The 129,194-nt window shown below is 40.8% G+C and overlaps 6 protein-coding genes and 1 non-coding gene across 7 annotated transcripts; 4 read left to right on the plus strand and 3 right to left on the minus strand.

Moving 5' to 3' along the window:
• Window positions 1–867: 867 nt before the first annotated feature.
• On the plus strand, window positions 868–4,017 carry LOC119721071. Its single transcript, XM_038190994.1, has 6 exons — window positions 868–1,251; window positions 1,660–1,726; window positions 1,866–1,957; window positions 3,000–3,092; window positions 3,342–3,404; window positions 3,656–4,017. The coding sequence occupies exons 1-6, from the start codon at window positions 1,126–1,128 to the stop codon at window positions 3,782–3,784; spliced, it is 570 nt and encodes a 189-aa protein (XP_038046922.1). The 5' UTR covers window positions 868–1,125; the 3' UTR covers window positions 3,785–4,017.
• Window positions 4,018–7,514: 3,497 nt separating this feature from the next.
• On the plus strand, window positions 7,515–12,623 carry LOC119721157. The gene is made up of 3 exons (XM_038191022.1): window positions 7,515–7,736; window positions 8,832–9,038; window positions 10,932–12,623. Coding segments are annotated over exons 1-3 (417 nt in total). The 5' UTR covers window positions 7,515–7,735; the 3' UTR covers window positions 11,141–12,623.
• A 3,015-nt stretch (window positions 12,624–15,638) lies between these two features.
• Window positions 15,639–63,092, plus strand: LOC119721165 (mucin-5AC-like). Its single transcript, XM_038191035.1, has 17 exons — window positions 15,639–15,738; window positions 18,795–18,986; window positions 27,958–35,411; window positions 36,153–36,305; window positions 37,974–38,202; window positions 39,714–39,874; window positions 40,899–41,042; window positions 42,315–42,482; window positions 43,318–43,487; window positions 44,804–44,900; window positions 46,449–46,637; window positions 48,148–48,318; window positions 49,137–49,192; window positions 49,779–49,848; window positions 56,376–56,477; window positions 61,158–61,307; window positions 61,990–63,092. The coding sequence occupies exons 2-17, from the start codon at window positions 18,890–18,892 to the stop codon at window positions 62,797–62,799; spliced, it is 10,221 nt and encodes a 3,406-aa protein (XP_038046963.1). The 5' UTR covers window positions 15,639–15,738; window positions 18,795–18,889; the 3' UTR covers window positions 62,800–63,092.
• A 17,530-nt stretch (window positions 63,093–80,622) lies between these two features.
• LOC119721170 (histamine H4 receptor-like) lies at window positions 80,623–84,841 on the minus strand. The gene is made up of 2 exons (XM_038191049.1): window positions 84,751–84,841; window positions 80,623–83,415 (listed from the first exon to the last, which is right to left on the minus strand). The coding sequence occupies exon 2, from the start codon at window positions 83,370–83,372 to the stop codon at window positions 82,110–82,112; it is 1,263 nt and encodes a 420-aa protein (XP_038046977.1). The 5' UTR covers window positions 83,373–83,415; window positions 84,751–84,841; the 3' UTR covers window positions 80,623–82,109.
• Window positions 84,842–89,428: 4,587 nt separating this feature from the next.
• On the plus strand, window positions 89,429–101,996 carry LOC119732029 (monocarboxylate transporter 13-like). Its single transcript, XM_038205431.1, has 6 exons — window positions 89,429–89,900; window positions 95,562–95,858; window positions 97,816–98,531; window positions 99,252–99,477; window positions 99,946–100,089; window positions 100,818–101,996. Exons 1-6 carry the CDS (start codon window positions 89,738–89,740, stop codon window positions 101,063–101,065), a joined length of 1,794 nt encoding a protein of 597 aa, XP_038061359.1. The 5' UTR covers window positions 89,429–89,737; the 3' UTR covers window positions 101,066–101,996.
• On the minus strand, window positions 96,474–96,546 carry Trnav-cac. Its single transcript has one exon. It is a non-coding gene; the product is annotated as a tRNA-Val (tRNA).
• Window positions 101,997–103,243: 1,247 nt separating the features above from the next.
• On the minus strand, window positions 103,244–113,804 carry LOC119721171 (probable G-protein coupled receptor 19). Its single transcript, XM_038191065.1, has 2 exons — window positions 113,313–113,804; window positions 103,244–105,269 (listed from the first exon to the last, which is right to left on the minus strand). The coding sequence occupies exon 2, from the start codon at window positions 104,565–104,567 to the stop codon at window positions 103,410–103,412; it is 1,158 nt and encodes a 385-aa protein (XP_038046993.1). The 5' UTR covers window positions 104,568–105,269; window positions 113,313–113,804; the 3' UTR covers window positions 103,244–103,409.
• Window positions 113,805–129,194: the final 15,390 nt, after the last annotated feature.

Consider the following 129,194-nt stretch of genomic DNA (forward strand, 5'->3'; position numbering starts at 1 on the left):
GGCTTTTTTTTTTTTTTACCTGTTTTTTTTTTCTTTAAATGTCGGCTGATGACTGCAAATGGTGCCCGACTAAACTTAGTGCAAATATATGGGAGTCCAGAGAGGCCACATAAAGCTTATTCTCGACCATAACCCAATCTAAAAACACGTTAAAATTGTGCAGCAGCAGGATTCCAGTCAAACCAGTGAGTTTGGCGGTTTTGAGACATCATCTTTTATTGAAAAAAAAAACTTTTTCATTTTGCCGACGCGCATGGCTACGGCGACGCGCGCGCATACCAGAAACCGGAGACTTTTTTTGGGGGGCCTAAACGACGTATTTTTTTTTATAAGCACTGTGTATTCAGTGTTGTCCCGAGTGATTACAAAATACGTCAGTGAAGAGCAAAACCCAATAATACAATCCTGTTTAGGTCTGAGCTCGATATACATTTACAAGTATATATACTTCAAGTTGTCACGCGCATTGTGGGAATCTGGATACTCATTATGGATATCGAACTCCTATCTTAGAAGCATTTCAATAGGCTATTGATGTTTACGGGGTAAGCTAGGGAAAGTACCTTGTCAAAGCCTTGCTATAATGGTCGAAGCAAGTTTTTGTTCACGCCACTCCGCCATTATTCTAACCATAAAGAGATATATGACACTGTGGTGTCTCATAGCAACCGTCCAGGGGTAGAGAAAATAACCACATCAAACCCACATCAACCCCTTATAAACAAAATTGCAACGACCAACTTTCAGAATATGATCCTCTCTTTTGTTATCGAAGTGCAAGGTGGTTCAAGTTTGCTCAGTTTTGTTCTAACAAAAGTGAACAACTCTCCTATTGTAAATTTCACTCTTTCCGGGTAAAAAAAATCCAGTTTCGACCGATGTAATTCTCTAAAACAATATTTTTTATCCACAAATTACTTTGATCGTCACTCCAAATCGTCTTGTCCCTGTAGCTTTAGAAAATCTGAAGGTTTGTGAAAACTGTAGGCCACACAGCTATCAGTCAAAAATACTTTGTGTATTGTCGGTGTTAATGGCTTTTGTAACTGGCGCCAAATAGAAAAAAAGTTAATTTTTTTTTCCGCTTAAAAACGGTTCTGACTAAAAGGGAAACTTTGGATCACCATGTCCGATTTGGAAGAACTTGGAGACCTCATTTGTAGCTGTTTGAAGAGACGACCACTCGTGGAGAGTTGGTTGTGTTTGCAGAACACAATGAGTGAAGCTACAGCTGCTGCCGTGTACACCATGGTGAGTCAAAGAATGTGTTTATGAGACTTTAACTATTCCGAAAATAGTTGTAGGCCTAACCGTTTTCACAAGATTTTTTATGTCGATTTCTGCAACATCAACTAGAGAAACTTGAAGTTCTTGTCAAGCCCAATTTGTTTTTGTAAAAAAAACAGGGGTCAATTTAATTCATTTGCTGATTACAAATGTGCTAAGCACCACAAAATGCATTCCCAAAATGCATACCATGTTTACGTATATGGTTCACAGCTATATACGTAAGCACTTCAACTTGTGCGTCGCATTTCTGTGACGTTTGACCCGGTTTGTAGCGTTGTTGGTGTTGTTGTTGTTGTTGTTGTTTACAAAATGCAGGACTTCAAATGAGTCTGGTGTGTTGAAGTTTTGCTTCATTTTATTTACAAACAGATTTACACTATTGTATCCGAGTCGTTGACACTTTGGTGCTGTGCTTCATTCCCTTCAACGTATGGCAGTAAGTACAACAAGATTAATAAAATGGAATAAAATAACAATATCGAGAGGGGCACTCTTCACAATTGAGTATTTTGTCCTTTATGCAGGATAAGGCATGCTCTTTTCTGTTTATTTAGATTTTGCTATTCTTTCAACAGGTGGTCCTGTCGTTACTTTGTTCGCCTTGCAGAATGTTGACTTTTGCGTCATGCTCTTGGCCTCAATTCTTGTTCTTGTCGGCGTATGGAAGGTAACGTTATTCGATTTTTTTTTTTTTTTTTTTTTTTTACTGTAGACTATGAGAGAGCTTAACTGGGAGATACGACTGAATGCACTTGTATTAAAATTACTATACTGTTCAACGTTTACAGAAAACAGACCTGTACGGTGGGCCAATATAATATTTGCTTGAAGAAATCATCAAATTTCTATAACAAAAATAGGAATTCGCCTAATAGATTTTCAATTTTTATAGCAACGTTAAGCATAAAACAGCCTTGTCTAGTACTCTAATTCACATAGAAATCCAGTGACTGCTGATGCAAACCGGAGATACCAGTACGGTTCTTAAAATATGCTCTCCAATTTTACCCCTTTCCAATGGGAATTCCCACTGTAAAAGATTTTAGCATTTAACTTAATAATTGCATGATTGGTACTGTGTTTTTATTAGAACACAGGCATTAAGTTGAATCTGGTAAAATGCAATTTGCAAGCTTTAATAACAAACTGTAATATAGGACCTAACAATTATATTAAAATTCGATTTTTTTTTTCTGTTAAAGGTAAGGGTGATGCTTTGTCGTGATATATTTGCTTTTGTGACATTTTGGCAGGATGGCCCCTGAAAACAACGTGAACAATGAAATTCTGAAGCCCCACAATGGGCCCAAAATGGCCGTCATTTTAGGCCACTTTTGTAAAAAGTTTATTCTGGTAACTTACTTCGCAAGTCTCTTCATCCCACAAAGTATTTTTTTAAATCAGATATTGGGGGAAAGTGGCCACTTATATGAAATAGTAAACGCACAAAAGGTGAACTTTGAGCATGCCACATGAGCAAGCGATACAAAACTCTTTCCCCCTATCTCCATTGCCAGCCAGAATGTCATGGGATATCCAACACCGGGACGGCAACATCCCTGCCAATGTTAGGAAAATCGCCCGACGCGGTATTGGAGGGGGGGAATACAGTGCTCCCTCTCTCCTGAGAAGACCAAAGTTACTCTGGTCCTAACAGGATTAAGCAATAATATAATGTTGTTAACTGACTTTTGGGTAAATGTATACAGGAGTCGAAGATTATGCTGATACCCTTCATTGGGGGTGGAATCTGGATGTTTGTCATCGAAGTGATCGCTCACATCGTCTGGATGGCTAATGTTGTACGTATGCAAATGATTTGAAATCGAACTTTTCCATGTCAATCAAGGGATGGAATGTCAAGATATTTTGACAAAGCAATTTGAAATGTTTAAATATTGAATTTGGCCCTCAACTACCCGGATCACCCGGATACACGGTCTAACTGTATGGGTGTACGCGTACGAACATTTTAAAATGCACTTCAAGAAATGACATTTGGACGGTTCTCACCTTTTCAATTGATTGTGTCATCTTTTTCTTTTCATTAGGGTCCCGGTGCCTCAAATCTGACATCAGTTTTCGTCTTCTTTGCGTCGTGTTTGCTGTTCAACGTAAGTATTCAACAGTGGTGTGGATGGAGTGAGTCAGTCAACGAAAAGCAAAATGTCCAAAATCCCGAATCATTGAATCAGGATTTGGAAGATATTTAGGACAGTCTTGAGCAAGCTTAGGAAGTTTCCATTATGTAAAGAATGAACATTGGTGAGTCGGCAGAGGGTACGTGAATAGCCATCTCCACCGCCATTTCCAGAATCAATCATGAGAGGGGAAACAAGTAATTTCTTTGCTTTTGTTTTTGCAGATTCTGAGCGTGGTCTTCGTCATCTCGCATTACCAGACACTGACTGATGCCTCAATGCCTCGCACCAATCAAGTTGGTGTGATAGTCCAAGAGCAAAGGATCGCAATTTGGCATGTTCCATCTCAATAGGCTAATTCCTGATAACATACGATTTTGGATTGAAATGTAAATAATACTTTTTTCAAGTGTTATATCTTTTTCAAGCATTTGAATCGCAACGTAACTTTTCAAGCTAGAAGAAGTAGGGGTGCAAAGGGTGTATCTTTGTTGTTGTTTTTTTCTTTGGAGCCGGGGGGGGGGGGCTTTGTAAACCCACTATGATTGTGCCTTCTATAGCCATTTTACAGGAAAATTTTTACAGGAGTCAACCGGAATCGATTCCCAAAATGTCTGAGCATGCATAATTATTTTTCACTTTATATGCAGAACAGCTTTGAACGTGGCGTACGTGCCTTGACAACCAGTTCAAACAAGTTTTCAATGGTTGCCAACTAGAAAGGCCTACTATACCAAAACACGTTTACACAATGAAAAATCATTGTGTGGAATATGAACAGCTTCCTTTCGTTCTCTGAACAAGAAAAACAACTGACAAAAAAAACTGTTTTGCAAAAGGGAATTTCCCTGAATCGTCCCTGTCTGCAGTCGAACGCAGTCAGCTGTTTCATCCATCCAAGTAATAGCCTTTCGCCGGCATTAGACAAAGCGGCGTTCTTACATTATCTTATTTTAATTTTACTTATAAAAGTATTTCAAGAAATTATTTGAGTGTATGAACTTATTTTTCATCTGAACTTACAGTTATTTGCTCTTACGTTTTCCTTACTCACCCTTCTTTCACAAATGGAAGCAACTAGGCAAAATCCGCGTTGTGATTGGTTAACCTTTCAACACTCTTCTTATTTGCATAACAACAATGAATAATTCAACAAAATCAAGTTCGAAAAGGTCTCGTGGCTTTGCCACTCGTGCATGCTGACTTAATTTTTGCTCCAGTCGCTTTTGGGCTTTCGCAGCTCGGCCGATCTAAGCCACGATGGCCTTGGCGAAAGGCTATCCAAGTAACAGTCATGCATGGCAGGATTATTCCTTTACATTAAGGCCCATTCCAAGCACACAATTTTATCGTCAACTTGGTGGTGGCTTTGGGATTTGTCGGAGGCAAATTGAAAGACATAGGATCATTTACTTTTCATGCATTTTGTTCGTTTCAAAACGCCGCTCAAAATAAAGAAGAGTACTAACGTTAAAAAGGTCTACATGTCTCACATGAATTCGAGTAAATCTGATCCACATGTATATCATTTCCTTGGAAAAGAGTAACAAGATTTTATTATTAAAAACCAGATGACTTGAACGTTTGTTTTAGTGTATGATCCTCCAAAACTTTTCGCATTGATGAGCCTCCAATCTCAATTGAGGCACAGATTTTCACTCTTAATCTACATTCTGATCGAGTCTGAAGAACTTTTTCAACATTTATAAAAACAAACAAAGATGATACCGTAGGAAATTCTTCATTTTGTGACAGCGACTTTGTTCGAAAAAGTTGTTTTACTTTAATTTGATCCTTTCATCAGATTTTTAGAAAATGTGTTCCACATAAGAATGAAGTCAAGATACAGAAACTTTCATTCCTACTTTCTAAGAAATGCTGTAGTGAAAATAACTTGCTTGGCGACCATGGCTAATTCACATACTGGACGGCGAGTCGGCGACCGTTATAGTGAGCTGCTGCTGCTAGTGTTCAAAACCTAACCCGCATCAAGATTCAGCTCAGAGAACATATATTACACTGTTTTCTCGAAAAGTGACTTTTCGAGAAAACATTGATGAAACGTCTTCACTTGTTTGAGGCATGTTTAGATATTTGACGGTATGATGTAGGCTAAGCCCATCGGACTCTTGAAAAATATACTTAACGCCCTACAGCTTTGACCGTGGCGTACGTGCCTTGACAACCAGTTCAAACAAGTTTTCAATGGTTGCCAACCAGTAAGGCCTACTATACCAAAACATGTATACACAATGACAAATCATGTGTGGAATATGAACAGCTTCCTTTCGTTCTCTGAACAAGAAAAACAACTGACAAAAAAAACTGTTTTGCAAAAGGGAATTTCCCTGAATCGTCCCTGTTTGCGGTCGAACGCAGTCAGCTGTTTCATCCATCCAAGTTCGCCGGCATTAGACAAAGCGGCGTTCTTACATTATCTTATTTTAATTTTACTTATCAAAGTATTTCAAGAAATTATTTGAGTGTATGAACTTATTTTTCATCTGAACTTACAGTTATTTGCTCTTACGTTTTCCTTACTCACCCTTCTTTCACAAATGGAAGCGACTAGGCAAAATCCGCGTTGTGATTGGTTAACCTTTCAGCACTCTTCTTATTTGCATAACAACAATGAATAATTCAACAAAATCAAGTTCGAAAAGGTCTCGTGGCTTTGCCACTCGTGCATGCTGACTTAATCTTTGCTCCAGTCGCTTTTGGGCTTTCGCAGCTCGGCCGCTCTAAAACACGATGGCCTTGGCGAAAGGCTATCCAAGTAACAGTCATGCATGGCAGGATTATTCCTTTACATTAAGGCCCATTCCAAGCACACAATTTTATCGTCAACTTGGTGGTGGCTTTGGGATTTGTCGGAGGCAAATTGAAAGACATAGGATCATTTACTTTTCATGCATTTTGTTCGTTTCAAAACGCCGCTCAAAATAAAGAAGAGTACTAACGTTAAAAAGGTCTACATGTCTCACATGAATTCGAGTAAATCTGATCCACATGTATATCATTTCCTTGGAAAAGAGTAACAAGATTTTATTATTAAAAACCAGATGACTTGAACGTTTGTTTCAGTGTATGATCCTCCAAAACTTTTCGCATTGATGAGCCTCCAATCTCAATTGAGGCACAGATTTTCACTCTTAATCTACATTCTGATCGAGTCTGAAGAACATTTTCAACATTTATAAAAAAACAAACAAAGATGATACCGTAGGAAATTCTTCATTTTGTGACAGCGACTTTGTTCGAAAAAGTTGTTTTACTTTAATTTGATCCTTTCATCAGATTTTTAGAAAATGTGTTCAACATAAGAATGAGGTCAAGATACAGAAACTTTCATTCCTACTTTCTAAGAAATGCTGTAGTGAAAATAACTTGCTTGGCGACCATGGCTAATTCACATACTGGACGGCGAGTCGGCGACCGTTATAGTGAGCTGCTGCTGCTAGTGTTCAAAACCTAACCCGCATCCAGATTCAGCTCAGTGAACATATATTACACTGTTTTCTCGAAAAGTGACTTTTCGAGAAAACATTGATGAAACGTCTTCACTTGTTTGAGGCATGTTTAGATTTTTGACGGTATGATGTAGGCTAAGCCCATCGGACTCCTGAAAAATATACTTAACGCCCTATGTTGCTATTTCCCCTAATTGCATGCCTTCTTATTTTGGAACGAACTTGACGCGTCTTCCTTTACACAGTCGGTCTAGCCCTAAATCCAAAACATATTTGAATAAAGTAGGATCAAGTGGCGGCTAAAAGTATTTACATTTTGGACCGAATTCCCCCTGCATGCATCGAAGGCTGACTGTGATAACCCAGATCGCTGGATGAGGCAAGTTATGCGAGAGATCCGGGGGCGATTTGCCAGGGACTAAGGACGGAGGCAATCATCGCGATCTCCCAGACCATTGGTACAAACACTAAGCATGCGTCCTGGCAATCAATGTTGTATCAAAGGCGTTCCATATGTTGCAAGATAATTTTGTATTATTTTGTGTGACAAGGCGTTCCATACCCGAGGTCATTTGAAAGGTCAAATAAAGCATGGTTATTTCGCGCGCGTGTAAGCTGTAGATCTGTACAGTCAGTCTGCGCGGTTTTAACAGTTGTCCAAGTATAACGATGGAGGAAGGAAAGATGTATACATAAGAAATCCTACTGGCGGCGAGGACGTAGTGTTTTTGATGCTCAGGAATCCAGCATTAATTTTGTCGTCGGTAATCGTCTGTCTGTCGTCAATTTGCAGACATTTGTTGGCTCTAATTTTACGGTCTCAAGTCAAAACTGAGTAAGTTTCGATTGGTACATGTATTCATTCACAGTGGCAATATGCCCTAAAATTAAAAAGACAAATTAGCAGGGAGAATATTAAATTACTGAGAAAACGCTTAGAAATTTTCAGACCAGTCTCATACTGGGTTTGTGCACATATCAGGGTGACAATTAGTGTGGCCTTTATTTAAGACCCATACTGGCCATAGTTCTATGGGTAATTTATGGGGCTATTTGTCATTTTGTGACCGGTTCAACAACAAAACGATCTACGTTGTACATACATTTACATTCACAGTGGCAGTTACATGGACCGTAAACTGGTCCCCGATCGTTTCGTTGTTGAACCGGTCACAAAATGACAAATAGCCCCATAAATTACCCATAGAACTATGGCCAGTATGGGTCTTAAATAAAGGCCACACTAATTGTCACCCTGATATGTGCACAAACCCAGTATGAGACTGGTCTGACAATTTCTAAGCGTTTTCTCGGTAATTTAATATTCTCCCTGCTAATTTGTCTTTTTAATTTTAGGGCATATTATCACTTTCTGATGGCTCATAGGTCACTAAAGCTAAAGGAAACAATAACAGTGATGGCCAGATATGGAAATCTTTCCCACGCAATGTACCCGAACATGTAGAACTTAAAATTTGCCAAGTTGTTATTTTCACAAACTATATAAATTTGTATTCGAAGCGCAAAATTAAAGCGATAGCAAATCAGTCCCCCTTTTTCAGACGTCTATTGTTCGTGTACTTTTTTCGTATTGGAATTTAGATGTATATATATATGCTAATGTGTGCAAACAAACCTGGAAATTACACAAAATTGGATACAGACATCTGAAAAGTGGGGATTAAGTTTCTATTGCTTTAAAGAGGGTGAGTGCATGTGTTTCTAAAGCGTAAACTGATGAACTACAAAGTCTAAATGTCATGTACATTTTTTACTCTGCCTAGATGCATTATGTTGTCCGTCTTCCGCCACAGTCAGTGTCATGTGTCGAGTTGGGAAGCACCTGCTATATTTCGGTCAAGTATTCATTTTAATTGTTTGAAGTACATGTAATTGTAATGCAATTTCTTCCCCTGTTTGTTACCAAAAGTGAAGTTTTGGACCCCAGAGCGCCCAGGTCTTCAAGACAAGACCGTCCCGGATAGACGCACGAGGGCATCCAGCAGCCAGGACCTGCACCCTACCAGGAGGGGGAGGCTGAACCATGGCGGAACATGGCAATCTCTCTGCAGGTACGGTACGCCCTACCAAAGGAAACACCACAATAAAAGCTCCACACTCATCTGCTGGTGGAGAGGTCAGTATAAAATTAAACTTATGTACTATTGTGGAGGATTGAGACTAAGAATGGAAGTATGATACAGTGGAATGTTGCTACACCGAACACTGCTATACCGAACATTCGGCTATACCGAACATCGTCCTTTGCTCCCGATTTTTGTGTACAAAACCAACCGAACATTGGTGTTGAAAACCGTCAACAGAAGAGCGAAAGTGGCTATTATTTCCCCAAGGCATAGAAGGGGAAAGCCACCCATCGATGTAGGTAGTAAGCTCAAAACTGTATAATTAAATAATTCAATAGTCGGCACGTGTTCGAAGTCGTCTTTTCAGTAACTACCAGGGCGTGCAGAGTGGAGTTATGAAGGGCGCTATTTATTGAAAAGTGAGTACCGGAGCACCGGCAGCTTAAAATCGCTATACCGAACGATCGCAATTACAAACATTTTCTGTGGATCCCGCGATGTTTGTTATAGCGTTCCACTGTACATACATCTCCAAAATGAGGCAGTGCAAGAGGGAAAAAAAAGAAACAACCGAATGAAATACCACAATTGAAGCTCCACACCTGCTTGCTGATGGAGAGGTTACCGTAAAATTCAATGCAATATTGTGCAGGATTGAGAATAGAATGGAAGTATGATCTCCAAAATGAGGCAGTGCGAGAGGGAAAAAAAAATAGAACAGAATTTTGCAGAAGTAGCATTTGGAACTATGACAGGAAGTGTGAATGTTTTGTGAACTTGCCCATGTCTGCACAAGGTTTTCTCTTCTCCGGAAAACAAGTTTAGAGGCATTTCTTGGTTAGGGTTATCAGTAGCAAAATGAAGAAGAACACTCAAGGAAATCATGATCACAGATTTTGGTTGAAAGAGTGTTCACAGTGCAAGTAAAATAAATGTTCTCAGATTTGTTTTACCTACACGAAAACAAAAGAATGTCCACAAAAGGTATGGAACATATGCATGTTTGCGTATGTAAACACCGGCAATCATGGATGTAGGACAAAAGAATTTGGGTGCAAACAATACGTCCACGATTGACCGAACGTCCACGATCTCAAATCGTGTACAAAACCAATGAGAGCTGTCGCTAAAAAGATTAGGGACAATGGGGCGTCCACGATTGCTGGTATTTACACACGTGGGTGTGATCTGATACACCGTGCCCTCTAGAGACGTGCACACAATAGGGAACAAAAGATTGTATACGTCTCCACAGGGCAATTTCTATAGATGAATACGTCTCCACAAGGTTTTCACGAATATTTAGATTTTACTCAAAAACTAGGAAGTTCCAAGGTGGGTTGATCCGTTGCAAATGGAAGAGTTTTAGAAAAGGGATATTAAGTCCGAATTTTAGCCAAGGAAATTAATTCTGGTTAAAATAAGGGCATTTTGAAACTTCACTTTCAAACTCAAAAACTTTACTACACGAGAACAAAGAAATGTCTCCACAAGGATACAAATTTGAGAATGCGTGTGTGTACATGTATGTGTGTAGGGGGTTGGGTAGGGGAGTACTTAAGTTTTCGAAGTTTGAAAGTTTACTTTCAAAATGCTCCTATTGTAACCAGAATTAATTTCCCTGTGCTAAAATTCGGACCTAATATCACTTACATAAAATACTTCAATTTGCGACTGATCAACCCACCTTGGAAATTCCTAGTTTTTGAGTAAAATCCATACATGTATGTGTCGTGATAACCTTGTGGAGACGTATTCATCTATAGAAATTACCCTGTGGGGACGTATACAATCTTTTGTTCCCTATTATACCTATGTCTTCAGAGGGTACCGTGTATTGATCACGAGAACCAAGAAATGTCTCCACAAGGAGGATACAAATTCCAGTATGTATGGATGGATATTCAATTTTTCTTCATCTCTCTTCACTCTGTGTTTCACAGCAATGACAGTTCTTGGATCCAGGTGGACCTCGTTGAGCATACAGTGGTGTCTGGCGTATTCAGCCAAGACATACTACAGTTGGTATGTGACCAAGTGCAAAGTTGCATATCAGAGGCAGCCTTCAGCAGCTGACTATGAATACGTGACAGAGCAAAACGGAGACGCTAAGGTAGATGTCACAGTGTCCGCTATTTTTGTGAAGTACTGAACATTCATTTTGGTTTTCTTTTTAGCATTTCAATAAATCGGACTTACATTGTACAACAAATTTCCTGATTTTGTTGAATTGTCAATGAAATAGATTAAAAAGTGACATCATAGCAACAGAGCCCTCATTTGTCTGGAAAACTATGAAAATTGTTTAACGTTTAAAAAAAGTGTACATTTCAATAAAATTTACCAAAAAAAGATGTCAAATAGTTTTCATACATTGAAGAGGAGTAATTCCCAAGAGAAAGCCATGTCACAGGCCCTTTAAGAAATCTGTGCTTTCCCTGACAAATGATGGTGATGTTGCTGTTTGTTTGTTGGGTGTTTGTTTGTTTGTTTTATTCCATTCATACATGTACATACATAAGCAACAGTTTACATAGTGTAATATGAATAAATGTAGTTAAATAATAAGCAGAATTAGAGTATGAATGGGGTGCCATCCAGAGAAGGACTAGCCTTCTATAATCAGAGCACCCAAAACTGTCGTCAACAATCATCATATGGTCACATAGCATTTCAACATACAAAAGTAATTATAGTATAGGAAAGGTGTATCAAGAGCACAGTCTAAATGTGATGTCATTTCAGGAAGACACTGTTCACTTTGGGAGTTTTCTGGTTAAATTGTGAATCCAAATTTTGCTCATTGAAAACATTTGTTAGAAAACGTTGCTCACTGGCCTATTGCCATGTACTGAATCAAATCACCAAAGAAAAGAAATTGTACAAATGTATGACATCAAAATATCCAATATTCTGGCAAATTGTGGTGCTGTAATAGCTGTAAAATTGTGGTTTCTGCCTGAAATGACATTACACTTTTGCATATGAGTATGCAAACCATCATAAGCATCAAAAAACAAAAAGGCACCAAAATGCCCTGAAAAAAAATGGCAAAAACGAAACTTAAAAAATAAGGTTAAATTGTACACAAATGTGCATTTACTAGGACGGCATTAAAAAAAACATACAGAGTCATATGCATTTGGAGGGGAAAGGGGGCACTTGCCCCTGTACCCCTGGAAAATAAATAATGATTCAATTTCAATCTTTGTAATAGTTTTTAGTGGTTATCTGCTAACCGTGTGGTGTATTGCTTGTGTATTAAAATAACTGACGGATTCATATTTTCCATCACCTACAAAATAACACCTACACCTACAGTGTTTACATTGTACATTGTTTTATACATACATTCTTGTCTTTATTAAGTTTAATACTGGAACATCTTAGGTTGGGGTATGGTAGTTGGGCGTAAAGGGAACACTTGGGATTTTCTCTCGGGGGAGGGGGGGGTTTAAAGGGAGTGTTTCATAAGTCCTTGGACTTCTTACAACTTCCTTATGACTTCTCTGCTTTTCATTTATCTTTGTTACTTATCTTTGTCATTTACTTTTATGTTTTGTTTATCTATTAAGTTACGTACTTTATATGTTTTCATTATGAAGTTATGAATTAAAACTAGATTGATTGATTGATTTGAAATAGTCACAGATCAACTTTGTTGCGTGCCTGATCTAAGTGAATCTCAAACAGCTCAGATTAAACCTTTTTTCCTCGTAGTTTGTGGAAATGCACTTGTAACTTTGGATGTTGTAAGTACAGTCGAACCCTGATAAGAAGAGCACTGTTAATAACATCCTGCTTATAAGAAGGAAAATGTTAGGCCCAAAGTCTTTGTTCCCTTTGTTTTCCTGTTTTCCATTACTGATAATACAAAGTACCTGTTATAACAAGGCAATTTGTAAAGTCCCAAGGACCTTGTTATAGGTGTTCGACTGTATACATGTACAGTGCTAGCAATTCAACAATAGTCTTGGAAGAGTTTATTTTAATGCTATATAGGCCTATCCATTTGAAATTCGTGAAAGAAGTCGCACATTTACGAAAACTTACATAACAAATGAAAATATGAAATCTCATACTTTAGTCATAGAGCACAGTAAACACCGGTTTCTAAGCTACATATCATGTGTTGTTTTATTCATACTTGTTTAAATATTACAGCCGTCGTAACTTACTTTTGGCGACCAGGAGAGGGCGGGATTCCAAAAGGTGACAAAACAACTCTTATCACGCTATTACATGTTATTTATTATTTTGTAGATGCATCCCAAAATGACAACATATAGCAGGGCCACAACGACATTAACTAAACTGATTTGATCGGTTGAAGTTATGGCACTTAAGTTGAGGGGTGTGCCAAAGTGGAATATTAATGAATAATGTTGACAGACAAAAGGAAAAATGAATCAGTACTAGCTGAGATTTCGCCCAAAGAACTCATAGTTTCTGTCCGCCGGAGGAAGCTCTACTGCGTCGGGCATCTGGCCAGAAAAGTGCTGGGGAGTTAGGAGCAATGATCCTAGAAGGCAAAGTAGAGGGGAAAAGATCAAGAGGTCGACCCAAAGCAACCCGGAGAGACACCAAAGGACTGGACCGGACTCGGCATCCACACAGCCATGCAAATGCGATGTGCCAAATATCGCCAATCTTGGAGATGTATATATGACTTGAAGCTTTGCATGGCGGATAAGATAAAATAGAGGAAGTTTTTGGGTAACACCATGTGGAAAGGAATCTCTTCTTGGAAGAAGTGTGGTTCAGAAAAGAACGGGTTGGTTGAGTGCAGAACTCGACGTTTCGGACAGTGTTCTCTGTCCGTCCTCAGGAGGGTGAGTGATGGGATGTGGATGACGCTGGAGGTTTTATGGCTGTGCGTGTGCAGTGGGGTGTGACTTTGAGATGTATGCAAAGTTGGCTTCCACCCATCCTTGTCAGAGGATGGCACCGGATAGGATATAGGATAGGATTACAGATTAATCCCCTAATACAGGGCGAGTCAAAAAAGCGAAACCCAAATGTTGGGCCTATTGTTTTAGGGAAGTTTTGCAAGTGGCACTTTCCAAAATCTATGATATGAAAGCCCAATTCAAAAGCTTTCTTTTAGTCTAAGAATTATTCAAATCACTCATGTATTTTTCAAGTTAGGGAATTTTAAACACAACCACCGTTTTAAAGTTCTGTCCACGGACCACAGAAAAAGTTGTGCGTTCTTTCAGCAAAACGAAAACAATTCACAGACTTCCCTATGTGATTTGTTTTCGTTTTGCTTAAAGAACACGTAACCTTCTTGTGATCCGCGGAGTCGCGAACAGAACTTTAAAACCGTGCGGTGGTTGTGTTTAAAATTCCTTAACTTTAAAAGTACACGAGTGAATTGAATGATTCTTGTACTATAAAAGAAAGCTTATGAATTGGGCTTTCATATCTTAGATTTTGAAAGTGCTACATGCAGAACTTCACTAAAACAATAGTCCCGACATTTGGGTTTCGGTGTTTTGACTCACCCTGCACAAAGGCCATCGTTGTAGAGGTCCCATACTGGAACAGTTTTAAGTTTTTTTTATAAAGTTATAGAGTGTATACTTAATTAGATCCTTTATAATTCTAAAATAAAGATAACAGTTCAAATTCTAAAATAATTCTAAAATAAAGCTGGGGGGGGGGGGGAACGCCCCCCATAAAAAGTTAGTGCCCCCCATTCACCCCCCCCCCCCCCCCCCCCCCCCACACACACACACACACACACTGGAAATTTGGCATCCGGAGAAAAGCACAGCCGTATTAGTAGCCATGATGAGCCGGAAAAACATTAATAAGTCGCTTATTCCGCGATTTGTGTGTATTTTTCACCTAAAGCCGCGGTGGCTGTTTATTTTATCGTCCGTGGAAAGCGAATAGCGGTAGTTATTGTCTAACATTAACCATGATATATGTTTTGAACAGCGCCCCATGGGAAGATGGTGTCTAACCCCCCTTTCCTTTATTTGATTTTACTGAGGCCGGGTGTCCGGTGAAAAAACACTGTCTACCTTTCAGCACAGATGAATTTTTTTTTGCTCCCCCACGCCCCTCTAGGATGAGAACCCTGGCTACGCCGCTGCCCCCGGCCCCGGGTATAACGTCCGTGGTACGCCTCGCGTCCCACACATTTTGCACACAAAAGTACATGCCAGCCTCCAAAGGGAGGGGCGCTCTCAATATATATATATAGTTTTCCGTTCGATGACCACATTAAACCTGTTGTTCTGTCTTCGTTTCCTCGGACCATAACATGTATAACCCGCACTTAATCAGACCCTTTTGTACCATGCAGGTATCATGCCCGTAACATGGATACAGACAGTATCTTCGACAACAGTGTTCCCTATTATAAGCCTATACGACAGTGTTCCCTATTATAAGCCTATAGAGTTGCAGTTATACCATGCAGTATAGAAGTTACCCTTGGGGTCAAAAGTCGCTTCGGTATGTTATCTGGCATTAGAACGATCGTGTTGCCCTTAGCAACGAGTTCCCCCACAGAAGGCCTTTAGCTGGCTCCCCGTGTCATGTATAGTAACACGGGAAAAACGGTTACCAGCAGGGGTGGACCTTGTACCCCTTTAGTACACAATAAAGTCAGGTAGCGTTGTTATTAACCGTAGCAACAGACGCGTGTACATTATTTTTTTTTAAAAACTTTTGGAAATTGTATTTGTTTCGTCAAACCTGAAGAAAAAGTCGTCGAAATATGTGGGATCTTGACAGGTAAGTTGCCCTCAAATGTTGGTTGTGATCCTCAGGGAAGTTCAATGATTATAATTGGCCTAAATTAAGGCCTAGTTGACTGTTGAATGGGCTAGCTATATAGGAAGTAGGAACCCGCAGTAGGCCGATGTATACATCATGCAAGGGACCAGAGTAAAGTACAAGTATGTCTGTGTCCATGGTAGCCTATATAGGTCTATGGGAATTATTTTACTGGCCTCGAATAAAAAAAGTTTACGAATTGTGTGGAAGTTTCTTTTGCCGAAATAGGAAGCTTTTCTCTTTTCCTAATTGTATATTATTATCAGGCCTATTGTTGGTTTCAGCGTGGGGCTTACAAGGTAAATGTCAATTTTCTGGAAAATAGCTTACTTGGTCTCCACGTACGTCCTTCAATGTATAAAGCTAACTATTCACAATCTGGATTGTGCTCTTGCAGCAGCGAAGACTATAGAGATTAGTTTTCACAGGAAAATGGTCTTTGCAGTTTTGTTTAAAAGGCTTCATATTACAGAAGCCGATTGGGTACTTTTGAAAGGAACCAAATTATATTTGTGCAAACGATATGCGGTCAGTGTTTTGTTTCCGTGAAGTGTTTAAAAGGTTTATAGGCCTATGTGATTATCAATTTGTTGTATTATTGAAGTGTGATTTTAGGGGGGAGGGCAGAGTGCATGACCCTTGAAAAAAAATCGTAAGTTAGGCCCCCAAAAAGTCCCCAAAAGTGGCGTGGCGACGCGGCCTTTTTTTACCCGTTTTTTTTTCTTCAAATGTCGGCTAATGTCTTATTGATGCCCGACTCAATTTAGTGCAAATATATGGGAGTCCAGAGAGGCCACATAAAGCTTATACTCGATCATAACCCCATCTAAAACACGTTAAAATTGTGCAGCAGCAGGATTCCAGTCAAACCAGTGAGTTTGGCGGTTTTGAGACATCATCTTACATTGAAAAATAAAACGTCTTCATTTTGCCCGGAGCTGGCGATGGTGCCGAGCCAAAGACGTTATAAACTGGTTCGGGCTATTTTATCTTGGCGCTCAGTTTTAGCATGGAGCTATAGCTCCATGGTTTTAGGGAGCATCATAGCCCGGGGACAATAACCGCAAGTTCCCAAGCAACTCATGCTGTCGGAGCTGGTACATGGTAATAGATCGGGGGCCGGGGGGGGGGGGGGGGGGGTGGGGTGTCAGCCTAGCTGGAAAGGTAACCAATTTTCATGTATGCAGCAATGATCCACATGCATACCAATGTAAGGAAATGGACGTCTGCCGGGCACACTGTGGTTGGTATGGTCAGGAGGGCCATGAGAAAGGGGCCACAAAATTGAGCTAGATCAGCTGGTGAGTTAACCTTATGAAACCTACTATCAAGAAAGCGCTGGACTTGAAAGACTGAAGAGTCTGGACTCTGCAAATCTTTGGTTTCAACCCATCTACATGGTCCCAGCAAACCTCCGAGCGTGCGAAACAGCGCAAGCTCTCGCCCTTCGGGCAGAGAGAGAGACGTCAACAGAGACATTTTGAGTGTCACCCATCGTCAGCCTGGGGATCATTATGTGGGCTATAGTTATAGTCTTACTTTTACAGAGTCGATCACCAATACTCTAGCAATAGCTTTAACTTAACGGACATATAGTCAAAACTCACTGAGTTAATGGGCCTACTTGTCCCGAATTTTCCCTATAATGATATAGGCCTACTACCATCAGGGGGTTCCCAGGCCATGCAAAAGTGCGGCCCATCTCGCGGTCATATGCCCCCTCGAGATGAAAACAAAACTGCCCCTCAAACGCACACAGGAAAGCGCTATGGTCTCCTCTCTTGTAATGCAACAGTGCCCTTCGAAAGCAATACCCCTCTTGCAATAATAAAACTTGTGCCCCTCTCGAGATGAAATTGGCCTTTAAAACACTAGTGCTCCTCTCGCGGTAACTCATCGAGATGGAAAACTGCCCCTCGAAAGCACAATTAGTGCCCCGCTCGCAACATAAAAACTGTGCCCCTCTCAAGATGGAAGAGCGGCCGTCTCACGATAAAACGATATGGTCCCGGCATAGGCCTAACTAGTCAAATTCAAGTGCGGACCCAGAGGGGTTACTGCCTAGGTGTCCTGGAGGCCGAAGGGCTCTCTCAAGTGAAAAATTACTAGAACAATGTTGAGACTATTTCAGGAATAATATGCCTACAATGTAATTTTTTGAGTAAGGGGATTAACACTTTTGAACGCAAAAATTATTAAAAAACAGAAGTGTGGGCTAGGCCAATATCAATGTTGTTAGTAAATGTTGTTACGGGTAACATGTATTCCTTGCAATGTTAACGGAAATAGTTTCAAAATTGTCTCCTCTTTCACATGGACGGAAGGTGCCTTTTTTTTCTGGTGACACCCCGACACCCCCCCCCCCCCATCCCCCGTTTGAAAAGCAAGTTCCGCCGCCGCTGCTACTACTAGGATTGATCGTCTCGAGCAATTTCAAGTGAATCATGCTTCCTTTAATTTTTATTGGTATAAAAGGTTTTCTTGATGTTTCTTTTTAAATTTTATTTTCAGGGGAACTTTCTGGAAAAATCGCGCGCGTTTTTGTTATTTTTATGCTTTTCCCGTCAGTATATGTATGGAAACCATCACTTGGTGGCGTCCTACAAGACCGAAGGCAAAATGGCCCCGCCGGTCTCAAATGCCGGTGGTCGGCCTTGGAAACGGCATCAATTTTACTCGAATTAATTTGATTCATCTGAGGTCCAGTACCGCATACAGGTAACTTCAGATGTAGATACAAATGAGGGACGTTCCGGGTAAAATGTTTGCTAGTAAATCTTGTTATTTTGGCGTTCCTATTTCGGGCTGTGTTCGGTTCGGTTCGTGGTGTAAAGGCCTTGTGCCTACGTCTGCACACGTGCCATGTGATTGTTGTTGCTCACGCATGCGTCAACCCAAATAAATCTCCCACTTTCGCGCGTGCGATTATGATTTCGGTGGTTTTTAAAGCTTAAAGCCATTGTGACTTTGTGAAGTGAGTATGTCAACAGCTTTCCTTTTCACTCTTTTCACAGGTGACTGACAATCGTTGGTGGACGGCCAACTTTGTTGTGATCCATTCCCTGGTGGCCTGAGGTGTGTGGCTGACAAGTGAAGCAGAGATCCAACAATGGGCGGGGTTGACTCGGGACATGGCAGGGGGTGTTGGAGGTTGCTGCTCCTTTTGGTCGTTGTGACCAATTTCTGGAGGATCTCATATTCCCAAGGTAATAATGGTAATCCTTACTTTTAGGACACCTATTTTTTACGAGTTCTGTTCAAAACTGACTTTTGCAGATGACTGTCCAGTAGGCCTACCAAAGTGACTTTTGCAGGCTAAAGCAGTCTTTTTTCTTCATATAAACTCAAGTTACATGTAGTTGTAATTTTGAAAGCACTTTCAAAGAAAATGTGACTTTCCTACCTTTTTTCGCAGCCAGACGTGCATGTTGTAGTTCTCACAACACGAGTGAAAGCCCTACATATATGAAAGCCCGATGCTGATTGGCTGCTAAAAAAAATAAATAAGTTGTTCATTTTTTATCAGCTAATCAGCATCGAGCTTTCATCGCATTGAGCTTTCACGTTTGCCATCTTGGTTTTTGAGTCTGTTTTCTGGTTGTCATCGTCGTCTGTTACCCCTTAATTTCCCTCATAAATCAAAGCCCTGCCCTCTTTCCACAAAATTAAACCTGCTGATATTCAAGAAGGTGTCATTGCCAATTGTTCAGATGTGCCAAGAAATATCAGAATGTCAATTTTTGAGTGTCATTTAGTCAATTGTTTTGGTGAGTCTTTCCCTTCCTATATATAGGAACGGGGTCCTAAAAGTAAGGATTACCGTAATAATTGCTTTCTTCAAAATTTAATCTTTGCAATGTTACTTTACACGGTTGATGTAGGCCTAGGCCTACTCTGTTTTTTTTTCTTCAAAAAACAAAGTCAATATTCTAATGACAATCCTAAATAAGATGGCATTGGCAGTGTGTAGGCCTATTTGACAGTGAACCATCTCCGATTGTTTTCAGTGTTGTGAATTTATATGTGAAGTGGCTTTTTGGGGGGAGTTGGGGGGGGGGGGGTTCCGCGCTAAGGCAAAAAAAAATTCTTCCGGTTTCCCTACCTAGCCTTTTCTGACAGCCCTAACCCAAATTTTTTTTACGGGAAAAATGAGGAAAAAACACCCAAAACCATCAATTACTACCTTTTACCCTTGACTACACGCAGACGCCTCCTCATGATCGTACACACACAAAATCAAAAAAAAAAAATTTCCCTACCTTTCTACCCTATTTTTGAATGCTATGTAATCGGAAGCAGAATTTTTTTTTTGGCCTAACATTGTCTTTAAGACTCGTGTTAAGGAAATGTGAATCAGACCTAAAATATCACAGTTTTGGACTTTATTTCCCTTTAAATAAATCCCCAAGAGCCACTAATCAAAAAGAGACCATGAAATGTTTTGCAATTACATGTAAGTGTACGATTCAATTTAAAACAGAAGATGACTCTTAATTTTATGAGAGATTAAAAAAAGTGGCATGGGCTGGGACTCGAACTCAATCTGCATCATCGTAATGACTAGCCTATTGTGCCATATCCAGCACATGTTCGCTCAAATTGGCATGGTAATTAAATATCTTTTATGGTGTAGGCCTACTTGTATACATGCATCGGTAGGCGTGCATGAGGGTGTTGTGCGCTTTCTTGAAAATCACGCATTCTTAAGAATGCGCATGCACATTCTTAGGATTGCGCAACTGGATCCTTGCGCAATCTTCGCCAAAAAATAACTCTTCCAGATTGAGCGCACATTCTTAAGAATGCGCAACAAGATAACGGTCTTGTCGATGCCGAGCACCGGCTGCGCTTGGCAAGTCTAGCTGCATTCTCGTTCACTGATTCTTAATAATTATACTGTTGCATCGCAAGGTCACTTACTTAACGCTGAAAAGTTGAGTGGATGTCAAAGTATACGCGTATTGGGGGGGGGGGACCGGGAAAAAAATAAGAGACATAATAATAGTGTATTTGAAAGAATTCTGATTTTTGGGATAATAAAAGAGGGGGAGGGGGGGGGACGTAAGAATGAAGAATGTGGAGAATGAGAATGAATACTGCGACATCCCATAGCGCTAATGCTATTTTCCGTTAAAATTGCCACCAATTAATTGTTCACATTCCCACCATTACGCCGCAGAGCTGGATTCTATCTAGTCAAAAGAGCAATTTTGGCAGCTTCTGGACATCTTTTTTTTTTTTTTTCGTGGCATGCATATGATACATGTATACAGGGACTTGTAACTTGTCTAGCCTAAACAAAGCACTTCCCAGACTAGTTCCCAGTCCTCCGTTATTACAAAACTTCCCATAGTGGGCAGAAAAAAGCAATAATAACAGGTTTAATTTGATTCAAATTATCGTAGTTGTACGAGTACAGAAGCATGGAACATTTTCTTTCCTCTTTATATGAATTATTTCCCTTTTAACCGCTATACATTTCATTTAACATAATTATGTCGTGCCATGTTTGTTAAGATTGCGTAAAATTCATAAATTGCGCACGTGATATTCCCACGCAATCTTAAGAATGAGCGCTCATTCTTAAGAATGCGTGCTCTTTCTTAAGAATGCGTGTGCATTCTTATTATTGCGTGATTTTCAAGAAAGTGCACAACAAGGGCGTTGTACGATGTGCTGGATTAAGAATGGACAAAATGCGGGACTGGTTCACGGTAAAATAAACATTTCATTTTAAGACGAAATGCCCCAAAAAACAAACCAAATGGCGACCTCCTTTTTTGTGTGTGAGGGCTGCATATCTGTAAGGCTAAAGGATGGAGGGGTTTTAATGTTAGACAGGGGAAAATGCCTTTTTCCAAAATTTTTTGATGATTTAAATTTTTTTTTCTGAAAATTTTTCATGAAATATTTCCCCCAGAACTTTTTCAATATTTTTTTTCTGGATGGAAGTATTGATTCTAATATGACACAATTCAGGGATGCCGAGTTCAGAAGGGGGGGGGGGGGGGGGGGGGGGGGCTGGACAGCAGTCTTGGTGAAGTCCAAAAGAGAAAGGGATGTAAAACAAATTCACTATTTTCAAAAACTGGGGTTTAGGCCACAGCCCCCATTATGTTTTTTTCATGTCTAACACATAACCCTGAACACTGTCTGTGTTCTACTCGCTCTTTGTGCGCATCATATTACTTTATATTTGGATAGTGTACACTTTCATTTTCCGGATATAAATGATCAAGTCACATAACGAGTCCTCGCACATGATAAACCATGCAGACAGTCCCGGCCTGGCACACATAGGGCCTGATTACAATAAAGGTAGTGTAGATCATTTGCAGCTATCCATAGAGTAACTCACAAAAATATTGTTGAAGGCTTTCTTGGTTTAAAAATTGTACAGGCAATAGGCCTAAACTCCCTGTGAAATTATTCTTTCCATGCTGTCATTTTGAAGGAGACAAAATAATCAGTAATTTCATGGAGTTAGCTAGTTGTTGAGCACCTGTCTTTTGATTTTGAGCACTTTTGTTGCTTCGAACGAAAAAAAAAAAAAGGCACAAATGACAAATGACCCTACCTTTAAAGGCCTTGTAATATTTGTGCTAATAGAGAAATCATCATTTCTACATTCCCTGAGCCGTTATTTTTGAATTGAAGAGTCGGCCCTATTTTTTTTAAAAATATGTTGCACGCACTCTCTTGGGGTAAGCGTTAATTTTTTGGGTTGGTGTACAAACTACCATAGACTACCGGGTACGTGTAGTTCTGTGTTAATATTACCAAAGAGAAAGCCAAGAAGTTGGGCTTTTGCCTTAAAAATTTTGACAAAATTCATCTACATTTGTATGCGCTTATAATTATTCCTCCATCATGTCCATGGTATGCGTATGTGTACGAGTGACTTGATTTGAAAAATAAAAAAATTATAAAGTGTCTGTTATCATATTGGAGTACCAGTAAGTACTGGCAATATGTGCCTTCTGTGTACATTTTACTCTTGATGGAAAACAAATGGAACCATTTGTCAAGACCCATTGTCCTCCACGACATGAAAAAAAGATAGTTGCATCGGTGCCCTTTGTCATCCAGAATTGACTGTTTATACGGTATCCAAGGCCCGGGGGTCAAAATTCAAAAATGAAATTGAATGCGGTTGTTTACTTAACAGATGTTCTGTACACAGGCGGATCCCTGAAACAAAATTGAATTAACCGTACTTTGATCTTGAAGCCAAAGGGGAGACAATTAAAAGCTCCTTAGAAAACGTTTTGTCATCGACCATTAGGATCTTTGCTGGTAGACTGCACTTTATCATTGCCGATAACAGGTGCAACGTTAACGTAGAGGGATGAGGGTTTTTTGAAACTTAAAACTTTGTATCCAGTTTTACACACTCCAAGGACACATTTTTGAATTATTAAAAGCTTAATGCACTTAGCGGAGAGCCCTCTTCTAAATATTAATTTGTTTAGTTCTGACTTTAAGAAATTCACCCTCTCCCTTTTAATATTTAAACAAATTCTATTTAAAAAAATCCAGAATTAGTCCTTCAGTGAAAATATAATGCTACATACAGTACATAATTCCCGTGTCCGAGCTAAAAATGTTTATAATGAAAACCATTTAAACACAATGTGTTTTTGCCGATTCAAGGAATATATTAATTCAATAAATTTGAAGCAGTTTCTTAAAAAACTAAATTTACAAATTTCAACTCAGTACTATGTAGATATAGGTACTGTATCATACCTTTTGAGAAAACTGTGTATGCACTTCATTTTTCTCGGTGCAAAGCACAGATTTCTGTTGAAAGTGCAACGATTTGGTCCTAACCATGGCGAGGAAATGATGGCAATTCCTTTTTTTTTCTCGAAAGTGACATCAACGAATGCGTACTAGACAAAATGATTTCACAGGATGCACAAGATGAATTAAAGGGAAGATTCAACATTTGCAAACATCAAAAAACGAAATGATCAAATTATCACAAAATACCTTACTGAATTGTTAGGGATTGACAGTCTAAAGCATCCTGTAAAATCGTGGCTCCTGGTGTGCTGACTTTTCAAGAAAAACTGTATTTTTCCAACGCTGGTCGGCCGACCAGCGTTGGAAAAAAACTGGCTTTTTTCAAAAACTGCTCCTATTTTTTCATATTATTCCGCATTTTCTTTGCAATAGATTACAGAACTGTGAAGGGGTACAAACCTGCTAGAGTGATTCTTTGACCTTACAATACCCCAAAGTCTTTACGTTTCTCCGTTTCATCTTAAGTGGAGTCGGGGAACCAGACTACAAGAAAATGATAAGTTCATGGTTTTCCCAGCAAAAACAAGCCCAAAACGTGAAACAAGTCAGTTTAACAATATTTGCTATAACATATTAATCCTCCAAATCCATTTATTTCTGAAAATTGCAGCAAAAGCAAATGTTGTACATTCCCTTTAAGTAGGATATTTTATGATATTTTGATAGTTTCATTTTTGAATGTTTTTAAATGGTGTCAATTACTTTTAATGAACCTTATAAAAAAAAAGAGATTTGATTTGAATGACCTTGGGAAAAAAGGCGGTTATCTGTGAAATAAATCAACTGAAAGTGTGTTTTGCTTTCACTTTTAAGGTTTTGCTTTCACTTTAACCTCAGTGTTACAGCAAATTTTGGGTTCACATTTTGAACTAAGACCCCTAAACTCAACAGTGTCTTCCTGAAATGACATCACAGCAACAGCGCACTTGGTTACACCCTGAAAAGCTTGGCACATTTTTAATGTTGAAAGAAGTGCAATATTCAATAGAATTAACCCCCCCCCCCAAAAAAAAAGGTGATATCAGATAGTTTTCATTTGGTTAATAAGAGGAGTAGAAAATTGCACAGAATGTGTTTCTCAAAAAAAATTCATCGAATGGACCCTTTAAAGCTACTGTGATTCGTTTACAACACTCTGTCCATAAACACGTAAAAAAAAGAAAGATAATTTTTGGGGGTTATTTTACCAGTAGATATTTTAGTTAGCATCTGCTTTATAAATATAGGCCTAATACATGTAGGTCGAGAGAAAAAAAGATATGAAACAAATTTGTTAATGCCTAAAAATTGTGCAGGTAGGTGGGTAGGAATATACAATGTAACTTTTGTAACTTTTTTTTGTAAATTTGTTTGTCGGTCCCTTGTGCGTTTACTCTAGGGTACCTTTGACATTGTTCTGTTTGATTAACCTGTTTGTTTATTAAATTATCTAAAAGCACACAAAAAGACTTTCAGAGAAGATTTTTTTATTATGACATTTTTGGCCAAATACATTGTACAGCAATAAAAAGGAGGAGGTCGGTAATTTTGGCCTTAAAAAATTCAAGGTACATTGTAGGTCGGGTCTGTACCATCTACACACATTTTTTATTTTTTTTGCCTTGAAAACATGGCATGACCCCACATAGTGAAATAAAGCTATACTCAAAATGTTAAAGGGCATTCATGTATCAGTTAGATGAGAATCCTTCAAATGCATCATCTGTGTACAATTGTCCCATTTCTTTGTGCTACATTGTATCATGACATTGTATGTTGTCCCGTTGAACCTACATGTATTCATTCAATAACAAATTTTGTTCTCTGTGCATTGCATACCAGTCATACAGGGACGTACTACATGTACATGTACATGTACATCTGTACGTGACACATTGTACTGTTATAAATGTACAAGTTCATTGTATTATACACGTATACAATGTACATGTACCGTATATGGGTCTACATGTGTATACATCCATGTATCCATGTGTTACATTTCTTTCTATATGTCACTGGCCTTTTTATAAGATCCTGCTGTGGTTGAAATATGATCTGCCACCAACAATTTCTTTTCCTTGTACCGGTATTGTTTCCATGCATCCTCCCTTCCCAGTATCGGTGTTGTTTTACATAGAATTACTTTTTTGTTGTAACACATAATTTCCCGAATCGTTAAAATGGCATTCAACCACAAAAGCTACAAATTTCAAAATCTCATTCGTAGCACTTGTCAAATTATGCTGCTTTTCTTCCATACCAATGGTTTTTTAATTAAAGTAACTCATGCTGCTTTAACTGTTTAATACAGAGAGTGCAGACTGTAACAAAATTGTGATTGAAATTTGCTGAAGATTTTATAATTAGATATATACACCTTATAATATTAGTGAACAATTTGCGTTACAAACAGAAACAGAAAACAAGAGATTACTTTCGGTATTTATTACATCAGCCTAGATTTTAATTAGACAAGTTGGATGTAATTATTGTTATTATTATTATTATTATTATTATTCTGGTTTATTAATCATTGTGTTTGTAGCCAGAGGCTAAATTGCCACAATGCGTACAAATTAAAAACACAAAATCAGAAATACAAACTTACTAAAATGTTTACCATCATACATACAAATATCAGAATACAGTACATTAAAAAAACAAATGAGTTAAGATTTGCACATCGGAATATAAGAAAGGCGCACTCTACCAGAATAGTACATGATATAAAAGGTTTTTTTTTTTTTTTTTTTGGACTTAATACTGATAGAATTTGTTGTCTGTTTTAAATGCAATGTACTTAAATGTAGTATTGGCAAGACTGGCAGTGGTAATGCCAATTCATATTAAAAAGATATACAAAGATTCGCAAGCAGCTGTTACAAATGTTTTGATGACTCATGCAATCAACAAACCAGATCACACAAATAATAATCCTGGACAACAGACATGACAGATGTGGGTCCAATCATACGCAACATCTGTGCATTTGCCCGATATCTGTTACTAATTAAGCCCCATTCATTGTGGCTTTTCCAGCTGTTTTGGGGAATTTTGTGTTTTCTTTTCCATCGATCTGGTTTTGTGAGTGGCATCAGAAGGAATGAACCTGCACATGATGTATGCTGTTTCAGTCTACTTACATACAACATGTAATGCATACATTTGCATTTTGAAATTCTGGAAAATGGTAAATTTAGGATTAAAAATGTAAAGATGATGTTGGTCTACATAATCAGTCTGATACATGTATTTAAAACTAGTTAAGTACTACTAAAATTTACAAATTTAAGTTGTAAAATGTTTCCACTTTCTTGTGTGTATTTTCCATTCTTCATATATATTCATAAAAACATTAATGTAAGGTTGATATTTTGTGCTTGGCATAAAAATAAATATGTATTAGGTTGATTAGGCCCCCCCAAAAAGTTTCAGGTTTCTGGTCCGCGCGCGTCGCCGTAGCCATGCGCGTCAGCAAAATTAAACAGTTTTTTTTTCAATGCAAGATGATGTCTCAAAACCGCACAAACTCACTGGTTTGACTGGAATCCTGCTGCTGCAAAATTTTAACATGTTTTGAGATGGGGTTATGATCGAGTATAAGCTTTATGTGGCCTGTCTGGGCTCCCATATATTTTGCACTAAATTTAGTCGGGCACCATTTGAAGACAGTGTTGTAATTTTGTAATTGTGCATCTGGAAGCCAGACTGAGGGAGTGATGGTCGTGTATCTGGAACCTGTAAACGCTTTTTAATTAGCGTAATGTGTAAGGGAGCAGACTAATGACCAGCCTGGCAGCTCATGCACGATGTCAATGTCGCTGTATGGTCTGACGTTACTGTTTTCTCTGATTTTTGCCTTGACTATCCAAATTTCCTGAAGAATGTTTGTGTCGGTCAAATCGTAAGTGGTTGTAGAATTCTCAAGCCTTATGGCCTTACTGAGGTCACCTCAAGCTCCATTCTGAAGGATATTTTTGAGAGTTTTAAGGGGATCAAAGCGTCATCTGCAGCATCATTTGAAGAAAAAAAAGTAGGGGAAAAAAATAACCCGCGTCGCCACACCACTTTTGGGGCAAACTCCATACCAGAAACTGGAGACTTTTTTTGGGGGGGGGGCCTAACTTGGTAATGAAATTCCTTCACTGTACACAATACACAGTGTACATTTACGCCTGAAGTGAAAAGACAATGCTCAACAGCAAATGAATCATTAAAAAGCGAGGCTTTGAAAAAATTCAATCAAATATGTAATCTACAACACTACATGATAGAAGCACTTAAGTATCCATGTATATACATGTATCGTGCTTTAGGCTTGCAAGCACAGATCTGGGATATTGTTTTCTTCTAATATAGTGTTGTCTTTTATCCCTGCTGTTGCAGTTACAACGACTGGAACAAATGCTTTCACTGACAGTGGAGTTACAACACAAAATGAAGCAACAACTGTAACAAGGACAACTGTTTTACTGACACCTGATACATCCAGTGATGTTGTTACTACTGACACCGGACTTACAACAAAAAATGATGCAACAACTGAAGCAAGGACAACTGCAGTGCCAACACCTGATACAACATCAGGTGCTGGCACAACTAGAAACATTGAAATCACAACACAAAATGCAGCAACTAATGCAGTAAGAACAACTGCGGTGCCAACACCTGATGCAACTGGTTCTGTCATGACAACTGACAAAGGAGTTACAACACAAAATGAAGCAACAACTGCAGCAAAAACAACTGCAGTGCCAACACCTGATGCATCAACAAGTGCTGCCATTACAACTGACAAAGGAGTTACAACACAAAGTGATGCAACAACTGCAGCAAGAACAACTGCAGTGCCAACACCTGATACAACATCAATTGCCGGCACAACTAGAAACATTGATATCACAACACAAACTGTAGCTACTACTGCAGCAAGAACAACTGCAGTGCCAACACCTGATACAACATCAAGTGCTGGTGCTACAAGAAACATTGGAACTACAACACAACTTGATGCAACAACTGAAGCAAGGACAACGGTAGTGCCAACACCTGATTTAACTTCAAGTGCAGGCACAACTAGAAACATTGAAATCACAACACAAAATGATGCAACAACTGCAGTGTCACCATATGGAACAACAAGTGCTGTTGTTACAACCGACAAAGGAGTAACAACACAAAATGATGCAACAACTGCAGCAAGAACAACTGCAGTGCCCACACCTGATGCAACAAGTGCTGTCATTACAACTGACAAAGGAGTCACTACACAAAATGAAGCAACAACTGCAGCAAAAACAACTGCAGTGCCAACACCTGATGCATCAACAAGTGCTGCCATTACAACTGACAAAGGAGTTACAACACAAAATGATGCAACAAGTGCAGCAAGAATAACTGCAGTGCCAACACCTGATACAACATCAATTGCCAGCACAACTAGAAACATTGAAATCACAACACAAAATGTAGCAACTACTGCAGCAAGAACAACTGCAGTGCCAACACCAGAAACAACATCAAGTGCTGGTGCTACAAGGAACATTGGAACTACAACACAAACTGATGCAACAACTGAAGCTAGGACAACTGTAGTGCCACCACCTGATTCAACTTCAAGTGCAGGCACAACTAGAAACATTGAAATCACAACACAAAATGATGCAACAACTGCAGTGTCAACACCATATAGAACAAGTGCTGTGGTTACAACCGACAAAGGAGTAACAACACAAAATGATGCAACAACTGCAGTAAGAACAACGGCAGTGCCAACACCTGATGCAACAAGTGTTGTCATTACAACTGACAAAAGAGTTACTACACAAAATGATGCAACAACTGCAGTGCTAATGCCTGCTACAACAACAAGTGCTGTCATTACAACCGACAAAGGAGTAACAACACAAAATGGTGCTACAACTGCCATGCCAACACCTGATACAACATCAAGTGATGGTGCTGCTACAAGTAAAATTGGAGCTACAACACAACTTGAAGCATCAACTGCAGCAAGGACAACTGCAGTGCCAACACCTGATACAACATCAAGTGCTGGCACAACTACAAACATTGAAATCACAACACAGAATGATGGAGCAACTGCAGTACCAACACCTGATGCAATAAGCATTGTCAGTACTGCAGCAACTGCAGCGAGAACAACTGCAGTGCAAACACCCGATGCAACAAGTGCTGCCATTACAACTGTCAAAGGAGTTACAACACAAAATGATGCAACAACTGCAGCAAGAACAACTGCAGTGCCAACACCTGATACAACAAGTGCTGGTGCTACAAGGAACTTTGGAGCTACAACACAAATTGATCAAACAACTGCAGCAAGGACAACTGCAGTGCCAACACCTGATACAACATCAAGTGCTGGCACAACTAGATATATTGAAATCACAACACAAAATGATGAAACAACTGCAGTACCGACACCTGATGCAACAAGCATTGTCAGTACAACGGTCAAAGGAGTCACAACACAAAATGATGCCACAGCTGCAGCAAGAACAACTGCAGTGCCAACACCTGATGCAACTTCAAGTGATAGTGCTACAAGTAACATTGAAGTTACAACACAAAATGAAGCAACAACTACAGCAAGGACAACTGCAGTGCCGACACCTGATGTAACATCAAATGTTGGCATTACAACAAATATTAGACTTACAACTCAAACTGAAGCAGCAACTGCAGCAAAGACAACTGCATTGCTAACGCCTGATGATACAACGTCAAGCGGTGTCTTTACTTCTGACATAGGAATTACTACGCCAAATGATGCAGCTACTACCGCAAGGACAACTGCAGTGCAAACACCTGATTCAACATCCAGTGCTGCCACTACTTCTTACATTGGAGTTACAACACAGAATGATGTAAGTACTGCAGCAAAGACAACTGCAGGGCAAATACCTGATACAACATCAAGTGCTATCATGATAACTGATATTGGAGCTGCAACAACAGGATTGACTACTGTAATAGGAATATCAACAGGTAAACTGACAACTGCAGCAGATGGAACAGTAACTTTAGGTGGTGGAACTACAGCAGCACTGATAACTACTGGAGGAATGCAGACAGGAGATATAACTGTGGAAAGTGGAACAATAACTGCGGTTGATGGAACTACAGCACAAGACTTAACAGCAACCGCAGTTGATGGATCTACAGCAGGACTGAAAACAACTGAAGAACCAACAGGTGACATAACAACTACTGAAGATGGAACAACAACTGCACTTGATGGAACTACAGCAGGACAGATAACTAATTTACAAACATTAACAGGTGACATGACAACTGCAGAAGAGGTAACAGCAACTGCAGCTGATGAGACTACAGTAGGACTGATAACTACTGTAGGAGCATCAACAGGTGACATAACAACGGCAGAAGATGGAACAGCAACTCCAGTTGATGGCACTACAGTAAGACAGATAACTACTGTGGGAACACAAACAGGTGATATAACAACGGCAGAAGATGGAACAGCAACAGGTGATATAACAACGGCAGAAGATGGAACAGCAACTGTGATTGATGGATCTACAGCAGGACAGACAACTACTGTGGTAATACAAACAGGTGACATAACAACTGCAGAAGATGGAACAGCAACTCCAGTTGATGGGACTACAGTAGGACTGATAAGTACTGTAGGAACACAAACCGGTGACATAACGACAGCAGAAGATGGGACAGCAACTGCAGTTTATGAAACTACAGCACAAGACTTAACAGCAAACACAGTTGCTGGATCTACAGCAGGACTGAAAACAACTGAAGAACCAACAGGTGACATAACAACTGCCGAAGATAGCACAGCAACTGCAGTTTATGAAACTACAGCAGGACTGTTAACTACTGTAACAACACCAACAAGTGACACAACTGCTGAATATGGAACACAAACTGCAGTTGATGGAACTACATTAGGACGGATAACTACTGTAGAACAACAAACAGGTGAAATAACGACTGCAGAAGATGGAACAGCAACTGTCGTTGATGGATCTACAGCAGAACAGATAACTTCTTTAGGAACACAAACAGGTGACATTACTACTGCAGAAGAGGGAACAGCAACTGCAGTTGATGGATCTACAGTAGGACAGATAACTACTGTAGGAACACAAACAGGTGACATAACTGCAGAAGCTGGAACAGCAACTGTCGTTGATGGATCTACAGCAGAACAGATAACTACTGTGGTAACACCAACAGGTGACATGACTACTGCAGAAGATGGAACAGCAACTTCAGTTGATGGGACTACAGTAGGACTGATAAGTACTATAGGAACACAAACAGGTGACATAATGACGACAGAAGATGGAACAGCAACTGCAGTTTATGAAACTACAGAAGGACCGTTAACTACTGCAGCAACAACAAGTGACATAACTGCTGAATATGGAACAGCAACTGCAGTTGATGGAACTACATTAGGACAGATAACTACTGTAGAACAACAAACAGGTGAAATAACGACTGCAGAAGATGGAACAGCAACTGTCGTTGATGGATCTACAGCGGGACAGATAACTTCTGTAGGAACACAAACAGGTGACATTACTACTGCAGAAGATGGAACAGCAACTCTCGTTGATGGATCTACAGCAGAACAGATAACTACTGTGGTAACACCAACAGGTGACATGACTACTGCAGAAGATGGAACAGCAACTTCAGTTGATGGGACTACAGTAGGACTGATAAGTACTATAGGAACACAAACAGGTGACATAATGACGACAGAAGATGGAACAGCAACTGTAGTTTATGAAACTACAGAAGGACTGTTAACTACTGCAGCAAGAACAAGTGACATAACTGCTGAATATGGAACAGCAACTGCAGTTGATGGAACTACATTAGGACAGATAACTACTGTAGGAACACAAACAGGTGACATAACTGCAGAAGATGGAACATCAACTGTCGTTGATGGATCTACAGCAGAACAGATAACTACTGTGGTAACACCAACAGGTGACATGACTACTGCAGAAGATGGAACAGCAACTCCAGTTGATGGGACTACAGTAGGACTGATAAGTACTATAGGAACACAAACAGATGACATGATTACAACACAAGATGAAACAGCAACTGCAGTTTATGAAACTACTGCAGGACTGTTAATTACTGCAACAACATCAACAAGTGACATAACTTCTGAATATGGAACAGCAACTGCAGTTGATGGAACTACATTAGAACAGATAACTACTGTAGGAACACAAACAGGTGACATGACGACTGATGAAGATGGAACAGCAACTGTCATTGGTGGATCTACAGCAGGACAGATTACTACTGTGGTAACACAAACAGATGACATAACTACTGCAGAAGAGGGAACAGCAACTCCAGTTGATGGGACTACAGTAGTACTGATAACTACTGCAGGAACACAAACAGGTGACCTAACTACTGCAAAAGATGGAACAACAACTTCAGTTGATGAGACTACCGTAGAACTGATAACTACTGCAGGAACACAAACAGGTGACATTACTACTGCAGAAGAGGGAACAGCAACTCCAGTTTATGGAACTACAGCAGGAGAGGTAACTACTGCAGGAACACAAACAGGTGACATAACAACTGTAGAAGATGGAACAGCAACTCCAGTTGATGGGACTACCGTAGAAATGATAACTACTGCAGGAACACAAACAGGTGACATTACTACTGCAGAAGAGGGAACAGCAACTCCAGTTTATGGAACTACAGCAGGAGAGGTAACTACTGCAGGAACACAAACAGGTGACATAACAACTACTGAAGATGGAATAACAACTGCACTTGATGGAACTACAGCAGGACAGATAACTACTGCAGGAACACAAACAGGTGACATAACGACCGCAGGAGATGGAACAGCAACTCCAGTTGATGAGACTACAGTAGGACTGTTTACTACTGTAGGAACACAAACAGGTGACATTACTACTGCAGAAGAGGGAACAGCAAGTCCAGTTTATGGAACTACAGCAGAAGAGGTAACTACTGCAGGAACACAAACAGGTGACATAACAACTGTAGAAGATGGAACAGCAACTCCAGTTGATGGGACTACCGTAGAACTGATAACTACTGCAGGAACACAAACAGGTGACATTACTACTGCAGAAGAGGGAACAGCAAGTCCAGTTTATGGAACTACAGCAGGAGAGGTAACTACTACAGGAACACAAACAGGTGACATAACAACTGTAGAAGATGGAACAGCAACTTCAGTTGATGGGACTACCGAAGGACTGAAAACTACTTTAGGAACACAAACAGGTGACATAACAACTACTGAAGATGGAATAACAACTGCACTTGATGGAACTACAGCAGGACAGATAACTACTGTAGGAACACAAACAGGTGACATAACGACCGCAGGAGATGGAACAGCAACTCCAGTTGATGAGACTACAGTAGGACTGTTTACTACTGTAGGAACACAAACAGGTGACATAACAACTGAAGAAGAAGGAACAGCAACTATCATTGATGGGTCTACAGCAGGGCAGATAACTACTGTGGTAACACAAACAGATGACATAACGACTGCAGGAGATGGAACAGCAACTCCAGTTTATGGAACTACAGCAGGACAGATAACTACTGCAGGAACGCAAACAGGCGACGTAACAACTGCAGAAGATGGAACATTGACTACAGTAGGACTGATGATGACTACTCTAGGAACACCAACAGGTCAAATAACGACCGCAGAAGTTGGAACAGCAACTGGTCTTGATGAAACTACAACAGGACTCATAACTACTGTGGCAACACAAACAGTGACAACACAAATTGATGGAACAACAGCAGGGTTGACAAGTGTTACAGGACCAAAAACAGATGATATCACAACCAGGGAAATTGGTACAACACAAGAAGATACAACAAGAGCAGGATTGACAACTTCTGTTGGAACACTAACAGTTGACTTGACAACCTCAGAAGCTGCAACAACACAGGTTGATGGAACTACAGCAAGATTGACAACCGTCGTCGGACCTACAACAGATGATGTCACAACCAGAGAAGCAGATGCTACTACAGCAGGATTGACAACTGCTATAAGAACACCAACGGTTGATGTCACAACCATTAAGGCTGCAACAACACAAGTTGATGGAACTACAGCAAGATTGACAACCATCGTCGGACCTACAACAGATGATGTCACAACCAGAGAAGTTGTCACAACACAAGCAGATGCTACTACAGCGGGATTGACAACTTCTCTAACAGTTGATGTGACAACCTCAGAAGCTGCAACAACACAGGTTGATGGAACTACAGCAAGATTGACAACTGACGTAGGACCTTTAACAGATGGTGTCACAACTACAGAAGTTGTCACAACACAAGCAGATGCTACTACAGCAGGATTGACAACTGCTATAAGAACACCAACGGTTGATGTCACAACCATTAAAGCTGCAACAACACAAGTTGATGGAACTACAGCAGGATTGACAACTGATGCAACAACCACTGAAACTGCAACAACACAAGTTGATGGAACTACAGCAGGTTTGACTGATGCTGTTACAGCTTCACGACCACCTGTCTCTGCCGACAAGACCCTCCGCATGGAGATCTTAGTACCTGATGAAAACCAAGATGTGAATGACAAGGATTTTATCTCCAAAATGGAAAACGGCCTGGAGAAACTTTATCTGGATGGCAAACAAAACGTCAACCGAAAGCGAAGGTCCTTAAGTTTGGCAGACGAAATCGGAGAACTGGAGAACGCAGAGTACATACGTTCTGGGAGACATCGAAGAGCAACGGAATCTGTTGACGTTGTTGTAAGTATTTCCCATACTCTAATTTGTCTAAAAAGCTTTCCAATCAGATGGCATAAGCTTGTACGATCATTGCCTTACTGGCATAAGCTGCATCTGCAATATACAACACTACCAACTCTTCCAGAAAAAATTCTAGCCATCTTTAAGTTCATATGAGGCAAGGACAGCACATACTCATCTGTGCCAATTAAAATCACCACATAAGAAATCTATGCCTCAATAATTAGGACCATTAGCCAAGTAATGCCATTCTTCTGTGTCTGCAGGGTTCTGCTCATAAGTGCGACGCCTCATAGGTCCGACGCCTCATAAGTCCAGAATTTTGGACTTGTGAGGCGTCAGACTTATGAGGCATCGGACTTGTGAGCCATCAAATTTATTTATTCCGCCTCGTAGGTCCGACGCCGCATAAGTCCGGCGCCTCATAGCTCCGACGCCTCATAAGTCCGAAACAGCGTTTGTCCATTGTCGGACTTATGAGGCGTCAGACTTATGAGGCGTCGGACCTATGAAGCGGAATGTATGCCTCATTAAGTCCGACGCTTCATAAGTCTGAAATTTCTGACTTATGAGGCGTCGGACCTATGATGAGGCGTCGCAATTATGATACCGCCCCGTGTCTGCCATATCTCAGAAAAGCTTAACATTTGTATCACCTTTGCTGTATTAGAGTCCTTTTTTTTGGTTGAGTTGAATGCCCACTGTTTTGAATACCTGACCTGTTTTTTCTTGTTGCATCAGATAAGATACATTCAGAGGTCTGCATCAAATCCTGCAAATGTCGACGTTGAGTTCTATGTGTCTGAGAACGGAACCGTTGAGGAGCCAACTGCGGCGAGCGAAGTCTTCTCGACACTCACTCCGGCAGCGATGAGTGCTGAGCTGGGTGTTGAGGTGAGTTATATGAGTGATGTGCGGTAGCTGGCTCTTGGAGCCAGGAATAAAGAGGTTTGCAGGCTAATGGATACGGTTACGTAGTTATACATGTACACGGCACTAATATACCGGTACATTGTACGGTATATTACGCACTATACATCAGTGTGAAATTCAAAGTAATTATTCTCAATGTTTGCCCTCTTTTAACCAGTTTGCGTGGGAGGACTTGATAACACGCACTGGCTGTTCTTTGCACATTCACGTCTGATCGGTTAAAACGTCAAGGTATCCTCGACTTGCCTCCGGGTGATGTCTAAACCTGCTAATCCTCGTGTCTTTTGTACACACACACACACACACAAAGTCTGTGAAGTCTGTGAGGGCGGACCATGTATTGATCTTGAATTGGTGGCTGTGCAGGGCCTATTCTACAGTACACACCTCAAGAGTTTCGGCAAGAAATATCTTACAAATACTGTTGAAATGACTCTTGCGAATCCGTATTTGTTGCATTTGCCTGTATATCAGAAGTTGGCTTGAAAATGTTGCCTTTTGCGAAAATCGCAATGCTTGGCAAAAATAATCCTGGCGCGAAGTGGTTAATCATCTATCGTTTGATTGAAAGAGGGTGAATTGCTAAACAAGGATTAACTGCAGAAACGAGCCTTACCACCAGAGGCTGCCATTTTGGTTAACTGGTTTAAAATGATATTATCTAAGCATAATATGCGTAGATGATGCAAAACATTCAAACAACAGAATGGTCGAGAGTGTTTATGCATAGCGTATGCCTACGAATCCTCACTATTACTAAAAAAATTCCTGCCAGTTTTGTAATTTTGATTATAACTCGTGTATGACGGTAAAACCTGCCCCGGTTTCATCACATGTTCCTAGTCCATAAACGGCACAACAAGACTCTGGGAATCGTTTCCGTCATGGCCTAGTTATTGATCATGAATTCCATTCATAAATACCTAAGACCGATTACCCATTTCTATTGGTTGAGAGCCCGTCACGTGGCCGGTCTTAAAAGGATGATAAAGACATGGCTAGCTGGTCTTAAACACTTTTCCAGTGTCGCATGAAATTTGGACTCTCATAAAATCCGGTGCCTTTTACGTTTCAATGGTTGAACGTTCAAATTCGCCACGTATGCATGCGCAATACTACCAGTGAATCATTATTTCATAGTCCGATATTCACACTACACCAGCCCAGCTGCGTTTTGCGCCCATCTGCGTTTTGGTAGCTTCCCTCTGTGTCTTGAATCCCGAACTTGTTCAGAGGTTAATGTTATGAATCGTTCAGGAAACTAAAGAAATGCAGTAAACATTTTTACAGTCATGCAAACAGTTGCTCCCTAGTATTTACGCAATTACGCCCAAATTAAACATGTACTGAACAATTTAGTACTACATGTAGTACTGTAGAACGCCATTATAACGAACACGATGGGGTCCATAAAAAAATGTTCCTTATAATGGTTGATTGTTATAGTGATTGTGCATTATAATAGAATTTACTATTTCGGGAGCCATCGGGGATGTTCGTTATATCAAAATGTTTGTTATAGCGGTGTTCGTTATAGTGGCGTTTCACTTTATACTTGCATGTGAGTGTTAGAATTGTGTACCAGAGGATGGAAGATATTTGTCCATTCCCTGCATATCTGTATACCAGGTCACCACATTGCCGGAACCCGTGGTTCCCCCGGTCCCCGCCACACCGACGCCGGACCACCCTTACGTCGTCCCCAATGCCCAAGCTGAGGACATGCTCGAAGTGGTCTTGGTCGTATCATATGCTGAGTACAGCAAGCCCACATTCAAGACAGACATCAGGAATCGACTGGAGGCGTTGTACTTGGAGGGAAGCAGCCGGCGTAGGAGGAGAAGTGCTGCCGAAAAAGGTGAAGGCAAAGTGGAAAACCTTTGGAACCGTCTCTAAAATTATCTGGAAAAAATTGTAGAAAAATATTGAGTACCGAAGTGTGACGTCATTTAGAACCAGAAAGTGTAGTGCAAACGAATGGAGTACGCGCGGTTGTTTGTTCACTGGCTGAATTTGCGCGCAAATGTCTTTTACACACATTTTGTGCGTGTGATGTATTCGCTTCGGTACTCTTGTAGAGTTTTTAAATTTGCATGAGATGGTTACTGTTATTGCACCGGATAAGTCAACAGTTGTGGTCTGGCATCATACGTTGCTTGCTATTTGCTGTTCTTGCACACGAAGACACATCTTAACCCTCTAGTCACTGTAGCGCCTGAAACCGCCCTGCCTATTACTGTAGCACCTGATACTGCCCGAGCATTCTATGGTTTTATTGATTCTTCAGTGAATAAACACAATGTAATACAATGTAGTACAGGTGCAAATAAAGTCCACCACAAGTCCATCACAAGTCATCCGCAAGTCCATCGAACTCACAAGCTTTTCAAATGAACTGTGACAAAGGCTTTCTGTAGTCATTATTCATTAACTGTAACTAGTAACTGGACTTATTTAGCTTTGATTTACTTGTAACCAGACTTCTGATGTACATGTACAGTTCGATCTGTCACAATTCCTCAACGACGACACTGGTTGTTATACCAGCGAAAAGTAAAATTTTTGCAAAATTTCATAAATAATAATAATAATAAGTTAAAATTTATATAGCGCCATTCCATAAAGAAAATCATGCTCCAAGGTGCTTTCTATAAAAAGTTAAGATGCAGGATAAAAATACAATGAAGTGTATACTTAAAAAGATTTAAGCCCGGTTCATAACCCACGCGGAAGCTAGTGGGAAGCGAACTCCATGTCGCCAACAATGCGCTGTGAACGCATCGCTGACGTCACGAACCCCGCCCGTCCCAGCACCAACGCGAAACATAAATCGGGCTTTAAACAATGTAACACCATTCCACGCAAACAGTTTACTATTGCAGTATGTACCACGAACAATATACGATAGCAATAAGCTAAATAATAATAATAACAGGTTCTTATATAGCGCTTTTGACTAAGATCAAAGCGCTTTACATTATTATTACCCCTAATCATTGGGCCAATTAAACATTCCATATACCATCTCAGCTCCCTGGGGAGTATACAGCTCGATGCTGCCTGTTGGGCGCAAGGAAGTTAATTCAATCACAATAACCATCACTGCCCTCATAGGTACCCATTTACTCCTGGGTGGGGAGAAGCAATGAGTGACGAAGTGCCTTGCCCAAGGGCACACGCACCATGACCCCGCCAGGACTCGAACCCACAACCTGCAGCTTTACCCACAGACCACAAATCAGTGCCCTTAACCACGAGGCCACAGCACTCCACACCAGCTTTAGAAATCAGTTTATGCAAGAACAAGAAATGTGGACAATTAAGTTTTCATCTATTCTATCCTATGGTCTTCCTTGGTGTGAAATGCAGGTTCTGCCCGTGTTGATGTACATGCAATCAAAAGAGACAGCAACCCAAGTCTTGAGAGAAGGAGATTTGCTCGGCGCCTCGGGGCATGGAAAACAACTGCGGTAGACCACAGCCGTCATAGACGCCAGTCCACAGACCCAGGAAACGTCATAGATGTCGTGGTAATGCACCTATTATAAATAATAATTTATAAAAGTTGAAGTTGAAAAGTTGAAATTGACTGGAGCGGCATTTGAACCTGCGACCTCAGGGTAGTACTGTTCCAGTGCTCCACCAATGCAACTGAGCCCTATTTTGGGGGTTCCCCCCTAGTCAGTGTCTTTGTTCAAGGGGCGATAGTCAGAAGCCATATATTTCATATTTAAAAAAAAGTAGCTCCATAAATAATGTTAAATAATAATAATACTGAAACTGCTCAATCCGTTCAAAGAATATCACCATTTAGACACAATGACCCTAAAACCTGTTTCGTCCAAAAAAAAAGCAATTGATTGTGTCCTGACTGCTTTGAACAACAAAGAAAATGACACAGAATACTTGTTTCAACAACTGTCACCAACTGTAGTACGCAATGTCTTTATTTACAAACCTGCTTAGGCAAATGACATGATTTATAAAATCTACTTTTTTTCCCCAAAAGACGGGCCTTCACTGAAAGAACTTTGTTGAATATTTTTAACTTTTAAACTGAGGTTTTATCGTTGGTAATGTTTGAAGACAATTGTGACGATGATTCTTGAAATCACATTTTTGGATGAAAGAGGTTTTAGGGTCATTGTGTTTGAATGTTGATATAATTTGAACGGATTGAGCAACAGGAGACTTTTGAGACGTTGGTGGCAGCAAACACACCGGTCTTTTTCCATTGTTAGCGTCATGTTGAGCATGTGCGCTTTAGCTTAAACATGACTTAAACAATTGAAAGGACCGATGTGTTTGCTGCCACCAACGTCTTAAAGTCTCCCATTTATGTAATTTTTCATCTAAAAGTAGTTTATGAATTTGGCTTTCCAGACAATATTATTACTGGTGCTACATATTTTTTTAAATATGAAATACATTTTTTGAGGTTTGGGTTCCGCTTTTTGTGACTCACCCTGTGCTAAAAAAACATTACTCTTGGTCCAGATGACAGGTATATTCGATTGTCAGTTGTAACATTGTATTTCTTCGGCTTTTTTGCAGGAATATCAAGTTTTGAGGTCAGGGCAGGACGTGACTTTCACGTTCTATGTCATCAACAAGGACAAAGTCATACCGGGGCCCCAGGCTCTGGCAGTCTTCGAAAAGTTCACCTTACAACGACTCTCGCTGACTCTGGGATTTGAGGTAATGACTCAAGGCCAAGCAGAGCGTGCAAATTGACCTCAAAAAGATTTCACGGGAATCCGGTTCATAAGTGACTGCGTCCATTGATCTCCAGTAAGACTGGATAGGACACGCGTATACTTGCGCGCAGTAAAGATTCGGAAAACGCGGACACAATGGAGATCACAATGGAGATCAATGACTGTGTCATACACGTGTAGGCACCACTGATTAGTAGCAGTCATAAGCTAAACAGGCCACTTTGTACTACTTCCGGCAGGCATGAGAATCTTCCGTGTTATACAGGAATTCCTGACTTTTGGTTGCCCAAATTTCCGCATTTTTATATATCTTGAGCCTGTTTTGGGGCTTTTTTGCCTGATTTCACATTTTTGTTTTTTTCATGTTTTTGCACAATTTTCCTGTTTTTTCCATTGAAATTCATTTTCATGCCTGACTTCCGGTTCCATTGGTTCCAATGCTACTCCGTATGCAGTGGGTGTGGTGTAGTGGACATGATGTCACACTTACGAACCGGATACCGGACATCCAGGCACCATGTATAGGATATACAGAGTGTGTGACATCCCATTTTTTTCATTGATTATCAAGTCAAGGGCAATAGATAGACACACTAAAAGGAAAAAAAAATCATTACAATTTACAACATATTGAAAATATTTCGCATTGATGACCTCATCAACTTCCGTTTAATTTGTTATAGGCACCAGGAACTGACATGCGCAAGTGGGTGTCAGTTTGTGAAAACTATGTTATCAACAATTTTGGTTTCACGAACTGACACCCGGTAGTGCGCGCTCAGATCAGATACTGACGCAAAATAGGAAGATTTTCGTTTCCACGAACTGACACCCAAACATGATGCGGCAATACAGAACGGAGAAAAACGGTTTGAAAGGTTTTACCGGAAATTAATCCGTATACTTGTGTGCTTACACAAAAATTTAATTAAAACCGTTTTATTCGGTGAAATTAAGGTCACTTCTGATTATGGGTACTTTCGGTTATAGTTAATGTCAGGCCACTAAAGCCCATTACTACTGTCCAGTTTGGCAATAATACGTTTGTCATGCATTTTACAAAAACAACTTTTACTTTCCTGATGCGTTAGAAGATGGATCAATGGAAGCAGCGCATTTTGCTCATTTATTTATTTATTTTATATTTCGTGTTATTTTACCAGGGTAGCCCCATCAATTTTCACTGAACTGTTCTCCCTGGGGGCCCTGGAATAAATATGCATGAGGTGTAAATGTTTGTTTTTTTTAATAGGTACAAGAGCCAGGTGTGGTCCTGTTCTCAACTGGTCAAGACTATACTCTCTGGATTATCATAGTCTCCGTTCTGAGTGGCATTCTGGCTATTATTGCAATCATCTTCATCATCTACTGGATCTGCCTGTGCCAGCGCAAGGCTGCCAGGTCCAAAGTCATTGAAATGGTGAGTTGTATGCATGGCTGTACGAGTTGGGATTTTTAATTAAGTTTCAGAAACCTATGCGTTGTCGCCAGCTGGTGCGTTGTATGCATGGCTGTACGGGTTGGGATTTTTTAATTGTGTTTCAGAAACCTATGCGTTGTCACAAGCTTCTGCTTCAGTCTCTATAGTTTGAAGATTTTTTTTTGGGGGGGGGGGCCGGGTGCTTGGCATGGGAGAAAAAAACTTGGCATACAGGGTGCCCTAAAAAAATTTGTCCAAGCAGATATGCTGTAATTTCTCAAAAACTACTTAACATGCAGTTTTCAATTTGATGGAGCATATTGATTAAACTCATTGTGTATAATCAGTGAAAATGCCATGAAAATCCGTTCATGCAAACCATAGAACTAACAGATTATAAAAGGCTATGGGTTTTTCAGCCATTCCAATGGGATGGGATTTACACAGTCAACTGAATGTCAGAGTGAAAAGGACCATGAAAATCTGATGCACTGATATCAAGAGTGTAAATCCCAAAGGCCACCATGTAGAAGTGGCCTTGTCTGCCGACAAAATAGTCCAATCTTCGTTAGGCCGCTGTGGGCACATACGAATCAAGCAAAGACGTATACACGGAATTTGGTCGGTATATCTCCCAACGTGACAGTAGGGGGAATAGAAATATTCTCAGTTGTTTCATGCTGCTGAAACCGGAGATAAATGCCGGCCTAATTATAATGGGCCACATTGGCTTGTGACAGACTTTACGTTTGTACTTTTCTCAAACGAAGCCCCACCATCTGTAAATGGGCCTCCTCGAGTGATTTCATGATTCTGTGACCCTTGACCTTTGCAGAATACGATGGAAAGAGCCACAGGCACTTCCTCAGAGTTTGGCCGGCTGCGAGAGGACCTAGCGAAGGGGGAGGTCATCGTCGAGGAAACCTCGCTGGACAAGCGTCTGCCCGTCAAGAACACGGCCAATGGGACCGTCCCGGACAGACGAAGAGAAAACGGAGCCGTACAGTAAGTTTAGTGTTGTCCAAATTTGGCATATCATGGCTACAGGTTCAGTTTCTTCTATTGACCAAGTACTGTGAATAGCCATAGCCATAGCCATGGCCAACAATGCCATTTTTTTTGTCATCTGCTCTGTGCATAAACTATAGAGGGTGCTCTTCAGCCTACTTTCTTGATACTGATGTGCGTGCACACCAATAACAGACAAGATGAACATGACAAATTTCCAATGGAATGTGCTCAGAAACTTTGCATATCGGGTCCGCGCACAAGTACCCCCTCAATGGTTACGAAGGGAGAGGTTGGGGGGTGGTGGGGAGACCACTGGGAGAAACATTCGCAAGTATTGGCAACAATATAAGTTATCCCGCGAGCGCGAGTGGAACACGGAATAATGTAGTGCGTCTGTGTCCGGCCGAGTGGTATGTGGGACACAGACGCACTATATTTTCTGTGTCCCACGAACACGAGCCTGATAACGAATTCATCTTCAAGCAAACTTGATGCACAGTAAAGATGGAACACACACGCTGTACACAAACTTTTCAGCGTCTATCATATTACACGAGCGTGTTGTACGGAATGGCGCTCACATCTTAGAAAAGCACAATACAAGGAGTGCGGTATGGACCGAGGCCGTGCTACATGGTTATATGTAGCACGGCTTGTTGCCATGGATCGACCAATCAGGATCGAGGATTCAAGTTTACTTGAAGATAATGCCTGACGCTCATGCAGATGCTATAGCACATTCAGAGTTTAATTGTTCATGTGTACTTCATGCCATACCCGCGCAAACTTACAGCTTACACGCACATCTTTGTAAACACCGGCAATCGTGGACCCCCTATTGTCCTTAATCCTCATTCCTTTGTTTGTACTCTAACTTTTTAGCATTAGCTCTCATTGGTTTTTTACACGAATTTCAATCGTGGACTATCGGTCAATCGTGGACCCTTTGTTTGTGCCCCAACCCTTTTGTCCCTAGTCCACGATTGCCGGTGTTTACATACTCACATATACATGTGGGGAAGACCTTTGTTTCCCTTCGTTTGTTTTCCTTTGTTCTTATTGAAATCTGAAACTCCATGACGTTCTCTTATGGGGTAGATGGGTCTATTGTTCTTTTGTGTTTTGTACCCCTCATGCATGTACATGAGCCAGTACCTGCACGCTGTGGTTGGAAACTGCTATCTATATTCACATTGCCAAAAGCAAGTAATATTTATTCAGAGATATGTACCATTTCGAAAAGTACTTCTTCAACTTTGCAGAGGACAGTAATGCAACTGTAATTAATTTTCAACCTGTTTCATCCGCAGGGTACAGAGAAGAGCGCCCACGTCCAAGAGAAAAGATGCAAAGAGAGAAGACCAAGATAGTGATAGTAATGCATCGGAAGGATCCATGTCGGAGCAGGTCAGAATATTGAGGCTAGAGGCATGGGCGTCGCAAGGGAGGGGGGGGGGGGCTTGCCCCCTCCCCCTCTGACAGGAAAAGCAACAACAAAAAAGAATGAGGGGCGAAGTCATATTGCTGTTAATTTAATACACATTTAACAACATGGGCATCCGCGGGGGTGTTACTGGGGGTGCAGTGGGCTTATGTCCCCCCGCCCACCAGCGAAAAATTGATAACTGGAGAACATGCTAGAGAAAGTACAAGGATTTCGGGAAATAATGTTCTTTGCCACCCTCTAGAAAAAAATCCTGGCTACGGCCATGGCTAGACGTTCCCCAGATTTCTCACTGCTTCTCACTCACAACAGTGTTTTCAGTCAAGTCTGTCACAGGGCCACATTAGGCTTGTTCGGTATTGGATTTTGAGAGTCGGGCATTATGGCTATGGGATACAGCAACACATCAGTGGTGAAAAAATGCAAAACCATATCCCAAAAGCTTTCATTCATTCGTGAAATTGGGCTAAGAGAATAAATATGTGCTTGGCTGGGATATTAAACAAGTACCGTAATTTTCGGGAATATAAGCCGCGGCTTATACGTTGGTTTTGCCCATGAAAATGTTTACTGCGGCTTATGCACAGTGCGGCTCATACGATTTTGTCGATCAATTTTACTTCATGTTTTGTGAAACTCCCCTCTAGTTATGTTTATGGTATGTGCCTCTTGTGAGTATACTAACAATATTCTTATATATGGAGATTGGCGCACACGTGAAACGTACATGTACTGCGCAATGTGGCGCAGAACGCAGCGGTGCCGGAAAAAGTGTTTAAAACCAGTCGGTGTTTTATCAACCGTTTAAAACAACCTACATGACGGGCTCTCGACCAATAGGAATGGGTAAACTATCTCAGGTATTTTGAATCTTAATTAAACACCTCTCAACTTAACCAGTTCGCGTCGGAGGACGTGAAAACACGCATTGACTGTTTTTATACACAGGCACGGCTGAAGGGTTTAAACATCAAGATTGCCTCAACTCGCCTCTGGGTGATGTCCAAACACGCTATGTGTAATTGCTCGTGCCTTTTGTACACACACACCAAGTCCGTGAAGTCTGTGGATGCGGACCGTGTGTTAATCTTGAATTGGCCTATTGTTTTGTACAATTTACGCTCCAGTGCACACCCCGGAGTATTGAAACATACGAGGTTTCGGCAAGAAATATCGTACAAATAATGTTGAAATGACTCTTGCGAATCACTATTTATGGCGTTTGGCTGTGTATCAGAAGTTGGCTGGAAAATATTGCCTGTTGCAAAAGTCAAAATTTTTGGCAAAAATAATCCCGGCGCGAAGTGGTTAATAAACCCACGGAAGATGTTTGGTTTTGCCTTCACTATTTGTAATCGTAAAGGCACTGTACAATCAGTGCTGTCCAGGAGCTAAAGTCGCAATCTTGCTTGGTAAGGGTTCAAACCCATGACCGCCAGCTTACTAGTGCAGATATCTAATGATGTGAATAAAAATGACCTTATTTTTATTTTAACTTTTTTTTATTCCAGGAAGAGCCACTGTTTAGTCACGTGCCAACCATGCCAAAAGGCGGGAGGCAGTTACCCAAACCGCCTCCAGTCCGGTTCCGGAATTCCGTCTACCCCGACACGCACGCCGGACTGCCTCCGCTGAAGTCGAGGCCGCTGGTAGCCGAGTATGATAGTGACAGTGAACCAGTGGGCCCGATTATCCCACAGGTACATTTTATTAAACTCAATCTATGTTGATTTTGAAGTTTGCATGTTGCACGTAATTTCTTACACAGTGTTCCCAAGTGAGGTATCAAATTGAACCGGAAAGTTTCCATGACAAAATGTATATTTCAGATTTTTTGTTCACCGAGAAATTCCAAACAAGTATGATTATTACTGATCAATGAATAGGAGGTTTGTGATGACACCCAAGTGAATGATATATCTCTCTTTGTGAGTTGTGTGGTTCTGAGAAGAACCAGTTGGTTTGTAACTCGACGTTTCCAACAGTATGCTCTGCTCGTCATCAATCTCCTAATGACGAACAGAGCATTGCTGTTCGAAACGTCGAGTCAAACCAACTGGTTCTTCTCAGAACCACACAACTCACAAAGAGATATCATTCACATGGTGTTACCACCAACCTCGTACTCATCAAACAAGGATGATTATGAAAACTGCTTGGTTTTTTTTTGTGCCAGGTGTACGTTTAATAGTGAAGGGGAAAACCTAGTAGTGACGGTTCACTTGCACTGGTCACTGCCTGCTTTCTGCATGTAGCAGTGTACATGAGGCGCACAGTGGTCCATCAATATCCACAATCTTAATCCTTTGGTGCACAGGGAGGTTGCTAGCGACCGCGCTGAGCACCAAAGGGTTAATCACATTGTCAGCGTTGAGGGGCAGTGGGGCCCAATTGTCCATTTCTGCACAAGGCCCAGTATTAAAGCTCAACCTAAAGGGAAGATACATTAATTTGCAAACATCAAAAAACGAAATGATCAAATTATCACGCAATACCTCACTGAATTGTTAGGGATTGACTGTCTAAAGCATCCTGTAAAATCGTGGCTTCTGGTGTGCTGACATTTTTAAGAAAAACTGTAATTCTCCAACGCTGGTCGGCCGGCCAGCGTTGGAAAAAAACTGGCTTTTTTCAAAAACTGCTCCTATTTCTTCATATTTAGTTATTCCACATTTTCTTTGCAATAGATTACACACCTGTGAAGGGGTACAAACCTGCTAGAGTGATTCTTTGACCTGACAATTCCCCAAAGTCTTTACATTTCTCCATTTCATCTTAAGTGGGGTCGGGGAACCAGACTACAAGAAAATGTAGTTTTCTTGGTTTTTCCAGCATAAACAAGCCCAAAACGTGAAACAAGTCAGTTTAACAGTATTTGCTTTAACATACTAATCCTCCAAATCCATTTATTTCTGAAAATTGCAGCAAAAGCACATGTTGTACATTCCCTTTAAACGTCTCAGTTTGGGACATGACATACTCAGTGACTCATTCACTCAGTCAGTCAAAGAACATTGGGTTGGACCTTTGTGGCAAAGGGTGCATTCCAGCACTTCGGGTACCTGTTTATGGAGAACAATCAGGTGACAAGAATGAAATTTTGCCGTTTTTTTTCATGCTCTATATATAATCATCTGAGTATATAATCATCTAATGCTTGTTTGCTTGTTTGTTTTTATTGAAGTTTATCTGTTTTTGTTTGTTTGTCAGGCGTGGTACGGAGACCTCGAGAGAGGTGGGCCGTATCAGCTCAGCTCAGACTATGAGAAGATGAAACAGAAGTCTCTAGAGAGAGACAAGAGAAGGTCACTGCGAAAAGAGAAGAAGCTACAGGACCAACTCAGCAAAGAGCTACATGAAAAGGAAGACAGAGACAAAAGGGTACGACCACAAAACCTCTTAATGTGACACCCGTTTCAGAATTGGCCCTTCATAGTCGCTATGGGATCCGTGCACAAGTACCCCTTCAACGGCCAAAAAAGGAGAGTTGGGGGGACCTAGACTGGTTCCCGGTTAATCCACTGCGTATTTCGAATGATCCAAAGTTATTGGGGGCGGGGATTAGTCTGGGAGACCATTGCAAGATAAATTCGAATGTATTCGCGCGCCGACGACACCTGATGCTCACGCGAAGACGCTGTGGCTACTAGCTTTAGGCACATTCAGGAAGTCATGCGTACTTTGCACGCGAACCAGTGCAGTACATAACACACCCGCTGTTAGTCCCGTCCACAGGGCTCTCAAAAGTGGTAAACAGGCGCCCTCTTGTTCGCGCACGGAGACCATTACATTAACCAAGTAGTATAATGGTTTGATTCCTATAGCTGGCCATATGTTGTGTCCCTGGGCAAGCCACTTTACCACTCCGCTTGCCTCTGTCCACCCAGGAGTATAAATGGATACCGGCATTAGCTGGGGAGTAACCTGCGATGGACTGGCGTCCCATCCAAGGGGAACAGCAGCATTCTCAGCTGTTTTATGCCAAGGAAACTGGAGATAAACGCAAGCCTTATGAGCCATATACATGTACCCAAGACTAAGCCAATGATGATGTCAAGAAAATTGGGTCAACAGTGGATGTGAAATGCCTTCCTCTTGCAAAAATCCTTTATCCTTAATGAGGATAAGAGAAGGTACATCTTCAAGAGGTGATCTTGAAATCAAAAAAATTTCATGTTGAGTTTGGCTTTTTCTTTCAGAAAAAGAAACGCCTGGAACAAGATGCTGTCAAAGAAGATGCCAATCCTACTTCAAGGTAATCTGAACATGTGCTTCTGAAAAGAAAACTTTCTGAAAAAGTTGAAATAGTCTCACCAAAAAATACCATGACGTCAGCTGTTAACATACACAGTGGAACGCCGCTATAACGATCATCGCGGGATCCACAGAAAATGTTTGTAATAGCGATCGTTTGGTATAGCGATTTTAAGCTGCTGGTGCTCCAGTACTCACTTTTCAATAAATGGCCCCTTCATAACTCCACTCTGCATGCCCTGGTAGTTACTGAAAGACGACTTTGAACACGTGCTGACTGTTGAATTATGTAATTACACAGTTTTGAGCTTACTACCTACATCGATGGGTGGCTTCTATGCCTTGGGGATATGATAGCCACTTGTCGCTCTTCTGTTGACAGTTTTCAACAATAATGTTTGGTTGGTTTTGTACACAAAAGTCGGGAGCCAAGGACGATGTTCGGTATAGCCCAATGTTCGGTATAACAAAGCAAAGGCTCAAGATATTAATTTGTATTGAGCATACTCTGTTCCTGGGTTTAAAACTTCAATTCCTGATTTTAAAAAGGCTTGTCAAAAATTGAATTTTGCTGTTTGGTTTTGAAGGAACATCAAGAGGTCTCGGAGCGGTCGTTGGAAAACGGACGGACTGCCGTCGACGGAAATACCAAATAAGGTAAGCATTACAAAACTACCGAATCAACATCCTGGAGTTGTTAAGCACAGAAAAAATTTGCTGAGCAATAAGCTCAACCCCCCCCCCCCCCCCGAAAAAAACGACAAACAGACAAAACAAAAACTACACACAAAAACAAAAAATAAAAACAACCAATAAAACCCCCCAAAAATCACTTCGAAAGTGCCAAGTATTTTGTTTCTCTTTTGGTCAAAAAATGCTAATTAAAAATATATAGTATTTAATCTAATATACATTAGATTGGATTCTTGGTTTCTTGCTTTTATTCTCCTGAGTTTATCCCCCCGTTTGATTTTGACGAAATATCACATTTTGGAGGAAGCGGGACCAGCAATTGTGTCCCTAAAGTCAACATAATTTACCGATAACGTAATAAATCCATGGCTGATTGACGTATTTGAACAAGTTGACATTTTACCTGCTCTTCCATTAGCGACCCCATAGGTCATATAGAAAACCCATAGTACACTCATTTTCTTCTCCAAACACTAAAAACAAACATCAGAGGATTGAACCGTAATATTTGTTCAAGGCCCGAAACTTGTGGAGACATGTTCTTGCTGTCAACCATCATTCCCTTGTGCACATCAACAAAGAATTTTCAGTTAAAATGAAAAAAAATTACACTACTGGGGTAATTTAAGACAGCTCACATGTTGCAAAACCTGTTTTCATGTCCAAACTTGTCTCAATTTTGTTGTGTTTTTATTTATTGATATATATTTTTTAAATTGGCATTTATGTACATTGAGCATAACAGTACATCGGTGTTAAATTACCTCTTAAATTGTTTTATTTTTTTTGGGGGGGGGTGCTGTTTTTCTGGGGAGGGGCATTTTGAGTTCTTGGTCTTGGGATGATGGGTGCGAATCTGAGTATTTTGACCTGCTGATCAAAGACAGAGAAATAGAAAAAAAAATACACTTGGGTTCAAGTTTGAGTCGTGTTGCAAATATTTGTAAATTTCTCATGAGGCTGGTTGCCTACCGATAGCTTATCCCAGAGTTGGATTTTGAGTCGGTCAAGAGACACCACAAGTCCTCGCGAGGCAATCATAAGTCATCCAGTCTCAAGCAGGGGAAGCGGAACCGGGGGGGGGGGGGGGGGGGGGGGGCTGGGGGGGCGTTTGCCCCCCAGATTTTCCCAAGTGCCCCTTTTGCGGCCATAAATGTGCCCCCTCGAGCATTAAAGTGTTCCCTCGATATAAATCAAAAATTCCCTTAAAGTATATTACTATTTCTTAGAAGTAACCATTTCCCAATAATGGTAGAGATATTTTTGATATAAACGAGGAATATGAAAACCAAGTCCCAAAACCCATACAAGACGCCCTGAAAATGGTCACATAATGTATGTTTACCATATAATCATTGGTTAGGAAGAGCGCCCCCTATGTTGGGAGATGGTACCAGCCCCCCCCCCCCCAAGGGAGACACCGGTCATTAGGGAGACACATAACTGTCTCCCTAATGGCACAGCCCCCTTTAGAGGCAAAATTGTACTTTCGCAATTAGGTTATATTTGTTGCCTGTGGTCTAATTAGAAAAAAGGACAAGGGAATATTGGGTTTGGGCACCTTTAAGTTGCTCAAGTCTATGGGGATGTCTCCCTAATGACCCGTTCCCGGTAATTATTATACATGTACCGATATCATATGATACATGCATTATCACTTAATTATAATAATAATAATTATCGTAGTGCTTATTATAGCACTTTCCATCGTACGGTATTAACAATCTCTAAGTTCTTTACAATTATTACCCCATTCATCAAGCAATGAGACCACGCGGCCTCCGATATCAGCGCTCAATCGGTCTTCGACCCTCACGGGTACCCATTTATACTCCTGGGTAGAGAGAGGCAATTGTAGTTAAGTGTCTTGCCCAAGGGCACAAACACCATGTTTTTACATTGAATGAGCTGTGACAAATACACGTTTGCGTCATTGTTCATCCCTTTTTGTGTATGACCTAACTTGTAATTTGACTCATGGTTGACTCGATAACAGCTCTACTCATTCAATGTACTCTGTCAAACAGCCTTCATTTAATAGGCTTGATTCCAAGTACACCACCTAACATTTCAGTATAGTACAGTTCTAACTCTAAAAAAAGAGCTTGATAAAGACCATGTCTTAAAGGTCAGCATTGTCAGACCATTGTTTACCCACTGAAAAAAGTCACCTCTATTTATAGAATGAAATGAACATCTTCTGACATTTACAAGGTTTTAATTGGATACAAAAATAGGTGCACAAGGCTCCCGCAAAATGTCTTATTTTTCCCCCCCACTGGATGTTTTTGTCCCAGCAGTCTTTTACTTTGCAGTAATGAAGAAGTTGCCATGTTTTCTCATCCTATATTAAAAGATCCTACGCTGTCCGTCTGTCTGTGTGTCTGTCTGATGTCTGTGTTTTATTTTGGTAAAGGCTTAAAAGCTGTGATTATGCGGTCATCCAGTATATGGAGGTCCTTTATGCACCGAATATCACTGTCTTCTGAAGTCACGGTTAGCACAGGAAAAAACGATTTATTTGTTTTGTTTTTGTTTTTTGGCAAATTTGTTTCTTTGAGACTTTGAATAGTTAAATATTACAAGATTATCTCTATAAAAACACTCCAACATGTTTCCTTGAGTCTTTGAATAGTCAAATATTACATTATCTCTGTGAAAACACTCCAAAACGTACATGTCAAAACCTGACTTGATAATGAACCCCTTCTCAAAAATATGCCAATTGGGGGCGCACTGACCAGCACGGCATCCCGCTTGTAGACCCAATAAGCTGAAATATCCCAAGGTAATGCTCAATTATAAAATGTCAGCTCCCAAGGGGTGAGAAAGCCTTTTAAGTTGGTGTTTACCGCAAGTCAGACAAATCCCCCCGTCACTTCCTCGACTGACGAGCACAGACAAACAGGCCTTTATTTTGAGCGAAAGTTCTTTCTCTTCAGAATTTACGCAAAGGTGACTTCAGAATTTACGCAATGGTGACTTTAGACATTCAAATCTAAATTTATCACCCCAGGAGATCACACTGTCTGAAGATCGCACTAGCTTTCTTTCCCCCTGAAATCACTGTCAACTGTGATTGCCTTCCGGCTTGTTTTTCACCCCACACTTTCTTTTTTAAACTGCTTGAATTAACTGCCAATTAAATGCAAGTTGCCATCAAAAGAAAGCACATTTGGAAGCACTTGTCCGTGTCTGTCTAGGGGCAGTAATTACCAGTCTTGCGACAAGAGTTAATTACTGCGTTGACTTCCCCCCGGGTATTGCTCCACAGTGTTTAATTGAAACTTTCAAATGCATTTACGCATGTATATCACAGGAGAAATGGCGCTGTGGTACAATCCTGTACCCTCTGTCTGCATGATCAGTAAAGATACATGTATGCCTGAGGGAGTGTATACATGTACATGTGAGGTGTGTTTTTTGTGTGTGTTTTTTAGTTTTAAAGTTGCAGGGGAAGATGTTAAGATAGCCGGCTGTACTTGTGTAAGTTGGTATCAGACGTGTCAGGCCACACCTGTTTCAAAGGTGCGGCTTGTTTGCTGGGTAGCCTTGGGAGGGTCACCCCTGTAAAGGTGAGTTGGCTGAGACAGGTCACACAACCTGTAAGGGATGTGGTTAGGTGGTCAAGACAGATCATTGTCAGGGTGTAGCTACATGGCTGAGACAGGTCACATGACCTGTAAGGGATGTGGTTAGGTGGCTGAGACAGGTCACTGTCAGGGTGTGGCTAGATGGCTGAGACAGGTCACATGACCTGTAAGGGATGTGGTTAGGTGGCTGAGACAGATCATTGTTAGGGTGTGGCTAGATGGCTGAGACAGGTCACATGACCTGTAAGGGATGTGGTTAGGTGGTTGAGACAGGTCACTGTTAGGGTGTGACTAGATGGCTGAGACAGGTCACATGACCTGCAATGGATGTGGTTAGGTGGCTGAGACAGATCACTGTCAGGGTGTGGCTAGATGGCTGAGATAGGTCACATTGCCTGTCAAGGTGTGACTAAATGTGACCCACCCCAGGAAAAGGTGATACAAGTCGTAAAAAATAAAATTCAAGTTAGGCCAAAAAAAAAAAATATTCGGTCTCTGGTCAGACCAAAGTTCCGGAATTGACGCGGCCACGCGGCTTTTTTTTTTTTTTTTCAAGCTTGGATTGTACAGACAAGGTGGGGTACTATTTTGTTTTTTTGGTGTCCTCATGTACATTGGTGTCCTCCATAATTTGCCTTGGTGCTTTCGATCATTTGCCTTGGTGCAATTTCCCATTCCTTGGTGCTCTTTGGTAAAAAAAATTGAGGAGGTGCGGAATAGAGGGCGCTGTTGGAGCTACTGCTGGAGCTATACTGTTGGAGCTATATACACGACTGGAAAGCCCACAATGTAAGCTTTCATTTGGTGTATGACACAGCTCTATAGCCGTTCCCGTTTTGGCGATATGACAGATTTGCATATTAATTAGTTCCATGGAGTTCAAATTACACAACTGAGAAAACAGGCTTTAGTGAATTAGCTGGCTCTGTTGTTGTAGATTTGGGCATGAAAAGCTCACTTTTAATATCTTAGCAACCAACATGTTCCTGTTTTACTATCACTTTTAAACTTTGGATATTGATTCTACAATGATTATTTTCAATGATTTTTGGGAAAAAGAGACTTTTTGAAACCAGATTTTGGCTAATTTGCATATTGATTAAAAATGTATTTTTTTGATGTAAAATAAAGAGAACAATGCACACAAAAAAAGGTTATTTTTTTCACTTTGTTCATTGAAGTCAACATTTCTGTGAATGAATCCTTAAACTTTAGGTATCAAAGATGTCATTTGAGACAAAAAAAGTAATTCGGATTTTGACGGAAAATTTCACCCTCTCAACGTTCAGCGGGCCATTACACATAAAGGCACAGCGCGACTTATATCACCTTTTCCTGGAGGGGTCACAAATGGTTGAGACATGTCACATCGCCTGTCAGGGTGTGGCTAATATGGATGAGACAGGTCACATCACCAGTCAGGGTGTGGCTGTATGGCTGAGACAGGTCACATCATCCATTGGGGTGTAGTTAGTTGGCTGAGACGAGTCACTTCACCTGTCAGGATGCAGCTGGATGGCTGAGACAGGTCACGTCAGCTGGCAGGTGTTTTTATTCTGCTAAGTCAGCAGCACCTTTCAGGAATTTGGCTAGTTTATACATGTAACTTGGTTAGGCCATACATGTATGTATCAGGGGTGTGACTAGTTGGCTGGTTTGGACATCACCTCTCAAAAGATTTGGCTTATTGACTGGGTTAGGCCACACCCGATAAGAATGTGGGCAGTGTCAGGGGTTTGGTGCCAGCTAAGGGAGTGTGGCCAATAGAAGTATGGCTAGACAAGCTGTACATATCAGGGTGTTTCTAGTTGAATTGGATTGTTGGGCCACATCTAATTACATGTATTAGGTGTGGCTAACAGAGGTGCGGCCATTTGGCTTAGGGAGGCCACACCCATGTTGTTAGGCCACCCTTACAGTAGTTTGGCTGTATCAAGGGTGTGGTCACTTGTCCAGGTCAATCTTCAAAAGTGTTGATTTGCTTTTTAGCTTTATGTGCTCCGTGCCCAAGTACCCCCTCACCTGCAAGACGGGGAGAGTTGGGATACCGGAGAGCCCACTGGGAGATGTGTTCGAACGCATTGCCTACGACGCCTGACGAACACGCTTTTGCTTCCTGCACATTTTACAATAAAAGTAGTCGTGCGTACTGCGCGCTTTACACGCGTGATCGGTATGCACACGCAGTGTGTTCGGTCCACAGGGCTCTCAAAAGTGGTTAAAAAAAGCCATTTTTAGTTGGTGCACGGAGCCCATAGGTAGTTTTGAAGGGTTGTTTAAAGGGAATATACATCATTTGCTTTTGCTGTAATTTTCAGAAATGGATGGAATTGGGGGGTTGGAAATATCATGGAGGAATAAGAACACATACAAAGCAAATATAGTTACACTGACTTTTTGGAGGTTTTGGGTTCGAAAATGCTATAAAAACCAAGAAAAACGATCATTTTCCTGTAGTCTGGTTCCCTGACTCTAGCTGGCTCGTACCCGTTCATAGGTTTGTAATCGATTGCAAACAAGTGCAATGGTCAATTGGGGCCAGTATTTGAAAAAAAAAGCCAGTTGTTTCCAACGCTGATCGGCCGATCAGCGTTGGAAATTGATACAAAAATACCACTTTTCTTGAAAATGACAGTATACCAGGTGCCATAATTTTACAGGATGCTTTAGACTGTCATTTACCAACATCCTATTAAGGTATTTCGCAAAAACTTGGTAGTTTTATTTTTCGATGTTTGCAAATGTTGTATATTCCCTTTAAATTACAAATGCAAGTGATCATGCAATGTAAATTTTTTTTTACAACGTCGTATATTGGGGTCAGAGCTGTCTTGCAGATTCCCTTATACATTGTAAATGCCACACTTTGAATTATTCAATGTTTTTGTCATGTTTCAGAAGAAGAAATCCAAGAAACAGAAAGTCTCCAAGCACAAAGTCGGAGTTGCACCCGTTGAAGAAGTCATTGCCTCCTCCCGAACAGCACCTCTACAGTCATCGGTAAGTGCTCTCTCATTCTCTCAATATCTCTCTGGGTCTCTGTGGGCATTATCGGATATGTAACTTGATCCCCCATACATGTACATCTCATCAGAGTACTTTTCAAGAAAGGTTCGGCAGAAATATTTTCCAGAAGGCCGGGGTCATGGATTTAGGTAGAAGAGTCATTCAGAATTTGAAATGATTAATGTTTCCCCATTTTTCCCCTTGGATTTGGTGTGATGAATAAATTTGTAAATTTACATCAACTAGAGAATTTTTTTTTACTGGTTTCTTTGAAGAGAAGGGTCTGTTGTAGTTTAACAATTAAAAAAATTTTATAAGTAAATATAAGTGCAGTTGTTTCTCAAAAAAAAAAAAATCTTTGACTACTTTTAGAAATTTCTCTTGTTCCATCATTGCCACACTTTGGTGTTTTGAGGCCTTTTTAAGGTGTAATTTTTTTTGAGTGGGTTAAAGGTATAGTGCAGTGGATTTGTCCCTAAAAATATCAATTCGAAAAATGTCTGAAAGCCTTTTGGATAGATCGATCAAGCTTGGCAATGCAACACTTCTCATGGGGAAACTTAACAAATAAACGTGGTGGAAATTGTAGCCGTCCGTATAGCTGAAATTGAATTATTGTGACTGTTCCCTAGGTTGCTGACCCAAGGAAGGGGATGGAACACATTGAAAAATGTTGTTTGGATAGGCCCATGACGTTAGTGTTGAAGTTGTATAATGTGTGCTCTATTTGAAAGCGGACATGCACTTTTTTAACTGAATTAAAATGAATTATTGAAACTGGTTCAATAGAAAGGGAGAGAATCTGGTTTGAATAGAGTAGAAAAATATTTTCTTTGGGTTAGCACCGTTAGCGTCACACTGTTGTACATCTTTGAAGATTTTACACAATTTGGCAAGTTACAGGACTTTCAGAAGAAAAATGTGTTCTTAAAGTGGTTTGTATCTGTGTTTTTACTTCAAGGTTGTAGGAGCAAGTCACACTTTTGAACTTAAATTTTTTTTTTCACTTGGTACTCAGATAATAACGTGAAAATGTAATATATACAGAGAAATTTGTTTTAAATTTCATATGTTGACATGTCAAATTTGAAATTTTGTCTTGTTTGTGTTTTTTTGGTCATTTTTTTTCTTTTAAAAACATTTAATAGGCATTTCAGAATAGCCGCCTTTCCAAGAATATATGTTAACCTTCTTGCAAAAATGAGCTCACATCATATGTTATCGCTTAAGTTTACTTCAAACAGAGACTCGGAAATGTGTGTAACCTACCGGTACAACCATAATCACCCACATTCCCATAAATAATCAGAGTTTTTTTGAGGATTCATTTGTGGAAATACTTAACAGTAATGCAAATAATTATCTCTCTGCACAGAGCAATGGAATCCGCTCACTACAATTTATGGGAGCATTTTGAGCGGAGTTTCGATTTCTGATTGCCTGCATGTAAAATATGAATCTATTTGTGGATCCTCGTGTATTGCATGTCGGTGATGCATATTTTGTGTGCCAAATTATTGTTATGACCACTTCAACATCAAAAGCCGTGTGAGGTGAACGGCCGTAAGATGATACGTTAGAAAATGGTAAGAAAAGAAGACCCAGATAATTGGTTCAATGGAGGAGCGTATGTTTTATTGTGAACATAAGACCATGTCGACTTGCAGCTCAGTGGGCCTATGTGACGGGGAAAGCAAAAACCACCAGTAGGCATGAGGGCGCTATAGTGATCCCTATTTTGTGTTGTATATAAACAGATGTGTAGTTTGGGTTATAGTGAAATCCGGTGACCAGAATTAGAAGCTTTTACTGCAGTGGTGTCATGCTCACATGCATGCTGCGTGTGTTCTTAAAGATGAGGCGCACACGCATTTTGGTATTCCTATTGGTCGAAGGAGCCCAGAGTGCATGCGTACTACCTGAGTGTGACTCGCGCGAGCCTGGTGCTATCGCAGAAAATGACTGCCGCCGGATTTGTCTATTGACATAAATTTACACACTGTCACTGCTCAAAATTACATCTTACCAATCTTTGATTTTTAGTTTTAAATAAAAAGATATATTTTTAGTTTGAAATAAAAAGATACAAAATTGCATCAACAAACAAGATTTTTTAGCATTGAAACCCAGAAAATTTAAAAAAAATCTTAGTAATAACGTACTCATTCTTGCAAGAATAAGGATATTGGTGCAATGGGGGAGCAGGTGTTTTGATTGTCAGCATTAAGTTATGTTGACTGGCAGCAGTAGTAAGAGGAGCAAGGCAAAACTACACCTTGCTGTTGTGATCAATATGCTCGTCCAGATCAATGCACACTGGCCTTGGGCGTGACTATGAAGATCTGATCCCTTAAATTTTCATTCAAAGTCAATTTCTCCGTGAAAAGAATCGTTTGGAGATGTTTCACGGACATTTACATGGGGCTTATATACGACTAATCCTGTAAGGGTATTTTCACGGTTTTTTAATGACCCTGGCCACTGAGGATTATCATTGGTTATACATAACGGTACACTGGGTCTATCTCCATGGGTAAACAAAGGACTTCCTTAAGGGAGTTTTCACGGACTCCAAATCTGGCTTAATATGTTGAAAGATCCATGAAAATTTAGTTAACTGTAATTTCAAGGAAAAATGGCTTTTAAATTTTTTTAAGGGATGAAGATGTTCATCAATCTGTTATTATTTATAAGGGTCACATCCTTTAGATGTTAAAGATATACGGTACATACTGTCTCATTCTTGACATTTGATTGTATAGGCCTAACAAAAATCCCAATTTTGTTCCTATTTTGAGTGTTTGCATCCCGCTAAATGTCAAACATCAGCTAGTCAACTATTGATCGATACCTATCGGTGTATTTTGCTGGCTAGCAGATATTTGACAGATGTTAAAGATGCAAGATAGGGTTAATTTTCCTCACTGAAGCTCTTAAATCATGCGTATAAAGTGGCTGTCAAAAGTAAATGTTGCATTTTACTAGGACTGAAACCTCTCAACATAAAATGACGTCACCGACGTTTTTCGTAATTTTTCCGAGAAGGCAAACTTTTTTTCTTCAAATATTGTGGTAAAACCCTATTCGGTTATTCAGTAGATGATTGAATATTCTCTCTGGCTGTCTCCATAATGTACAAATCATTCTTTTGTATCCAGAGGAACGGCAGTTTTGCCTTTGGTTACATATCAATGTTACCCATACATTTTGTCATATAACAACAACAAAAATTTCACTTTTGAATAACGTAGTATCTCACATGACATTGTAATGGGCTAAGAATATTCAATTTTGGAAACACAGGCCTGGCAAGTACCGGTACATTAAGGACTGCAACATGTTGAACAACATGGATACATGTATTAAAAAAAGTCCCTTTCATAGCTCATGTGGTTGAACATAACTTTCCCAATTAATAATTACAATCAATAATAATTACTCTTTTTGCTACAATAGGGCGACTTTCTCATAGATTGTGTACGAACCTAAGCTGTCACCTAACCCAAGTTTGCCTTATCCTTTTTTCCATGAAATTCGGTACATTTACTAATTGTACCACGCGAGGAATCGATCTACATGTAGATGGTTTGCGACGATAAAATTCCTTGTCCTAAGGGTGGTAACCACAAAAGGGCGACAGTTATATGTCGCCTTTTATGTGTCGCCCTATTGTGGACAGAGTTAGCAAAAGCTGTCGCCCTATTATACCATACAGCGAAATAAAGCATTTTTTTTTAAGTGAGATGTAAAATATTTCAGACCCTGCTGTAATATATAAATCTCATATCTAAAATTCTGCAGTCTGTGTTGCAGTATAAGTCTTCAATGTTTTGTTTTTATTCTGCTGGCATAATGAAACATGACTAGTCACCAGTGTATTCATTTTTTTCCTGAGATTCAAAATTTAATGAATTATAATTCCCGCCCAGTGTTACCGGAAATCTTCGTAAAATCTTCAAAAGAACTCCCCTATTCAGGAAATTGTTGGGACATGCTTTGTACTAAAGGGCATCAACCCCCCTGTGCTAAGTACTAGCGGCTTGGCTGCACTTTTTCCAAATCCCGCAACCCCCTCGGGGGATTTTGAAGAATCTGATGGGGGAGGGGGGGGGGGGGTTCAGGTCTAACTGATTTGATCACTGATCTCTTCACTGACGGATAGCGCATTGCAGAACACTAATTTGGTTGCCATGTTGAGAAGACTGCGCTGTTCAAAAAAAGAACAGATTTTTCTCATGGTTCTGTTTTCAAACGATGTGGTTCACCTTTTTTCTTTTGCTGTTCAAGTTTTCATTCATCCTGGTTCATGTTTTATAACATTTGAAAATATTACACGTTTATTGTAAACCACAACGGCTGTATCACCTATGGAAAGCCGTGCTACATCCAAAAATGCAACTTTTTCTCGAATCAGCTGATTTCCTCTTTTTTTATTTCCCATGTGTGCCATTGAAAATAGAAAAACACTGTACAACGTCTGGGAAAAATGTGAATTTCCTCTTTTTTTGTGATTTCCCAGTTGCATGCCTGTACATCAAACTATTTTCCTTTCCGTAAGTGCGTCCAAAAGACCAGAAGTGATCTGGCCAAAAGGCAAAGCACTTTTACATACGGGGCGTACGTTTTCTAGTCAGTACATCGAGTTGGTCTAACATTGACTTGAATGCTCTGTAGGCCGGTTTGACCTTTGACACCACGAGTGGTAAACTGGGTCGAACTGCAGAGGACATGAGGGCTGAGATGGCTATGTTGCTAGGCAACCAACCTCCAGTCAATAATGCCAAGTATGGATACCGGCCAACGGAGCCAGCTCAATACCATAAGGTCAGATGTTTGTTCTCTTGTTGGCACCGTGTTTATTTATTAATTAGGTAATTAATTACATCATTTTCTTTCCAATTTTGTGTAGCCTTTCCAAATCTGTTTACCTTCAACTTATCCCATATATAACACATGAGATGATTCCTTCTTGTTCCTTTTTTGTTCAATATCTGTTCACTGTTAATTTACATTTCAATTCCATGAGGGAGAAGACATGCAAAGAAAATGTTCAGTTTTCATATGTTGGAGGTGAACCGACAATCGTTAATCACAGAAAATCATCGAAATTAGGCAGGGACTGAAAACCAAATCCAAAGTCAGACTGAGTGGGATTCTAAACCGTGGTCACAGAGATGGAACGCAAGGCAAGTACCACTCTGACAACCGAACGTTCCCAATCCCATTCCCATTCAGCAGGGTTGTGGCAGAGGTACTTGCAATTTACATTTACCACAAGTCTTTACAAGTCCATCACAAGTCATCCAGTCCCAAGTCAAGTCACAAGCTGTTCAGATGAACTGTGACAAAGGCAATCCTTAGTTACTGCTACTTGTGACTGGACTTTTGAAATGACTTGGAGATTTACTTCTGACCAGACTTGTGAGTACCTTGAACTACAGCATTGCCATTCAGTCACTGTTTAATTTCACCATCCTAGAATTATTTTCACATTTCACGTATTCAGCTGACACCAGAGGAACTTCTCTTAGAACAGCAGCAGCAGCAACAGCGTGACTTAGAGATCAAGCGGCGCTGGGCCGTGGAACGCAATCACCTCTCCCGCATGCTCGACGACGCCTTCAGTCTCAAGATGTCCTCCCTCAACTTACCTGCCACCCCTGGCCCGCCTTACCCGGCCTACCAACCTGGACAAGACAGACCGATCCAGGATGTGTACATGCAACCTGAAGATCTAGAACCCAGACCCACAACTTCCTATTCTGCACAAGGGTACCCTCCAAGCTCCAGCCTCTCTGCGAATCCATTCAGCACCCTGCCTGGATACACGGACAGACTTTCATTCCGGAACCCCCCACCCATACCTCCCCCACAGGGGTACCAGTCATTACCCACCACTGGGTACACCCCGGCTAATCAAACATCCCCCTACAATAGTCTGAGAGAATCCTCTGAACTACCAAGATACACCGGTCAGCCAGCATACCACACAAACCCAGCCTTGTACACACATCAATCACCCAGAAGCGTCGACTCGAGAGGTCCTTACGGGCTCTACGGGGAGAGTCTTCAAAACTACAGTGATCTGTCTGACAAGCATAGACACAGCTCTAAGAGACATGGTAGTAAGCGCAGGGATGAGCACGGTACCTCTAGGAGGGGTGAGGGGTTGGAAGGCGTCACCCCAAGTAGGGAAGAAGAATTGAGGGTACTAAGACAAGACAATGATACTATGCAGAAGCAGCTGATGGAACAAAAACGAGACCTGGAACAAGCGTTGGCTGCCGTGGGCCAACCTCGGACAGATATAGTCTAGCTGGGGAGGGGGCCAAAACCTCAGTGTTGTAGTGGAGGTACTCGTGATTGTTCACATGAGTCATCACAAGCCCATCACAATCCAATCACAAGTCATAATACCGGTAAGTCATTACTAGTAATTAGTAAATCACAAACTATTCAGTCCCAGGTGAACTCACATGCTATTGGAATTATAATTAAACATTTCTGGTGATGAAACCAAGGAATCCTCAAAAGCGCCCCAGGCACTGTAGCTCGCAAGCCTGAAGGAAACTGTAAAGAGAAGACAATGAGAAGAAATTAAAGTTTTAGAGGGGTGGGAGGAAAACCCCAGAATGATATTCTAGGGAAAACCCATGGAATCAGGCAGGGACTGAAAACCCAGTCCACATATTGGCACAGGCGGGAATTAAACACGGGTCACAGCGGTGGAAGGCAAGAAGAGTATCGCTACGCCAACCTGATTCCCGAATGAACTATGACAAATGCATTCTGTTGCTATTGTTCATTCCGTGTTTAACTGGCATTGTGATTAAGTTGTGACCAGATCTGTGATTTACTTGTGAACGGACTAATCTTTTACTTGTGATCCAACACAAGCACCTCAGGCTACAGTCTCATGATTTTGTGCCTCTGAAGCTTAAAGGACATCCATGTATGCCTATGCACCTTGTCTATGCTTCTTTGAAATAATTGGTTTCACACAAATGTTTCTAAGTTGCCACCATTTCGTTTGTAGAAATCAGAACGTTTTGTTGCCTACCGTGGGAGAAAGAATTCACAGCAGTGCACCTTGTAACTAGGCTTCCACAGTACTTACAGAGTGCACCAAAAACATTTTTCATTGGATGAGAATTGAAACAGTACTCTGATCAGAAATAAACAAATGCTTTTATTTAAACAGGTGTAATTTTTTAGAAGTTACAGTGGGAAACATCGATAATCCTTGGCTGTTCTTGACGTTCAATGTTGACCTTAAAAAGCTGAGAATTTTAAATCAACTTTCTTTTATGTTCCCTTACACCCTCTAAACTTTTGATTTCGTTTTTATTTTATACACTGTGAACCTGATTTTCCAAATTTTTGCACAGTGTACGTCATTATTATTAAATTAAATTAAGGCTGAATACTTGTAATGTTCTAGATTTTTCGTCAACTCTCCATTTAATTGTTACAATATAAAACAAATATATTTTACAAACAGATTAGTACTACTTAATTTTCCTGTAGACTTGCCATTTTTTGGGGCATTGTATGTAAAATGAATTCCTTCCATGTACAGTAGAATTTAGCATTTTGCCGTTTGACAACTCATCACATTGTTCATTTTGATAAAAAGATATCAATCTACAAAATTATATTACTAAATTGTATCAACATTTAATTAATCGAAAGAAAACTGAAGTCTTGCCAGTTCGTAAATTCTGAACAAAATTATACGTTTTGTGCTGTGTTTTTTTTTTTTAAGTTTTGTACATTCAAGTATTTATTTGCTGTTTGCAGTTACTTTGGTAATATCATGCGTTCAACATGTGCTGTTTTATAGTGCGAATGAAGAAAGTAGTGATCGACGTAGAGAAGACATAAGTTTATCGAAATTCCGAAATTCACATTTTCCATTTTTACTGAGAAATCATGCATGGTAAAATTCATGCTATAGTAGTTCTACCCTATAAACATTTGACCTGGAATTCAGGTTCTACATGTACATTGTACTTGGACTTATACTTTTCAGGGTCATAGCACGAAAACTTTGTGCCAATGTTTCAACGTCAATATGACCAGAAAAACTGATCCATATAATTGTACTTTTGACCTGGACAGGTGGTATTTTAAAACTAAAAGTATAATGAGAAATTAAACCCGGATTCTGGGCCTATCTGACCAGGGACATAAAGCTTTTCATATGATTTTGCCACACAGTTGTCAAAATCTTATAAAATTCCTCTTTTCAATTTCAAAAGAATGTCCAGTAGTGCGGCAGATATATAGGTGCAGGAATTGTGCCTTTGATGATGCAAGTATTGCATTTGGCACATTGTGAGATTATGTCCTAAGAAAGATATTTGGCAAAAGGGCCATCACAAGTTTGTCCTGTAAAAGAAATATAGGTATGGCGGCCATTGCTTGTTATTCTACCTATATTTTGTTCATATCTTCCTTAGGACACACTCTGACAGTTTACCAAATTCCAGGCTTGTATTGATATCAAAGGTACAATTCCCCAAATATTTCCCATATTCGCCCCACTAAAATGATATTTTTTTTATTGTAGGTACAAAACATTATAAGCTGGTGTTGTTTCTACAAGGAGAATTTTCACAGCGCATGTACACGTATAGCAAATTCTCCCACGAGCAAAAACTGAAACCCGATCGTTTAAATACAAACAACAATATTTCCAGAAAGAAATTTCCCGAACAAAACAAATAACAATCCACTCAAATGATTATTCCCTTGGGATAACGAAGAAATTGGATTTGTTTCTCTGACGTGCCGTGTATTTTTCCTTATGTATTAGAATTTCCTGTGTTTTCGGATGTTTATTTTCACTTTTCTGTTTTTGAAGTGTTTGTGTTTTGTGATAAAACAAATGTTCACGATGAGAATTTTATTTTTGGTTTACACTGCTGAAAACGTTTTCCTATTAAGTCCATTGAGCAACATGCATTTTGGAAAATTCCGATCAAGTGTATATTTTGTCATTTCCTAACCCTGGGAAAGTTTTTCTCTTAAATCTGTACTCATGGTTGGAGGTCGTCAAGGTCGTGATGATCTGGGTTAATTCACCTGTACAGGGTGAGTAAAAAAAACCGAAACCCAAATGTTGGGACCATTGTTTTAGGGAAGTTCTGCATGTAGCATTTTTAAAATCTAGGATATGAAAGCCCAATCCATAAGCTTTCTTTTAGTACAAGAATCATTCAAATCACTCATGTACTTTTCAAGTATAAAAAATATAGGTCGAATAACAAGCAACGGCAGCCATTTGAAAATGTTGACAATTGCTTGTTATACCTATATTTTTTTTCAAAGGACAAATCTGCAATGGCCCTACAGCCAAATATCTGTCTCATGACATACTCTGACTGTGTGCCAAATTCCATGCTTATATCATCAAAGGCACCATCACATATCTGTCGTACTCTAATATTCCACACAACGGGGCTACTGCGGATAAACATGCCGCAATAAGCGCAACTTATCTTTTATATTTAGTGAGGTGACTCCTTTTACTTGGCGTATGTTGTCATATGTTAGGCGTTTTTTACTTCTACAGATGTTCATGATTTTCACGGACATTGGTATGATCAATAATGCTGATTTGATAGCGCTGTTTTGCGTACCATTTGACATTGTAAATTACATCATTTAATTACTCTTTCTTACGTTTGTGTGCTTGTTTCTTTGTATTTTTTTCTAAGATTTACATTTTGCTAGACAACTTGCAGCTCACTAAAAAGCATTTCGAAATTACTTGTCAGTTTAATTATGTAAAACTTGTTTATTCAAAATGAAAGACATGTATTTAGTCAAATTAAGCCAAAGCATTTGTGACTGAGTAAATTACTATCGTATTTGATTTGGAAAAAAAACCCTTGATTTATCCTGTTCGTACATTCCATTGATTGCTTATTGATGTTGCCAAAGTCATCGAACACAGAACAAATGTACATAATAAGGGTCTTACCCATGAAAACTGATGGTATGGTCTGATAATCAGGGGTAATAATTGTGAAATAGTTTGAGAAATTTAGACAAATGTCAAATATGAAGTGCTATAAAATAGCAAGCACATTATTATTTTACTGCTCAAAATTAGCCGGTCTGATACAGATGAGCAGAAACTTGGGTAACTAGTTCTTTAGGAAGGTGTGCTGATCAACAAGCGGTGCAGGAACACATACAATCATTATTAAAGGTAGAGTACATAACTTGCAGCTATCTAAAAAGCAACTGACGAAATTATTGTTGAAAAGCATACTTAGTTTAAAGATAGTAATGGCACTAAACTCCCGGTGAAATTATTCTTTCTGGCATGCATGCTGTCATTTTGAAGAAAATAAAAAAAGGTCATTTCCAAAGATGCATCTAAAGACGCATTTTGGAAATTTCCGTTAGTATAGTTCATTTTTATTTCGACGAAGCTGTGAATTGATGCGCGCAAGCGTTGACACGACGCACGCGCGCGCGCGGTTGCTAGAATTCAGTGCGAATTCAGTGTGGTTAAATTCAGTGCGTGACATCGCGTTGCTGCAATCGGCTGAATGAGAACGTGTCCCGGACGCTGATTTCAAAACTCGACTCGCAACTTTTGATTTGAAATCGAGATCCTAGAATATTGTTTTCTCGGAATATACAGCATTCACAGAGCTAAAACTTCATCAAGTTGGTTGTTAAGCACCAATTTTGTTGCTTCAAACGGGGGAAAAATGTCAAATGATGTACTCTATCTTTAATATTACGTCTATAATTAGTATAGGTCGATGTTTGTTAATATTGTTGAATTCTTACTGAATATTGATTCTTTAATAAATACCGTCCATTTAGAGCACAGTGTACAAACATCAGTAAGTGATGTTCTACTTATATATTTGATAAATTGTTTTCAATCTATTTTATCCCAATTGTTTGTATTAAATCAATAGCTATTGAATTTTAAGAATTACGTATAGCGGTGCTTGATCCGGAAAAAACAACAACAGAGCTTGATATATATATATATATTTATTACCAAGTCATTCCAAAACCGTCTTCACAATGTAAATACAATATTCCTATCTATAGCACTAATGCCAAAGCTTTTAATCTAAAGTTTTAATGTTGCCGCATTCAAATTAACTTTAATTTTTTCCACAGCGATTTGCCATTAAATGAGTCAAGAACAATAATATCATTGTGTTGTTATGCTGTACACTGGGCTTATTGATTCATTTTGCGACCACGCTTTGGTGGCACTTGTGCACGAGCGCACATCCTACGCGCGTACTCAATGCGCTGTCGACCAAAATACCAATCCATAAAGCCCCGCCCATTGGTGTTTTGACCAATCACCGCCGTGACTAATGTCCGACATGCGTGCACAAGCGTGTGTTGCATTGGAGAAGCGCGCGTTCGGTTGCCCACGTGCGCAGTGGGCGTGGCTTAATGGATCAGTTTATTGCATCTTTAGGGCTTACAACGCAAAACTGCACGCGCACCTTAACGCGCGCAAGTGTGATACCCTCTCAGTTATGTCTTAAAATTACTGTCGCTGAATCAGTCTATGTTGTGTTTATTTCCGAACTATTCTCAAAATAGCAGATAATCACGCACGTCCATGCCTGTCACGTTCCCATGCACAACAGCCTCCGCATAACCAGAAACTTGATCAAGATTTATTTCGAGAATTATGAGGATAATGTACAGCAGAAGACTGTGTTGCTCTCACAGGCAGTGTAGGCGTTTGCATTACAGTATGCTGTATTTTGTGTATAGTACTGTTTTCCCCAATTTTACGTTACAGTGGCCACTACAGTAGAATGCCCTTTTGCTTTGTGAAATGCCAAATCGAAGCCCCTATGTTTTCATTATGTTGAAAATACACCGAGGTCTCGTAAGCCCTAACAGTCCCCTTCAGCCATAAATAAGACGCCTTTAAAGGTCAGACGCTTTCCAAAAAGCCCACGTTATGCAAAAGAAAACACCCAAAAAAAATAAAGTCCAGGCTCGATGGTTCGATCACGCGGATGTGAATGTCAAGCGAATTAATGTCGTCGGCGACGGACATTCTCGCTGCCAATATACCACGAATGCGTAAACTTCGCTTTTCGGTTAAATGACACGGGCGAGGTATGTGTATAAAATATGTATACTCAGTGTTGTCCCGGTGATTGGTAGGAAAAATGCACAATCTACTCGGGTGGCACTCGAACCCACAACCTCCTTTTTACTAGTGCACACGTCTTTACCCAGCCGTGTGGTTGCGAAGGGCGATTTCTAAAGGTTACGTTGCACTTTGTTTTGAATGAAACAACGTGCACACAGACATGTTCACATTGGCGGTTGAAAATTAATTTCTCCCGTTTGGAAGACCCTATCTTCTTGCAACTTTCAGGGTTTATTTCCCATGTAATGATCCAAGTATGTGCTAAATATCGTTGTGATATGTTCATTACTTTTCGTTGAAATTGGAAAAATAGGCCTGGCTACGTGCATTTTTAAAGGTTGTAACACGTGTTTGCAATATCTGTCAATCTTTTCAAGCCTCACGAATATTAAACAGAATGTACAACATTTGCTTTTGCTGCAATTTTCAGAAATGAATGGATTTGGAGGATTAGTATGTTATAGCAAATATTGTTAAAAGACTTGTTTCACGTTTCGGGCTTGTACATGTTGGAAAAACCAAGAAAACCATTCATGTTCTTGAAACGGAGAATTTATAGACTTTGAAGAATTGTAAGATCAGCGAGTCAGTCTAGTAGGCTTGTACCCCTTCAAAGTTGTGTAATCAATACGGGCGATTCCCAATAGTGCGCCTCCAAGAGTTTGCAACGCGTTGGCCAATCACAATGCGCAAAATCTGTCGACCCAACGCCCGTTTGGAAAAGGTCGACTGATTTCGCGCATTGTGATTGGCCAACGCGCTGCAAACTCTTGGAGGCGCACTATTGGGAATCGCCCGTATTGCAAAGAAAACACGGAATAACTAATTATGAAAAATTAGGAGCAGTTTTGAAAAAAGCCTTTCTCCTATATATGCTGGTCTTTTATGTATAGTTGTCCTCGACATATTGTGCTGGCGGGTATTCGAAATAGCTTTTTCGGCTGTTTGTAAGCAAGCAACAATCTTTGACTATTTACCAAGAAGTCGCCTGGGAAAATTGCAAGTTGGAAATGTTGCTAATCTCACATTTAAGCATTTGCCAATTGCACTCATAATTTTCCGTTATGACTTTGCTAAAGGCTAACTATCTCTTCTGAGAAAACCCACGCAGCACTTTTCCCTTTCTTTTGTTTCTTTTTAATAACCGAAGGGGATTCTGTAACACGTTTGTAATACGATCAGATATCCTGGGAATGGCTACATTACCCTACTTTAAAATGTCACTCCTTTTTTTACATCTCATCAGTTAAGGTTACGTGGTAGAAAGCCCCGAGGTTCTACGTGGTCTTTTGCAATTGGATCACCAAATTCTGTTAACCATTATTTCGTGGAAAATACTCGTGATGATGTAATTTGCGCTGGTGGCACTACGCCAAATAATCTATGTAATAGACCACGGCGAAAGCCGTGGTCTATGATATGAGAGCAGATTCGCGGATTAATTAGGCAAGGCCCCAACCTCGTCCCCGGGGTGTCGAGCAGTACGCGCCCACCACTACCTGCTCTCTCACCCTGGTATTGGATCATTTGCATGTGCAAGATTTTTGAACACGTATGCAAATGAGGAACAGTCTGGTGCCTGGATATGCGTTACACATTAGCGTTTGTTTTTGTATGCGGTGTCTGGGGTAAAAACAGAGTCAATTCGTAGCAGCGCGAGCACGGCGTGAGTTACGAAAACACGATTTTTGAAATCAAACTGTAACGATCTTATCGAGACAACATGCAGTATCATATTTCATATTAATATGAGCAAATTGGAAAGGAAATTAGTATTTACGAGAAGGCGTGGACGAATGATCGCAAAAACACGTACTGCACGTTGTGAATAATAGCACCAAGTACACGATAAAAAATCCATTACTAGCCAATTGCGGTATCCAATCAGGATACAGGAAGGAAGTTTCCTATCCAGGGTTTACTATTGGAAACGCGGTTGGAAATAAAGTAAGCACTGGGGACGAGGTTGGCAAGGCCCCGCCTCTTGACTTCCTAGATTTTTACCAATCAGCAGGCGCTTTCTATAGGTCTATCAGGTCTTTGGTCATTCACCCGTTGCGCGTCATAGACATGGATTTAAAAAAAATGTCACGGCGCGCGGCGCTCGGTATCATGTTTCGCGAATGCGCTCCCGGCTGTTGTTGTATTACAAAACGCTGCATTCGAATTGACCAATCACGGCGCGCGGCGCTCGGTATCATGTTTCGCGAATACGCTCCCGGTTGTTTTTGTATTACAAAACGCTGCATTCGAATTGACCAATCACGGCGCGCGGCGCTCGGTATCATGTTTCGCGAATGCGCTCCCGGCTGTTGTTGTATAACTAAACGCTGCTTTCGAATTGACCAATCGCAGCGTTAGTCCTGATTTTGGGATGAAATGACGTCAAGATTTAGTAAAGTCGACTCCGATTGGCTGGCGTGCAGCTTGCATAAATCTGCATGCTTTGACATATCAGACATTAGACAGGAGATGGCTCCGTGGATAACGGGTGATACTCAGACTATACGCCGAATGGGAATCACGTGACCCACCGCTTTCTCGGCATCACGTGATCCGCCGCGGATTCCTGGGCGTACCTTTCTATCACGCACAGAATTGCATGCGATTATACCGGATTGCATTCCGAATATCCGCTAAACAGTAATTATAGTCAACGATTTTGAAACCATCACGCTCGTCAGGAACTGTAGGAAAAGAATGAGAAAATCACATTCACATTGTAAGTATCTGGGAATGCATATATAAGTGGCTGTTTCGGCCTGACGTCACATTAAAGATGCATATTTTGGAGGCTTATATCTGAAGAACTTGTGGTCCGATTGGGTTGAAACTTACCTAGACCGGGATGATTTATAAATGGAAATTGAAGTGACGTCATGATGACGCTACCGCATGATATGTGACGTCATATTAAAGGTTCATATTTTGAAGGCCTATATCTACAGAATTCCATATCCGATTGGGTTGAAACTTGGTATGTATCTAGTCCGGGATGTGTTAAAGATGAAAATGGAGATGACGTCACAATGGCGTCTTTACATGACATGTGACGTCACATTAAAGATGCATCTTTTCTAATGGCTATATCTACAGAAGTATAGGTCTGATTTGGTTGTTACTTGGTATAAACCGGGATGTGTTATAGATGAAAACTGAAGTGACATCATGATGAAGTCATCATTATGTCATGTCATTTCACATAAAATTTGCTTTTTCAAATGTCTATATTTACAGGAATATATGTCTGATTTGGTTGTTACTTGGTATGTACCTAAACTGGGATGTGTTACAGACGAAAATCAAAGTGACGTCACAATGAAGTAAAAATCATGTGTCATGTGATGTCACACTAAATGTGCTTTTTCAAATGCCTATATTTACAGAACTGTATATCGAATTTTGTTGTAATTTGGTATGTACCTGGACTGGGATGTGTTAAAGAGGAAAATTGTAGTGACGTCATGATGACGTCATCACATACCATGTGACGTCACAACGTTAATTTTCAAAGACCTATGTGTGCAGAACTATATGTGCAATTTGTTTCTAAAGGTTCAATTTTCAAAGTCCCGCTTATTTTAATTCCTTGTGTCTCTGACTCAACATTGATGTTGCATTTTAACAGTGTGCTATCTTCAGAACAACGCATCTGATCACAGAGTTGCTGACTCGAGTCATGTGACTAGGACTCGAGTAGGACTCGAGTCGCTATTTTTGTGACTTGTGACTTGACTTGTAAATACCAGCTTTTGACTTGACTTGGACTTGCAAACAATGACTTGTGACTTGACTTGGAATTGCAAAAAATGACTTGTTGCCAAACCAAGTCAGACGCTACTCGAGCGACACAATACACTTTAATTAAGCTATTTTACTTTTAATTAGCTTTTTCATTCCAGAAAATAGACCTCAGTGACTGAATCCAGTAAAATGAATAGTTCCCACTAGTTTCAAAAGTTTTCAATAAGACTGTCACAACAAACTACAGTTTTCAATGACCAATTGTCTCTTGCTTAATGTATTGGTTGAACAAACTTTGAAAGGAACCTTTCATGAAAAGAAAGCAGGCCTTTGTCAATTGCATGTAAAATACCGGATAGCCTAACCCATTGGTAGGCGTTTAGTATACATGTACATGAAAATTGAACAATAAAGTGTTGGTGTACTACATGTAATCGAGTGAGGAAGTCTTTTTTGCACGGTCATCTCAACATTTATTTCTACAATGTAAAGTTAATTTTTTTAAAGTATACAAAGGGCTAATATCCGACAGATATGTGATAAACTACAAGTAGAATAGTAATTGCAACACATTGAAAAAGGGGAATTAAGGAGGCATGTTCAAAATAACTCATAAGTTCACGCCAGGTTAATTCTTTTAGCTTATTACAGCTGGACAAAATAATGTGCAACTTGACGTGTTCTTGGACAAAGATACTTGTGACTTGACTTGTTTTTAGACCAAATGACTTGTGACTTGACTTGTGACTGGACCTAATGACTTGTGACTTGACTTGTGACTGGACCTAATGACTTGTGACTTGACTTGGACTTGCAAACAATGACTTGTGACTTGACTTGGACTTGCAAAAAAATGACTTGCTGCCACCTCTGTCTGATCACTCTGCAACTTTCTACTGCACATATATCCTAACGGCCTATTTACATGACAAAAACATGCAAAAACAAAATGCCGAAAAAAGCCATGTGTTTGTCCACAACCATAAATCTAGTGAAAGGCTGTTTCTTTATTTAAGTCTCCTCTGTTCTTTCATATTTTTATTGTCATAATTAATTTGCAAGCTATCGTTCTATATTGCTATCGCGATAGACCGTTTGCAAGGATACCGCCATCTTAGTGGTCAAGTGGTAATTTTGGGCATTTTACAATGGTATGGTGGGACGTGTTTTCAATGAGATGGTCCCTGACATGATCCCCGCTATCTGAGATTACCGTTATCTTTCATCTATCTGCTTGCTCTGTTGTGAAACTTGAACATTTTCTGCTGACGGCAATTTTGTCGCTGGCGAGAGGATTTTGATTACATGTTGTTAAGTCTTTATTTCAGAAATCGACTTAAATGTCTTGTAGATCCAAGGGGGTCATTGACATCGCTGGAGAACAAGACTACACAAAGCTTTTCAAATCAAATCGTGCTATAAATGTCCAGGCTTTCAATTTATTGCAAGTGAGTCGAGGGACTGAAAAGCGGAAAGGTAATCCTATTTGAGACTAGTAAAAATAGAAGTCTTAATTCAGGCTGATGGTAGTCTTTTTTTTCTTGGTGGCATTATTTTTGGCTTTATTTTTCGATGGAGCCGTATCCAATTAAATGTTTTGATTAGTTTACAGCACAAGCGATCTGTTGCAATTCTCAAATCACCACTCTCCATAAAGTACATGGTTTGGAAGATACACAAGAATATGATTGCCGTAGGGAAATTGTGATTGGAATAATTTTAGAAAAAGCCTCTGATTACCACGAAAAAATAATGTCTTCACAAAGAGAGATGCAATAATGTGAGGGTAAAATTGTAAGAGGAATAATATTAATTTCAAATAACATGAGTTCTCTGTTCAGCGATGGGTTCTCTGTTCAGCGATTTTAACGATTGTGGGCGTGTAATTGTCTGACAATTACGCCTACTGTTGAATTATTCATAAACTTTTTTGTTTAAATATAAAAGTACACAATATTAAGACGATTCATGGGAGCTATATAATAGAGACAAATTCAAAGAAGATTCGAGAGATTTCAAAAGCTAACTTTATTGGACATATTTATTTTTAAAAAATGGACAGTGACGATGTCGGAGATTTTAAGATGAAATGCTTAGCTCATAATTATTCGTGTCCTAGCTTAGGCTACATATCGTGAATATTAAAACTGAAAGTAAGAAGCATTAATTGTTTTTTTGTAAATGGACAGTGACGATGTCGGAAATTTAAGATGAAATGATTATCTCCTGTTCGTGTCCTAGCTTAGGCTACTTCTCGAGAATAACTGAAGTTAGAGGCATTAATATAAATAGAGCCTCGGTTGTTGAAATGCCGTAAATCGACCTGTGAAGAATTATCCCCGTCTGCAAGGGGATTGCATTGGATTTTTACCGTGATTCCTTAGGGATTTGAGCTCGGGACTTGCCCTTCGTAATCTGATCAAAGAATATTGCCTGAGGAAACGCCACAAACATCGAGACAGAAATGTATCTCCCGTACTGCCGATGTTTGTTAGAGCATAGAGCACTATGTTAGAGGCCCATGATGTCGTCATTATGTTTGTCATTATGAGTCCCCAATTGTAAATTATCAAAGGTATGATCATCTTTTGAAAGGTACTCTGACTCCTTGACGGTACGGCCCGCAACTTTAAAGGGGCTCTCAAAGGCATATCACATCGTCATAATGTTTGATATGACGAGTCCCCAATATAAAATAAAATGTCGCAAATTATCAAAGGAATGTTCATATTCTTAAAGGGGCTCGCACTCTGGGAGAGGGCTCTTAACATCAAAGGGACTTGGGGCGGATCCAGGAATGTTTGAAGGGGGGTCAGACCCGTCATTTTTTTTTTTTCTGTTCGACACCCCCCCAAAAAAAATCCTTGTAGAGAGCGAGCTTTGAGGTGTTATCAGTCCCTTGGAAAGGGCTACATGCTTAAAGTGGCTCGCATCCTTAAACGTGGGCTCAAATCTTTGTGGAGGCACCTCACTCAATCGTAGGGTACCACACCCTAGGTTTCAGACCAAACCTTTGCAGAGCCTTTACACGTCTTTACAGCCCTTGAGATATATAACACTTGTTACAATATGTGTACCATGCTGTAGCACAGTGAGGACTAAACCGACCTCGGCGGGGGTTTTTTTGGAGCTAATATATAATATCTTTTAAAAACATTCAGAGCTGAGATTTTTTCTCACTATACTATAACAAGTTACATTTCCTAGCAGGCGAGCCGATAGCCACACACGCAGTCAGATTTCAGGATCATTTGCAAGTTTTGTCAACAGACTATCAAAACATGACATATCTCATGACACATACCTCTATAGGTCCGGCAGACGTCGACGAAAGACGATCCGAGGCACTTCAGACGACCGCCCCGGGTCACCCAACTCGCTTGGGGAATTCTCGAGCGCGCGAGAATAATATTTACTTTGTTCTCGGTGACAATATAGCCCTTGGCGCAACAAATACATTTTCTGGACGCTGTGATAGCAACACTTCACGGAGTCTGGGTATCAAGTATTGAAGTGAATTAGTGAAATTATGTTAGCTTTGAATGCAATGCGCTTTAATTCGAGAGCGGATGGTAGTGGCAATGTTTTTCACAGAATAATGCTTTTAAGCATGGCCATGTCGTGATAATAATGCTTGTTCCGAATGATAAGGGAGCCCTCTATAGCACTCATTACAATCCAAAACGTATTCGTAACACTTAATACAGATTAGAAACCGTATTTACGGTGTCGCAGTCTGTAGCTGTGGAGTCTCAATCCGTGATCCGTAATCACCGTATTGCGATCCATAACTACATTGTCTTAATCATTCGCAATCAGTTATCCGTAACTGCGGAGTTTGAATCCGTAATTCGCAATCCGTAAGCATGGTTTCGCAATCCATAATTACGGATTTCCAATTCGTGACTACTGAATATCAATCCGTAATTCCAGATTCGCAATCCGTAATAATGAATTGGTAAGGATCACAATCCCGAATTACGGATTCAGACTCAAGATCCGTCGGTTGATAACGAATCCCCAATTTGTACTGATGATTTAGGTGGGCCTAATGTTCACAATCCTTTCTAGTAGACAGACAGCAAACTCATTATTACGTATTCGTAATTTACGGATTGTGAATCGCTACATTTTGGAGGAGTGCGGCGGCCTAGTGTGGTTAGGGTATGTGACTCATGATCAGGGGGTCAGTGGTTCGAATCGAGCTGCTGGTCACACTGTTGTATCCTTGGGCGAGTCGCTTTACCTCCACTTGCATCTGTCTCCACCAACGAGTAAACGTGTGTACTGGCATTAGCTGAAGAGAAACCTTCGATGGAATCCCAGCCAATAGAAGTATTCTCAATCGTTTCGTGCAGAAAACCACGCCGGAGATAAAACGCCAGCCTGACCGGCCATTTTGGCTCGTGACAGACATAACTTTTTAGTAATCCCTAAATTCGGCATAATGAACAATGGTGCATGAATGATGTACTTACTAACTTTAAGCACGGTCCTTTGACCAAAAAAAATTACATTCAATTACAAGATTCTTGGTAAAAAAAAAATTCTTGCTCAATCAAATCAAAATTATGACGAATCATCAAGAAATAAATTACAGGTAGCCTGTTTTATTCTCAAACACCTTTGCTTAATGTACTTGACAATCGTAAATAAATGATAAGCACATTACCTATTTTAGGTAATAACATTTACAAATTTAAGCAATTTTTTACATAGGCTTGTACCAATAAATAGCGTACATGCAAAACAGAAACCAATCTATATACATGATACATTGATATGAATATTGGTCGAGAAACACATTTCTTAATAATAAAAAAAATCATCATCAGAATATTCAAAACAATCAAAGACGATGTCAATGAAGTGAAAGCTTTTTTTCATATTCCACTACAGTGATTATTAATTTGTATATTACCGGAGCATTTTAAATGCTTAAAAGACTATTGGGACTTTGAAACAAAATTAATACATGACTAAAATCTTAAAAGGAAAGATCACGTATTTCTTAACCCCATTAAGAAAAATAGCTGAACTTCCATCACGTCAAGGAAATGCTTATCGGTGTGTCTTGAAAGTTATATCTGGCACTAAACTCCAGGGAATCCTTTTGGCTATTAGATGAGCAACGGCAATCGAAACGTCTTTCACACGTATGTGCATGCCTTAAGGGAAGCTATTATTCAAAGTGCAGCGAATAGAAGCAATACGGCTGACACGTCAAAACACCTTATTGTGTTCGTTCAATGCAATAGCTCTTTCACTTAATGACGTCAAGAGTTTTGCAATTTTGCAAAATCTCCTTGTTTTCTTCTTTTTTTCTATCCAGCTCATGTAGCGCGTTGTACATGGTTGGCCATACATAATGTTTTCATCGTTGTATACCTATATGCGTAGAGTTCGGTCAGTGACCACTCTTTGAAAGAGCTGAATCCAGCACTTTTAATATTCAATCCAGCATTTTAAATGTTAAATCCAATATCTGAAACACTGTAAATGTTGATTTAGCACTTCCAAAGTGAACGCTTTGAAACTGTTGAATTAACACTTAAATTGTTGAATCAACAGTATCAGTATTGTTGAATCAACAGTATCAGTATTGCATTGAGCATTTAAAATACTTGATTCAATTTTTAAAATGCTGGATTCATTCAATACTTTATAAAAGTGGTCACTGACCGAACCTATGTAAATTTTGGCTTCAACACTTTTTTCAGAGTGTAGGAAGCATCTTTTGTTATGTTACAGGGTAATCCTATTTTGAAAACGTTTGGGCCAAGTTGAATATGCAATTGAATTGACAAGTGACAGTCATAGTGGGGCTGACAGGGGAATAGCTTCATAAATGTGGCCAATTTACTGGACTACCTCCGTAAATAAAGGCCACACTTCCTCCATGTACAAGAACATGTCGAAGTTTGATTTTCACATTTAGACTTAGTTTGTAGTTGTATTTTTGCTTTAGAAGCATACTCACCCTCTTTATAGGCTAATCAGAAAGTGCTGCCTTTTTCAGATGTCTATTTTTCGTGAAATTTCCGGATTCTTTTGCACTCGTTTGCGTATCAAAATTTCAACATCAAATTTCACGAAAATAAGACATCTGAAAAAGGCGGCACTTTCTGATTAGCTATAAAGAGGGTGAAGCAAAAATAAACGACAAGCTAAGCCTAAATGTGAAAATCAAAATTTTAAAAAGTTCGACATATTTTTGTACATGGTGGAAGTGTGGCCTTTATTTACGGAGGTACCGGGTAGTCCAGTAAATTGGCCACATTTATGGGGCTAACAGGTGAAGTACTTGGGGGATTTGTGCCTTCGTTGATACAAGACCAAATGCATGGCATTTGGCACACAGTCAGCGTATGTCTTAAGGAAGATATTTGGTTACAGGGCAATCGCAGATTTATCCTTCGAAAAAAAACATAGATAGAATAATAAGCAGTTTTCAAAATTTTCAAAATGGCTGCCATTGCTTGTTTTTCTACCTATATATTTTTTCAAAGGACAAATCTGCGTTGGCCCTATAGCCAAATATTTTTCTCATGGCATAAACTGACTGTGTGCCAAATGCCATGCTTGTATTTTCTAAGGCACAATCCCTCCACCAATCTGCCGTATTATCAGTGAGTCAGTCAGTGAGTCGGTCAGTCAGTCAGGTGTAATTTAAAGAGGTCTATCCGCTCCGTTCACAAGTTTCCCCTCACCGGCAAAGGAACTACAGTTGGGGGTGACCGACCGACGCCATCTTGCCTGACTGCAATTCATTTGCCGCGAAGCGCGGCCACTGCGTGTAAATAGAACAAATCCCCTGGTGTACGTGCGTCACACGCAAGGAACGGTGCGCGTCAACCAGCGAAATGTCCCGCCCATGGGACGTCGTTGCTTGGTAAAAGGGCGCCCTCTTTTGGTAGCGCACGGAGCTCATAGGGTGCCCCTCTGGGACCAGTAAAACAACAGCAAATATACTACACGCTTACAGCAAATCAAGAAACAAAAATGACATTTCGGCTGAGGTATTACAATAGCAATTGTGCATATAGTATGCTAGGCTAAGAAATGCCACTTGTAAAAAATTCAGACAGTTTTAAGTTTGTTTTATGGTTATCAGTGATATAGGCAACGGTTGGCAAGTTCATCGTTTGGGTAACAAAATATAGCTTAGAAGATATCAGCCACGAAACAGTCAAAACGAGTACATGTAACGAAGATTAATGGATTTTATGCCCAGCAATTTTGGACAGTTGAACGGTATAGGAATATTCCTATCCGCAAGGTTTTCTCTGCACCACCGGCACGCAAGAGGCTCGGCTCGGCCGTGTGACACGGCGTAAGTCGAGACGCGTCGCGGGCAGTGACGGATGTGCCTCATTAGTTTCCTTTCTGACAAGAGCATCTATACGATTCGCAGCCCGTCGGCAACGAAAAGGTCGGCCCGGGAATTTCCAAATGTATTGCGGGCCCGTAGATACGTCGCCTTGGATTACCATAACCTTGGATTACTGGGTCTCGGCGTCAGAGGGGCTCTTGAAAAACATCACCTACTTTGTCATGATGAAGATGCCGCTTGTTAACTGAATTTGCCCCGAAAACTTTCTTGAAACTAGGCGTGGTTGGCGCTGTTAGTGAAGATATTAACGGCAGGTAGGAACATTGGTAATTACCCAGAGAAGTACCTACCGATTTTATGAGGAAAAAATCTCGCTCAAAGTGAAAGACTTGCCCCTTTTAAAATTAGTTCACCAGAAATGGTTTCGATAATCATTTGACGGTGTTCCGTCAGCTGCAATTGTGATGAGACCCCTCAAAAAAGGTTTTCGCAAAATGTAGTGACAATAAGAGCTAAAACTATAGTTGCTGTGCACCTTACTTAAGATTTTGAGTAGAGTAATTGTGTTGTTTCAAGCGAAAAGAAAATGGGGAAAAGAGAAGATGTAATTTTACGACATTAAGAACAGTGTGAAATCTCTGGCTGTGACGGAAACAATGACGCACGAGCGGTGTGTGACCATGCACGTCACGGTCTCTATAAACAGAACGTTTTTACTCCGAACAGGGACCAATATTATTATTTGGCGCAGGTCTTGCATCTGTAACGAATGTGCCGGAACGATCGAATTTCAGTCTCAGATTCCAAATAAAATTAGTGAGCCTACCGCGTCTTTTCCTCCTTAACAGAAGATTGAAAAAGCACCCATTAGTCTCGGATTAATGCTTGGAAACTCGTTAACACCGATATTCCATCACGAGAAATAAGGTACGTACAGCTGTCAGCGATAAGGGAGAGTGAATGGAGGTTCAGTGGATGTTATGGATAAAATCCTGCGCCAGATGGCATGATAAAGATGTCCATTATCAAGGACCGTTGGGACGACCTAGGGACAATGGGAACAAAACAATGATCTGGATGATTGTTACAATACGTATATAGCCGAGGTTCTGTGAAGAGGAGATTACTCATTGTCAGGGGCCATTGAAAGTATCCGGCTGAAGAAAGCCAGAGTTAATGGAAAAAGTCAATTTCAATCATTGATCAGATTTTTTTTGTTCAAAGCGACCGGTCGTGTTTTCTGAAAGCACATACATTACGCTACGGTGTTTGTTTGATAGTTATTAATAGTGTTAAGAAAGGTAACCAACTGATTTTTCTAAAAACATATATATTTTGTCAGGTAACTGACTGAAAAGACAGAAATGGTGAAGCGAGCACAAAGTAAAATCATTCCGTCTTGCACACTTTCAGTTAAAAGATTAATAAAGATTGATAAAAAAAAGCACAATCCATACTTTTCAAGTTTTCTTGCAGGTGTTTGGAGATCAACTTGCGATCGCCATTTAAATGAACATGCTGTTTATAAACCACCAAATAAACAGATATCTTGTTGAACAGTTCGAAGTATGGCAATCTCTTTACAGCAGTGGGTAACACTCCCAATTTGTCTCAAAATATATACCGATTCAGATACGATGCCATTTTTGAAATGTTATGTACAACTAAAATCTTTGGTGTCACATAAAGGCCACTGTACATAATACTTCCTGAAGTATACTTTTCCCCTAAAACCTGGTCCCAAATCCATGGAACTACAAAACAAAAAGTACAGGTTAGAAATGTTGTTGCTTAGAAAAGTCAGCTGAGAGCCAGTCTCATGCAATATCAATTGCACGACTTTTGGAATGGTAACCTGCATTTGCAATCTGCAATCTGTCCCTTGCAAATATCTTAATCAAGGTGACCATTTTAGCAGAATTTCTGCTAAAGTTCTTCTAAGCAGTTTCTGCTAAGCAGAAAATCTTGCAAAATAAAGAATCTAACAGATCGCTAGCAGGATTCTGTTAGTATCCTAACAGAAAAATATACCAGATTTGTTTTGAACAAGCTTCGTTGTTTCAAACAAACCTTGCCGTGACGACACAGTATAGTATCATATGGCAGCCAGGCTAGTCACGCGCCTTAACTTCAATGTGCTATATAATGTGACCCTCCGTGTAAGCCACGGCTTGTTGTAATTAGGAAATCTGATAACATCTGCATGTTAGTACATGTTTAAGTGTTTTTAAAGTAATTCTTGTGATTCCAGGAGATTTGTATTTAATCTAGAGGAATTGTGCGATTTTCATCTGATCACTCTTGGTGCTTAGCGGTACCATGAAATGTGCCCGTGGTATAGTGCCTGAGTCAATGTTGATCTATGAATGTCTTTACAACATTATTAGCTTTTATCGACATTTATAATAACATTTTGAAACTCATCTGACATTGCCAAATTGTCCGCTTGGTTGTGAGCCCGTTTGATGGGCGGGAGGGGGGACCTACTGAGCTTATTCAACTTAAATTGTTCCGTGTCTGAACCTGCCTGACTTGTCAGATGCCTTCGCGTGACCCTGTCGCTACACGTTGCCAACAGTCGCTTCAAGCTCTTCTGAAATTCTCGGTATTTGAGCGCGTAGATGATGGGATTGACGCACATGTTGCACAAGACCAGGACTACCGTGACTCGGTGGAAAGTCCCGTCGAAGTCTAAAGACCCTCCCAGGTTGTAGACCAGGTACTCGAGCTCCGTAGGCGTCCAGCAGATGACGTAAGTTGCGAAGACTATGCACAGGGTCTTGGCAACATTTCTCTTGGCTTCCGAGTACATATCTTGGCGAGCGGTAGTCGAGCTCGAGGTGATCGGGCGTGGGGAAGCAGGCTGCGTTCTCCCCGTCGAGTTTGAGTCACTCAAGCTGGTTTCAGATTTTCCTTCTGTGTTTAAGTTGTAAGCACTGGCTTCGTACAGTGCCGATACGCGGCGTCGCTGGTTGAGTCTAGAGATAATGCTAGTGTACGCAAAAGTCATTAAGACTAGGGGTATCAGGTACTCCACGCAGAAGGTTAAGATCCCGAAGAACCACTGCATGGCTCCGCTGATCCATCGAGGCTCGCACTTCCCATCGACTGCGATGGAGACTACGGCCCAGTAGGCTTGATAGGCGAGGCTGAACAGCCATGCGATCAACATGGAGAACTTAGCCTTCTTGCGAGTGAAGTGATTCCTGTGGAACACGGCGTGGGCGATGCAGACGTACCTCTCCATGGACACCAGGAGAAGATTGAGGGTTGAGGTCATGACAAGCACCCACAGGAGATACTCCGAGTACCACAGCTTGCAAAAGATACCGGCGGCAGAGCTGCTCAACAGAGGGCGCCACCGGTCCAGCCGAATGGCCAAGAAGATGAAGGAACTTACCAGGTCAATGAAGGACTGGTGAAAGATAAAGACACTGGTCAGCGAGCGGGTCATTTTAGGGTTGACCAAATAGACCAGGATGACGGTGCTGTTGCCTAAAATGCCCAGTATTCCAATGAGCACGTTGACGCCGGTGAGGGCGGCATGGTCGGTGCTGTGTAGACTGGTGCCCAACGTGTCGATGCCGGGGTGAGACTGGGCTGTTGAGTTGGCCATCATAGTTGTGCGGGAAGGGTTCTCCATCATAAGCAGTCGGAAGGATGACTTCGTGACATGCAACAGACACAATCTGTTGAGACAAAGATCAGTGATGGTTCCGTTAAACGCCATCGCTTGGATACCTTTAGACAAGAGGGTATATAGGGCGGGAATATCAGGGTCTGCCATTGTAACCAGTTAGAAAGATTGCTCTAAGATGCATGTACTGCGAGAGTTCACAAACGATTTAGACAAATGTCAAAGACAGTCCAGAATTTGGTGATCGTACCTAATGCACCAATTGGAAACCTGAGATCAAGAAGAGCCCAATTCTGTCAGTTTGACTGATTAAGTTGGGCCCTACATATGGTTATCGCTTACATAAAGGAATTCCTTGTGTGTCAAAAGAGGGTAAAAGAGGGTCCATTTCCTTACTCCAAACAAACAGTCATCGGGCATTAACCCATCATGTGCATGGGAGATTCCACATTATTTCATTTGACTCTCTTTAATGCATCATACAAATCTTTTTGGTGCAGTTGGGCCCTTTTTTTCTGCATTGGTTTTCCCTTCGTCCCAATCCTTCTCTTTTCTGTCGTACGCCGCAAGTCGTGTCGGGGTATCCTGCACTTCTTTTGTTTTGTTTTTTCTTTCTTTTTTTGAGCCAAAGGTGCAGATTATGGTACTCGTTCAGTTACATGCTGGCTGATGGTGCGCCAGGGGTGGGGGGAATTGGTCACTTTGACAATCAGAATGCTGAGCTTTGAGGAAGGGCAGAGGGAGGAGGGGTGCGAGAAACAATGCAGTGCGCCACCAAGAGTTTGGCATGGAGAGTCCATTTTTCAAGTTTACAGTCAACAAACTATGGCCCATTTAAATGAGTGTCAGTAGACTAATTTGTTATAATTTGGGGCACAGCGTTCTCCCGCCTTACAGAAAACACCAAATTGATAAAAAAAAAAAGGCAAGCAGATACTGGAATCATATGGTAACGAAAATACTGACCGGAAAAACTAACAATTTTAAATGTCCCGCGCTGTAAATTTGTCGACCATCTCCCACAATGCACTGGGAAAAAATTAATTCTGTTTGCTTGTGTGTGTTGCGTGGTTTTTGTTTTGTAAATCTTTTTCATGTTTTTTTGGTTATATTTTAACCAGCCCATAAAAATATTGAGAAGAACGTACGTTACAGAATTATTTAGTTCGCGCAACTACACTAAATTCGTCAGTGTTTTTTTTTCTGTTTTGATTTGATAAATTATAAAATAAAAGAATAACTTATAACGGAGGTGACAAAGATGGTCCTTAATAGTGATTTAGTTTCACAAGGATCTCTTTGAGCAACCGAATTTATTTGTAACGATGCATGCACAAAGTATTAGCGATCGCAAACAATTATGGATGCTACAAAAAAAAACACTTACCTCGTTATTGTCTTGCGGTTCTAGGATTAAACTTTTGAGGCATCCAGTTAAGGCGAGATCGTTTGAGGCGATTGAGATAGAGACGCGTCACACTACTTTATGACACTTCTCAATTGCCAGTATTAGTGCGTTGTACAAATACGATGCATCAGGCAATCTGCACATTGTGCGCCGATATTGATGCGCATTAGTGATGGCTTGAAGGAATATAAACGTCGCCCCGCCCAGCAGTGACTATGTTATTTTGCATATGAATGTATCCCGCTACATTTGCGCACAAGTGTGAAGCATGGCCGTTGGCAGTAAACATTGTTATGTTGTACGTACATGTAGGCATGATGTTTCTGCAATAGGCCGTGTTTTGGGGCGAACGAGGGCGCTATAACAGCACTATTTTCTGGCTACAATCAGTAGAAAAAGACTTTTCTATCGCCAACACGTGGTTGGCACATTTACGGGTTGCCAAACTATGGAAGGCCTTACACTGCAAAAATGAAGAATAGTAATTAAAGATTATAACAATATCATCTGATTGGTGAATATACAAAATAAACGACAACCGCTACAAAATACTTGCTAAACATGTTTTTTTTATTATGTAATAACGGTGTTATGAGGACTGTTTTTGAGAAAAAAAATTTTGCCAACCACGGCTTCAATTTATGCCCCTGCAGCAGCCCATACAAAATGGCGCTCAACGTTTACAAACAACAGAAAGGTCTACAACCTGTTCTTTTGTTTGTAAATATTTTGTATGGGCTGCCAGAAGGGCATTAATTAAAGTCGTGGTTGGCAACAGATTTTGCCCAAATTTGCATTAACACCCTCATTATGTAAGGAGTAGGTGTTTAATCTTTAGCAGCCGTTTGTTGGTTATGTTGTATTTTCAACAATTAAAATATGTTTAGAAACATTAATCAGTCTTTATTTTTGCAACGTTGGCCTTCCATAGTTGTACGTGGTCGACAAAAAAATGCCAGCCACGGGTTGGTATAGAGATAAACGTTTATATTGAAACGTTAAATCTAACAAGACAGGAAAGCCTATAGGAAAGGGGGAGCTGGATACCGTCTTCCCATGGGGGCGCTGTTCAAAACTGACATCATGGTCATTGTCAGACAATAGGTGGCGCTATTCGATTTCCACGGGACGTTAAAATAAACAGCAAATCGCGAAAAACAGGCCCGTTTCGTGACAAATAAACAGAAAAAGGAAAAAGGCGTTTTATGGTTAAACCAGCTTACCATGGTAACTTAAAGAACTGTGTTTTTCTCAGGTTGCTAAATATCCGGGGGGGGGATGCGATGCGCCCCCCCCCCCTCCTCCCATAGCTACGCTGCTGAACAGGTGTGACATGAGTTCATCGTTGTTTATTTTCCCCCACATTTTGCCCGGTTTTGTTTTAGTCCACTTCCCAGTGATCTAGTGTTGTGTCACGCTATCCATGCAGCAATTGCAGTTTCATTTTGTAAAACGCCGAATGCGCGGCACTTGCCAAACAATACATAACCGGCGGTGCATAATATGAGTGACAAGTTTGTTTAGTACGTAGATTCCATTATTCGCGGGTACACAGGCTCGTTCAAGGTTGCTGTTCAGAAATTAAAACCTGTTTCAGGATTTATATTATAGACTTAAATATGCAAAGTTTCTTCTTCTTTTTTAGAGCATTTTAATCTTTTTAATCGGTGGACCCTAGAGTTGCTTTGTTTTGAAATGTGATTTTTCAACTATGGGAATTCTTTTTAAATTTATGTGAATTTTAAAATGATACTTTTAACCTCGACTTGTATCATTTCGTAACCTGTTCTTTGTCAATGCCATTTTAATTTCCCATGTGGGGATAAGAAAGTTTGTTCAATCAATCAATCAATCAATCAATCAATTCATGGCCTTGGAATTAGCGGGATATTATTTCGAAGAAAAAGACTGCGCTTGGCTTATAGTCGAGCTGGAACCGACAAAACTGTTTTTCTTTTCGAATGGTGTCCATTCCCTTTAACAAGTATCGCGATCGGGGATCACTTTCATGACGTGACTGTAAAATAAATATTTCCGGCGAGATCAAGCTGTCACGCAGTGCGATGTCATTGGAGGTCACCCGGACCCATGGATCGAAATCCCAGCGTGCGTTTTCCAACCACATAAGAACCAAAAACTTCGAAGTAAACAAGAACATGACAAATCCGGCGGCAGCCAGTTTCTGAGGTGGCATCTGGCTCGTGCGAGTCTCGCTCAGGTACACACGTACGTACGTACTCCGGGCTTCTTCGACCAATAGGAATACCAAAATGCGTGCGCGCCTCGTCTTTAAGAATGCGTCACAGTACATACGCGTGAGCGTGACACCACCACAGTATAAAAGCTTATAATTCTGTCTCCGGATTCCATTATAAGAAAGCCAAGTAAAGCTGGTCCCAGAGCGCACACATTATTGATTCATAATCCACTGGATAGTCATGCATCTGGTCAGCACAATGGACCAGATTTAGCTTAATCCTATGCGATAACACTGCCCAGCTCATAAGTAACAGTGGGTGAGAAAGTGGGATACCGTGCGTACAGTCATAGCTCATATTGTGGTCCGTTAATTTGTGGTTCACTTGAGGATTTGTAACAGCTCAACTTTACTTCAGCAAAAAAATATATCGCTATATAATTATATTCAGATAATGCAGTCTGTAGCGGACGTTATGTATTATATATTAACTTTTCTTATTATTTTTGTCTTTAACTATCATCTCTAGGTTTAAAAAGACTGCGCTTGGCTTATAGTCGAGCTGGAACCGACAAAACTGTTTTTCTTTTCGAATGGTGTCCATTCCCTTTAACAAGTATCGCGATCGGGGATCACTTTCATGACGTGACTGTAAAAAAGATATTTCCGGCGAGATCAAGCTGTCACGCAGTGCGATGTCATTGGAGGTCACCCAGACCCATGCATCGAAATCCCAGCGTGCGTTTTCCAACCACATAAGAACCAAAAACTTCGAAGTAAACAAGACCATGACAAATTCGGCGTGGGTGAGAAAGTGGGATACCGTGCGTACAGTCATAGCTCATATTGTGGTCCGTTAATTTGTGGTTCACTTGAGGATTTGTGACAGCTCAACTTTACTTCAGCAAAAAAATATATCGCTATATAATTATATTCAGATAATGCAGTCTGTAGCGGACGTTATGTATTATATATTAACTTTTCTTATTATTTTTGTCTTTAACTATCATCTCTAGGTTTAAAAATATTTTATCCTCATTATCTAGCTAGCTCAGACCATGTACATGTACAATGTAGATGTACAATTTAGTGTAAGATCCCTTGACCACAGTCCCCAATCCCTGTACGACCTTGTTTCGCCCAACTCTGCCAGGCCTGGGTGGCGGTCCCCATAGCAACCTCCCCCAACTCCATACCAAAACATTCCCTAGGGTGCCTTTATACTTAACCCTGTTAGGACACTGTCTGTGCTTTTACCATAGTTTTAGCTCCTTTTACTTTTCCCATCATTCTGTTGCTACAGCACCTACAACCTACAAGCCTACAACACCTGCTTTTATACACAGTTAGTTTTACACACCGTTAGATTTACACACAGTTAGACACCCAATTTTGGCAAAACCCCCAGCGTATAGTAAGTACATAGTTTTTCTTCATTTATCTTATAGTTTAATTATTACTTGTTTAATATGTAATTGTTTATTTCCTTGTTTGTGTACCCAATTTACTTTATTCTACCATTTGTATTAGTTTATAATTTTCCCTTATATTTTGTTGTTTTTCAGCAAAACCATCCGTACTTCCGTACTTCCTTCCTTCATTACTTCCATCCTACAGCTGTACATCAAAACTTCATTCTGCAATTGATTCTACTCATCAGTCCTCAACAGTATTTCGATATTGAACTGTAAATAAAGCCTTAAAGGAAGTGTATATTGTACTATGCGACAAACTTCTTCACAACGCATTAAGTCTATAGCTGTAATCGGCTATACAGTCTGTACATGTACATTGATGGTAGAAACTGAATTTCAACATCCCGAGTAAACCTAGCTAATACATCGAACGGTTCTGGGGATATTGCGTGTTAGGCTATGTCCGGCCCCCCAAACTGCACGATTTTGACCTTTTTTTTTTCCTCTCGGTTTGTCTGTGTTCTCAGCCAATTTTACACAACAAATCGATATCTTTGGGGAGTCAGTCAATCAGTATAGCCAGTCAGTCAGTATAGCCGGGGAGTCAGTCAGTCGGGGAGTCGGTCAGTCAGTCAGTCAGTCAGTCGGGGGGGGGAGTCAGTCAGTCGGGGAGTCAGTCAGTCGGTCGGTCGGTCGGGCGGTCGGTCAGTCAGTCAATCAATCAGTTGGGATGGTCTATAACAAGCTCTTCCATTCTCAAGTCAATTCACAAGCTAGCCACTGAACACGACAAAAATTATTAAAAGCATTCCGTTTGTCCAGCGGCCGCCACTTATTATGTGGCGGCCGCCAGATAATAAGTGGCGGCCGCCACATAAGTCGTACAAAAAAAAAATTTCACACGTACCAAAAATATATTCAAATATTTTTAAATGGCGGCCGCCACATAATAAGTGGCGGCCGCTGCACAAACAAATATTTTTACTCGCACCAAAAAAAAATATTCACACTCATTGAGTGGCACTATCCGTCTTCCGTAGTTATTATGGTTTTTTTTTATACACGCACACACGCAACAATCACAATTCTAGATTAAATTCAGGTCGCTTGAATGCATACTTTGATGTGTACATGTACATTGCAGAGAATTGAATGACTGCACGCGTTGTTTAACGCGTTGGCCTTCTTGGGAGACTCGTTTTGTCTACTGTTCCTGTTGTGGTAGGCCAGCTCTAACCAGTTGAGCAAAACATAGTGGATCGCTGCACTACATGTAGCAGAAGTCGTAGTGAAACTGAGTCTGTAGGACCATATCCCTCCACATCTCACAGGGAAACCAACTGGTCATCTCAGCATGGCGATCGGAGTCGGCATGACCATGTCTGGGAAGTGGGCCGGCTGGATGGTCACCTTGTGTGTACTGGTGCAGTTCTTCCTCCTGTTCGGGCCCCTGTTCAACTACAGCATCCTGTTCGTTAGTTTCCGAGAAGAGTTCGGGACAAGTGCAGCACTAACTGGTGAGTACGAGTGACTTACTTCCAGGTGTACTTTTGTATCATCCATCTATCAACTTTTTTTGAGAAAACAGAGAAAACGGTCGCACAATTGTTTGGGTCTAGTAACTGGAGTCCGTTGCTAACGCTCGTTAGAAAACAAATTTCAATTATTGTGTTCGTCTGAATTATTTCAGGTGGAATCATTTCACAGGTATTTGGCAGACTCAGACTGGGACCTAATTGAGTGCTGAAAAACATGCAAAACAAAATCAGGCCAAATTTACTCACTGACAAAATTCTCCAAACTTTTCATGAAGCAAAGACAAGGTCCTCAGTATTTCACCAGCTAAGTTGATGTATCAATTTAATTTTTGAAGTTCTTCAACATTTTGCACCTGAGAGTTAAGCCAATTAAGTGACTTCAATTTGGAGCCTAAGACTAGACTGGTACATGTCCAACTTTTTTTTAGAAGATTGAGCCTTCATGGAAGCATGTGCATGTCGAAATTGTGAATGTGTATACATAGAGATAGGTACTGACTGCTATTCTTGTTTAGACCATGGAGGAAGGATGTTTAGACCAATGCGCAATACTTACACACTGTGCATTTGTCCTCATACATATGAGGCTGCACTTTCAAGGAAGGATTGGCCTTTCACTAAAGTTGGGGGATTGTTGTATTGGTATCAGTGGGCTTTAATGTACTGGTGTGCAAAAGGCTGGGATCGGCCAAACGTCTAGTCCCAAACGTCTATTTTGTCCAGCTATTTGTGGGGAAAAGTTGATTTTGAGAAAATCGAAACCGGGACTGTGTTTTCACTTGATATTCACCATTGAAGATATTGGTTAAAGGCCAAGTGTACGGCAATCTTCTTCTTCTTTTTTTTTGGGGGGGGGGCAAACTCAGTGTAAATTTTGCCTGAAAATTACATGAAAACTAAGCACCTACGTGGTGAAAGTATCTTTCATGGTGAATCCTTGAATTTACCCTACTTAATTGCGCTCAGCTAAGCGACCATTTTGACCACAAAAAAAGCAATTCCATTCTTTACGGGATATTGTAAGGAATGCCTATTCGACCAACTATTTTGTTACTGAGGGAAACTGGTTTGATCCGGTTCGGCCATTTGTTTTGATAGTTCTCTTTAATAAATACTCCATGCAGGAGCACATTTAGATCATACATAAAAGTATACGACTTGTTTGTGCCATGTTTTGCGTGGCCGGGCCAGTACTCTCAGCTAGTACCTGGATATGCTGAATCTGAGTTGAGCATTGAATAGGTATTGAATAGGAATTGAAGTTGGTGGCATCACAGAGTGGGAGTGGCCCAAGTAAAATTGACACCCTTTCACTTAATTGATTGTATTTCTGGATCTAGGGACCCAAATAGAATGGGGTAAAAAGGAGTGGATTGAGAAATTGTCAGGGTTTAATGTAATATATAATTTCATTGAAGAAAAAAAAACCCATTAAACAGTTTTAAGTATTTGTTTTCTGAGTGTTGCACTTTTATTGCACACTCTGTAGTGTGTGGTTATGATACACGAATCCGATTTTGAAAGTAGGGTGACGACTCTGGTAGGCATACCTGGGACAACCACCATACCTGACAGATGGTGTATGAGAAATTGACTGATAGTGCAGTGCATTCTACTAGTACTACAGTATCAGTCACTGTTTGTTACGTTATCGGTTAGTGATACAATATCGGTCAACCGTTGTTACATTATCGGTTGATACGTTATCCGTTGGTTACTATATTATCACTTGTTACAGATGTCGTTTCAGGCGGAAACCTCAATGTTACAGCTACAATGTATTACAGCACTGAAAGTTGCCAGAATTGGATATTTCGATGTCGTAAATGTTCTTTTCTTTGGTGATTCGTTGTTGCGTCAGTGCATACTAGTAAGCCAATGAGCAAACTTTTCTCACAAATATTGTCAATGTTGGTTCACAATTTGAACAGAAAGCCCCTAAACTGAACAGTGTCTTCCTGAGCTGAAATAATAGCAACAGCGCCCCCAGTTGTCCGGAAAAATAACATGGAACTGGTTTTAAGATTTAAAGAAGTGCACTTTTCAATAAATTTAACCAAAACAGGGATATCAATTTGTCCCCCCCCCCCAAAAAAAAGTAGAAGTTGCAAAAAAAAAAAATGTTCCTCGGAATAATTCACTTCATGGACCCTTAAACTTAAAGGAACGCCCATTCTACCATATTACAGTAGGTCTGTTTTGTTGTATCTAAGAATAAGGGTCCCTTATAAATAAAAGTGCATATAGGCACTGCACGCAGCCCGGAGGCGTTGCGAGACCCGTTGAAAGAGGACGCGTAACAAAACAGAAGACGATATCCAGTTGTGGAAAAGGGATCAAAGCCACTGAATTATATTCGGGGAAATCTTGGAATTTTACAAAGCTTTCACAGACTTTTGATTTTCTACATCGCTTTGTTACACCGTGTTATAAAGCTTATTCGTAACAGACCTGAATTCTTCATTTTTTGGGTATGATTTTTCACCCACTCCTTTAGTTGGGGTTAAAGATGATTATTTGTTCAATACAATACAATTAGGCATTTATAAAGCCCCCTTCAAGGAACACAGCGCTGTACAAGGCAATACAAATAATACGTTACACAATGAACACTGAAACTCAATATACAGAACATCAGTAACAAAACGGAGTACAAAGCAATACAAGAAATTAGACAAAAACGTGTGTTTTAGAAGACCTTTGAAAATGCCCAAGGTTTTAGCCTCCCTGATGTTGATGGGCAGACAGTACAATCTAAATGGTGTTGTCGGGCAGTTTCGAGTTTTGAGATGTAACTTTGCGTGTTGTGTAGGCTACATGTATGCCCTCGATTGTTTTGAATTAAATTTCTCAATGTGGCCTTCAGGCTGAATAAAGCCTTTTGTACAATTGCGATAAGCGCAGAAAGAAAATCTGAATGAAATCGAGGCCGTTGAGTTCAGTAGGTGCAAGGGCGGATCCAGAACACAATTTTTTTTGGGGGGGGGGGGGCAAACAAAATTTTGGTCCCCCAAAAAAGTGGGTCAAAAAAATTACGGCTTGGGGTTCGGGGCCCGCTTAAGGGCCCCGAAATTTTTTTGGATTCTAGATGCTCTGTGGTGCGATCTGAGGCAATTTCTGACCACTTTAACCAATGTTTTTTTTAGGAAAAGATGGTGGTGTACTCATTGCCTGCCTTTATTGCGATGTCACATAAAAAAAAAAAAATTGGTTTCGGGTTTTTTTGGGGGCGGGGGGGCATGGCCCCCTTTGGCCCCCCCTGGATCCGCCCTTGAGTAGGTGTCGACACAGCTATTGTGAGACGAGCGAGAGTTACCATGCAATGCCGAGGGAGCACAAACTATTGTGGATGTCTGGTGATAACAGTCGTCGTTGGGGGCAGCAAACAAAACATAGTAAATCATGATGTAATAAACAGGACTCGTTTATACTACGCTGCATCGGGAGTCCTGTTTATTACGTCACGATTTTGTTTGCTGCCCCCAACGACGACTTTTGCACGAATTGCACGTTCGGGTCGAAACAGGACCTGAAAAACAGCTCTAAAAAGTACCTTTTGTACTCATTTCATGACAGACACAATATATAGTCGTTTTTATTTCATCACACCTAATTAGGCTACATATATACCCGAAAAATGACAGAAATGTCTTCGAGCATTCCACAACCTCTTTAAGCGTTCATGTTTATGGGACAAAAATTAATGTGCTATAGTGCACGGGTGCATGAGTAAGTTTTTATAGTGCATGCATACTCCGTATGGCCAATGTTATCACCAGACATCCACAATAGTTTGTGCTCCCTGGGCATTGCATGGTCTCGATCGTCTCACAATAGCTGTGTCGACACCTACTGAACTCAACGGCCTCGATTTCATTCAGATTTTCTTTCTGCGCTTATCGCAATTATACAAAAAGGCTTTATTCAGAAGGCCACATTGAGAAATTTAATTCAAAGCAATCAAGGGCATACATGTAGCCTACACATGTCGTGAGGTAATAGACAGGACTCCCGATGCAGCGTAGTATAAACGAGTCCTGTTTATTACGTCGTGATTTACTATGTTTTGTTTGCTGCCCCCAACGACGACTTTTACACGAATTGCACGTTCGGGTCGAAACAGGACCTGAAAAACAGCTCTGAAAAGTACCTTTTGTAACCATTTCATGACAGACACAATAGTCGTTTTTATTTCATCACACCTTAGGCTACATATATCCGAAAAATGACAGAAATGTCTTCGAGCATTCCACAACCTCTTTAAGGCTCTTGACAGCAAACTGAGGCAGTTGAGGTTATATTTGCATTAATACATAAGCGAAGCTCAAGTGCATGAGGTGTTAGGAAGTTGCCAGTTACGTATCACATGCTGTACTTGACGCACATGGGGTGACAGTCGGCTTAACCCCAGGTGTGTATTTTACCATAGCTCCATGGTTTTACCTAACGCTGACACTTCACGTGCATAAACTTTCAAGTTTGATTCACGTGCATGACGTGGAGTCACTTGTATTAAAGGAGCGCAGTGCGCCCGCTCGCTCTCCACGCAGCCTCGAACCAATGGTACTTTAATGCCAAATTTATTTAAAAGGAAAAAAAATCCTAAAAGAAATTCTCAGTAAATTTGTAGGTTGGATCATTTGTAATTTTGTGCATTTGTTTCGTTTGAAGCAAAGTGCTCAAAATCTAAAGACGGGTGCATCAGAAGTAACCCGCTGAGCTTTAAATCAGTGAATGTTGTTTATTCCGAGAAAACAGTATTCTAGGATCTCGATTTCAATTTAAAAGTTGCCGAGTCATGTTTTGAATGCTGCCCGAAATCAGCATCCGGGACACGTTCTCATTCAGCCGATTTAATTTGCAGCTACGCGATGTCACGCACCGAACCGACAAACAATAGCAACCGCGTGTGCGTCGTGTCAACGCTGGCGCGCACCCATTTACGGATTTGCCGAATTACAAACCAACTACTAACGGACATTTCCGAAAATACGTTTTTTTTACGCATCTTTGGAAAAGGCCATCTTGTATTGTTTTCATCAAGATGACAGCATGCCAGAAGGGACAATTTCACAGGAAGTTTAGTGACATAACTATCTTTAAACCAAGTAAGCTTTTCAACATTAATTTCGTCAGTTACTTTTTTGGATAGCTGCAAATGATCTACTCTACCTTTAAACACTTTAACCTTAATTAAATGCAGCTGCATTTTGATAAGGCAAAACAATTTCTGCGCTAAGTAAGCTTGACTCAGGACTGGATCGAGGACTTGTGATTGACTTGCGACGGACTTGTGTGGAAGTTGTGATTGTCTCGACTGCAATAGACCTTTATCATGCTGCCACCATTTCAGTCATGTTCCCTCTATCCAATAACAGTACTGAATGATAATGTTTTTTGGAAAAAGGAACCAGACTATTTTTCCTTCCAGCCGCGCTTTGGTTATGTTGACTTGAATGGGAAAAAATCAAGATCGCCGCAACATGACAAAAGTCTGTAGAGCAGGTCCGGTGAGACTAGGATAGTTACCCTTATTCGCACGAGTAGATCTGCACTTTCAATATCAGTCAGTTTAGCAAAACTTGACTTCGGTGAGGGCGCCCTATATAACCGGGGTCTAAATTTGTCTTCTTTTTTCAGGCTGGGTAGGCTCTTTAGAAAACGGCCTGCTGAGCGTCTTCAGCCCAATTGGTGGCGTGCTTCTAAAATGGCTGAGCCACCGATCGGTCTGCATGCTGGCACTTACTGTCTTCAGCCTAGGATGCCTGGCCACTTCCTTTGTTCCCAATATCTACTGGGCTTTTTTGACTGTGGGTGTCCTGATGGCATTCGGGTGTGGCGCCAACATGCACAGCGCCACCTGTCTGCTCTTCGAGTGGTACCCGGGCAAGAATAACGCGAGGGCCACTTGCTTGTCTTTACTCGGCACCTCCATAGGTAAGGACGCATGCGCAGAAGCCCGTATTTTTTAAACGAATGAGGGCGCTGTTATGTACGCCACTTCTCGGCTACAAACAGAATTATCACAATTATTAAAGCAATTGATGTACTCTACTTCCATCTCAAAAATGAAGATTGCGACATTGTAATTAATGAATTACAGAACCAGGTAAAATTTTGTCAAGTGGAATTTACGTACGTTTTCAAAATTGCTTGGTTGAAGCGCCCTTATTCTTAAAAAAAAATGGAGCGATTCACAATAAAGTGCGCCACCCACCATGCCAGCCATTTGCCTCATGAATTTAATTCACGTTTATTCCCTGCAGTTAATTCTGTAGTTAACTGTCTTTGCTTAACCACCCAAACGAAACTGTAGACGAAACAAATCAAGCATGCTTCGATTTTCACCAACAAATTCTATCGAGCGCGTGCAGAAAGAGAAAACACTGCATAGTAGGACGGTAAAATGGTAACACAAACTACAACTTGTGATTTTGTATTTAACAAATTATTTTATATTGTGATTTCATATTAAACAAATATTTCATGTTTTCCTGGGATTTAAAAAATAATAATTGGACTTTAAAGGAGAAAACCATATATTAAAAAAAGTGATTCCGCCCGGGTTCGAACCGGGGACCTTTCGCGTGTGAGGCGAACGTGATAACCGCTACACTACGGAATCAGATAGTGAACGTTGTGAAATACATGTATTATAAAGTAATTTTTACGAATAATACTTTTATCTTCTTAACGTATTAAATAGCAGATCAGTATACAAAGAAGCGTGATGTATTATAAATATGCCAATATAATGCTAATCGTCACCGACACCACGAAGTAACACTCTACCGTGTTAAAGCATATTTTTTTCGATTTTCAGTTTTTTGGATTTTTAAACATTATTCATCAAGGCCTACCATTGCACGAAGTTTCAAAGCTTCAAGAGCTTTACTTTATTAATAATTACGCTAAGTATCTATGGCAACTTTTGCGCGAAAGTGACAATTTTCGTTTTCACGAAGTAACACTCAAGTTCCATTTTCCATTGCAATGCATGGCGCGCACTCTGCTCATAAGTGAGCAAAAACGTTTTCACGAAGTAACACTCTTCTTGTAACAAATTGCATGAGCGCGCGCGCGCTGACCTGAAGTTGCACTTTCCTCGTGTTAAATACATTGAAGAGTGTTACTTCGTGAAAACGAAAATTTACAGTTTCGCAGCTTTTTCGGTTTCACGAACTAACACTCATCTTTTTTCTCTTATTTCTTGTTTATTTAATACACAAACGAGTGAAAAACAGCAGATTTAATAAATTCAATTCATCAAGTGTCCACAACGAGAAACCCAACTGAAAAAACTCTGTCGTTTTGACGCAAAGTGTTGTTTTAGAAGGCGTTCAACTTTAGTTGCCGTTTTCTCCGATTGCTAGTTTTTACTGGTATGTAGATGGGTGTTACTTCGTGGTGTCGGTGACGTAATATATACCAATAGGCCCAACGCGTTTTAATGATAGCCGTATTGTATATTCTGTACAAAACAGATAACAAAACATAGGCCTATTGTATATTCTAACAAAACAATATTCTAGGATCTCGATGTCAAATTAAAAGATGCTGAGTCATGCTTTGAATTGGGCCTGAATTCAGCGTCCGAGACACATTCTCACCGAGCCGATTGCAGCTACGCGATGTCGCGCACTGAACTGTCGTGTCAACGACAAATTAAAAACGAACTAGTAACGTACACTTCCAAGATTGCGTCAAAATGACAGCTTGCCAGAAAGAATAATTTCACAGGGAGTTTAGTCCCATTACTATCTTTAAACCAAGTATGCTTTTCAACAAAATTACGTCAGTTACTTTTTGGATTGCTGTAAATGATGGACTGTAGCTTTAATTAAGTGCTTGTTTATTACCGGATGTGTGTTAAAGTTTCGTTTGAATTCTGCAGGTTTTCTCGCTTTTGCACCACTGAAGACCCTTCTCATCGTCCACTACGGCTGGCGCAACATGATGAGAATCGTCGGCGGCGGAGTCTTCATTCTAGGCATCTTGAGCGCCATATTGCTGGTCCCCCCGCCGGCACGAGAACAGCGTCCTGAGGAGGAAGACTCGGCATCCCCGGCGGCTGATACATGCCTGGATGAAACGCAGCTCGAAGGGGGAGGTACGGTACAGTCGCAGGGGACGGCGGACAAAACCACCGATGCATTCTGCGAGGATATGGACGGGAAAACCGAACAGGAACCCGATGAGGACGAAGTCACAGCCACAGACGCAGACATTTACACAGCCACAGCCACATACACAGCCACAGCCACAGCCACATACACAGCCACAGCCACAGCCACAGACACAGACACAGCCACAGCCACATACACAGCCACAGCTACAGCCACATACACAGACACAGCCACAGCCACAGACACAGACACAGCCACAGCCACATCCGCAGCCGCAGCCGCAGCCGCAGCCGCAGCCGCAGCCGCAGCCGCTACGGAAACCGACCTTGACATTAGGACCGCCAAAAAGGGCGAAAAAAGCGCAGGAAACGCTGTGCAACACAAGAAAGGATTTTCAGAGATGATACGTCAGGTTGACGTCTGGCTCTTCATGGCGTCCCAGATGTTTGCTATGACTGGTTGGACATTCGCCACCATTAACTTTGTAAGGAGACTAATAGGAGTCTGTCACCCGTTTCGTATTTATATTTGCATTCCAGAGATGCGCCAAACCAAATATGTATTTGGAATGGCACTGCTAGAAACAAGTAGATGTTTGTTACGATCAGGCGAATTTTGTATTGTTATTCCGTATAGTAGACTTTGAATTTGATCCGTTTTAAGCGACATGCAAACTTGATGCAAATTGTAGGAAATAATTTGGTTTGGCGCGACTCGTAACGCGAATATCGTTTAAAAGAATACTTGATCATTTTGGATTACGACTTTGGTTTTTTCCAAAGCGTAGCCGTTGATCAAACACCAATATAGGACTGAGTCTAACTTCAAGGTAGTCTATGCTTATTGTTCGCACAATAAAATAAAGGACTGAAATAATGATGATGAAGATTGCTTTCACATGTGAAGTATTTAGGACCATTAGAAATGGTGCAGGATACTTATGCAGCTTGGGAAAACTAGATGGTTATATCACCATTTCAGGTGGTCATTTCACCAAACCCATGTGAAATAACCACGCAAAATGGTTACTTAACAAGCAACTTTCTCCGTGCCATTTTCTAATGAGCCATAATATTCCACTACTATCTCGCTATATGCGAGCAGCGTCTTTAGACCGTGGCGTCTGCCCCTCGTAAGCCACGAAATCGGCGTTGTACCTAATCGAACGCACTCATTGATTGCTTTCTTGGTTGGTTCCCTCCAGGCCAGCTTCATGAAGAGCCTTGGGTTTACCGTTGACCAAACTTCCCTGGCAATCATAGTCTTCGCAGTCGCAGAGATCCTGGGGAAGATCCTGATCGCGTCCCTGGGTGACCACTTACCGTTCCTGCGAGTCAACGTGGTGGCGATATCATCGATGTTTGGTGCCATGGCGGCGGGCTTTCTGAGCTTAGCGAAGTCACTGACTGACATACTTATCCTCTCCGTAGGTGAGTTACCACGTAGTGCGAACACAGCCTCAACATTTGTCACAGCGGGTGTACAGTCTGACATTGTGACAGTGTGGCCAACTTAATTTAATAATCCACACGCGTAGAGAGCTGCTCTCCACTTGACGTGTCTACAGGCTTGTAGACCAAGACGACTTTATGTACGAGGAGGCGGCAACCATCAAACAATAAGATTTCAGAATCGTCGGGGGCGTTGCCTGTCCTCGTACAAAGTAATGTTTGATACGAGTTCGGTATAGGGCCTACGTCTGTTGTCGATTTCAGCGAGGTTGTAGAAGTGCTATGTACGTGAACGAAGGGAACAAAATTTAATGACCACTGTCAGTTTCATGCTAAAGTATCACACCGTGTGCTTCGGTGAGAATCGAACCCACGTCCTTCTGTTTACCTGTAAAGACTTTTTCCCACTCTGTTGGACTCCACTAATACAACTTTCCTTTTTTTTAGTTTGCGGCGTCCTGCGTGCCTTATTTCTAGGCATTACCTTTTCAGCCAGCTTTCAGTTGTTTAGCGCCTACGGAGGAGACGCCGTGACGTCACTTGTGCTAGTCCCCTTTGGCGTGGGTTCAGTCATCGGAGCACCACTGACAGGTAAGAGCACCCTCTAGTGTTTTATTCCTCTCAAACACATGATTGTCCAAATTAGCCAGTAGTGCCCGGGTAGACAGAGGTACATGAATTACCAAATAATTGATATATATATATATATATATATATATATATATGCGTGATCAATTGAACAGAAGTTGAGGTCAACAATTGTTAACTTGAAAGTCATCAGTTCACAATATTTTCAATATGTTGTAAATGCGTTATCTTCTTTCGAAACACCCGATTATTGCCCTTGATTCAACGGGTCCAGTCAGGACACTCCTATACATGGTGCCCGCGATCGACTGTGCTATTATTATCGTAAAATCTCGCAGGTTTGGGGGTCAACTTAAAAACAAAAATGGGGGGACGAACCTGTGTTCACAGGAACGGAGTGCCCATCTCTCTTTCATTAGCGATTGGGCCATACTCATATGCTGCTGTGGGGGGATCGCCACACTTCCTCCACAGTGAGTCTGTTACCTTCGCAGCATTGACTAATGCCGGTACCTTAACACCTGGGTTAAGAGGAGAAATTGAAGTAAAGCGCCTTACTAAAGGGCACAACACGCATGGCCACGGCGGGGCTCTAACCCACCTAGCTCTACACCGCTATAGACTACATGTACGTGCCCACACGGTCAACTTTAATACACGCTCTATATAAATGAACTATGCTGCCGATTAAAAAAACGTAAAAGTGAAGTACTTTGCCCTCTTTTTTGCAGGGTTTCTTTTCGACATTTCGGGTAACTACACTCTCAGCTTGCTAGTCCTGAGCGGTGTCTTCGCACTATCGGCCGTCTGCATCCTGACGATAACGCTCCGCGGAAATAGCGCGACTATCGCCTTCTGCAAGAGAAGGTCCACGGCTCGAAACGAAGACCGCGCGCAGAACGTGAAAACCGATGGAGACGACCTGTCCACAAAGTCAGGAGCGGAAAATAAGGCATATATCGTAACTGAGACTCTATAAAGACGAAATACAAACAAAAAAGTTTTATCTTGAGAAAGAAACCACCGTCAAAGCACCTTGTAAAATCATAATATAAAAGTATTGCACTTAATAGTATGCACCATACACATAGGGCCTACGTATATTTTCATGTAAACTGTATATGGCAATAAGGTTATTGATACTCTTTTTTGCATGTTGTTTTTGCGTTTTGTTTTGTATTAATTAATATTACTATGTTTAAAATGGTCAACTGGTTACCCTAATGGTTTGTAGGTGTATCTTTGAAATTGGTGTTTTGGATGGAATTAATATCAAGTAAGATATGGCCCGTATATATTATAAGGTGTGCCAAACCTTCGTGTACCTCGCTAAAATATGTCGTCTTATGAATAAGCGACAGCAAGTGTGCTACATGTGATGTGCCCTTCTTCGGCCCTCGTAGGTCGACCAAACAGCGCCATCTACGATTCGTGCTGATTATGCGTAGCACTGACACGGACTATATGCGAACATTTCACTGCGGTGATTGGACAGTAATAAACTCCCAGGATTAAATATTTTTGAAATACATGTACATAACAAATCTCTATCTTTCTCTGGGCTCCCATAAATTGAAAGCTAATTTGGTTTCTTTAAAGTTGCCCTTGGGATAAGATGTGCAGTTGTTTAACACATAAATAATGACATGCATACTGGGATATATAAATATATTGTGCCAGTGTAATGTTTTAATTATTTTTCAAACAAATATCTCAATAATAATAGAATAAAATATATTGCATATTAATAGTGTTTTACAAATGTATACATGGCTGTGCAGTGAAAAATATAGATTTAAACCAATTTAAACCTTGCGTACAATAATACAGTATTTAAATCAGAGGCGTGGTTTTTTTTTCCGTACACAATTAAAAGGTGCAAAAATAATACCAAAAGCGTTCTTTGGAAATTGTTCGCTTGTAAATGTGTCATCTTTTTCCAAGTCATAACATTTAGGCCTTTATTCAATTGGCTCTCCCACTACAAGATAGACCTGAATCATTATGACGTCACGCTTTGTTTACATGTGCCCTTTTATTATGGGAGCTTGGTGGATCTCGTCCCCACCTGGCTCCCATAGGAAAGCGCACGTGTAAACAAACATGGTGCTTGTGCTCTTGAGCAAGGCACTTGACCATTATTGCTTCGTCCTTCGGATGGGACGTAAAGCCTACGTAGGTCCCGTGTGTTGTGTAATGCACCCAGTAACACCGCTAAGAGAAGGGGTTTGCCCCGGTGTTTCAGGCAGTGGCTGCAATATTCGCTGCAGCACCATGTTAAACCCTTATGAAGGTGTTACAATGGGTCTTACATTTCTCATAACCTTCATTTACCCGTCTTTAAAAATAGACATAATTACCAGCGCCTTGAGTAATTATTATTATTATTATTATTAACATTTAACAAAATAAATATTTGCCTTACTTTGCGATGTGATTTGTGGACAGTACTATCAATTCCCCGTGTACATTATTCCCATCGTTAGTACATCTTCTTTTTTTTGCGGCCATTTCGGAGGAAACTTTTTTTTGTTTTTTGGTATGCTCTGAAAGAGATGAGTATTATGTTATTCATAGTCACTGACTTGACATACCAAAACCCGCCAAGATTGCCCCTCTGCAAACTGTCTGTAGGCCTACTAAATCACACCCGGCTTGGGAATCAAAATGGTACCAAAGGTGATCCCATTATTGACACCTTAGACGAATTAAAAGGCCTCTACGCTTACAGGAATTAGACCCCAAACTTTGGAGCAAGAATCTCTTGGAACGAGTGTAAAACAGGGTCGTGAGGAGGTTATTATAAATGAGGAGGTTATTATTTGTGGAGTGCTGTGGCCTCGTGGTAAAGGGCACTGGATTCGTGGTCTGTGGGTAAAGCTGAGGGTTGTGGGTTCGGGCGATTCTCAATGCTGTGCGCCACCAAGAGTTTGCCAAAGAGAGTTCATTTTTCCCAGTGCATTGTGGGAGACGGTCGACAAATTCGCAGCGCGGGACATTTGAAATTGTTCGTTTTTCCGGTATGATTCGAGTATATGTTTGCCCTTTTCTTTTCTTTGTATCAATATGGTGATTTTTAATAAGGCGGCAGAACGCTATGCCCAAATCTATAACAAATTAGCTCAAATTGTCTACTGACACTCATTCAAATGGGCCATGTTTTGTCGACCGTAAACTTGAAAAGTTGACTCTCCATGGCAAACTCTTGGTGGCGCACTGCATTTTGAATCGCCCGAATTCCGTAAGGCGAAAGTGAGTGGACGACCCGAGAGGCAGTCTAACAGAGAGTAGCACATTTTTCTCCCCCGACGACCATTCGTTGATCATAAGTAAGTTGACTGGCCAGCGGTTGGCAGGGGCCAGGCTAATTTCTTGTCCCCGTTCATGTCCCTGTCGAACGTCCTGTAAGGCGAGGGCGGCCTCATCCGCTCGGCCGAGTAGTTGACCATGGGCGCCACGCCCACGTGATTCCTCTTAGCAAATCGCGTGGAGGTTGTTATGGCGTAAGTGTTGCTACGGTAACACTTCATGGTGGACATGCAGAACAGCTCGCGGCAACCCCTCCGGAAATTCGGGTTGTAGTAACTGTAGATGATGGGGTTGGAGGCACTGGATCCAAAGGCTATCCACACGGTTGCGATGTAAAGCTCAGGAATAGGTGTGTAGTCAGCACTAGCGGCGAACCAGAGCTGTGCAATGAAGAACGGGCCCCACAGCGCGAAGTACACAGTGGAAACGATCATCAACATCTTGACAGTCTTCACTTTGGTGCGGGGCACTGCGTTTGTGGTCCGTTGCAGCGCGCGCCCAGCTCTGATCCCCACGCGCCAAATGTGTCTCACAACCCTCGCGTAGATGACGAAGACAATTAACAGGGGGAGTAAATACTCCACGAACATGACAAAGGCCGTGTACATGATACCACCGGGCGAGTACGCGATGTACGTGTTGCAGAAAGGGTATGGTAAACTTTGATTCACCTCGAAGAAGTAGAAAGTCGGGCAGGATAAAACTATAGCCAGAAACCAGCTGACGAGAATGATCTTTTTGGCCTTCCCGCGCGTGATCTTGAAACTTAGTGGGTACAGTATCGTGTAGAAGCGATCCACGCATATACCCACGAGCACCAGTACGGTCATGCTAGGCGTCATGTATTGCGTGAACCGAACAACTTTGCAGAGCATGTTGCCCAGCAACCACTCCTGGCTGATCACGCGGATCAGGACCATGGGCAGGCAAAACAGCGCCACTAAGAGGTCGGCCAGGGCCAGTGACACCACGAAGTAGTTGGTGGTGCTCTGGAGGCGCCTGCTCCGCTTGACGACTAGGATGACCAGGCAGTTGCCGAAGACCGCCATCAGCCACATGATGGCGGCAGTCAAAACCTGAAGGGCAATCTGCCATGTCTCCTGCGCGTTCGGGTTGATCGGTGTTGTAGGTCCTGCAGTGGATACCACGGGCGTCGAGTTTGTTGGTAGCATCTCGAAGACAACTTGTTATCGATGTCGTTATTATCAAGTCATCATGTTCCGGCCTTAGATCGGAACTTCACGCTCGTAACCGTGGTCTTCCCGACGGCCATTGATCAGGATGAAGCAAAGCTACACTAGCATGCTGTGCATTCTGGAGTATATTATTACGTAACAATTTAGAACATTACATGGTTATGACGTTAGAGAGTTCTTTCGAAATGCATCATCGCTCTTGTTCTAAAAAGCCAATGGCAATTCCCTCTAATGAGCAGACTCAAATTTTCCGCACTGATCACTAAACATTATTTGTTTCACTTTATAGTGTTAATGGGTTGTTTGTACGTGTTCTCGAGTAAAGCAGCTCCGACCTATATCGGCAAGCTCCGGTCTCGATCGGTACCCGTCGAACTTGATTCGGCCAGTGCCGGTCACGATCGGTATCTGTCGGTCGTGACTCGGCTAGTGTTGGTCTCAATAGGTTTCCGTCGGATGTGAATCGGCCCGTGTCGCTCTCACTCGGTCCCTGTCAGTCTTCAATGGGTCCTCCTACCATGGCGCTCTAGAATCTGGTGGGATTCCTTCCCCTAGGCTGCAGCTCATCAATCCCAAGTCACCCCTCGACAATGAAGGGGTTCTTGACTAGAGTAGGGAGGAAGTGCGCCAAAGTAAACAGCCTGTCACCGGCAAATCATATCCGAAGAACAGAGAATTCTGAAACGAAATGAAGTAGGAAGTGGGTGAGAAAATTCAATAGGAATACGCGGCCTGTACTGCTTTTGATCGATGTATAGAGTACACTGCTGAGTAATTTAGTGGATTATGCGCTGATGCTTGGAAAAAGAAGTTAAATATTTATGATGATGTATGTCAAGAACTGCTTGAATAAACACAGCTACGCGTACGTCAATTTTCAACCGTCGCCTTTTACATTTGCAAGGTGACAAAAGGTGGAGCATCATACGTCGCTGTTCATTGACTTTTTTGTTTTAGCAAAAACACTTCTAGCAAATTGTTGCAACGGTAAATTTGTCAGTTATATAATTTGGAACACAAAAAAATGTGGTAGCATGCTGAAATATGTGGAGTGAATTTTAAATTGACATTCAGTTGTTTCTGGCTAAAATTAACATTAAGTTATTGAATTAAAAACACATAGCCTTACTTTTCTATCACTCAAACAATCCTGTTTTAATATGGCGCGTTGAATTTTTTTTGCAAGTTTGATGATAAATATATTGATTTTTTTTTGGGGGGGGACTAAATTTACGGCAGTGATACTTGGTCTCCTTTTTTGGGGCTTGAAACTTATTCGAATAATTCTGTTGAGAACATTGATTTCATATTTTTAATACAAATTTACATGTTGCCAGAAGAAAATCCTACTTTAAAAAAATACCGACTCACTAAAACTCTACCGTATAATTATCTTATCAGGAACACAGTGCCTTCACATCACAACCATATCATCCTATACACAGATTCTCTGTCATGTCTGCTCATGATTATGCCGCCTTGGTCCGAAAGATAAGGTATTTTGGATTGGTTGCCAGGCAACGGTTCTTCTCCCGCCGTTGCTAGGGGCTGTTGCCTCTGGTGCGTATAATGAGGATGACAAGTGCTCGGTGCTTACGAGCGCCCTTTGTTACACACATCTTGAACGAAACCATAATATACTGCCGTTGTTGAGTATATCATATAGCGATATAACTTGCTTTCGCAGCCGTGCTATCAATCCCGACAAATGAGCCGTTCTATAACATCGGATATTGGGCGCTCGAAGTTGATGTCAGCAAATAATCCAATATATGTCGTTCCTGTTTGCTAAGGTCGTTGAAAAAACAACGTGAGACATGTTTACTGCCGCGCTGGCGGCGGGAAAGGGGGAAGGTAAAGTCTGTTTCGAGCAAATAATGGCTCGCCAGGCCGCTGTTTACCTAGCTATAATTTCCGTGGCATAAAACTGTTCACAATTTTCGATTGCCCAAGTCATGTATATAGATGGCATGTCAGTCCGTCGCAGGTGACTCCCAATACTTGTAGTACCCTTTCCTTTCCTAGCTGAGACAGAAGCAATTTAGGTAAAATGTCTTACCTAAGGACACAACACAATTGCCCTGCATGAGCAGCTGGATTTAATCTCATGAACCTCCGATCAAGAGTAACAAACCTTACCCATTAGATAACCTATAAGCTAAAGAATTGGCCAGGGGTCTTTCCGATAGTTAAAAAGTGCAGAGCCCATTACTGGCACTCGCAAGTACAAATCTGAGGTGCATCACGCAGTAGTATAGTGGTGCAGATAGGGAAAATATTTGGGGTAATTGTGTATTTCATGATATACCAGCATGAAATTTCAAGTTGGCGCACAGTCAGAGTATGTCATGATAGAGATATTTGGCTATGGGGCCATCGCAGGTTTGTCCTTTGAAAAACAAATAGGTAGAATAACAAGCAAAATGTAGCCATTTTGAAAATTTTTGAATATTGCTTGTTTTTCTATCTATTTTTTTTTTCAAGGGACTAATCTGCGATGGCCCTATAGCGAAATATCTTTATCATGACAGACTCCGACTGTGTACCCAATTCCATGCTTGTACAAGACACAATCCAATCACCTATCTGCCGTACGGTAGGCATATGTGAAGGGCAAAGATGCGTTCATTGATGTTCAGGCTAAGTAGGGAGAAATTGTGTGACAAAAAAAATCCCCCAAGCAACCGTCATGCATGCACACACAGCAAAATAGACAACTGAAGTTAGACGCTGCAGTATACACCTGTTTTATAATAATATGCTTCCAACGTTTACAATATTTCATTAATTAGCACTTAGCAGCATCATGTTGTCTTGGCCATCATCATTTTAGCTTCCATTATGCGTCACTCGCGTGTATATTGTACTCTTTCTATTATGCAAGGCTTCCCCTCTTTTGACCAACGCGAAGAAAAATTCTACGTAAACAACCATTAACTGTTCATTAAAGTCATTTTCGTGGTTGAAACGATCTTCTTCCGGAAAACACCAGTGTTCTCGAGCAATCGATCGCCTTGCTCTGTTCACGGATACGCAATATTGAAACAAAACGGACGGTATAATTATTTGCAGAACAAAGACTCTTCGGTATCGTTATTTCACATAAGCTATCACATGAATGTTTGGATTTTTGGATTTGTGAATTGTTGAATGTTTGGATTATTGGATTTTGGGGTTTTTCTTGGATTTCTAGATTTGTGGATATGTGGATTTTGGGCATTTGTGGATTTTTAAATGTTGAATTGGTGGATATGTGGATTTTTGGAATTTGCGGATTTGTGGATTTGTAGATTTGTGGATTTGTTAATTTGTGGATTTTGATTTGCGGATTTGTGGATTGGAATTTGTAGATTTCAATCGGGCCCTTTCTCGGCAGTTTATACTTGCTTTGTTCCTAATCTATGAAGAGTACCGTACAGCTTATATTTGTGTTCATTAATAGTTACAAAATACGTCGACCTGATTCCGGCCAAATAACACTTTTAATCTAAACAAATTGAAAAAACTTGACTTTTTGATCATTAACATAGTGTTTTCTCAAAGTCCAAATTTATGTATAGGCCTAAACGAAAAAAAAACAGCTCATGCATAGTAGAATATTCTTTGATATTGACGTCATAATGATTCTTTAGTTTTTTAAACTGACAACGAAATAAAATGCATTTAAATTATGTTCGGTTGTTGCGTTTCTTCACTGCAAAAACTGTAGTGTTAATATAACACCATTTGGTATCTGTATAGGACAACACCAGAAAAAAATTAACATCAGATGGTCCTATATAGATACCAATGGTGTAAATTTAACACTCCAGTTTTTGCATTGTTGAAATGTACTGTTGTGCGGTTCTTGTAACAATGCTGTATAGCTCAGAATCGAATGACCCGAATTTCATATTGAAATGATTAATAACGACATACTCGAGTAAACACACCGGCCGAAAAACGTGCTACATGTGTTTGTACATGCCCGTACTCGCTAAAGCCTGCTTGACTAATAGGTTTCCCCACATCTATGTTTCCTATGTACATGTCAGCAACTGCACGTTCATTAATCAAATAGGAACCATTGGCAAAAACGTTGCCGTTTGCACAAACGACCAAAAAGAAAAAAAAGATTGCCGGGCTATGTACATAACGGTTGCGTTACTTGGGAACGCAACGCGTGAGCCGCACTTTCGATTTTTGTGTGGAAAATCTTGCAGATTGAATCGTTACTATAGTAGCCTTTATGTAAGCTGAAGGCTAACACTGCATAATTGTTTAAAGTGCCTCTCATTAAGCATTGATTTTTTTTAATAGTTCGGATGTGTTTAATAAAATCACAATATTGGCCCGAGATCGTTTTTATTGCTTCTGAAATACGTGTTCTTTAAACACAATGCGCATGCTCAGTACATTCAACAATTCGAATTGGAAAAGTTAACGGTGATAATTATACAGGAAGACCAGAGTTGGTCAACATATGAGTTTTTTTTCTTATTCAAATTTTCACAATTGTGATAAAAATTGTTCTTTCGGTTTCAATTTTTACAGTTGTTATAAAATCGTTCTTTCGGTTTCAATATTACGCATGCGCTGTGTGCTTGTCACCTTTAAACCCCGTTATGGGTGCAGACAGTAAATAGGCCTTTAATGGCAGACTTTTGAGACGTTGGTGGCAGCAAACACACCGGTCCTTTTCCATATTTTACGTCACACTGAGCATGCGCGCTTTAGCTCAAACGTGACGTAAACGCCTTCCAAATTACGATTTGTATATTGTCCACTCTGTTTTTTTTCTGGAGAGTTTTGTGACCTTTGCACTTGAGGTTCCAGACCTCAGATGATCTTTGAACTTATAATGCTGAGAAAATTGCTCTATTTTGCAAAGAAGCCTTGTGGAAGGATTTTTTCTTCTTCAAAATGTCCACTGGGCTTCAGGACTGCTGTTTAGGGGTGATCATCTCCTGAGGAAAAATCACCTAAACGTCATTGGTTAACCCAAAACAAAATTGAACAAAAAGTGAAAGAGGATACAAAAAAAGTTTTAATTTTATATACGTCTTGGACCCTTGTTAGAATTCTGCGTATTTTGCCCCATTTTTTTAATCGTTGGTGCCTATGAAAATTTATTAAATGGTCTTCACCTTTATATTGACGTAGCCCTTGTATACCAGTGCGCATGAGACAAGATGGCGCCCATGGTCTCCCAATAACTTTGTTCCATGTTTCTCCTTTTCACCGCTGAGGGGGTAACTGTGCACAAAGTCATAGATAAACCAACTCGATCTTCACGTCGATTCTGGGCTATAAAATAATAACACTAGTGTACGTGCCTTGGCCAAGGCAACTGGATATCTTATTCTCATTTTCAAAAGGCTGTCGCCAACGACGAAGAAAATGTCACCTAAATCAGTCAATCCACTTTATGTTAAGAACAACGGGGAAAAAAACGAGAGATGCGATCACTAAAAGAGGTCATAACACTCGAAGTTCAGGTGAATTTAGGGGACAAATCCATCATGATTTTTTCTTCTTCTAAATAGAAACAGACTGTGTTTCACCATTTGATATTTGTCAGTGCGTGTCAGGACAAATCAAGCGCTTACAAGACAAGTACGCAATTCAGGGAGAAAGTCTTCTTAAAAGGTATACGCTGTCCGAAGGATCTAAGAAAGTTAAGACGTTTTATACATTTATCAACCTCGTTGTCAAGTGAATAAATACGAGGGACTGAGTGGAGTGGCTTCGTGCGGATAAGTGCATAATGTTTGTGGCGCATAAAATGGATGCAACTCCTGTGTGTTACCAAAGGTGGATTAGTTGATTTGTGGGTCGTTTCAATGTTTTGAAATCTCTAATAAGCCAGCACTATTTTGTTTGTCCAAGTAGAGCATTATGTTTATCATGTAGCGTGATCTACATATATATATTTTCCATTAGGGGGAACTGAAAATACTGTTAACATTTTGTGTATTTCGCGACAACATTGTGGAAAATTTAAAAAAAAAAAAAAATAAATAAACGTTTGCAGCCATTGAGCCAAGGCAACTACATACATTGTATTTGTAAAAGCAAAAATCGTTTAGGACGTTAATTTTTCAATTGTGACAACCGACAAATATATTGGACTGCCAAAATTTAAAACTCTGTCAAATTATATTTTCGTTGAGAACCGTCGGACAACAGTGCTGTAGCCGAGTCCACCACGCAGGTACCTTCATCAGTAAATCAAGTAAAAGTCATTTCACAAGTCCAGTTACAAGGAACAGGGGACGAACATTAACAATTAAAGTAAGGAATGGCTTTGGTACAATTCTTTTGAATTGCCTGTGACCTCACTGGAGGACTTTTGATGGATTTGTGAAGAATTGTGAGCACTAGTGATGGACTCGAATACAACACTGCCGGATAATTCTTATATTTTAACATAAATACTGGTGATACTTTTACATAAACATAAATACCGGTGCGAAAACATGCCTATACGGGTGGAGCTAACTATTACCATCGTGTCTCATAATTTTTTATTTGTTTTTGCTCCATGACCTACGTGCGCGTAAGCTCTACGAGACGTTCAAAGGCTGTATCTTGAAAGACAAATACGTGCCGGTATTTTTAAATATCGCGATAACACTGATTAAACACATAGAGACAATTTGAGCAAACAAAACTGTCACGGATCCACTGATAAGGACAAAAGACGAACGTAATAATAGGCCTGCACTGTACGACGAAATGCAAATGAGCCATGTGTATCAATATTGGCAGGAGCGATGAATATAATGATATGAAACAACGCGCAGTCAGCCGTGTTATTAGATCTCCACAGTATATCAACCACAATAGTACGGACGAAACCAGGCATGTGAACACTGTACACTGATGAGGCCCACTTCAATGGAGAAACCATTTTGCAAGTGATTGTGCCAAGCAACTGCCCTGTGACGGACTAGTTGAACAATAGTTAGCATAATGCTATCGCCATTGAAGGGGGCCTTCGTGATAGAATTGATACCGTGCTGGGGTTGATCGTCTTAGGAATAGCAGATATACTCTTGGAAGAATGATGTGTAAAATTAATAGTCAATCTAAGGAATACCGAAACCTTTTCCCCAAGGAAGCCATTTTTGATCGTGCTCCTCGAGTCTCCATTGTATTTTATATATTGTAAACCGTTGAAAGGGACGGTGCCAGACTATTTTATGATCGGAATGAGTGCCAAGCCTCACTTTCATTTTCTTTTTTAAATGTGGCTTAATGATTTACAGGGTATGTTTAATCGCAAATTTTAAATTATTCATTAGCGCAGATCGGTATTAATTTGTAATGAATCTTTATTTCATTGCTTTCATTTTCCACTCGCGCTGTCCAATTATGAAGAGTTGACCTCGCTTTCAATTTAATATGGCCGACTCATGACTAAAGTCTATTGCCCGCGTGCCACCTCACTGCCATAGTTCCTAACGCTATATTACTGCAAACAAACTAGAGGTCTAGTTTTTTTTTATCCCGCGTACTGCATCTCTTTGGATTTCTCCATACCAGAATCACCCTTCCCTTCTACATTCAATCTCTCACAATTCAAGCGAAATGTGATTAGATAAATTCTTTCTTTTATTGTCTCTTCTTTCTAATTTGTAGCCCACACAGTTTGAGTGACCTTGGCCTTGTGTTTGGGTCATTCCCATACAAAATATCTCATCTTATATTTTACCGATACTCTTACCATTTTATCGCTTATTCAGTTTACCACGCGTTCGATATCACTTCAACATGTGAAGGTTGTTTGTTAGCCTATAGTATATCCTTGCTATAGGTTTGCGGGCCTTTATGTTGTTTTGATTCGTCTTGACGTCAATGCTGAGAAAATCTATGAGAATCAGATATCGTATATGCAGACCTCGATTTGCATTGTGAACGCTCCTGCGAAATGAGTCTTAAAGTCGTTTTGATAACGAATTTCGTTTTCATGCTCTAAAGGAGGTTGCCACTATTACTCATTTTGACATATCGCTTAGGTCCTTAGCTTGTATAATTTTGCCAATTTGTTTACTTGATTGCCGATAAGAGTATCTATGGCGCTCTAAAATTAAGTCGTTTTTTTTTAAAAAAAAAAGGCCCCCTTCTTTTATCGGATCGGGTTGCAATGATTTTTCTCAGATCCTTAAGAACTCATTCTATGCAATCTTATATTGAAACCGTATCCCACAAATTTAGCTCAGTATTTTGCGATAAACAAACATCTTTGATGATAATCAGCAAATCTGTGTATCATTTTTGTTTTTGCTTTTGCTAATATCTTAACATCACTCTGCATGTGTGTGCAAAAAGGTGTGGAATGACTGGATCATTGATTTTCATATATTTTTCTATGATAGCCGTCTGTTAACATTCCTTCAATTGGTAAAATTAAATGACATGATAATGACATTCAAATCAAGTGAAAATAAAGTGTGGTTATGTAAATAAAATGGGTGAAATTGATATATACTGAGTTCGCAACCATTCCTTCTCTGGTTCTGTTTCAGACAATGCAATAATGTCTCTCATAAATACATCTGTTTTCTGATATTCTGAAAATACACAAAATTATATCGTTTTATTCTTCAGAAATCGGGGTAATAAACCATTTTGAAGCAACTTCGAGATTACCCAGGATTTAAGGGTAAAAACCCAGCGTGAATTTACCCATGCATCTCAAACACAACACCACAAATGCAACGGTAAGAATTTTATTACCATTTCTGAAGCAGTTTAGCCCGTTGTTTCTGATGTAATTTTAACGGAGCATCGATCACACATCGCCTTGCGTTGAATCCATCAGCAAATTGCTCTATGAATGGCGGAGAAATGTCTCTCACTATCCACAACTTGTAGCCCGAGTGACGAACTGATGATGCAGTCTTCAATGGTCCACTTATTCATATAGCTTTTGCGATCAGACAGTAGCATGTGTACATGTACAGCACACATGCATGACATAAGCACTTCATGTTCTCATAACATCGCCGAGGCTTAGAGGCTAGACTATACTGTTGTCCTTTGGCTGTCAGAGGCGAGCAGACATCGTGTTAATGTTGTTGACAGAGAACTCTTAGTGTGGCCAACCCTCCTGGCTTGCTACAGGAAGCAGGAGGATTGTCTATCAGACAGCCCTATACTGTACATCATTGACTTTTTGCCGGAGCAGTGAAGAGTGGCGCGCGCGCTCCACGCAGATGCAAACGTCAGCGCGCGCTCATTATCATAATTACTACATATCTCGTGTGCGTGTGCCTTGCCGGTATGCCAATTATAATCGCTATTGTTAGTTGTTTTGGAGGTCGTACTTATAGTGAAAGACATATCCACCTAATTGTATCGATAACGAATGTATCAATTTGAATAGACGAAAAGATGAAGGCCTAATTAGATTTAAAAAATATATATATATATACATGTAAGGACAGAAGGGGAGAATTCAAGAACTGGGCTTGTTATAACAGCAATTCCTTCCGTACCGTGCGCATCCAATAAAGATGTTGAGGCAGAACAAGCAAGGGAGTGGCTATGAATGGCCATGATGTTAATCTCTGATATTAGGAAACGCGGAAAATGATAAATTAACCTTAACTTCATCCTTTGGGCCATGGGAGTCGCCAGGATTTTTTTCCGGGGGGGGGGGGAAGCAAAACAAATGTTTATTATAGTACGTCAATTTATCATTTCTCCGAGCGTGAGCAGGGGAGCATTTGCACCCACCCATCAAATTAACAGCAGTATGGCTTTGCATCTCTTTTTCCTTTTTTTTTTTTCATTTCTCCTTTTTGGCGAGCTGCGAAGCAGATGCGAGCCTATGTAATACCAATTTCCGTCCGTCTGTCCGGGCGCCCGTCTGTCCGTCCGTCCGTCCGTCCGTCTGTCCGGCCGTCCGCGTTCAGATAAAAATGTTGAAGTTTTTGGTTCTAGTTAACTTGGGGAAAAAAATTAAATGCAGTTGTCATGTATCATCTTTATAACTTCAGTTAGGTTCATATCATTGCAGTAAATTTTATGATTTTATTGAGGAATTTTAATTCAAGGAAATGTTAAAGTTTTTAATTGTTACATGTACATGTATTCTGGTATAACATGTACGTGTGTGTATACCGGTATAACATGTACATGTACACTATGCATTTTGGGGATGTGCATGAGCTTCTGGTTTGATCTTTTAGTTTATGGGGTTGGAGTAGGGATGGGGTAGGGGAGGGGTGGGGTGGGGTGGGGTGGGTGGGGTGGGGTGGGGTAGGGGTAGGGGTAGGGGTAGGGGTGGGGGGGGGGGTGGGGGTGGGGGTGGGGGTGGGGGTGGGGGTGGGGTGGGGGTGGGGGTGGGGTGGGGTGGGGTGGGGTGGGGTGGGGTGGGGTGGGGTGGGGTGGGGTGGGGTGGGGTGGGGTGGGGTGGGGTGGGGTGGGGTGGGGTGGGGTGGGGTGGGGTGGGGTGGGGTGGGGTGGGGTGGGGTGGGGTGGGGTGGGGTATAGGGTTGGAGTTAGGGTTTGTGTGAGTAGGATGAGTAGGGGAGCTAGGATGGGTGGGGCGGGGTGGGTTGGGGTGGGGAGAGGGGTTGGAATACTGGGTTTGGGTGGGGTGGGGATTTGTAGGGGTGGGGTGAGAACAGGTAGAGAGAGACAGGTAGGGAGAGGATGGGCATGGATATAGGGGTTGGGTTAGGAGGGGGTTGGGCAGGGGGCGGGATATAGGATCGGAGTAGGGGTTGGGTTGGGGATGTGTAGGGATAGGTAGGGATGGGTTGTAGGGGTTGGATAAGGGGAGGGGGCAGTATATAGGGATCAGAGTAGGGGTTGCATGGGGTCAGGTGGGGATGTATGGGTGGGGGAATGGGGTGGGCGGGATATTGGGAATTCGAGTAAGGGTTAGGATGGGGATGTGTAGGGTGGGTAAGGACAGATAAGGGAAGATAGGGTAGGTGGGTGTAGGGGGTTGGGGTAGGGGAGGGTACGGGTCAGGAGATACGGATTGGAGTTTGGGTGGGGTTGGAATGTGTAGGTGATAGGGTGGGGATGGTTAGGGGAGGATGAAATGGGTGTGGGTAGGGGGTTGGGTGGGGGAGGGGGCGGGTTGGGGATGGGGTAAGGTTTTGGGATGGGGTAAGGTTCGGGGGAGGTGGTGATGGTGCTGTGTCTACATGTACATGTATACCCATTCTTGTTCTGCATTTGTGGCGACTACACAAGAGTTTTCCCATGGTACTACAAGTATGGGGACCAGAAGACACTGTTGGGGCTGCAAAAATCCACAAGTGGGTCCTAATTACCCTAACAATGGAAAACTCCCCCATAATACAGTGACGGCTAACCTATACATATGTATTTATTAGGTAATCTGTTAACTTTATATGTTGACATTTAAAAACTGACCCCTACACCTAGGCACATCAACAAGAATCCTGATCCCCTTTCATCATGCCCATCCTCAACCCTACCTTCAGCCTCCCTTCCTGCCTTGGACAGCGAGCCATGGCGGCTTCGCCGTTCTAGTTTTTTTTGGTTTTCGGGGGGGGGGGCAAGTGCCCACTCCCCCCTCCCTTGCGACGCCCATGCTTTGGGCTTACTCGAGTTTTTTTTGGTTTGTTTGGTTGATTTGTCTTTTTCTAATTTAGATGAAGCCACACTTTCATTGGCACGTTTAGGCCTATACTATAAATTTTAATATGTTTTGAATATTAATATTAACAAAATCAAACTAAATGATAGACCAACACAACAGTGTGGCAGCAAAATTCATAACGCGGGGCACTTTGTTCTTTGAGAACCCCCAATTAAGAAACTGAACTGTTGAGATGATCAGTGGAAATCACACAAGAACAGTTGTGTATTTTGTCCTTGATCCTGATCAATTCTCAGACAGTTTATTACAAACTCACTGTTTTTTTCTTCAATTCCCAAGTTTAAAGCATGCCGTCAATTAAACATGCAGGTTTTCGTGTTTGCTTTGCAAATTCAGTTCAAATTCACTTAGTGTAATTTAAGGATTTTTAGAATTTTCACGGTGGATAAGAAAGCCTGCAGTGGGTGAATGATCCTATATGTAATCTTCGCGTTTAATTTCCCGCTTATTTTGGCATCAAACTACGATTTCAATTATTAGTTACGAGTGGCGTCGCCAAGGGGGGGGGGGGGGGGGGGGGGGGGCAGGGGGGGGGGGGGGGCAGGGGGGGGCAGGGGGGGGCACGTGCCCCCCCCCCCCCCTGGAAAACCTAGTGCCCCCCGAGTGCCCCCCATCTGAGATTTGGGTTGGTAAAAAAATATATATATATTTTGTTATATTCAACTCCCATCATCTGAGTTGGATTTTCATAAGGACAAAGAAGCACAGTAATTCGTATTTTCTTCAAAAGAGCATCAAATGTGGCACCATTTTGCATCTAGCCCATCCTCCGTATGCGAACATTTTCCAAAGGGGAGGGGGGCACCCCCTCCCCTTAGACCCCTCCCCCAGGACGGCGATCCGTATCCACCTAAGTGCCCCCCCCCCCCCATCAAATGCTGGTGTCCCCCTGTGCCCCCCAGACTGAAAAGTCTGGTGACGCCACTGTACAGGATCTGGCTTTCTAAACAATACACTCGAACCTTAAAAAGTCCGTAACAAATTTGAAAACAAGCTATATATATATATAGACTTTCCAACTGAATTACTCAAACCTTAAAATTCCATTACAAATACGAAAAAACAAGCTGTAATAATACAGCTTGTTTTTTCGTATTTGTAATGGAATTTTAAGGATTAACCATAACATTTGACACAACACGTTTGAAAATTGATGTGAACCGTGGAAGAATACATTTAATATGATTAAAGAAAAGAGGTGCTTAGAATTACGAAAAATTCATTTCTACAAGAGGGCGCCCTACCGCTGGTCAGCACAGTAAACACTATTAAACAAAAATACAACACTCTAAGTTTATTGAGACGATAACTCAAGAACAACATATCACATTGGATTGAAATTGCGAACATTTATTACCATAAGATTTGTCACAACCCGTTTGAAAATTGACGTGAACCGTGGAAGAATACATTTAATATGATTTAAAGAAAATAGGCCTAAGCGTTTAATTTATTTACGAAAACTTCACTCCTTATTTTATTCTCTTTTGACACTCTTTGTTGAGACGATAAGTCAAGAACAACATATTGCATTGGTTTGAAATTGCGAACGTTTTAATATTAATCATAACATTTGACACAACCCGTTTGAAAATTGGCGTGAACCGTGGAAGAATACATTTGATATGATTAAGGGAAAGAAGTGCTTAGAATTACGAAAAATTCATTCCGAATCTGAGTCTATTTTAATTGAAAAAAATGAAGCTCTCTTTTGGAGACAGTAACTCTAGAAAAACAATTTGTTCTCAAACGAAACTTTGTTCGAAAATAAGTGATGTAATGACAGAAAAAGTGGAAATCGACTGGAACCGTGATAACCAACGGCCAACAGTGCATGTGCCAGATTTTGCTACCCTCTATGATTTGTTTCCTTAATAAGTTCCCGTTTTCACTGTGTTTAAATCTCCAACGGCCAGACGTTGGAGCGCGGTGAGCAGTGTTTGTGTAGCGCGCCCTCTTTTATAAGAAATTGTTGCATGACGACGAAATACGGAGTGTCATTCATGCTGCAAATTCCTTAAATTATATCACATTCATTCTTCGGCGGTTTCTGGCAATTTTCTAGAGTTTCGTGTCAAATACAATGACAAAATTATAGAAGAGATGTCATTGCAATACAATGTGTTAGTTGAGTTCCCGTTTTCACAATAACTGTGTTTACGTCTCGAACGGCCAGACGTATGTACTTTACACTGCAAATTCCTAAAATTATGTTTCATTCATTCTTCGGCGGTACCTGTCAATTTTCTAGAGTTTCGTGTCAAATACCGTGACAAACTATTAGAGGAAATTTCATTGCAATAAAATGTGTTTATCTTGAGTTCCCGCGTTTTCGCAATAACTGTGTTTCCGCCTCAAACGTCTCAGACGTCTGAGAGCGGTGAGCAGTGTTGTATAGCGCGCCCTCATTTGTAAGAAATTGTTGCATTAGGATAAAATACGGAGTGGCCTTTATACTGCAATTTCCTTATTGATTGATATTACGTTCATTCTGCGGCGGTTCCTGTCAATTTTCTAGAGTTTCGTGCCAAATACCATGGCAAAATATTACAGGAAATTTCATCGCAATGCAATGTGTTTATCTTGAGTTCCTGTTTTCACAATAACTGTGTTTACATCATGAATGGCCAGACGTCGGTGCGCGGTGAGCAGTGTTTGTGTAGCGCGCCCGCTTTTTGAAAAAAAAAATGTTCCATGACGAGAAAATACGGAGTATCCTAATTAGAGTGTATTAAAATTCATATAGACACTAATGCTAAATGCCCATACTTCGAAATTCTTTTAAAAATACTCAGAACTCTCACATGTATTAAAGCTGCACAGAGAATGGCGATCAATATGTCATCGTTTATTTTATTTTCAATTTTTGGTGGGTTGACCATTGACTTTGCGAGGATTTCTCATCCCAAAAAGACGACCCCTATTTTTCCAAAAGCGGAAAAGTAGCCATCTTGAAAAAAGATCCCTCCACAACATTAAAAAATGGTGCCACTTTCGAGCTCCGCAATTGCATCCAAACTACTCAGAATTGGAAGTCCCATATGTCTGGGCCACAGGTTCATTGCCATATTTTTTTTTCAATTTCCCCAATTTTATGGCTCTCACAACTCTCCAATATCGAATATTTTGAGGGTATAACTTTATTCATCAGCTCGGCGGATGGGTTTAGGCCTATTCACAGGTGTGCACCCTTACACGTTAATTTCCTTCAAAATATTACATTCATTCTTTGGCGGTTCCTGTCAATTTTCAATAATTGTGTTTACATCTCGAATGGCCAGACATATAATAAAACCTAGACACGAAATTATCTGCTTTTTTTGTTGTAAATTCTATGAGCAAAACAGCGGACTAAACTCCCTGGGAAGCTGTCATTTTGAAGAAATCAACGAAAGAAGGCCTTTCCAACGGTGCGTCTTAAGACGCACCGTTGGAAAATTTAAATTAGTAGTTTGTTTTGTTATTCGGCGAAGCGCGCGCAAGCATTGGCACGACGCACACGCACGCGCGGTTGCTATATTTCGTCCATGCGCGACGTCGCGTATAGCTGCAATTCAAAACAATTCAAAACATGATTCAGTAACTTTTGATTTGAAATTGAGATCCTAGAATGCTGTTTTTCTCGGAATATACAGCTGAAGCTTAGCTGAAACTTCATCAGGTTATAGTTGTTCAGTACTCTTCTTTAGATCTTGAACACTTTTGTTGCTTCAAACGAACAAAATGCACAAATTACAAATGATGGACTATACCTTTAAAGCTAGAGTCCATCATTTGCAGCCATCCGAAAAGTAACTGGCGTAATTATTGTTGAAAAACATACTGGTTGAAAGATAGTAAGGGGACTAAACTCCCTGTGAAATTATCCTTTCTGACAAGCTCTCATTTTGAAGAAATCAACGAAAGAAGGCATTTCCAACGGTGCTTCTTAAGAAGCACCGTAGGAAAATTTAAATTAGTTGTTCGTTTTGTTATTCGGCACAACGCGCACAAGCATTGGAACGACACACAGGCGCGCGCGGTTGCTATAATTCGTTGGATCAGTGCGCAACATCGCGTACTAAAGCTGCAATTCAAAACAATTCGAAACATGATTTAGCAACTTTTGATTTTAAATTGAGATCCTAGAATGATGTTTTTCTCGAAATATAATGCCAAAGCTGAGCTGAAACTTCATCAAATAAGTTGTTCAGTATCCTTCATTAGATTTTGAACACTTTTGTTGCTTCGAACGAACAAAATGCACTAATTACAAATGATGGACTATACCTTTAATAAAGCCATGCGCGAATGTCATGCATGGCTCATAGATATAGAAAAAAAGACCATATCGGCAGCGCGTGCATACGCGCCATAGAGTGTGCACAAATGTTCCCGTTCCGTCATGGACGCTCTACGCGCAGTAGTGCGTGGGGCAAAACATGCGTTACGCGCACCTACATTCCCGTAGGTTTGTGCACAAACGTATATTTTTGTGTCCGTGAGAGTAATCATTTTGACCAGTAGTTATCATGTCTCCAACAAAATTCAACGTACTATCAAGCTGGATAGTCACCTCGAAGTTTAGCTCCATTGTTTTCCTCGTATTTATTTTCCGTTTCAAAATGGTGGTGCGCGTCGCTAAAAACTCCAAATAAATGTCACACTTATCTGCTAAAATTGTATATAAAAAGATTGTTTTAAACAATGAATAGGAAAACGTAGAATGCAAAACGTACTTTAAGTTACCGTTTAATTATTTAAAATAAATATTCTGAAATGTTTCAATGAATGATTTTCAATGGATGATATTTGTGTCACAATATATTATTATCCTTTTTGGATGAGAACAATTTACTTGGAATATATTTTATATGTAGGCCTATGACTTTTAAGGGGCCATTCAGAATTTTCAGTGTTTTAAAATTTCGATCTTTTTTCCAAATTGTGGGTGGGTGGGTCAAGCTAAATAACTGAAAATCGAAATTCACTTTCCATGGAAAAAAAAAGATAAAAACACAAAGAAAGATAGATCTTTTGACTTGCCTGAACTACGCGCAAACGTTCCGATATCGCGATGCGTGTTTCTTTTCCAACTTCGTCCCCTGTATATACTGTCAGTGGCATAGCCAGGAATTTTTGAGTGTGTGGGTGTGTGTGTGTGTGGGGGGGGGGGGGGGCTTGAACATTTCATGGGGGGGGGGGGCGTCATGTAGATCAATGATAATTTTTTTCGAAACTCAAAACTCAGTGGGGGAGGCGACTGGGGGGTGGGCGACAAGGTTTCATGGGGGGGGGGGACTGTCGCCTCCCCCCCCCCCCCCGTGGCTACGCCACTGCAGGTCATACAGTTAAAGTTTATGTAAACTTGTATGAAAAGTCAAAGAAAAGTAACTCTCATGATCTATTTGACACCAAGTTTGTGTTAACTTGCCGGTAACGCCCTAAAAAAATTATCCAGACAAATATATGTTTATTTTGTAACATTTTATGTTCGTCTGTCGGTCTTCTATTCTGTTATGTTTACTTTTAGGTACCTTCAATGGTACTATTTTTAATTTACCTGTTCTTTTGTTTAATTAAGCTAATAACGCACATATAGTTGCCAAAAATGGCACTAACAAGTTTGAGGTCGGCAATTTCGTCTTTAATCTTGGTACGTCGGGTTACCGTACACACAATTGTCCTGGAAACAACAGTACTAAAGTACAGAAAGTCGTACGCAAGAGCTCCCAAGCAAGTATCGCTGACGCGATTAGGCCTATGATTCCAAAATTTCTCACTGTGTCACATAGTGAAATAACTAAAAAGCGTCGTTGTATTGTGGACACGTAAAAGCATTCAAGTCGCGTTCTTGCACACTTTCTGCACGTCGACTGGATATCCTTGAACCACTGCCCCTGCTTTGCATAACAAGTGCACATGAATGAACGATTCGACTTTTATTCAAAAAAATTTCTATGTACAGTCACCAGACTCAAAGTAAACAATCCACGTGCATACGCACGGCTACACCATCGTACAGTGTGGCAGGGACACCAACAAGTAAAACAACTATTAAACATCTTTTAAAAAAATGGATAAATATTCTGATTGAATTTCGTTAAAAGATACTTGTTGGTGAGGTATCACATATTTTATCACATAAAAGAGGATGACCAACAACTTCACGCCGTCACTGAACTAGACACACATGTACATGGTGTTCAAGTACATGTACATGCAAGTGCATGTACATGTACAGTCATATGTTCAGTTTTTTATCAATCGAAATTAGGGGTGGGTGGGTGGGTCAAAATAATTTGGGAAAAAAGTCGAAATTTTAAAACATTGAAAATTCTGAATGGCCCCTAATGGCATAAATATTGCCCCTGAAAACTTGAAGATGCGCTTTTAGAATGAATTAAATTACACTCCCACAATGTTCCTTCTGAATGCATTGGCAGATTCGAACCTTTTGGGAGGATGGGTACGGATGATGGGTGTGATTGTTGTGTATATTTTGAAAAAGCATCGGGGACATTAATCTCAACTTGACGCTAAGAGCAGGGGCGTGACCAGGCTGGGAGGAGGGGGGGGGCATTGGTAGATTGCAACATCCGATGGAGATCTTAAAAGCACAATTGGGAAAGCTGATAGAAGTGAAATAGGGACGGTGAAACTTATATTTTGCAAAGGGCAAACAAAACCACGGCTAGTCATAGGGAAACGAGTATGAACATTTTTTATAATCTTAATAACTCCTCAAGTTTATTTAAATATGCTCTACCCATGTTGTTCAACATTGTGAGATTCTTGCGCCTCCTTGAAGAATTTGAGATACTGTATACGCTGCTACGATACTACAGCAGAGCACTACATACATTTATTTGTTCTATTTTTTTTAGTAAAGGGCTGGGGAGGGGCGTCCATGATTTGGCATGATATAATATCCGTGGAATGTTTAGAGAAATTGTCCAACAATTGAAATAATACAGCCCGAACAACCCAGTGTATTAAGCGCGAAAAATACATTGTACGAACGAAAGATAACTTTCATGTAACAATATCAACATACTTGTTTTCCAGATCGGACGATAAACTCTAGAAATACCCGATGCAATGACCTGAAATTACATCTGGTGATTTGACATGATGTATTAACACAAACCGGTGGGGTGGCACTGTCTATTGGCCAAGCTAAGCGCGTCGTAGTTTTGATCCAAGACCAGATTTTGATTGAGTTTACCTGATGCATGCCAACCTCGTCCCCAGTGCTTACTTTATTTCCAACCGCGTTTCCAATAGTAAACCCTGGATAGGAAACTTTCTTCCTGTATCCTGATTGGATACCGCAATTGGCTAGTAATGGATTTTTATCGTGTACTTGGTGCTATTATTCACAACGTGCAGTACGTGTTTTCGCGATCATTCGTCCACGCCTTCTCGAAAATACTAATATCCTTTCCAATTTGCTCATATTAATATGAAATATGATACTGCATGTTGTCTCTATAAGATCGTAATAGTTTGATTTCAAAAATAGTGTTTTCGTAACTCACGCCGTGCTCGCGCTGCTACGAATTGACTCTGTTTTTACCCCAGACACCGCATGCAAAAACAAACGCTAATGTGTAACGCATATCCAGGCACCAGACTGTTCCTGGTTTGCATACGTGTGCAAAAATCTTGCACATGCAAATGATCCAATACCAGGGTGAGAGAGCAGGTAGTGGTGGGCGCGTACTGCTCGACACCCTGGGGACGAGGTTGGATGCATGCTATACCATTATACGGGCCCTGCTTAAGAGCAGAGGCAAGCCGCCAAGGCGGCAGAGGGCGTCTTGTTGCCAGGCATGGGAACCGGCTGATTTAGGAGACCGAAAGGGTTGTATTTCTGGACGCTCGTTTTTCTTTCACAAGTGATAAAAAGAGAAACAAGTGTACATTTAGCCCGTCATTCGTAGAGCCCTGTAATTTTTTTTTACTTTAAATATGTACGGTTTAAACTTGATGGTACTTACAGGCTTTCGTAGTTGACCTGTCACATCCATACATCAACAAGTAGATTCAAATACGCGAATAAAGTCGGTAAACAATCAAGTGTTTAGAAATGTGTTTAAACTGTAAACCCAATATTGACAGTATCTGAAAGTTGTCCAATAAAAAAAGAACATTACTTGTCAGCTCTCATTTTCCACAATCTTGACATTATTTACATTCACAATTCTATATAATGACATGAAGTTATACATGTATTTGCTTTCCTTCTATATATATAATCGGGTGCCCGGCAGAATGGCATATGGGCATATTGCTGGGAACATTTTGGTGATTTTGTGGATATTGTTTCTGAATATTTTCGCAACTCTATTTCTTGTAGGCTACTGTTAATGTGCAAAACAACATTCCACTTGAATTCAATCATTGAAAGAATTTGGTGAATTCCCACCATTGATATATTTTTTATTTCGCAATTTTAAAGGTACTTTCCAAAATGGGCTGACTTGTTGTAGGGTGAAAAAACCTCCATCATCACAATCCCCATAGAAAAGTACTCAAAAGCTAAGCCCACTCCCTTTTCATTGTTGTAAATACTATAGTAAATAGTTTACACAACCGACAGTGCCAAATAGTACAGTCGTGACATGCTCATTTCTTTGCAAGTGTGCACTTGGTGAAGTTCGCATCGGAAGAAACTCGTTCTTATATAGTAATACACGCTAGCGACTGTTAGCTCGGGATCATGCCGAGCCCAAGCAAGCTGCTTCGTGTGTACGCCTTGATCTTGATCCTGATTTTCCTGTTGGAGGTCGACCAAGGAGGTTGGTGCCTTTTTTTTGTTATCGATATTTCCCCCTTCCCCTATATAAATTCGTTGAAATTCATGATGAAAACATTAAGTGGCCCGAAACTTGCGAAAGACGGGTTTTGTTGTTGCGGGTCTCATAGCTAGCCTATATGGAATTATCCTCATACCATTTGTAGTCTATGTGAGCAGATTCGGCGATTAAGTGGGGTCCGCTCATAAGTCAAACTCCTCATAGGTCCGACGCCTCATAAGTCTGACAAAATCGCATCCCCTAACCGAAAAAAGGCCTTGAAGTCCGACACCTTATAGGTCCGTTGTCTCATAAGTCCGATGCCTCATAGCCCCGACGCCTCATAGCTCCGACGCCTCGTAGGTTCGACAAATAAAACGCCTCGTTTTTCCAACGTCAGACTGATGAGGAGTCGGACTTACGAGACGTCGGACCTATGAGGCGGAATAAATAAACTTCATGCCTCATAAGTCAGACGCCTCATAAGTCCGAAATTTCAGACTTATGAGGCGTCGGACCTATGAGGCGTCGGACTTATGATACGGCCCCCGATTATATATGTATGCAAAACAAGACTGCGTCTTGACCTCAAGATTCTGAAAATTCAGCGGGCGCCTTCTATATGGGGGTCTTCCGTTTCCCGTTGGTGTATTATTCTATTATTCTAAATCATCTGGTTCATTATAGTATCATTCCCTGAAAGTTTAAATAAACAAATATTTTTTTACAGGTGTGTATAGTTCGCCATTTTTAGATGAATTCTATATAGGCCTGTAAACGGACAGTCTATGCACACTTTTGTTGTCATTGCTTTCTAGCACTAGTGCTCCGGCGGAGAGGCTCCGCCGCGGCGCGAATAGGCTCTACAAATAGGTTGGCTAAGTGGGGTTCTTTTGTTCAATTGCGCGGGAAGAACTGGGCTGGATTCCAGGGTTGGGTAAGTTGTAACATTGTAATACATTTTGTGAAACTGTGCATGTATATGCTGGGAATTGATGAGTTGCAGTTCTGGTAGCGGTGTAGCCTTTCGCCCAGGCCTTCGTGGCTTAGAGCGGCGGAGTTGCGAAGACCCGAAGCGACAGGAGCAAAGATTAGGTCAGCACGCACGAGTGGCAAAGCCACGAGGCCTTTTGCAACTTGATTTTGTTGAATTATTCATAGTTTTTATGCAAATAAGAAGCGTGCTGAAGGTTAACCAATCACAACGCGGATTTTGCCTAGTCGCTTCCATTTTTAAAAGAAGGGTGAGTAAGGAAACCGTAAGAGCAAATAACTGTAAGTTCAGATGAACAATAAGTTCATACCCTCAAATAATTTGTTGAAATACCTTTATAAGTAAAGTTAAAATAAGATAATGTAATAACAATTACGCAGTCACGATCTCGTGGAAAACTAGACTCGCATTTTTTGTTTTTAATTTTTGTGCAAGCATCCGACGTGACGCGTCGACGCGTCCGCGTCCGGGTGGAAGCCACGCACGCACGAAAAGGCTGATGATTGGTTGGAATTTTGCTACCCTGTTGGGGTAGCAAAAATCGAGATTATAAAGAAAAACATAAGAATTTCTCGACAAGTTGCAAAAGGCCCTCGTGGCTTCGCCACTCGCATGTGTGGTCTCCATCTCCAGTCGCTTCGCGTTCGCTGCTTTGAATGCGGGCAAGTTAAGCCACGATGGCGTTGGTGAAAGGCTAGTAGCGGTGTGGCAAGTTGCCCGCAGAGTCCGCTTGGCGAAATAAATGAGATCTTCCTTCAGAGTTAGAAATCCCGTCTGTCTGTCCCCTTTTCTTGCGTTTGGCCGGATTTGGCGGACAAGAGCCCAGTAGGATCCCGCTACAGGCCTATTTTGTAAACATTTGTTTTTCGTTTGATCTCTTATTCACAGTTAATCATTTTGTATTGCAAGTAAACTAGACGTCTGATAAAGGCTTTCTACTTTGCTATGTGAAACTCAAAAATATCAATCAGGACAGTAGACGCCTTATGTTATGAATCGTCCCACCACGCTCCGCTGTTAGCGTTACCAAAACCTTAAACCAAACAAACAACGCTATTAAAACCCAACAAAAACCTGGTTTTTTTTATACAGGGCCACAATGATGTTTTTTGCACAAAGCTGTCACTAAAGTTAGTTGGCATTGTGTGGCATGAGTCAGTGACAAAATTATCCCGGGTATTTCCAGTTCAGTTCCCTGTAGATTTGCGCAATATTCCAGGGTAACATATAATTCACGCACAATTGACCAATCACAATGGCGTTTCTGTATAGGGCTTCTGTTTGTATGCGTTTGCCTTATAGGCCCTGAACACAAAGGCACATGGTATTTTTATTCCGAACTGGGAAAACCAGTTTGCGTAATAGTGGGGCAGATGGAAGAAACCTTTGGGGGAATTGTACTTTTTGATACAAACACGGAATTTGGCACACAGTCAGAGTATGTCATGAGAAAGATATTTGGCTGTAGGGCCATCGCAGATTTGTCCTATAAAAAAAAATGTAGGTACTAGAATATCAAGCAATTTTCAAAATTTTCAAAATTGCTGCCATTGCTTGTTATTGTACCTATATTTTTTTTCAAAAGGACAAATCTGCGATAGCCCTGTAATAATAGCCAAATATCTTTGTCATGACATACTCTGACTGTAAATGCTTTTATCATCAAAGGCACCTGCCGTACTATAATGCTTGGAGTCCACAAGCCTGCTTTGAGACACCGCGCGCCATCATCCAACAGGAGGATGACAAACGACAGGAAGGCTGTTGATTGGTCGATTGCTGTCGGTTATCGAAGTCACTGACAGTAGACGCCCACTGATTGGTCAAAAACTGAAGGACACCATGCGGATGTCTCACATACTACAATTCCACAAATATAGCGAATCAGCTGCACGCATATTAGAGATGTTTATGGTGCACTATTAAGGCCACTATACGCGGCGTGATGTCTATTTCTACGCGGCGTTTTATGTGTGTCTACAGGGAGTGGAATGTGTCTCTAGCTCCACGCGGCGTAACGTCTGTCCTTTTATAAGTGGCGTGGTGTGTGTCTCTACGCGGCGCGATGTCTGTCCTATAACTTGGAGCGGCGTGGTGAGCTTGTCTTACATACGCAGTGTGGACTTCCGAACAAAAGACGTCCACATAATGTAGGTAGCAGCGACGAAGTGTGGACTTGCCCACGTCCACACAGTGTTTCCCCATTTCTGGAAAACAGGTTTAGAGGCATTTTTGGGTTAGGTTTATCCGTAGCAGAATGAAGAGAAACACTAAAGGGAATCATTGAAAAAAAAATTGGGTTGTAAGAGTTTTCACAGTTTGAGAAAAATGAGTTTTTCCACGGGTGTTCCTTAACTACACGAAAAGAAAGGAAAGTCCACACTAGGTATGTGAAACAAGTCTGAGCTTGTCTTACATACGCAGTGTGGACTTCCGAACAAAACACGTCCACATAATGTAGGTAGCACCGACGAAGTGTGGACTTGCCCACGTCCACACAGTGTTTCCCCATTTCTGGAAAACAGGTTTAGAGGCATTTTTGGGTTAGGTTTATCGGTAGCAGAATGAAGAGAAACACTATAGGGAATCATAGAAAAAAAATTGGGTTGTAAGAGTTTTCACAGTTTGAGAAAAATGAGTTTTTCCACTGGTGTTCCTTAACTACACGAAAAGAAAGGAAAGTCCACACTACGTATGTGAAACAAGTCTGGGTGGGGGTGTGTGTGTGTGTGTGTCGATCTACGCGGCGCGATGGCTGTCCTTAAGCGCCGTGGTATGTGTCTCTACGCGGCGTGACGTCTGTCCTAAAAGATATAGTCCATCATTTGTAATTTGTGCATTTTGTCCGTTTGAAGCAACAAAAGTGTTCAAAATCTAATGAAGGATACTGAACAACTAACCTTATGACGTTTCAGCTCAGCTTCAGCTGTATATTCCGAGAAAAACAGCATTCAAGGATCTCAATTTCAAATCAAAAGTTGCTGAATCATGTTTTGAATTGTTTTAAATTGCAGCTATACGCGATGTCGTGCACTGATCCACGAATTATAGCAACCGCGCGCGCCCCTGCGTCATGCCAATGCTTGCGCGCGCTGCGCCGAATAACAAAACGAACTACTAATTTAAATTTTCCAACGGTGAGTCTTAAGACGCACCGTTGGAAAGGCCTTCTTCAGGGAGTTTAGTCCACTTACTATCTT

Source organism: Patiria miniata, unplaced genomic scaffold (genome assembly GCF_015706575.1).
Source record: "Patiria miniata isolate m_02_andy unplaced genomic scaffold, ASM1570657v1 HiC_scaffold_1, whole genome shotgun sequence".
Taxonomy (NCBI): domain Eukaryota; kingdom Metazoa; phylum Echinodermata; class Asteroidea; order Valvatida; family Asterinidae; genus Patiria; species Patiria miniata.

Excerpts from the sequence above, each read along its gene's own strand:
- LOC119721071 (XM_038190994.1), top strand. The coding sequence starts at position 1,126 with ATGTCCGATTTGGAAGAACTTGGAGACCTCATTTGTAGCTGTTTGAAG. Across the intron at positions 1,958-2,999 it reads TTCTTGTCGGCGTATGGAAG|GAGTCGAAGATTATGCTGAT; the intron begins GTAACGTTATTC and ends AAATGTATACAG. Across the intron at positions 3,093-3,341 it reads TCGTCTGGATGGCTAATGTT|GGTCCCGGTGCCTCAAATCT; the intron begins GTACGTATGCAA and ends TCTTTTCATTAG.
- LOC119721157 (XM_038191022.1), top strand. Across the intron at positions 9,039-10,931 it reads ACTCATCTGCTGGTGGAGAG|CAATGACAGTTCTTGGATCC; the intron begins GTCAGTATAAAA and ends TGTGTTTCACAG.
- LOC119721165 (XM_038191035.1), top strand. The coding sequence starts at position 18,890 with ATGGGCGGGGTTGACTCGGGACATGGCAGGGGGTGTTGGAGGTTGCTG. Across the intron at positions 35,412-36,152 it reads CGGAATCTGTTGACGTTGTT|ATAAGATACATTCAGAGGTC; the intron begins GTAAGTATTTCC and ends TTGTTGCATCAG. Across the intron at positions 39,875-40,898 it reads GAAACGTCATAGATGTCGTG|GAATATCAAGTTTTGAGGTC; the intron begins GTAATGCACCTA and ends GCTTTTTTGCAG.
- LOC119721170 (XM_038191049.1), bottom strand. The coding sequence starts at position 83,372 with ATGATGGAGAACCCTTCCCGCACAACTATGATGGCCAACTCAACAGCC.
- LOC119732029 (XM_038205431.1), top strand. The coding sequence starts at position 89,738 with ATGGCGATCGGAGTCGGCATGACCATGTCTGGGAAGTGGGCCGGCTGG. Across the intron at positions 89,901-95,561 it reads GACAAGTGCAGCACTAACTG|GCTGGGTAGGCTCTTTAGAA; the intron begins GTGAGTACGAGT and ends TTCTTTTTTCAG. Across the intron at positions 99,478-99,945 it reads CATACTTATCCTCTCCGTAG|TTTGCGGCGTCCTGCGTGCC; the intron begins GTGAGTTACCAC and ends CCTTTTTTTTAG.
- LOC119721171 (XM_038191065.1), bottom strand. The coding sequence starts at position 104,567 with ATGCTACCAACAAACTCGACGCCCGTGGTATCCACTGCAGGACCTACA.